The sequence below is a fragment of the Dama dama genome, chromosome 18 (assembly GCF_033118175.1).
Source record: "Dama dama isolate Ldn47 chromosome 18, ASM3311817v1, whole genome shotgun sequence".
NCBI classification, from domain to species: domain Eukaryota; kingdom Metazoa; phylum Chordata; class Mammalia; order Artiodactyla; family Cervidae; genus Dama; species Dama dama.
Window position 1 is genome coordinate 59,048,281 of NC_083698.1, and position 119,002 is coordinate 59,167,282.

Consider the following 119,002-nt stretch of genomic DNA (forward strand, 5'->3'; position numbering starts at 1 on the left):
AGAGGAAAAATAATTTAAGAATATATTGCATTATATAAAATTATAATGCACTATCAGTTCAGCAGAAAATAAGTATCAGGAATTCTAATTTAAGTCATTGTCATTAACAAGCATGTAGCTAAAATATGACCGCAACAACTGTATCCAAAATAACTAGCTCAAAATAAATGAACACTGTTAGAGAAGTTATACAAGATGAAAACATGCCAAGATTCTGTTCAACAGAATAAAACTGAGTGTCATGTTTCCCCTCACAGACACAGTCTATCCCTCCCCTTACTGAGAGAATGCAAAATCATTTAGGCAACTGTCTCTCAGTTTTCTCAGTTAAGTAGTGAACACAGAACTCTTATTACTGTTTAACAATAGAACTAACATAAAACTAATAACAAAAACATACATGAGCAAAACATTAATTGGAGGTAATACTCATCAGTATTACTCTAAATATGGTCACTCTAGAGCAAGATACAGTAATAACTTTATCTTATTTTTTGGTCACAATGTACAACATGTATGATCTTAGTTCCCTGACCAAGAATCAAAGGCCTGGCCCTTGCAGTGGCAGCTTGGAGTCTTAACCACTGGACTACCAGGTAAGTCTCCAAGATATCGTAACAATTTTAAAAGTAAGCATGTACTCTTTTAGATGCTTTACTATGTTTTAGGTGCTTCAGCATTTTTCAGATCAGGAGATAAATATTAGAGTGACTAAGTTACTAACTAAAGGTCACACACTGGTAATTTTCCATATATGAGTCTTCTATGTAAAAGATTTAGAGCAGAGTATGGAAAGTCACTAATGTCTGACTCTGCAACCCCATGGACTGTAGTCTATGGGGTTACTCCTATGTATGGGGTTACTCCTATGTTAAACCTATGTAGGCTCCTCCGTCCATGGGATTTTCCAGGCAAGAGCACTGGAGTGGATTGCCATTTCCTTCTCCAGGGGATCTTCCCCACCCAGGGATCAAAGCCAGGTTTCCTGCGTTGCAGGCAGACACCTTACCATCTGAGCCACCAGGGAAGTCCATGCTGCTGCTGCTAAGTCGCTTCAGTCGTGTCCGACCCTGTGCGACCCCATAGATGGCGGCCCACTAGGTTCCTCTGTCCCTGGGATTCTGCAGCCAAGAGTACTGGAGTGGGTTGCCATTGCCTTCTCTGGGAAGTCCATGGGACACAGTTAATTCTATGTGTTTACTATACACTGAATCATATATACACTGCTTATTTTACCTTTAACACTATAAGCATGCTAAATCACTTCAATCCATGTCCAACTCTTTATGACCTTATGGACAGTAGTCTGCCAGGCTTCTCTGTCCATGGGATTTTCTAGGTAAGAATACTGGAGTAGTAGCCATGCCCTCCTCCAGAGGATCTTTCTGACTCAGGGATCGACCCACGTCTCCAGCATCTCCTGCACTGGCAGGCAGGTTCTTTACCATTAGCTCCACCCGGTAAGCCCACCTTTAACACTATAAGTATTTTCCTATACTGTTAAATATTCATTTAAAATTACTTTATTCAATTTAGTAATGCTTCACCATCATCGGTATTCTGTAATTCACTGTTTGACATGGGAGTTCTTCTAATTTTCACTTATGTAAATAATAGTACAATGAACATCATAAAAATTATTTTTTAAATGGAGAACATGACCAGATTTGAACCTTTGAGGACTAGACCAAGGGTAAGCATATGCTTTATTCTGTTTGCACAAGGAGTGATCCAAAAGACAACAGGAAACTGGAAGAAACAAATTTGCAAAGAGAGAAACATAAGAAACAGACAAAATAGACTGAAGAGAAGACCAAAATCAGAAATTTCAGTTCAGAGTTATACAAGAAAATGTCACTGAAAACGACATTTGGCCAACATCCCAGTAGCAGCCACTCTTTGCTCCCGGAAAACTACCCACTCCTCACAAAAAACAAAGGTGTAAAACATAAAATCACTTAAGTAGATAATCTATCAACAGGGACCCTGAAATTACCTTTGAAAATATTCAACAAGATGTAACTTAAACACATCTAGGAAAAAATCACAGAGTTGACGAATAGACAGATTAATTGGGAAAACACTGATTTTTAGAAAAGGCACGGGTCACCATATTGATTTCAGGTAAAAGAGTGTATAATTCAGTTGACCTGAAATGTCTGTTGGAAAATATAAATTTCCCAAACTGATACCAGAAGTAGTAGCCTGTAAGTACACCAATAATAATGATAGATTAAAGAGAAATAAAAAGGCTCCAGAACCAGATGCTCTAATACATACACAAAGGTGCAAATACACCCCATTCATGTCTTACATAATTCTATAATTTCCTTTTCATTAAATGAAAACATAATCATAGCACTCCAAAATCAACATTAGAATAGTCATATGAAAAAATAAGGTATTTTTTGAATTTGCATATTTTTTCAATAATATGTTTTTATCAACCACCCATAAGTGCCTTGTATTTTAAACTCAGAATTGGACGATTTTTCAGTTGTTAAAACTTGGGTAAATCACTAAATCCTTAGTCCACGGTTTCCTAATTCATACAGTTACTGTGTGAATTAAATACGATTAAATACGAAAACATTTGGTTAATTTTTTTAGCCTCGCAGGAGTGGCGGGGGGCGGGGGGTGGTGGTGGAGGTCGGGGTGAGGATTGAATCTGAGCCCTCAGCAGTTAAAGAGTGGGGTCCTAACCACTGGATTGTCAGGGAATTCCCTAAATGCGTGAACATTTTAAGCAGCAAACACAGGGCCAGGAATATAGAAAGGCTCCTTGGGGGAAAGAAAAATCTTACAAACCAGCAAATTAATAAGAACATTTACTGAATTTAAGTGACAAGATGAATAATGCTGTCAGTAACTGGTTTAGACCTGCAAAATAGGGAAATTAACCTGGGCTGGAGAACCGTGTGGGGCTTGGAACGTAACGGAATTTAAAGAGGCTGGCAAAAACGCATGAAAACGCTACAAGAGGGCTTTAGGGTATGAGTAAAGGGGTAGTTACTAATCATATTGAAGACCTCACTTGGAATGACTGGAGAGGAAGATCTGTGTTCGGGGACGTGGGAAATTGAAGTTGAAAAGGTAGATGAGGCAGGCTACTAAAGGTGCCAATAAACAAGCCAAGGAGTTTAACTTTTATTTATAGGCTAATGGGAGTCCTGAGCATTTCTGAGCGGTGTGGCATCCGGGAAATTAACCGAGCCGCAGGGCGTCTAGACCAGATCCAGGGAAAGGGGTTTAGGGAGTTGGATCCGTCGGGAAACAGATGGGACGTGAGGCGGTGTGGGCTTCGGCCTCAGGGCCGGGAGCAGAGGACATGACAAGCGCCAAGGTCCCTGTGCATCTTTGCCAGTCGCTGTGGCGTCGTGTGTGGCTCTGCAGAGACTTTGGGTTTCTCCTTTTTAAGTGGCCCCGGGTGGTTTCTGGTTCAGAAAGGTGAGAGTGCTGAGCACAGCTCCGCGCTCACCTGCTGAGGAATTCTGAGCAACCTGGTTTGGGACACAATTTCACTTCAGAATAGAAACTCTGTCCTCAGAGGGGACAACGCGGAATTCGCATTCAACCTGAGGCTGTGCGGTTAGACTCACCCGGCTCACGCCAGCTCTGCCACCTGCTGCCTGCAGCCTCGGGCCACTGCCTCGGTGTAGGAGATGGACTCTAGGTGTCCCATACCAGCCAAGGGTTCCAAGGAGGCGAGGAGAGACGCTCCTAGTAAGTGCCAGGCGCGTCACAGACTCTGGCTTCCTTCCCTCGCTTCCCCCCCCCCCCCCCCCCCACGGTTACTTTTTAACATTGAGATCTTTCTTGTTAATAACCTTGAAACAGACAACCTTTTGGCAAAAACAAAGCTAAGGCTAAACTCGAAGAAAGGAATTAAAACGAAGAAAGTTCTTCAGTCTTGTCCGCTAGCAAGATATGACAGCTGAGCCGCGCACGTGAGAGAATGCGCGGGGAAACGCGCGTGGAGACGTGCGTGGGGCGCTGAGCAGCCCGCTCACTACAGAATGGACACGTGGCGGCGCACGTGGGCGGGCCCGCGAGGGGCGGTGCTAAGGACCTGCGCACGTGGGGCTGCACGCATGGTAGCGCACGCGCGAGGTTGCGCGTGGTGCTCTGGATAAGCGCACCTGGGACTGAACGCGTGGGCGGCGCACGTGGCAGGGTGCTCAGGATAAGCGCACGTGGGGCTGTTCGCACGAGCCGCGCACGAGCGGCGCATGAGCGGCGCCAGGCAGCCTGGGTTTTGTTTCGCTGTCGCCTTGACGACCGGGCAGCCTGCAACGGCGCTGCGGCGAGTCGTTGAGGCTGTGAGCCGAGCCAGGCCCTCTTGCGGACCTCCCTGACTTGGCCGGGCCGGCGCCGGAGAGAGTACCAGCCCCATCCGAACGGGGACTATGAGAAAATGGTCGGGCAAACGAGGAATAAGCTCAGAGGTGCGGCTTCAGAGCCGTCGCACTCTCTCCGCTCCACGCAGTCTAGGCGGCGGCGCCGCGCCACAGGAGGTGGGGAGCCGGAGTTGGAGGAGGAGCCGAAGGAGGAGGTGAAAAGGCCGGAGCCGCCTTTGCCCACACGCAGGGGGAACCTGCCAGGGGGCGCCCGGGAGTATTCGCCGCGGAGGATCCGAAACCTGAAAACGCAGAATTGCGTGCCAGTGGAGATGGTCACAAGGACCGATCTTCTGAATGGCCGCTTTCAGTTTCTCCGCGCTTTTCTGGAACAGCTCTGGGACAAGGCGCAACTATTGCAAAGACGTCAGGTCTCGGGCAAGGGGGCCTTCGGCATAGGTGAGCGGAACCGACCGAGGAAAGCCCCTTGCAGGAGCGCTGACAGCTCCGGGACCAGCACTCCCGCGCGGCTAGGCTCACAATGGAGAGAGCCGTGGACCCTCTTGAGCCTAGGGTTGGAAGTTGTTTCCGTGAATCTTGAATATCAGTTTAACAAGCAAGTCTGGCAGCAATAATGGCGAGTTCCAATATCCGGAAAATCGCTGACAAGAATTCCGAGCCCCCTTAGTTCTTATTTTATTTTATTTTTCTTAGTTCTTATTTTAAAACATTTTCAAGGGTTTGCAGGCACAGTGATAACTTCGTGTGTCACCAACAAAATGTCATCTTAAGGCAGCCATTTATCCCTAGTGAAAATGATAGGGTAGCTTAAGGGGAGGGGGATGTCAGACTTTATATTTTTCTGCACCTTGAATGAAGCAAAATAATGTGTTGGTTTTAATGAGTTTCAGAGAATCTTTCACAGGAGAACTAGGATCAAATTAGGCAATACATTTCCCCATGTTGGTATCTATTTACTTTCCTACTGCTGAGGAGCTTGGTGCCTAAATTGCCTTCTTATTTAAGCCCTTGGAAGATTTTTCTTTATTTGCATTTCTAATTTTTGAAGATGTAAATTTTGCTGTTTCATTAAGATCAGTTTTGAGCCTAGTCCTTGCTCAGACTGGCCGCTGTTATACATTGAAACACAGATAGATGTCTCCTAATGTAAGCTGTGATTTCTTTTCCATCATAAGTTGATTGCTGATATTAAAGTAGAATGGATCTCCACATTTGGAGCATGTAGACAATACTTGAGAAATAATACATAGGGGTTCATATTTAGATTTTGTCAGATGTCTAGTTACGGAAAGTGTAGGATTTTAATTGTGACCAAAAAAGGGTAATATTTGGATGTGTGGAGCAGAGAACAAGTATTAGAGGCCTATAGAACAGCATAATCAGAGCTATGGAAGTAAGAAAATATGAAATAAAAGTAAGGTTACAAAAAGAGAATGTAGAGTGTTCAAAAGATTGGTTGGGACCAGCCGTGGGTAGTCTAATTCAAGTCTACATTTAAGGCATTTGAACTTCATTCAGTAGGGTGGCACTGATGGATTCTTTTTTTTAGGAATATAATTTTTTTTTTAACGAGGTGAAATGCACATAACATAAAATTAACCATTTTTAAAGTGAACAATTTTGTGACATTTAGTACGTTCTTGATGTTGACATTGAATGACATAAATAGAGTGACATGATCAGAAGTGTGCTTCAGAGAGATTAATTTGACAGCAGTGTAAAATGGACTGGATGTGGACTGAGGTAGAAAAAAACAGTTGAATGCTAAAATCCAGACAATAGCGGTCTTTTTAATATTTTTATTTTATTTTTTGGTGGTAATAAGTCTTTGTTGCTGCATGTGGACTTTCTCTAGTTAGGGTGCACTGGCTTCTCTTGTTGGGGATCACAGGCTTTAGGCACCCAGGCTTCAGTAGTTGCTACATGTGGGCTCAGTAGTTGCAGCTTCCAAGCTCTAGAGCACAGGCTCAATAGTTATGGTGCTCAGGCTTAGTTGCTCTGCAGTGGCATGTGGGATCCTCTGGGACCAGGGATCAAACCGGTGTCCCTGCATTGCAGAGTGGACTCTTGACCACTGGACCAGGGAAGCCCCAGACAGTAGTGGTCTTAATGAAGGGAAGCGAAAGTAGGAATGGAGAAGAGAAGTCAGAGGTGAAAGTTGATGGAAACATGTTGAGAGCAACTGGGTAGGAGATGAGGTAGAAGAGGAAAGGAATGTGATGAGAGGAAGAGAGAACATTTGGTCAGGCATGAGGATTGTAGATTGGGGAATTATTCATGTAGAAGTGAGTCAAAACATTAACATTGAGTGAGATTTCCAAGATAGAAAAGAGAGCAAAATAAAGATACTTGGGAAAACCCCTGCATACTTATTTTAAGAGAGAAGAGAAAAACCAGATAGAGAAGCATATAAAAACAAAATGGTCAGAAAATGGAAGAACTGGCAGAGTTGGTATGATGGGACTTGATAGAGAAAGAAATCTAAGGATCTGGTGAAATGCTACAGAGAGATTGAAAAGCAGGAGAATTGAAAGAGACTGTTGATGTTGATAACTGAAGGGTCATTAGTCATTTAAAAGAGTTATAGGAATTTTAAAGATGTTGGCTGATTATCTTGTCAGACATGGCAGGGGATGGAGAAGAGAATATTTCTCAGTTGAAAGGTCTACTATATCAAGAGAAGTATTTTAAGGCCTTGGAATATTAAAGGCTGAAGGGGAAGGACCAAGGAGAGAGGGTGAGATTGAGGTTCGAAGAGAGTGAACTTGATGGTGCAGTCTTGGAATAATTGGGAAGGATGGAGCTAAAGGCATGAATTTGAGAAGCTATCAGTAGAAAAGAGAAGAGATGCTTCCTCTTCTGAGATGGTAGAGAACAGAGAAGCAAAGATCACTATATAGAGAAATGTTGAAATGGATATAAGAGATGTTGAGAGTGCTTGTGTCAAATGGTCTTTCTGTCAGTAAGGTATAAGGTTGGGTCACTTTCAGAGGTGAAATTGACAGAGGCAGGATAACAGGACACAAGCTTTTAATCACAACTTTAGAAGGAGCTGTGATAAGCCCTTCTTTGCATTTACAGTATTGACAAATTACACCTTATAGTTTTGTTGGGTATGGAACGTGGGTTAAGGGGAGGGAGTGGGAGACACTAATATTTTGAAGATTTTGGAAAGCTAGATGGACTTAGTAGGATATTTGATTTTTTTCTTAAATTTTAAGAGTAATTGCCTTGAGAATAAGAAAGAGGATACAAATATAGTTGAGTAGGACATTGTCTATCTTAGAGTTAGTGAAACCTTATCAGAGTTGAGAGGAAAGGTATAGGTTTAATTTTAAAGTGGTTCATAGTATTACGTATGTATTAGATGAAAAGTTAACATATGTAGTGAGTATATACTTTTTCTGTAAAGACCCAAGTAGTAAAAATTTTAAACTTCAGGCCACATATAGTCTGTGTTATTTATTCTTCCTTCCTATTTTTTTACAACCCTTAAAAAAATTAACAACCATTTTTAACTTGCAGACAAAACAGACCAGACAGACCATAGACCATAGTTTGCTGATTGTGACATAAATCTAGACATCTGAGAAATATTGAAGAGTGGTAGGACTGAACTCAGGATGGTGAGAATATGGAAAAAGAGCTGGAGAAGCATGATTGGGAGCTTCCAACATTGCAGTGTTTGTTTTAAAAGTTATTAAGTAGTCATTTTAAAGGCATATTATAATAAAGCAACTTTTAATGACTTTTTCCTTTTTTTCTTTTTCCAGCTGCCTTTGTGGCAATTTTGCACTGGTAAGATTAGTTTCAATTTGATATAAATAAAAACATTTGGATAACAAAAATTAGTATTACTGTTTGTATATATAAGATAATAACTGCTTGCTATGTGTATAGAATATCTATATGTTTACCAGTTAACATATATGTGTGTGTGTGTATAAAACTTTAAAAACCTCATGTGTGAAACATTTATAAATGAATGCATTATGGGAATAGTAATTTATGAATTAAAATAGTTTTCCTTTACCAAAAAGTTCACCACTGTATTTCCTAAATATCTAGCTTTTGTAGTGTAGTTTTCATGTTTATTTCATGTGAAAAATGTCTTCATTTTATAGTAATTGAGAATTGTTAGTGACATAAGGGAGAAGGAAATGGCAACCCACTCCAGTATTCTTGCCTGGAGAATCCCAGGGACAGAGGAGCCTGGTGGGCTGCTGTCCATGGGGTCGCACAGAGTCGGACACGACTGAAGTGACTTAGCAGCAGCAGCAGTGGCAGTGACAGAAACTGAGGGTTTCTGTAAAGTTTTAGTAGCACCCTTCAATTGTAAATCAGGTAGAAATGAAGATAAACACCTGTAATGGTAATACAGAATTAAATGAGCCTTTCAGTGTGCATACACATACACATTATTTTACATAAATGATATATTTGTAAAAAATATGTGTAAAATAATTTTCCTCTGACATATCTTCATTCCTACCTGAGTGCAAGGATTTCTGCTCTTGGAAAGAAGGGAATATGCCCCGCGTCCTGTTGGGACAGTGCTTTTCTGACCATTATTCTGCAGGGAGATCTTGATGTTGTTAATAGAACTAAGACTGTAATGGTAAGAAACATTTTCTACAGCTTGTGATACCCTGGTATATGTCCTAGGTGTAAATGAAGGTGAGTGGAAGACAGGGTTGCTATATGGAATTTTGTTTTATTTTCTACTTCACTGGAAAGCATCTACTATATAATTGAAGGATAGTGAATTGCTGACTACAATTTTACTTGTCACATATGCTCCTATTTCAGTACCTACAGCTGGGTTTTGTTTTTTTTTTAAGTTGTACTGATGAAACATATTTAGTACAATCCTGTTTTCTTTGGCACTTTATGTAGTTTTCTACTTATTTAAAAACTGATTTAACTTAAAATAATTTTATTTAAAATTATATTCTAAATCTTTTCAGCAGTTAGAGACATTTCCCAAACCTGATACATTAGAAACACTTGTAAAACATAACAGATAAACAAAAGCATGCCTCAATTCTGATTTAGATGCCTGGAATGGGAAGAATGATGGAGAAATCTACAAGAGTTTTAGATCTACAATTGTTGTTCAGTCTCCCAGTCATGTCCGACTCTTTGCGACCCCATTGACTGCAACTTGCCAGGCCTCCCTGCTCCAGTGGATCATGTTTTGTCAGAACTCTCCACTATGATCCATCCATCTTGGGTGACCGTACACGGCATGGCTCATAGCTTCATTGAGTTATGCAAGCCCCTTCACCATGACAAGGCAGTGATCCATGAAGGGGAGATATACAATTATCTGTGTTATAGTGCTGGATTATAAATGCCTAAAAATATACAAATTGGCAAATTATAAAGTTATCTCAATATTTATTGTAAAAATTTATTCTTTGTTCTTCTTATGGTTTTTATACTTTGTTTATAATAGTTAGTTTAGCCCTGTTTTTGAAACATGTTGTTTTTCTTCTAGGGTACATTTGATAACACTTTTTGAAAATGATCGTCATTTTTCTCACCTCTCAGCCTTAGAACGGGAGATGACTTTTCGCACTGAAATGGTTAGGTTCTTTCTTCTAATGAATTCATTTGTAGTTTAAGAATAGTAAGGTACAAATTTATTAGGATCTGAAATGAATTTTGGTGAATTGCATGGTTTCTCACACTGTTGTAGGTAGGTTTATTTTATTTTTGCTGTTTTTAAAAAGAATTTTATTGGGATATAGTTGACCTACAATGTTGTGTTAGTTTCAGGTGTATAGCAAACTGATTCAGTTATACATATACATATTTTCATTCTTTTTCAGATTCTTTACTTCTGTAGATTATTACAGAATATTGAATAGAGTTCTCTGTGCTGTATAATAGGTCCTTGTTGGTTATCTATTTTATATACAGTAATGTGTGTGTGTTAATCCCAAGCTCCTAATTTACCTCTCCCTGTCCTTCACCCACATTTCCCCTTTGGTAACCATAGGTTTGTTTTTGAAATCTGGCCTATAGGTTTATTATTTAAATAAAAAGTGTTTTAGTTCTCACTTTGTAAGCAAGAGTACAGTCAAAATGGATTAAAGACCTAAATGTAAGACCTGAAACCATAAATCTCCCAGAAGAGAACATAGGCAGAATACGGTTTGACATAAATTGTAGCAGTGTTGTTTTTGGATCTGTCTCCTAAGGCAAAATGAATAAAAGCAGAAATAAATAAGTAGAGCCTAGTTAAACCTGAAAGCTTTTGGGGAGCTGAAGAAACCATCCTCAAAACTAAAAGACAACCTACTGAATGGGAGAAAATATTTGTAAATGCTATGACTCATAAGTGGTTAATATCCAAAATACATAAACAGCTCATACAACTCAATATAAAAAATTTTTGAAAAATTGACAGAAGGTGTGAATAAACTTTTTCCAAAGAAGACATACAGATGGCAAACAGGCACATGAAAAGGCACATGAAAAGGCTCAACATCACAAATTGTTAGAGAAGTGCAAGTCAAAATCTCAATGAGATATCGCCTCACACTGGTCAGAATGGCTACCATTGCAATGTCTATAAATAACAAATGTTGATGAAATTTTGGAAGAAAGGAAACTCTCCTACTCTGTTGATGGGAATGTAAATCGGTACAGCCACTGTGGAAAACAGTGTACAGGCTTCTCTAAAAACTAAAAATAGAACTACCATATGATCCAACAATTCCCTTCTATTTTACTACTTATTTTGATATATGGAATCTAAAAATATATATACAACAGAAAAGTGTTTCAGGATTCTATTGTCACATTCTCTTCCTTTTCTAAACGCAGACTTCTTTATAAGATAGTAAAGATCAATTATAATAGCAGAGAAAAGGAAAACAAAGACAGAGTTTAAGAAGTGTTACAGACCTATCAGAATTATTGGAAATTGCTTTCTTTTCGGGTAGAGTTGGCCAATTTTAGCTGGCTCTTTAAATTTTTTTTTAAGCTCTCTTGATTTCCAGATAATCTCTTTTAGAGAACTTTTGATATCATTTCTTTAATACTTTTTCTGTTCTTTTGACACTGAATCTGTAAAATGGATAATGTAATCTACTGTATTTTACATAATTGTTGTGGGAATTAAATGGGATAAAGAATGCCAGAATTGCAGAAATTTATGATTAAGAGAAGCCAGGACTGTCCAGATGAGCTAATTAGGGGCCAAGAAAAGAGCTGAAATTGGCTCTTTTATTTGCCTTTAATTGTGACTAAATTAGAAATTTTAATTAAAGAATAAAAATTAGCAAAATTTACCATTTCAATTATTTCTAAGTATATAGTTCTGTGGCATTAAACACACTTAATGTTGTGCAACCATTAACCCTCATCCATCTCCAGAACTTTATTATCCCAAACAGACTGTACCTGTTAAGCAGGTAACTCCCCACTCCCACTGCTTTCTCACCTAGCTCCTTAGTCACCTCTATTCTACTCCTGTCTATAAATGTGCCTCGTCTAGGTATCTTAGCCATTGCTTTATAAATCTCGCACCATATGGCCACTTAAAAGCTTTGAAGAGTTGGACATGTTAGCATTTGTGTGGCATTTGAATTTTTAATATCTTATAGGTGTTATTTCCAAAGAGAGGATATAAAATATTATTTAATAAAGAGTTGGTGATGGACAGGGAGGCCTGGCGTGCTGCACTTCATGGGATCGCAAAGAGTCGGACACGACTGAGCGACTGAACTGAACTGACCTGTAGCTCTGTCGGCGTCTGGGCTTCAATGACAGATCACTAGATTCAGATAGCAGTTCTATGCTTTGTTGTATAATGATGAGTAAGTTGTCTGATTCTCAGTCTCATCTGTTAATTAGAAATAATGCCAGCCTTACAGGATTTTATTGAAAATGAAGAAAGAGGAAGTGAATGAAGCACATAGCACAGTACCATACACAAAAATAATAAGTTAATAATAAAAATGTGTGTGTTTTCTGTTAGTACAGACATGCATATTAAACATCTTCTTGTTGTATTGGCTTGTTTCTCTCATAAGCAAAAAGGAAAGATCCTTATATGAACTTGCTCTATTGATACTAATTAAAATTATGAAGTGCCGTTTCAGATATTAGCTAAAACAAATCTTTAATTTTAATAGTCACTACTGTTGCTTAATCTGTAAAAAAAATAAAGTATCTTATAGTTGTATGAAGCCAGAATGAGTATAGAGTTGAAGGTTACTTTTAATGATTTTGAGAGGAACATATATTACAAACTATGTGGCCCTTTATTTTTTTAGGAAAGAAAGCAGGAAATTGACGAGCAAGTAATATGAAACAGCATACTTTTGTTAATCTTTGAATTTTAAATAGCAATTTTACTAGCCTGATAAAATAATCATTTCACATGCTGTACTAATGCACTAGAATAACCCGTCTTTCAGGACACATTTCTGTCACGAACAGTAGCTCACATTTAGTTAGCTTTCACTTTGTGCAGAGCCAGTCAATGGAACCGGAAAGGAAAAGAAAAGCATGAAGTGCCATCTGATGCTCTTGTGACCATCATACATTATTTCTAAAGACTTGGAGAAATATAAGTAATTATGCAAAGTTGTACACGTACAATGACACAAAGTCATACCTATGCCAGAATTATCAGATCTCAGCCTCTAGGTGTCTCACAATACGGGGGTAAAATCAGGCTTGGTAGAATTAAAAATGTGTTGGTTGCTTATTATAAGGTGCTATTAGAAAAATTCCTTAAAACGTTGAATCATCCCTTTAACTCTTTTTCAAACCTATGGAAAATATGAAAGAATAGTATAGTGATGACCTGAAAAGGTATGCATTTGTTTGCATTCAAGAATGCAATAGTAAGTAGAAATTAGGAAGTCTTATTATCGATCTTTTTTTCCTTTTCAGAATCAATTGTCTAAAAAGAGTTAGAAAAATAAGTATTTTAAAAATTAACTTACGTTGACAATTTATACTTTTTAAAAGGGACTTTATTATTCCTACTTCAAGACCATTGTTGAAGCACCTTCATTTTTGCAAGGACTATGGATGATTATGAATGACAGGCTCACTGAATATCCCCTTGTAATTAATACAGTGAAACGCTTCCATCTTTATCCAGAGGTAAGCAATGTTCTGGGACAAATGTTTGTAGTGGGATTTCTTCTTTTATCAGATAGAAGTTATAAGCATAATGATGATGTTATAGGAAGGAAGGGATCTATAAAGTTTACTGATGGTTGTATGTGTCCTTATAGTTGAGCACCGCATCAAAAGTTCCTTTCCTCAATCAAAAAGCCCAGAAATTATTCTCCCATGAACTTAAAGAATAGAACCTTCAGTTAAGTTCAGTTCAGTCGCTCAGTCGTGCCTGACTCTTTGTGACCCCATGAATTGCAGCATGCCAGGCCTCTCTGTCCATCACAAACTCCCGGAGTTTACTCAAACACATGTCCATCGAGTTGGTGATGCCATCCAGCCATCTCATCCTCTGTTGTCCCCTTCTCCTCCTGCCCCCAGTCCCTCCCATCATCAGGGTCTTTTCCAATGAGTCAGCCCTTTGCATGAGGTGGCCAAAGTATTGGAGTTTCAGCTTAAGCATCAGTCCTTCCAATGAACACCCAGGACTGATCTCCTTTAGGAGGGACTGGTTGGATCTCCTTGCAGTCCAAGGGACTCTCAACAGTCTTCTCCAACACCACAGTTCAAAAGCATCAATTCTTCAGCGCTCAGCTTTCTTCACAGTCCAGCTCTCACATCCATACATGACCACTGGAAAAACCATGGCCTTGACTAGACGGACTTCTGTTGGCAAAGCAATGTCTCTGCTTTTTAATATGCTATCTAGGTTGGTCATCACTTTCCTTCCAAGGAGTAAGTGTCTTTTAATTTCATGGCTGCAGTCACCATCTGCAGTGATTTTGGAGTTCAAAAAAATAAAGTCTGACACTGTTTCCACTGTTTCCCCATCTATTTCCCATGAAGTGATGGGACCAGATGCCATGATCTTAGTTTTCTGAATGTTGAGCTTTAAGCCAACTTTTTCATTCTCCTCTTTCACTTTCATCAAGAGGCTTTTTAGTTCCCCTTCACTTTCTGCCATAAGGGTGGTGTCATCTGCATATCTGAGGTTATTGATATTTCTCCCAGCAATCTTGATTCCAGCTTGTGCTTCATCTAGCCCAGCGTTTCTCATGATGTACTCTGCGTATAAGTTAAATAAGCAGGGTGACAATATACAGCCTTGACGTATATGAAGTTTTGCTCTGTCTGAAATTAGTACAGCTACTCTTTCTTTTAATTAGTTTTTGCATAGTATATCTTACTTTATTCATTTGCTCTTTTTAAAACATATTTATTTTTGGCTGCGCTGGATCTTGTTGCTGTGCAAGGGCTTTCTCCAGTTGGGGCAAGTGGGGCTACTCTTGTTTGTGGTACACAGGCTTCTCATTGCAGTGGCTTCTCTTGTTGCCGAGGATGGGCTCTAGGGTGCATGGGCTTTGGTAGTTTTGGCTCACAGGCTTAGTTGCTCCGTAGCACATGGAATCTTACCCAACCAGGGATGGAACCCATGTTCCCTGCGTTGGCAGGCGGATTCTTAACTACTGGACCACCAGGGAAGTCCTCTTCATTATCTATATGTGTCTTTATATTTAAAGTTAGTTTAGACAAAATATGTTTGAGTCTTGATTTTCTGATTTACTCTGATAATCTGTCTCTTGATTGGTGCATTTAGATCATTGATGTTCTAAGTAATTATTGACATAGATTGATATCAACTATGTTTGTTGCTACAATATTTTATATTTGTTGCCCTTGTTTTTTGTTCCTATTTTGAGTCCACTCTGTTCATGCCTTTTGTGGTTCTAACTGAGCATTTTATATTATTTCATTTTCTCTTTCTTACTGTATTAGTTATAATTCTGTTTTTTTAAACTTTTCTTGGTGGTTGACCTAGAGATTGCAGTATACATTTAAAATGAATCCAAGATCACTTTCAGATAACACTAAACCACTTTCAGGGCAGTGTGTGTGTGTGTGTGTGTGTGTGTGTGTGTGTGTGTGTGTGTGTGTGTGTGTGTGTGGACCTTATAATAACAAAATAATTCTAATTCCTCCCTTCCAACCCTGAATCATTGCTGTCATTTATGTTTATTATATATAAGTTTAAGTACATGCACAACCATGCATAAATGAATACACTGTTGCTATTATAATTTTGAACAAAGTTATACTTTAGATCAATTAAGAGTAAGAAAAATAAAAGTTTTTTTTATCTTCACTTATTCTTTCTTTGATGCTTTTTCTGTGGATCCAAGTTTTCTAATCCGTATCTTTCTTATCTCTGTCAAAGATATACAGAGTCTTTCAATTTTTGTTTGTTTGAGAAAGTATTTCTCCTTCACTTTTAAAGGATAATTTCACATGATACAAAATTCTAAGTTGGTTTTTATCCTCTCAACTCTTTAAATATTTCATTTTCTTCTTAAATTGAATAGTTTCTGAGAAGTCAGATGTACTTCCTAACCTTTATTCCTTCTTAAGTAAGGCATGTTTTTCTTCTGACTTCTGTAAGAATTTTTCTTTATCTTTAATTTTTTATAGTTTGAATGTTATATGCATATTCAATATATATGATTTATGAATAGGTATAGTTTTTTGGCATTCATCATGGTTGATGTTCTCTAAGCTTTCTGTACCTATAGTTTGATGTGAGGAAATTCCCAGTCATTGTTTCTATTCATAATATTTCTTCTGTTTCTTTATCTTTTCTCTTATGGCATTCCCATTACATGTATGGTGTACCTTCTGTGGTTGTCCCACAGTTCTTGGATATTCTGTTCTCTTATTTTTGTCTTTTATATTTTTGATTGTCAGTTTTGGAGGTTTCTTATTGAAATATACTGAAGCTCAGAGATTCCTCAGCCAGGTCCAGCATACTAATAAGCACATCAAAGGCATTCCTGATTTCTGTTGTGTATTCTGTTATAGTGTATAGAGAATGTCTCTGCTAACATTGCCAGTCTGTTCTTGCATGCTCTTTTCTTTATCTGTTAATTATTGTTGTCCTGAATTCCTAGTCTTACAATTTCAACATGCCTGCCATATCTAAGTCTAGTTCTGATGCTTGCTGTTTCTTCAAACTATGTTTTGGTTTTTAGTATGCCTTATGATGCCTTTCTTAATAGCTATCTTGAGGTAGTGGGTACAAAGAGCTGCCATAAATAGGCCTTTAATAGTGTAAGGGAAGCATTCTGTAATTAGGTCTCAATCTTTTGTGAATCTGTACCTCTGGACTGTGAACTTTGCAAGTGCTTCTTGGTTTTTTCTTTCCCGTTTAGGTACAGCAGGATGACTAGAGTGGGCTGGAGTTGGGTATTTCTCTTCTCTCACATAGAGGGGTGGAGTTGGGTATTACTCTGCCACCCTGTAGTTTAGGCTCTGATAAAACCCTAGCTGGTTAGGCCTACTGGTAGAATAGTCTCCTTCAAGGGCAGGCCTTGTTAAGAACAGAGTACTCTGGTGTATTTCAAAATGCTCCTCTTTCCACTTCCCCCTCAGAAACAGATTTTTTTCTGATATCACTGTAAGAAACTAGTGATCTCCTAGAGATAAAATTCATAAATATGTTGGCATTGTCCCTATTACTGGGTCTCCCTGGAGTTTTTGATTCTCAGAATTGTTTACACTGTGCCTCTAGCAAGTCATCACTTATAATTTAGGTTTTCTGTTTCTCCATCTGGTTCCCATGGAGGTTTCTACCCCTGGATTTTTGCTCCAATAAGTTGTGATTCTCTGTATTTGCCTGTCAACCTTTACAGTCTGGGAGCAGCACTTTGCCTAGTGACCTCACTTCTCTTTTGGATCTAAGAAGAGTTGACTTTTCAGCTTGTTTAATTTTTTTCTTATTAGAATGGAGTGGCAAATTATAAGCTTCTTACATGCTGGACTTGGAAACCTTGTACTTTTTAAAAAATTTGATTCAATAAATTTTATTTCCCTTGAGGTTTCTTACTTGGTCCATGGACTTTTTTTAGTGGGTTTCTTTTACTTTTCAAGTGTTTGAAGATTTATCTTTGTTATTAATTTGTAGCTTAAATTCATTATGTATAGAGAATTGAAAAACCTCGATAAAATTTTTATCTATATACTCCATTTGACCTCTACTGAAGAGAATGGTACTATATGTGTGTGTGTGTGTGTGTGTGTGTGTGTGTGTGTGTGTGTTGTTTTTTGAGTGTTTGGTTGTTTTTATTGTCTAAAAGTTATCTATTTCTAGGCTGCTGCTTTCCTAGTCCTTTGGCTAGAAAGAGTAGGCCTTTTCTGAATGCTGTGTAAGCCCCCAGTGGTGTTTCTGGTTGCCAGACTCTGACTCCAAATCTGAGAAAATAAGGCAAAAGGAAAGTTCAGGGAACTTGCCACCATGTCATTCCTTGGGTCCTGAAATTCCTAGCTAATGTGCCTTTTTTCTTGTACCTTTCTTCTTATGTTTGATTTATATGATTTGCAGAAGTTCTAGTTGTACTTGTAGGAATAGAGAAAAGTACATCCACTCCATTTCCCAAAAGTGGACATTTACATTATTTAAATATTGCCTTTTAAAAAATCTTCATTTAGTTTAAGTGCTTTTCTAATTTTCCATGTGGTTTCTTCTTTGAGCCATTGGATATTTAAATATTGTGTTATTGAATTTCAAAGAACTTAGGGGTTTCTCAGATTTCTTTATTTCTTTGATTTCTATAAGTGCTTTTCAATGTAATTTGTGGTAGTAACAATTGTATAGACCTACATAAGATTTAAGATGAAAGAAGAGGTTTTCTGCATCAGCTTTCTCCATATCCCATCTTACTTTTCAGAGGCACTTTGACCTTATTTCCTCTAATGATTATCTGGATAATTCTAGTGAAAATAGAAAAATCAAAGAGAAAAAAAATGATTTGTTGAATCTTCAACTTTAGTTAATGTAAATAAGATAAGGATTTAGCTTATTGGACTAGGCCAAGTTCTTACAGTGTTTGATAATTATTATTTTTAGTTTTGAGTTATTTTTGGAATTTTATATCATCAAATCTCTGTTTTTTGTTCTACTAATTTCCATCAGTATGGTCTTTAAAAGATTAGCTAGTTTTTTCTTTTTACTTATCAAAAAATTTATTGAATAATTTGCACAATTTTCAGTTACTTTGATGTTACGAAGACGTAATCATGATAATGTAGTTGAGTCATTTTTAAAACTTGAAAGCATGTAAATGACAGCCAACAAGGGCTCGTCCAGTCTTATTTTCATATTGCATTAGATACAATATGGAGAAGACTTAGCTTTGCTTGCAGCCTTCTGTGGTACTTTAGTGTTGAAGTAAATGTCCATACTTTGTGTTCACAAGGAGATTAATTTCTCATCTTAAAATATGAGTTTGAAACAATGTGTTTTAAAAAGGCAAAGGCATTTAATGCTTACTCTATACCAGCACTTATATATGTAAGCTCTAATCTCCCATCACTCTTGTAAGGGGGTCAATAATGTCATTTTAGAGACGAGGTGGCTGAGGTTCAGAGGCTGAAGGATTACTTCACACCATAGAAACCGTAACTTGTAGAGTCAGAATTTTTTGTTTATTTTGACTTCAAAGTCATGCTTTCTTCCTGTATTAAATGACATCTCATAAAGGAGTATAATTTTAGATTTTGCACATACATTTAATGTGACAAATTTTTGTACATTTATGAAAAATACACAAGAAGTTATAAATTTTAGCAGAGTGTCAGTTTTACAAAATTAAGTGATACAGTAAATCTATGTTATACATGAAAAGTTTTTTATGATATTTACTGATGTGTATTACACTAACTACTTGTATAATATTGTACAATGAAAAACTGCATGTGTGCATGCTAAGTCACTTCAGTCATGTCCAACCCTGTGTGACCCTATGGACTGCAGCCTGTCAGGCTCCTCTGTCCATGGGATTCTCCAGGCAAGATTATTGGAATGGGTTGCTGTGCCCTCTTCCAGGGGATCTTCCCGACCCAGAGATCGAACCTAGGTCTCTTACATCTAACCTCCATTGGCAGGCAGGTTCTTTGTCACTAGCGCCACAAGGGAAGCCGCAATGACACTAGCTACCTGTCTTTTGTGCCTAGGGAGAAACTGGAAGGATGGTCACCAAAATAGTGAAAGTAGTTAGTTCTCGATTATTTTTACTTTCCCTTTGAAGTCTTTATTTTTTAACTTGTCCCCCCACCCCGCACAGTGATCTGCATTATTTTTCTCAAATCTATAAAATTATTTTTTAAAAACAATCTCCCAGGAATCAGCATTTTTTTGTAATTTTTTGTTGCTAATTTCCTTTGTTTTTAAAATTTTTAAAGCAGATTTCAGATTGGGAAGGATTGGTTAATTAAATCTGCTTAATCAAATGTTAATGCTTAATGGGCATAAGGAGCTATTATTCCACGTGCAGTTGTTTTTATAGACTATCAGTTGGTTTTTAGACTATGAAGAGAATAAGTTCAAGGGCCTAAGAGAAATGTTATAGAATACTGTAAAGCTTTGTATATTTGCTATTAATTATCTTCATATTTTAATTATATACTTAATGCTTGATTTTATAGCTACTATTCTGCTTCAGTTGTTTAAAAGAGTGTATTACAGAGATGTCAGTCACAACATAAACTGTGTAGCTGTGCATTACTCAGTAGTACACAACTTGATTGTGTGTGTATATACAATTTTTAAGTGACTGTTTCCCACGTGAAATGATTTGAATAAATTCATCAAAGTTTATAATGTTAAAGGCAGCCATCATAAAATGATAAATTTGGAAAAATTATAATTATGAAGATAATGTATATCTATATCTTTTTTATCTTTTTTAGGTGATTATAGCCTTCTGCTATCGCACATTTGTGGGAATAATGAATTTATTTGGGTTAGAAACTAAGACCTGCTGGAACGTGACCAGAATTGAACCTCTAAATGAAGTTCAAAGCTGTGAAGGCATGTTTCTTCCTAAAATGCTGCTGTATATTGTCATTAACGTTTACATAAACATTTTATAATATTATGACTCTCTAAGAATTATTATAAACTACTATGATTAATTTTTTTCTTTAAAAACACTATAGAACTGATTCACCTAAATAGTTACCTTTACCCGTAATTTTTTGAGAAGGCAGTGTACTTACTAACGTGAGTATTAATTTGGAATTGAATTTGAATATTAATATATATCTGTGTAAGGTCATACTGATTATAAGACATTCCTTCATTTCATAAGGTACAAGAAAGGTTCTGAGGTGGCTTGAATATGTAAATTTGGGGGATGTAGATCAAATAGTCACAGTTCTACCTGTAATAGTTAACATAGTTAATGTAAAAATTTAGTCATGCATAAATATTTAAAAATCAGACATATATAATAAAGATTACTTTAGAAGTTCTACTTTTTTGTGCTCTCACAGTCCATGAATAGTTCTAATTAAACTCTTCATATACATCTTCTACATCAATATCTTTGTCAGAGAACCACTTTTAGAATCATTTAACAGTTTTACAGAATCTGTAATTGTCATTGCTATTTAAGATATTTGTGATTTAGCACTATTACAATCTAAGTATGATGCTGTACCTTGAAACTTTTATTTGCAATCACATGTATCTACTTGTATAACACTTAGATAGTTGTTTTTTTCTTTTTCATATTCTCTACATTGTTTTATATATATATATTTTTTTTTTCTGTTAACTTGTATGCAATAACATTCTGTTCTCAGAATATATCCTAAATCTGTATTTCCATCTTTCCCTTACATTTTTACTGATTCCCTCAGATGGTCTTTGTAATATCTAAAATAGTGGTGGTAGAGGATATTTGAGGACAGTTAAACTTTTTTGTACAAAGGAATTGAGAGAATGCCTCATAAAATGAGAGATTCAGCCAGCATAGAACCTTTTCTGAGAGTTGGAAAAAAATCACCTTATATATGAATATATATATGGTATTTATTAAGTTACCACTAAGTGATAGGTTAGTATTGGCACTTGAGATCCTGAGATAAACCTGATAAACATGGGGCCTTACCATCATAGATTTTTACAGCATAAGAGGGATGTTAGCAGGTACAACTGTGGTGGATATTACAAACAAGAAAATAAGATTGCTGAGGATAAGTGAAGTGTTTCGAGAATAGGGACCAGCATATTCCAAAGTTCTGAAGCAAGAGAGAACTGAAAGAAAGCTAGACTTCCTTGAGCAGTTAGAGAAGAAAACATGGTGTGAAATGATGTTTGGAATGTAAGCAAGAGTCAGATAATGAAGAACCATTTACTGGCTACAGATATCATATGTATTCATTGAAGAATTCTGACAGATTTTTATTTTTAAAACATGATTTTGGCAATTACATGGAAAAGATAATTAGTAAAGGACAAAAGTGAATTCAGTGAGTCCAGGTAGGAAACTGTTTTGCTCTCAGCAAGTGATTGCAGGAAAGGTAACTGGAAAACGAATGGATTTGAGAGAGAGTCAGAAGCAGAAATGAAAGGATTTGATGATTGATGGGAAAGAGGAAAGAGAATGAATTTATGTAATATTGTTGGGTTTCTGGTTTAAGTAATTGAGTCCCTCCATTCAGAATGGTAAGAAACATTATAAAAGTAGCAGATTTGAATTGGTTCATTAATTTGAGGTATCTGAGAGATTCCAAAGTAAAGATGTCAAGTGGCTACTTATGTACATACATACAGGAATAAAGTTCTCATTTGAATGTAGACTTGGCATCATCTGTATGTAGATGGTAATTGAAACCACGGAAGTGAAAGAATTTCCTTGAGGAGAATATGAAGAAAAGAGGAGGGCATATGACTGATCCTAAAGTAGTTCAGTGTTGAAGGAGGGCATGTATAGGAAGAGGAATTATTAGGTCAGACTGAAAAGGAGTGATCGGAGAAGTAGAAGAGATCAGAAAGGCTAGCCCTCAAATCCTGGCTCCACCAGTTACAGCTAAATAACTTTTGGCAGGTTAAGTTTTCTGTGTTGTTTTCTCAACCACTGAAAAACGTATTTTCATACCAGGTATTTTCAAAGATTTGTTCTGAGTGTTATGTGAAATGATAATGGAAAAACACCTAGTAGATTATGTCTGTGTCAATATATCCCATGTACATGGTGTTTATACATGGAATATATTAAATATTATGGTCCTGGCTATACATAGTAATGGATCAGTTTATCTCCTATAGACTAAAGCTGCACCTTAAGGTCAGGGGCCATATCTAAGTCATCCAGGATAAAATTAATGTAATGGATTTTCTCTTGTGATTTATCAAGTAACTCTACAGACAGTTCTAGATACTGAACAATAGGAGCATCACCTAAATAAAATGAAGCACCAACTAATCATGACAGTATGATAATACATCAGTGGAGAAAAATATAAATGTAACCAATAACACCTCATGTGTGGGGAAAGTACTAATGTAACTATTAAATAGAGCAGCAGTCTGAGCCTCAAAGCTTTCATCTAATTCATGAGCTCTTGATTACAAAGCACTGAGATAATTATGCTCAATTGCTATATAGTCATTTCCTCATTAAATACTTAATAATCTGTGTCTTTTTAAAGGATTGGGAGACCCTGCTTGCTTTTATGTTGGTGTGATTTTTATTTTAAATGGAATAATGATGGGATTGTTCTTCATGTATGGTGCTTACCTGAGGTAAGAATACTCTATTAAATAAAGACATTTCGGTGGGGTGATAAGAACTTTCTGACATTTGTTGATTAAATTAAAAGGATAATTAACAAGATTAATTGACTAACAGCTGGAAACTTTTAGATTTTATTTTTTTCAAAAGCTTAGCCAAATATGCAGCCTCAAAGTAGAGCTAGTCACTAAAACAAAATCTTTAAGCTATTAAAAGCCCTCCTTTTTATCCTTGTGGGGTAATCCAAAGTTATGGATGTGGTATCCAAACTTATGCTCATTAATTTGACAACTCTTAGATGCCTACTGTGACTGGGAGCACTATTCTATAGGAGCTAGGAATACAAAAACAAATAATCCCTGTCCTTTTGGAATTTATATTCTAGGAAGTAGACAAAATAAGACCACCCAATTGAAATTTGGAAATAATATGAAAATACATTTTCCAGAAGAGTTCCAAATTGCCAAAAACATATATAAAATTCATCACCATATTAATTATCAGGAAAATATTCATTTTAACCACAGTGAGATACTATCTCACATCTACTAGATTGACAAAGGGCTTCTCTGCTGGCTCAGATGGTAAAGAATCTGCCTGCAGTGCAGGAGACCTGGGTTCGATCCCTGGGGTGGGGAGATTGACAACAGGAACTTTTATCCCCAGTTGGTAGACATATTAACTAGTACAACTATTTTGGAAAAACATTGTGCATTATCTAGTAATTTAAATATGTAGATACCTTATAATTCAGCAATTCCAGTTTGAAGTAAATATGCCTAAGAAACTCTTCTACATGTACACCAGAAAATATGAACAATAATATAACATCATTGTCTGTAGTAACTCCAAACTAGAAAAAACTTAAATGTCCCTCCCCAGAGAAATGTACACATTGTAAGTTTATTAGCATAGGGAAATATTATACAACAATAAGAATGAATGAACTATAGCTACAAACATCAACATGGAAAAAATGTTACAAATACAATGTTGAATGAGTCAAAGCAGGTACAGAATTTGAAAATACTGCAAAATTATATATGTATAAAGTTTGAACACAGCTAAAAGTAAATGATAGTAAGTAAATGATAGTATGATGCGTATAGAAGCAGTTATGTTGATAATTACAGAACTCGGATAGTGGCTGTCTCAAGGGATGGCATGTGAGGTGTCAGGATGTGATCTCTGTTTTCTATTTCAGCAACATATGGTGGTTAAAAGAATATTCAATTTATAAGTGTTTTGTAAACTATCTGAAAACCTTAATGCATTTTTCCATATGTATGCTATATAGAAAAATATATAAACTCGTCAGTATTTTGACGGAAAAGAATTACTTTTAGATTATGCTAACAGGCTTTAAGAAGTTCTATTTTAAGTTTGTATTTATTATGCTTTTTTTCAAATATGGAAAATTTTACACTAGACCAAGACATTTTAAAAAGTAGTATTTTTCATTAGGAAAACTACCCATGAGGTGACAGTCTTCTTTAAATTGGTTACACAGTTCCAGGATATCAATACTTTATTAAGCTCCAGTCTTTAAGAAGGATAGGTAGATATAACACATGCTGACTATAAAGGTGTTAGCAAAATTGTGAGGAGACTAGAAACTATGGCATATGAGGAACAAAAGAAATAGGGGTTTGGGGGGAAATTTTCTGTTTCTTAACCTTGGCTACTCTCCCCTGCGGGCACTAACTTGGGACACAGGTATTGTGTTTCTGTTCTTTTGGTGGCTAATGATAAAACTTGAACATGCATACTTAACTTCACCAAGTCTAAAATTGATTGATATCTTTCCTCTTCTTTTTGATCAATACATGGAATTTAGAACATTGTACTTGAAATCAGTTCCTAGCATATTATAACTATTCTAACTATAATAATTAGAAATTTAGTACTTCTAGTACCCCTCCACAGTAGTCACCACTGTTTTTTTTTCATGTTGTCAAGTCTTCTTTAGATTTATCTACATGTTCCTAGTTTATATAGGCAGCATTTATTCTTGCTTCTCATACCTTCTTCCTCTCAATTTCTTCTCCAAAGTGTGTCCTTTGTATTTCCCTTAGTGAAAATCTCTTCAAGGTAAATTACTTCCAACTAACTTCCCTCTGCTTGTTTTGTTGAACTCATTCTTCCCTTTTTTCAGTCATTAAACCAGCATTTGTCTTCTGAGTGTGAAGCTATGTATATAATGATGAACAGTACTTTAAAGAAAGGCAACCTTAAGAAATGGTTCTTAATCTTTGATAATTATCAGGCACCCTTGACCTGAGTTTTATATTCTACAGTGTTGCTCGTTGGGACTCAGCAAAACAATATTTGCAGCAGTTTAGATGGTTCAGTTACTGCTACATGAAACTGTTAGACTCTTCATCTCTCAGTCACTGATAGCCAATTTGATGACAAAAATTTGCCTCCACTCAGAATATTCAAAGAATGGAGTATATACACTCTAAAGTGCTGGCCTGTGTTAAAAAATATTTTATGTTCACATCTAATATTATACTTAGAAAATATTATTAATACAATAAATTGTAAGATTCAGACTACTTTATATCTGTACTTTGGATCTTTATACATTCAAGAGTAAAACATCAACTACATGAGTACTTTTGAAATTTTTATTGTTATTTTATATGGTTTAGTACTGTGGCATTTTAAAATCTAAAATAATTTTGTGAAAAAGTCACTATATGTGAATTTTGATTGTATATATATATTTTTTTACAGTGGGACTCAACTTGGAGGTATAATTACAGTTTTATGCTTCTTTTTCAACCATGGAGAGGTTTGTTTTCTAGAAAATAATTTTTAGAAATAGAAAGGGCAGTATATTAAAGCAGTATTTAATTGTATCTTACTTAGGACTTTGCAATATTTTAAAGAATCTTGTGTTGTAAGTTATTTTAATCATGTTGATCCACATTTTTACATAGTAATTAGAATTTATGATATAAAATATCTTGCCTGGTTTTTAGCATGTATATGTGTTACATATATTTTGTGGAAAAAGGAAATATTATACTTGATGAGTTCAGGCACCTTATATACATTATCTCTATTTCCATCAGACTTTTTAGAGAGGTGGTTGGTATCTTCACAGTAGAAGATATGAAATTGAAATTTGGAGAGGTTAAATTACATAGTCAAGATTCCACATTGACTCCATGATGAAGCTGGGTTTCCTCTTATCCTTCTCTCTGAGTCTAAAACCTCACTTCTATTACATCATGATCCCTTTAATAACACAAATTGCTGAATTCAGAACAGAAATTAACTTAGTAACTCAGTCCACCAAAACAGGATTCACCTAAAAAGAGCTCACGAAAACTTATTTAGAATATGATAGATTCATTCAACAAAACAAGTACAAAATGTGTGCCAGGCCCTGTGTTAGATGCTGAGGTTTTGGCAGTGAAAAGTGGAAGAATCTTGACTGCTAGTTTTTGTAATCAAAATATGTAATATCTTATGGCACAGATTATATAGGGTAGAAGTCTCTATTCATTACTGTTGGGAAAGGTAGATACTTGGTTATTTTAAAAAAATCAATTAGAGACTCTTTAGTCTCTTCAGTCATGTCAGACTCTGTGTGACCCTATGGACTATAGTCTGCCAGGCTCCTCTGTCCATGGGATTCTCCAGGCACGAATACTGGAGTGGGTTGCTGTGCCTTCCTCCAGGGGACCTTCTCGACTCAAGGGTGGAACCTGTGTCTCACATCTCCTGCATTGACAGGCGGGTTGTTTCCCACTAGCGCCACCTGGGAAGGGAATCATAAAATTATACATAAATATCTTAAATATATTAATTTAAATACATCGTCAGTCAACAATGTGTTATACAAAAAAATGTGTCTTGTCTTTATGCAAAGACAAGGCTTTTCTTTTGAGTATGCCAGACAACTGGCATTATGTTTTAATTTTCTTATACATATTGTATGTAATTCATCTTCCAAGGTTTACAATTTGGTTTCCTGTAGGAAGAGCAATGAATTTTAAGACTCTTGCAAGGTTATAAGAGTTTAGATTCTTTTCTAGAATTTCAGAATTCTTGATATAAAATTTTGTAATATTTCCATCCATTTATCTGGGTTTACCTGGTGGTTCAGATGGTAATGAATCTGCCTGCCGTGTAGGAGACCCCAGTTCAATCCCTGGGTCGGGAAGATTTTCTGGAGAAGAGAATGGCTACCCACTCCAGTATTCTTGCCTGCAGAGTTCCATGGACAGAGGAGCCTGACTGGCTACAGTCCATGAGATCATAGTCCCATTTGTCTTGAAAATAGTTTTAAAGACTGTATGAAATTTATTGATAATTAATACTTACGTTATAAACATCATGTTGGTGATTCCCGAATACTCCTCGTTGTTTTCAGAAGTTTGCAATTAACTCTTCCAAAAGTATATTTCACAAATTCAAAGACGATCTTAATTATTTGTAATATATGTCTATACTCATTATACTTGTCATGTTCAAACTCTTGGTGTTTGTGAATGCCCTAGGTGACATTTGTTTATTTTTTTCTGATCATGCACAAATCATGCATAAATCCCAAAGCCCTGGGGTGCCACAGTTATCACCACAGAGCTGGAATGTGGATCTGGTTGGTTGCTCCCAGAATCCTCACTGCTCCTAACCCTATCATCTTCTTTGTCCTTTGGATGTCCTTACGTTTGGCCTGATCTATCTTTCACTTGTTTCTGGACTTGGTAGTTAATGGCTCTCTACCTAATGACTATGTCCTATAAGAGAACTCCAAAAACTGAGAAGCTATACTAGGTATTCAGAAATAAGTAAGCCTAATATGAAAATTACTAAGACCAGCCAGGGCCAACATACCCATGATTATTAAGTTAATGATGTTTATTGCAATGGAACATAGAGTAAAGTAAGCATTTTATTGATTTCAGGCTACTCGGGTGATGTGGACACCACCTCTCCGGGAAAGTTTTTCATATCCATTTCTTGTACTTCAGATGTACATCTTAACTGTGATTCTCAGGTAATTTTAATTTATAAAAAAAATCTAGATAAATTATGAGTTTCTCAAAATTACTTCAACCTATTATAGTTACTAAATTAGGTTCAATTTTTAAATATTATTCAAAATTAAATTGTATCCAGTTTAAACAAGATCTAAAATCACTATGTAAAAAAATTGCTTTCCACTTAAAATAGTTTAGGCTACAGATTTTAGATAATTACATTGTTTTAATAAACTAATATGTATGTGATGATATATATTTGGTAAAGTTTCAAGTATCACAGTAATCCATTCAGGATCCCGGTAATCCAAGTCTGTGTCCCAACCACTGATGCTGAAGAAGCTGAAGTTGACCAATTCTATGAAGACCTACAAGGCCTTCTAGAACTAACAACATAAAAGATGTCCTTTTCATCGTAGGGAATTGGAATGCAAAAGTAGGAAGTCAAGAGATACCTAGGATAGCAGGCAAGTTTGGCCTTGCAGTACAAAATGAAGCAGCAGGGCAAAGCCTAACTGAATTCTGCCAAGAGAATGCACAGTGATAGCAAACACCCTTTTCTAACAACACAAGAGATGACTCTACACATGGACATCACTAAATGGTCAATACCGAAATCAGATTGATTGTATTCTTTGCAGCTGAAGATGGAGAAATTCTATACAGTCGGCAAAAACAAGACCTGGAGCTGACTATGGCTCAGATCATCAGCTGCTTATAGGAAAATTCAGGCTTTAGCTAAAGAAAATTGGCAAAACTACTAGGCTATTAAGGTATGACCTAACTCCAATCCCTCATGATTATACAGTGGAGATGACAAATAGATTCAAGGGATTAGATCTACTGAACAGAGTGCCTGAAGGACTATGGACAGAGGTTCACAACACTGTACGGGAGGCAGTGACCAAAACCATCCCAAAGAAAAATGCAAAAAGGCAAAGTGGCAGCCTGAGGAGTCTTTACAAATAGCTGAAGGAAGAAGAGAAGCAAAAAGCAAGGGAGATAGGGAAAGTTATCCCCAACTGAATGCAGAGTTCCAGAGAATAGCAGGGAGAGACAAGAAGGCTTCTTCAGTGAACAATGCAAAGAAATAGAAGAAAATAATAGAATGGGAAAGACTGGAGATCTCTTCAAGAAAATTGAAGATAGCAAAAGAACGTTTCATCCAAAGATGGGCATGATAAAGGACAGAAATGGTAAAGACCTAACAGAGTCAGAAGAGGTTAAGAAGAGGTGGTGGCAAGAATACACAAAAGAACTGTACAAAAAAGGTCTTAATGACCCAGATACCCATGATGGTGTGGTTATTCTCCTAGAGTCAGACATCCTAGACTGTTGAAGTCAAGTGAGCTTTAGGAAGCATTGCTACCAATAAGGGGTTCCGTGATAGCTCAGTTGGTAAAGAATCCACCTACAGTGCAGGAGACCCCAGTTCTATTCCTGGGTCAGGAAAATCCCCTGGAGAAGGGAAAGGCTATCCACTCTAGTATTCCAGCCTAGAGAATTCCATGGACTATACAGTCGCCAAGAGTTGGACATGACTGAGTAGTCAGACACTACCAATAAAGCTAGTGTAGGTAATGGAATTCCAGCTGAACTATTTCAAATCCTAAAAGATAAGGCTGTTGAATTACTGCACTTAATATGTTAGCAAATTTGGAAAACCCAGTAGTGGCCATCAGACCAGAAAAGGTAAGTCTTCATCCCAATTCCCAAGAAGGTCTGTGCTGAAAAATGTTTGAACTACTGGACAACTGTTCTCACTTTCCATGCTAGTAAGGTTATGCTCAAAATCCTTCAAGGTAGGCTTCAGTAGTAAATGAATTGAGAACTTCCAGGTGTACAGGTCTAGAAAAGGCAGAGGAACCAGAGATCAAATTGCCAACATTCATTCAATCATGGAGAAAGCAAGGGAATTCCAAAAAACGTGTACTTCTGTTGCATTGACTACACTAAAACTTTTGATTGTGTAGATCTAAACAAACTGTGGAAAATTCTTAAACAGACAGAAATACCAGACTGTCTTACTTGTCTCTTGAGAAACCTGTATACATGTCAAGAAGCAACAGTTAGAACCTTACATAGAACAACTGACTGGTTCAAAATTAGTAAAGGAGTATGACAAGAATGCATATTGTCACCCTGCTTATTTAACTTATGTGCAGAGTACATCATGCAAAATGCTGTGTTGGATGAGTTACAAGCTGGAATCAGGATTGCCGGGAGAAATACTCACAGCCTCATATAAGCAGATGATACCACTCTAATGGCAGAAAGTGAAGAGGAACTAAAGAGCCTCTTGATGATGGTGAAAGAGGAGAGCAAAAAAACTGGCTTAACACTCAGCATTAAAAAAAAAATAAGGTCATGGCATCTGGTCCCATCACTTCGTGACAGAAGGGGAAAAAGTGGAAGCAGAGGTAAATTTTCCTCTTCTTGGGCTCTGAAATCACTGCAGATGATGACTGCAGCCTTGAATTTAGAAGAAGCTTGCTTCTTGGAAGGAAAGTTATGACAAACCTAGACAGTGTATTAAAAAGCAAAGACATCACTGTGCTAACAGGTCCATATAGTCAAAGCTACATTCTTTCCAATAGTCATGTACAGATATGAGAGGTGGACCATAAGGAAGGCAGAGCACCAAAGATATGATGCTTTTGAACTGTGGTACTAGAGAAGACGCCCGAGAGTCCCTTGGACAGTAAGGAGATCAAGCCAGGACAGTAAGGAGATCAAGCCAGTCAATCCTAAAGGAAATCAATCCTGAATACTCATTGGTGGGACTGATGCTGAAGTTGAAGCTCCAGTACTTTGGCCACCTCGTGAAAAGAGCAGACTCATTGGAAAAGACCCTGATGCTGGGAAAGATTGAAGGCAAAAGGAGAAGAGGGCAACAAAGGATGAAATGGATGGCAGAACTGATTCATTCAGTGGACATGAACTTGGGCAAACTCCAGGAGATAGTGAGGGTCAGGGAGGCCTGCCGTGCTGCAATCCATGGGATCACAAAGAGTCAGACATGACTTAGCTGCTGAACAACAAGAAAGATTCAAAGGGTTTTGAGAAGCTAATACTTTTTCCTCTCAATCCTCTTGTACTCTGACTGACTGTTTTCCAATCTGTGGCTCTGATGAAGCATGAAATAAATTTTTGATGCACAAATGAATTTGGGAAATGCTGAGTTAGATAAGGAGTATCTATGTTCATATGTTTATTAATATTTCTGAACTCCAGATATTTCTAGAGGTTTAACCGAAATTTCATCTCAACTTTTTTTCCTGGACATATGTTTTGGTTGGGATTAACTTTATAAGCATTTCAGAAAATTTGAAATTCTGAGCAACAACATCAAAAACATAAATAGTAGAATGCTATAAATAACTATCATGTAGATAGGTTTCATAGAATGTTATTGAGATCTATCACTGAATGAAATAGTGAAAACTATCCCCTCCAAACTCCCAGGGAAATGGGATAGTGATCATTATTAATGATCACTTATTAGTACCCTTCAAATTTTGCCTATATTAAGATCATTTGTGTACATCTTCTTTCTTAAAACCATAGATGTGTTAATGCAGCACACACACACACACACACAAATGTCTAAATATACACTTTAGTAAAATGCCACTGAAAACTGGGAAATGCTACATTTATCTCTTTAACCGTGGAGCACTTAGCACACTGTCTTGTAGCCTTTTAAAGCCCTTTATGTGTTCACTTAAAGAAGATATATAAAGGGAAACTGGGGTAGTACCAACCTCTAAAAAGGTGCAGACTACCTTACCTACATGAAAGGTTTTTTTTTGGATTGAATTTGGATTTGGGAATCTAATTTTTATCCATTTATCTTTCCATTTGTTTAAATCTTTTGAAGTGACATTAGTCTGACCAGGCAAAGACTTCATGGAAGGAAATACATTAATTAGAACACTTAGAATTGTATGCTTGAATGCGTGTGTTATACTCCACACTTTGAGTTCAGTTCAGTTTAGTCGCCGAGTTGTGTCCGACTCTGTGACTTTATGGACCACAGCACGCCAGGCCTCCCTGTCCATCACCAGCTCCCAGAGTTTACTCAAACTCATGTCTATTGAGTCAGTGATGCCATCCAACCATCTCATCCTCTGTCGTCCCCTTCTCCTCCCACCTTCAATCTTTCCCAGCATTCAGGGTCTTTTCAAATGAGTCAGATCTTCACATCAGGTGGCCCAAGTATTGGAGTTTCAGCTTCAGCATTAGTCCTTCCAATGAATATTCAGGACTGATTTCCTTTAAGATGGACTTTAGTCAAAAGTAACTTTTATTTTATAACCATAACTGAGTACTTAATATATTTTGTGATATATTACTAAACAGTATGATCATTAAGATTTTTACTTTTGAAAATTTATGTACCATATTATAACAATGTATCACCTTTAGAAAAATAACAGAGTTTTATAATTTACACAAAATGTTTGCATTTCTTTTTTCCATATTCCAAAAGATACTAAAGTCTTATGTGGTAGAAGGTATTGGTTACTGATATATCTCATAATTGAAAAATGGACAGTTTAAATTTCAATATGGTTAGTTTAACTGTATTCCAGAATCATTCCTTTGAAGTCATTGTTGAAAATGTCCTTTTAATTTCTCTCTTAGTCGTTAGCTTATAATTTCACCAGCACTTAACATTTTTCAAAACTTAAAAGTGGTGGTATATGAAAGCTACTGCTGCTCGTACAATGTAAATATCTCGAGGTATGCAAAGTCAGTTCACATTCTATTTTCTGACCTTCTCGCTGGAGTATTAAATGTCTAATGTCATGCATCATTAAAGGAAAATAAAGTTTTAGTTGAATATAGTTGTCTTACAGTACTGTATTAGTTTTAGGTATACAGAAGTGTGATTCATTATTTTTATGGATTATACTCCGTTAAAAGTTAATTGCAAAATAATGACTGTAATTATTGTGCTGTATGTTTAAAATACTTACTGATAAACTAGATACAATATCTTATTTAAAGCTCTAATTTTGATTGTTTTATTATAAGAATTTTTATAATTCGAATATTTTGTTCTTTTTAATGTGCTCTTAAAAGTTAACTGTATTTTGTTATCTTACATCAAAGGTAAGGGGATCATTAGATTTTAACATTTTGCAACCAGTCTTTCAGTTCAATGATAGGCTACTTTTATATATAGTAAAACTTACTGGTGTCAATTTTCTTCATTAAGGACCACGAACAATAGTAGAAGGCACTTTATTGCTCTCTGCCTTTCCAATGTTGCTTTTATGCTTCCCTGGCAATTTGCTCAGTTTATACTTTTTACACAGGTAAGATGATTTTAAACTAATTTAAGTCGAATACAAGATGTGCTTGGTTGTTTCCATATAAAAAATTTTTTTGTTGAGTATAGTTGATTTATAATGCTGTGCTGTCTGCCATACAGCAGAGTGACTCAGTTATGCACATACATACATTCTTTTTTAAATGTTCTTTTTCATTTTGGAGAAATTTTAAATGTGATTATATTTGTGTCCTAATAGATTTTCAAAATATTGAATGATTATAAAGTTGACATACGTGTTTGATTTTTAAAAAATTACATAATCCTACCTTCTGTTAATGTGTTGGTTAGGCAGATATTAAAGGTCAACCTGTAAAAGAGAACTTTTGCTCTTATTTTAATCCATAATATTTCCTATTGATATTTGAGGTGATCTCTGTAAATCTACCTGTAGATTCTCCTTTTGCCTGACTAATCATTTTAGGTGCCAAGCTGCATAACATGATAAGGGCCACTTTAACTCTTCATGCTAGGGGATTTCTGCTTCTAATCCAGCTAAATGTTGGTTGTTTTGTCTGAAGAGCAGAATCTTACTGGACACTACTTCTCAGAGCTTTAATCTTGATATTATGGAGTAAACTGAGACCATATCCTGTTACCCCAAACAACTAAGTAATTAATGGCAAGAAACCGAGCTGGGGAAGCAGAAAGTGAAAGTGTTCATCACTCAGTTCAGTTCAGTTCAGTTGCTCAGTCGTGTCCGACTCTTTGTGACCCCATGGACCGCAGCACACCAGGCCTCCCTGTCCATCACCAACTCCTGGAGTTTACCTAAACTCATGTCCATTGAGTTGGTGATGCCATCCAGCCATCTCATCCTCTGTCGTCCCCTTCTCCTGTCCCCAATCTTTCCCAGCATCAGAGTCTTTTCAAATGAGTCAGCTCTTCACATCAGGTGGTCAGTTGCCAACTATTTCCAGCCCTATGGACTATAGCCCACCAGGGTCCTCTGTCTATGGAATTCACCAGCCAAGCCTACTGGAGTGGGTTGCTATACTGGGGTATCTTCCTGACCCAGGGATCAAACCTGGTTCTTCTGCACTGCGGTCAGATTCTTTACCATCTGAGCCACCAGGAAAGCAGAGTAAAAGGTCAATTTTGATGAAATTTCCTATTATGAATTTTTGTTAGAACTCCTTTCCACTTAACTAACACTGATAATGTGTAATAGTATTCTTTATTGGCAGTGAGAAATTCTGCTAAGAATCTTTTGTATGTGGAATTATCTATAAAAAATGAAGCTACAATCTCAACCTAGTTTATGCCACATGTCTAAAGCATATTTAGAATATTCACTCTGCCTTACTTCCTTATGTTTGATCTATAACTATTAATAACACAGAATGTCTGTGGTTTTCATTATTTGCATATGCCAACATAGTAGAATAGATTTCCAATGTACATCATTGCCTTGCAAGCAAATGTATTAATTTAGTGGTGCTGATAAAACTATTTAGTTCCTTGGGTAATTTTGATATTGCCTTAATGATTTTTTATCCATTCAAAAGATATACTAGACTTTTAGTTTTTTTAATTTTTATTGAGATATAATTAACATTTTATAAAGTTAAAGTGTACAGTGTATTGATTTGATATGTTATTACACTACAATATGATTATCACCTGATTAGTATCATAGTGTTAATTAACACCTCTATCAAGTCACATAATATTATTTCATTTTTTGGTGAGAACATTTAAGACCTAGTCTCTTAGCAACTGTGAATTATATAGTATAGTATTGACTGTAATAACTATGTGATACATTAGATCTCCAGCACTTATTCATCTTCTCAGTCTCGCTCAGTTGTGTCCGACTCTTTGCGATTCATCTTCTAGTTGCAAATTTATACCCTTTGTCCATCATCTCCCTCATTCCCCTACCCCCAAGCCCCCAACCAACATTCTGCTCTCTGTTTTGACTCTGAGGTTCTATGGCTTTGCTTGAGCTTGCTCCATGAGGCACTTGATAATGTGTTGAATAGAGGTTTGCTGAAACATTTGTGCCCTTGCCTTTTATTCCACACCACCAGCAAGTAAGTTTCTTTAGGGTGAAGATAGCATTGGCCCTCTGGTACCCATTGAATAGATTTGAATTTATAGACTCATTTCCAGAAAATTGTACTTTAAGCTCTAAGCAGTTAAGTTATAAGCAAAATTCAGGGAAACTATATTCAGGTAATTTGGTTATTACTTGAAAGTCATCAACCGTCTTCAACTGGTACCTCTTGAAATAAAATTCTCTTTGGAATTCTTAAATGAATTATCCATCATTGTATTACTTCTACAACAAATCCATAATCTGGTCACTGCTGAATGTTAAATTGCATGGGACTTTTCAAAGACCCAAACAAAAGAATTCCTGGGCCCAGTCATAATTGTTATTGTGAGTGCAGCCATCTAAAATACAAGAAATGTTAATACTGTAATTCACAGTTGAGCTCTGCAATTTTTAATGAAATAAAATACAACCAGAATAAAATGTCATATGGTTAGAATCATATATCATGTCACTTTTTTAGACTGTCTTCTTTCACTTAGCCATATGTATTTTAGGTTCCTCCATGTCTTTTCATGAAGTGATAGCTTTTTTCTTTTTACTGATGAATAATATTTTGTTGTCTGAATGTACCACAGTTTGTTTATCCATTCATCTCTTGAAAAAATCATGACTAGTCACCAAATAACATGATTTGAAATGCTATAAAAATTCATGTGAAGGGTTTGAGTGGGCAAAAGATTTCAGCTCAGTTGGGTAAGTGCTCAGGATTATGATTGATGGAGTGTATCGTAAGGCTGATCTTTTAAGAAATTGCCAGTTGTGTCAAGTTTTTGAATTTCAGCCACTCTAATAGGTGTGTAGCAGTGTCTTGTTTTTCTGATTTACAGTTCCCTAATGTAGTATTGCCTTTCAATCTTTATATGTGCTTATTTGCCCTCTGCGTATCTTCTTTGGTGAGGTATTTGTTCTGACATTTTGCCCATTTTTAAATTGGGTTATTTGTTTTCTTATTTCTGAGTTTTGATAGTTCTTAGTATTTACATGCTTTATTTATTTACAGACCTTTATTAGATATGAATTATGTAATGATTTTCTTATAATACCTGGCTTGTCTTTTAGTTTTTTTATAGTGTCCTTTGTGAAGCTGGAATTTTTAATTTTAAGAAAGCTCAGTTTATCAGTTTTTTCCCCATGTGTCATGCTTATGCTTATCTATCTAAAAACTCATCCTTAAATAAGATCACCTTGATTTTCTCCTATATTATCTTTTAGAAGGTTTTTAGTCTGGGTTCTACATTTAAATCTAAAATAAATTTGAGTTAGTTTTTTGAAAGATGTGTACATCTTTCTCTAGATTTTTTTTTTTTAATACATGCATGTCCAAGTCTTCCAGCATGTTTTACTAAAAAGACTGTCATTTCTTCATTGAATTACCGTTGCTCTGTTGTCAAAGCTCAGTTGCCTGTGATTGTGTGGATCTGTTTTGGGACCCTCTGTTTTATTCCTTTGGTCAGTTTGTTTTTTTTTCTCCAGTACCATGATGTCTTGATTACAGAAACTTAAGTCTTAAAGTCAGTTTCAGACTGTATTTAAGGATTTACTCTTTGCCTTTGGTTATAAGCAGTTTTTACTACAACATGCCTAAGTGTGGTTGGGTTTTATTTGTTATAATTTATCCTTTGCTGGGGGCTAGTAAGGAAATGGCAACCCACTCCAGTATTCTTGCCTGGAGAATCCCAGGGACAGAGGAGCCTGGTGGGCTACTGTCTGTGGGGTCACACAGAGTTGGACGCGACTGAAGTAACTTAGCAGCAGCAGCAGTAATACTTTATGAATCAGGGCTTGATTTTTTTTTCTGTAGAGTTTGGGAACTTCTCGGGTAAAATGTCTTTTAAGTATAAATCCCTCAACCTTTTCTGAGATGTCAAGTATGATCTTTACACTGTATGTTTTACATCTCTTACATTCTTTCATATGTTGTTCATCCCTTTGTCGCTTTATGCTTTCTTCTGATCTCTCTTTCGATTTATCACTTTTTTGTTTGCTTGTGTTTCACCTGCTTTTAAATCCATCTTTGACTTCTTACTATTGATTATTGTAATACTAGTTGTATATCTTTATTTTATTTTTTATGGCTTTGAGTACCTTCCTGGAATTTTCAATCTTATGTATTATTTCTGTGCATATGTGAAACATAAAGTCTGTGTCTGATGATGCCAGACATGTTTTTGAGTGATTTGTGAGCTAAGAGTAGTCTTAATATTTTTATAATGTTGTTTAAAAAATATAGAAGAATATACAGTTGAGTCTGTATGTGGCCTATAAATCATAATACATTACTATCTGGCTTTTTCCATTAAAAGTTTGCTGACCCCTGAACTAGATTTAGATTCTTTTTAGATCTGTTTCTGTTGTCTTAGTGATAATGCCATATTTCCTCCTATATCTGATTAGTTTTGATATGGTATTAGACATTGTACATGAACAATTGTAGAGTTAATTTGAGACTAAGATGATATTCACTTCTTCCAGAGAAAATTAAATTTTCATCCAGCAGGCAAACACAGGGACTGACAATCTTTAATCATACTCCTGCAATCAGAGAATGAGATAATTCAAAGATGGGCTTCAGTATTTTGGAGGGATGCTTTGATTTCTGGTTGCCTCTCATATAAGGGCTTTCCCAGGTAGCTCAGTGGTAAAGAATCTACCTGCCAATACAGAGACACAGGAGACATGGGTTCAATCCCTGTGTCGGGAAGTTCCCCTGGAAGAGGAAATGGCAACCTGCTCCAGTATCCTTGCCTGGAGACTGTCTGGACAGAGGAACCTGGTGGAGTGCAGGCCATGCGGTTGCAAAAAGTCAGACACGACTGAGCAACTGAGCACTCACGCTTATAGTATAACTCTTCGAAGTCCCAAACCAAATCTTGGGGACTTAGCAGAGATCTCACTCTTGGGAGTACCTGGCTGCTGAGTATGTAGAAACCTCTCAACTGCCTCTCAGCTGGCGGGCATCTGCTGCTGATGGAACTGGCAGATGCCTCTGGAAGAAAAGTGATCCAAAATGTCATGCTCATCTGTGTAGATTTCTATCTTTTCTCTGGTCTTAGCTTCCTAATTCTTTTTCACCTTATTAATAGTCTGTGGCTTTCATACAGGTTGTTGTTGTTTAGTTGCTAAGTCGTGTCTGTCTCTTTTGCAACCCAATGGACTGTAGCCCGCCACGGCTCCTCTGTCCATGTGATTTCCCAGGCAAGAATCCTGGAGTGGGTTGCCATTTTCTTCTCCAGGGTATCTTCCCAAGCCAGGAATTGAACCCATGTCTCCTCCTTGGCAAGCGGATTCTTTACCACTGAGTCACTCGGAAGCCCTTTCAAACAGGTAGTGTTAGTATTTTTTCGAGCTGTTCTAGTTACTAGTGAGGAGGTTGGTTCACATTATTCTGACTTCAATTATTAGAAATATGACTGTCCTCTTACAATTACATTGCTAATGAATAGGGAAATGCTTTTCTATATTTTTTTGCTTCTGCTTTTTTATGTTTTTATTTCAGATAGCCTCATTATTTCCTATGTATGTTGTGGGGTACATTGAGCCAAACAAGTTTCAGAAGATAATTCATGCGAACATGGTAATGTTTTAAATACTTATAAGTCATATATTAAAATAAGATTTCAGAGTTTATAAAATAGAACTGACTGTTTTATATACCTCCTCTCAGGTAGTATTTAATACATATGATGTTGATAATATTAGAAGGATAACTGAATGACATAGCAACTTTACTTTCAACTGGACTGCAGATGTTTTGTACCCAATGAAACTTTAAAATTTTTTTGTTTTATTATTGTCGCTACTTTTGAAACTGCCTTTTCTCTCTGAGACCTGAGATTTTTTAATACTTTGCATGACTGTGATACTCTGTAAATGTTTTTCCATTATTGTTTTTATATTAGTTTCCAAACACATCTCCTTTAAGAAAATAAGAAGTGAAAATTAAAGAATGTAAAATAAAACTTCCTTATTGAGAGAAGTCCTCAAGTAGTTTAACGAAACTCAGATTAGAAAACTAATACTTATAACTAAGTCTTTCTTTTTATAGCATTCCATTATTAAATTGGTAGAAATAATAGCTTTTTCTTTGTGCCAAGTTGCAAATGAGAAAAAAATTAAATTCTGTCATATAGTATTTATGGTGTTGAAGATACTTAGAGCCTGTCAGTGTTTTGAAATTCTTGGTCAAGATCTATTTATTAATATTCTATGCAAATAAATTTTATATTAGAAATGACTATATCCTTGTAGACAAAGTATGCATTATAATATTTATCTAATAACTATAAAATGTATTTATTTTCTCCAATTTTCAGATTTCAGTTTTCCTTTGTTTTGTATTCATGTTTGGAAATCCAATGTATTTATCTTCTTATTATTCTTCATCTCTGTTAATAACATTGGTGAGTGTTTGTTAAGCTCATAAAGATTTTTTTTTTAACCTTCAAATAGCAATTTTAACCATTTAATATAGGTTAGGAAGAATAAATGGGTTTCCCAAGTGGCACTAGTGATAAAGAATCTGCCTGCCAATGCAGGAGATGCAAAAAATGTGGGTTCAGTCCCTGGGTCGGGAAGATCCCCTGGAGTAGGAAATGGCAACCCACTCCAGTATTCTTGCCTGGAAATTCTATGGACAGAGGAGCCTAATGGGCTATACTATGAAGTCACCAAGAGTCAGACAAGACTGAGCACAACAGCAATTAACAAGAACAAATAGGGCCCTTTCTGGATTATTACTCACTTGCAAAGTTTTTCCAAGATACTGCTTTTCTGTATCTCATCCTTAAAAAATAATATAAGGAAGGTTTACCTTTTTAAGCCAATACCCCCAGTAAATATTTTTTAAATAATAAAGTAATGACTTACTTTTTAAAATATGCCATAATTTATGATAAAAATTATTTATTTCCTTCTAAGTCACTTCAGTAGGCTAAATACTTATTGCAGTGACACTGACATTGCCCAAAGCATTTTTGGAATTCCTCTGAATTGCCTTCACAGACTGTGGCACATTCTTTTGAATATTCTCAATGGTGGCAAATCTTCATCTTTCAAGGGTGGATTTGATTTTTGGAAACGACCAGTCTTGTGACTAAGGTGGGTGATTGGACTGGGTAATACAGATCTTGATCAAAATATGGTGTGACAAAAAAGTAATAAGACCAATTTTCTTGCACCCGTAAGGAAATAATCTCTGAATTATAAAGTTTATAAAGAGGAGTTCCAAACTGTTTTGAGCAATGACAACATAATTAGAATAAGTGTATAGTCTCCTCATGCAACTTACTTTCATGGACTAACTCTCATTTGCAGTTATATTTGGAATGGTGGTTCAGTAAATCAGTTTTATTACCTTATAGTCACACTTTTGATGTTCATATGCCAGAACCTGGAATGTTCTCCTTCACTGGAATGTTCCTGGGATATTCCCTTTCCACAATGATCAGAAAATGATAACTTAATACAGAAATACCAAAATATAGCACTTTTCCATGTATGGTGCATTGATTGAATCTTTTCAAGATTTAGGGTCCCCCCCCCCCACTTTTCAAAGTTGAAGTATCGTTGTTTTACAGTGTTGTGCCAATTTTTGCTGTAGAGCAAAGTGACTCAGTTACACACACACACACACACACACACACACACACACACACACATTATATATATATATATATATTCTTGAAATTTAGGTTTTTAACTTTTTTATCTCCCCATACTTTTTTTTTTTGCCTCACAGTGAGTAAGCTCTCTTCTTTCTATCTCCAAAAGACACAGGCTCTTTTCAGCATTTTGTCAAACTTTTTCAGCATTACAGAGTAGAGAACTTGTTATATTCTGCTCATCTGCCTCTTTTTATGAAAACCTTTATTTTGAAATATAGCAGATATATAAAACTTTATAAAACCAATTTTTATATACTGACTAGTACTGATAAGTGTTAATAATACTGTTATTAAGGACTGTTATACATCCTTAAAATACCATCACATCAAAACCAGAACTTGTTTAATCATTAGAGAAGCCCTCCATGTGACCTAGAGGGGCTCTAAAACAGTAGCGCCTCTCTCGCCTATAGTCAAGATCACTTGATCACTCCAAGCTTTTCCTTATAATTTTATCAAGTTTCTGTTTTTAATCTACAGGTTTCTAATATGTCTCCATGTTTTCTTTCTGGAATATTTATTTGTTGAAAAACCTGGGTCACTGAACATGTGAAGGGTTCTGTGATCTAGATTTAACTCTCTGAGTCCTTATGAGGCAGCTTTACATCTTCTTTTGCCTTCTGTATTAATACTTGAGTGTAAAGCTTAGACATGTTCAAGTTTAATACCTTTGGCAAGTCTATAGTATTGTTCTTTAAGCAGAAAGCACTTGTTACTGGTACCTCTCCTTTTATGATCACAGCCTCCAGTGCTTAATACCAGATTCATTAATTCAATAAGGATTGCAAAATGCTGATCTTCTAATCCCCCAGTTACAGTTTATGTATGAAAAGTACATGTCTAAATCAGTGGAGTTGGGAAGAGGTAGAAAAATATTTGAAAAAATCATGACCAAAAATTTTCCAAATTTGATCTCAGAGATGAAGGATTTCAATGAATCTCAAGTACAAGAAACAAAGTTCAGTTCAGTCGCTCAGTCATGTCCGACTCTTTGCAAACCCATGAATCGCAGCATGCCAGGCCTCCCTGTCCATCACCAACTCCCGGAGTTTACCCAAACTCATGTCCATCGAGTCGATGATGCCATCCAGCCATCTCATCTTCTGTCGTCCCCTTCTCCTCCTGCCGCCAATCCCTCCCAGCATCAGAGTCTTTTCCAGTGAGTCAACTCTTCGCATGAAGTGGCCAAAGTATTGGGGTTTTATCTTCAACATCAGTCCTTCCAATGAACACCCAGGACTGATCTCCTTTAGGATGGACTGGTTGGATTTCCTTGCAGTCCAAGGGACTCTCAAGAGTCTTCTCCAACACCACAGTTCAAAAGTGTCAATTCTGCGCTCAGCTTTCTTTATAGTCCAACTCTCACATCTGTACATGACCACTGGAAAAACCATAGCCTTGACTAGATGGACCTTTAAGGCATATTATCAGTTTGTTCAAGGTCAGTGATAAAATCTTGAGAGCAGCAAGAGAAGTAAGACATATTAAATATAGAAGAACAAAGAATAGGATGTCAGAAGATTTTTCATAAGAAAAAAATACAAGCAATAACACAGTCAAGCAACATCTTTAAAATACTTAAAAATGCTATCTATGATTCTATATTCCACAAACATGTCTTTCAAGAATGAAAGCAAAATAAAGAGTTTATGACCAGCAGTTTTACACTAAAAGAAATGTTAAAGAAGGTCCTTCATGAAAAGAATATATTATAATATTAGATATCAGTCTGGCTCTATGAAAAGCACTGGAAATGGTAGCTAAAGATTTTCCTACCATTTGTGACAACATGGGTAGACCTTGACATAATACTATGTGAAATAAGTCAGACAGAAAGACAGATACTGTCTTTCCATTTGTGTCTTCTTTAATTATTTTCAGAAGTGTTTTCAGTGTATAAACCTTTCACCTCTTTGGTTATGTTTATCCTTACTATCTTATACATTTTTAGGCTATTGTGATAGCATTATTTTCTTAATTTCCTTTTTAGATAGTTCATTGTTAATGTATAGAAATGCAACATAATTCCTTTGTTGAGTTTTTACCCTGATGCTTTGCAGAACTTATTAATTCTAACACTGTGTGTGTGTATGTGTAGAATCTTTAGTGTCTTCTACATTTAAGTTGATGCCATCTGTGAACAGAGATAATTTTACATTTTCCTTGTTCCTGATCTTAGAGGAAAGCTTTTAGTTTTTTATTATTGAGTATGATATTAGCAATGGGATTTTCCAATATGATCCTAATTATGTTGAGATAATTTCCCTTTAGTTTGTTGAGAGTTTTTATTATGAAAGGATGTGAGATTTTATCAAATGTTTTTCTGCATTGATTGAAATGATTATGTGATTTTTATCCCTTGTTATGTTAAACCATCCTAGCATTGCAAAGATAATTATCACTTGACCATCGTGTGTGGTCCTTTAATGTGATGTTAAATTTGGTTTGATAATATTTTGATAAGAACTTTTGCATCTGTGTTCATCTGGGATATTGGTCTATAGTTTAGTTTTCTTGTAGTGTCCTTGTCTAACTTTGGTATCGGAAACACGCTGGCCTTATGAAATATGTTTGGAATTATTCCTTTCTGTTCAATTTTTTGAAAGAGTTTGAGAAGCATTGATGTTAGTTCTTCTTGAAATATTTGGTAGAATTCACCCGTAAAGTCAACTGGTCCCGCTTTTCTTTTTTGAGAGATTTGTGAATATGATTCAATATCCTTACTAGTTATAGGTGTGATCAGAGTTTTTGTTTCTTCATGATTCTGTCTTGGTAGATTATGTGCTTCTAGGAATGGATCCATTTTTTATAATATAATACATTGACATTTAATTGTTCATAGTAGTAGTCTCTTACCTATTTTGCTTGTGTTTAGTTGTTAAAGATGGGAAAGTAAATTTGTTTCCTGTTGTACCAACTTTGACCACAAGCAAAAGTTCCCTCTTGCTTGATTTTAATTATTTTTGTGGTGAAAAGTACCATGTTTCTAGGAATAAGAAATATTACATCTTATACTCAGAAAATACCACTCTCTCTCATCCCTTCCACCTCATTCTCTGCACTTTTCTTTTTACCTTGATCCTGCCTATTTCTTTTTTAAAAAGTTTTTATTTATTTGGCTGTGTTGGGTCCTAGGATCTTCATTGCATCATGTGGGATCTTTCATTGTGGCTCACGGACTCTCTGTTTGTGGCGAGGGAACCAGTTACTTTGAGGCACATGTGATCTTAGTTCCCCAGCCAGGGTTTGAACCTGCATCCCCTGCATTGCAGTGTGGTTTCTTAATCACAGGGGCTTCACCAGGGAAGTCCCCTCCCTATTTCTTATAAGTGAGATAGCTCATTGGTTTTCTAGTTTAACCCATTTAGTTTTTTTTTTTTTGAACTAATAAATATTACATATATATTTTATCATAACCCTTCTTACTTACATGAAAGGTAGCATACTACAGTCTTTTGCATTTTTGGTTTATCAACCTATCTTGGGTATCACTTAGTAACCTTTCCTGGATAGAGATCTTCAACCTTCCTTATAATTTCATAGTACGTATTCCCTTCTGCATATTCTATAGATAATTTAACCACTCTCCTGTGTCTGGGCACTTGGTTTATTCTTGTATTTTGCATTTACAAGCAATTTTGCATTGTATAATATGGAACATTTATATTTTTCTGTTGTTGGAAGTTCAGGAAATCTGGCTCATCTTGGGCCAATTAGATGATACAAAATTCTCCTCCAGATCTAAATAATACACAGGCCTAAGATTTGTTTCTCATTGGAGCCTTTATTTTTCAATACAAACTTAGAATAAACAAATACCTTACCAACTTGCAGAGATAGTAGTAGAAGTATTCCTAGTCCCTGTCCATCTTTGTCAGTTTAGACTGCCATAATAAAAATACCAGACTGGGTAGCTTTTGCAGAAATCTATTTCTTACAATTCTAAATGCTGGAATGTGTAAGATCAAGATGTCACCTGATTTAATTCTTGATAAGAACTTTCTTTTTGATTTATAGACAGATATCTGCTTTGTCCTCCCATAATGGATAAAGGGATTTTCTTTGTTATGTGTCTTCTTAGAAAGGCATTAAGCCCATCTATGAAGTTCCCACTTTCATAATGTTATATAATTACCTCACAAAGTTTCCACATCTAAATATGTTGCATTTGAGATTATCATTTCAACATATGGATTTGTACAGGGACATAAATATTTAGTTGATAGCACCAAGGATCCCAGGGATTTTGAGGATCCCAACTGTATGCACGAATCTTAATTAACCTTACATAACCTCAAGTCACTTCTGTTGCCCTCCCTTTTAATATAAGCTCACATTTGTAACCCTGTAACTCTGTTCTACAGACCTCCTTAAAAACTGTCATAGGTTCTCTCCTAATTAATGGTTTAGTTTTTAAAAATCACCTCCTTTCCTTGACACCTGATAAGTACCTTTTCTTTCATATAAATTCAGTTAGACATATATTTTAACATTTTAAAATTTGTTTGGAGTTTGGAGAGGAAGAATTTTCCTTTTGCTGGGTAACTTATATGTACACTTGCATGGAATGTACCTTCCCCACACCATCTGCCTCCTCAGAGGAGTTTTCCTACATAAAACATCCCAAGTAACTCAGTGAGGAATTAACTTGATTCTAGAGTCAACATTTTGGCACAGAAAGCATTTGGCTCTCACACCCCCCAAAATTTTCCATTTCCAAATTCAGGAAAATCCAAAATGAAGGAAAATGTCTGTTGATAACCAAGGTAGAAGGGGTTGGCTGCATGATTTTTGAAATGTATCATTCATATAAGATATAAATGTTAATTTTATTTAATTATTTTATATCATATGCATTTTAGGTGATAATTCTAAAGAGAAATAAAATTCAAAGATTTGGAGTATCTGAACTCCATTTTTGGGTAAGATTCAACATTTTTACCACAATTTCTTCAAATCCTTCTTTATTTCTACAAACTGAATACAAGTAATATACTTTAAGAATTGAATGATTTATAGTTAATAAATATTATAGCTACTTTCATAAGGTGGGAAATAATCCTTAGCAACATCTACAAGTCATTTTCAAGAAGTTAGTTCATTTATTTCAGCACTATTCTCAGGCCTTTCTTCTTTCCTTTTCATTCTGCTATACCCCTACTACCTTGCTTTTAATTTTTTTTTCCATTTGCTTTGAGTTTTTTTTTTTCTTTAGACTTAGTAACCTTCTCTTCAACATAACTCAATCTGTAGTTCTGTCCCTGCTGTCCCTTTTTGTTTTTTCTGCATTTATTCATCATCAATCTTCATCTTCCATCTTTAGATTCTTATTATCTTTGTCTTTTTAACATTTTCCTTACAATCTCACAGTCTCTTTTTAATTTCAACTCAGCCACTACCTGATCTTTGTTTCACTTGTTCCCAAATGTACACATGAATGGCCCATGTCACCTTTATACTTGTGTGTTATGTTACAAAGTAAAGTAAGTATTTTATTAGGTAGGTGTTGCGATGACTTAATTCTCATATCAGACAGATGACATTCTTTTTCTCTGGGTCTTTAATGTACTCTTTCTAAAAAATAAAATCTGCCATATGGAAGAACTGTGTGATTACATATTACATATTGTTATGGTAAAACTGGAAAATATAAGGTAAATATCTACTCAGAACACAAATGAACAAAATGGAATGAGTTGCCAGTTTCTCATTACCGGAGAAATTCTCCCAACCTCATGATGAAAATGCATGTAAGCTATTGAATCACATTACCCTTCTAATGTATGATATATGAGTTTATTTTATTTCAGAAAAATTGGCAATGCCTGTTTTTTAAAAGATTAAACCAAGAAATCAAAGAAAATTTAAAGATTTTTATTTAATAATTGAACTCAAAAGCAAAGTATTAATTACAAATTATTGTAAAATGATAGCAAATCAGCAGTGCCTGTGGATATTTAGGGAATTCTGCCAATATTGTGCTCAGAGGAAAGTTTATTGTCTTGTATATTTTCAGTTTTAGATCAGAAACAATAAAAAGCTTTCAACTCAAGAATTTCAAAGAAAAATATCTGAATGAGAGAAAAGTTAAGACATTATGAATATTTGATTTATATGTATGTTTTTAAATTGATATAATTAATACCACAAGTCTCTTGCAAAAGGGAGAAATGAACCATCATGGTCATCTAAACAGCATAAAAGATATTCTTGCTTTATATGGCTATTTGTTTTTTTCAAAAGAGTAAAAAAGAAAAGGCAAAACTGTTTTTGAACTGACACTTCTTTTTTTTTTTTTTACAAGAACACCTATTTTATTACTCCAAGTAATTCTTACATGCCTATGGAATAAAGATTATGTTGCATATCTTACTCTGTCATAATTGGGAAATTTGAAAACAAGGAAATCCTTGTGTTTTTGTATTGAATGACAGTAAAATAATGTATAGGAGAATTGTCACTTATGAGTGATCAAACCCTAATTTTAATATTCTTTACCATCATGTGGTACGTTGGAAGAAAGATTCTTTTTCCCCTTGCTAGGTATTAGGTATTCTCTATTTTTAGCTTCTGTGTATCTTTAGCAAAGATAAGTATTTATGACGTAAAGCCTAAACAAGTGCTTTTAGGCCTAAGTGATTCACTTGCAGTTTTCCTCAATAGAAGCAAATTCAGTACTTAATGGAAGGCCTCAGTTTTTAGTTGAAAGGTAAATATTGAACTGAGCTTATGCTGAAATTTACTCAAAACCCAAGGGGAACTATGTGTGTATCATAAGAAATGTAAATCCTTACAAGAAGGAAAACAAAACCATGTTGGTAATCTAAAGCTCGGTATTAAGGTCAGGCATGAACAGTATGATTAAGCCTAGGTTTACTCATGAACATAGATTTTTAAATTCCATCTATACTGAAAAATACTCCATGGATCTAAAATACAAAAGAAAAGATATAGCAGCTCAAAAGTAGCCATATGAATATGTGTGTATCTGATTGTGTGTGTGTGTGTGTGTGTGTGTGTATGTATATATATATATGTATATATATATATATATGTCATGAAACTGACTGAATCCAAAGTAAGATAGAGCTAACAAAATCCATGTCAAGGTACAATCATAAACTGCAAACTAAAGGCAAAGAAAAAGTTTTGAAAGGAGATAGGAAGAAATGGGACATTACCTTTAGGCCCAACCAGATTTGAATTATAGCAGACTTCTTGTCTATAACTATGGGAGCCAGAAGGATATGGCACAGCATTTAAAAAATGCTGGAAAGAATTGTGAATGATAATTTATATATACAGTAAAAGTGTCTTTTTGAAATGAAGAGGAAAGTAAAACATATTCTCAGATGAGGGAAAACTAAGAATTTGTTTTTAGCAGAGCAACCCTTAAATGGAAGTCCTCAAAGCAGGAAGTAAATGATGAGAGAAAGAATCTTAGAACATTCAGAAGAAATAAAGGACAACAAAATGGATATACATAAGTGTAAATATAATTGACTATTTTTCTCTTGAGTATTTCCTTTCATGTGTTTTCTTTTTATTTTGTTGTTTTTTTATCTAGATATTTGAGTCAGGCTTTTCATTTATTTTTACTCTAATTTTTACAGACTTTTTATTTTGTACTGGGATATCGCTGATTAACAATGTGGTAGATTCAGTTGAACAGCAAAGGGGCTCAACCATACATATCCATGGATCCATTCTCCCCCATTTTTTTATTGATAAAAGTTTTTGAGGTCATACATTTTCTTCTAATCACTGTGTTACATACATTCCTTAGTTTCTAGTATGTAGTTTTCATTACCTTATTTTTAAAAAAATTCTTCAATTTTGTGTTTCCCTTTCACTTAAGACTTGTTATTAGAATGTTTGTTATTAATAATTTCCAAGAGAAAGGGCTTTTTAGTCTTCTGACTTCTATTTATTTTGTTTATTTTCTAGGTAATTCAAGGTAGTGCTTGGTTTTGTGGGACAATCGTTTTGAAATTTCTGACATCTAAAATTTTAGGTGTTTCAGACCATGTAAGTACTTTCTAGACCATTCACTAGACCATTCAGGTATGACCTAAATCAAATCCGTTATGACTATACAGTGGAAATGAGAAATAGATTTAAGGGACTAGATCTGATAGAGAGCCTGATGAACTATGGGCAGAGGTTGGTGACATTGTATAGGAGACAGGGATCAAGACCATCCCCATAGAAAAGAAATGCAAAAAGGCAAAATGGTTGTCTGAGGAGGCCTCACAAATAGCTGTGAAATGAAGAGAAGCGAAAAGCAAAGGAGAAAAGGAAAGATATCCTATTTGAATGCAGAGTTCCAAAGAATAGCCAGGAGAGATAAGAAAGCCTTCCTCAGTGATCAATGCAAAGAAATAGAGGAAAACAATAGAATGGGAAAGACTAGAGATCTCTTCAGGAAAATTAGAGATACCAAGGGAACATTTCATGCAAAAATGGGCTCAATAAAGGACTGAAATGGTATGGACCTAACAGAAGCAGAAGATATTAAGAAGAGGTGGCAAGAATACACAGAAGAACTTTACAAAAAAGATCTTCAAGACCCAGATAATCACAATGGTGTGATCACTCACATAGAGCCAGACATCTTGGAATGTGAAGTCAAGTAGGCCTTAGAAAGCATCACTACGAACAAAGCTAGTAGTGTATGTGATGGAATTCCAGTTGAGCTATTTCAAATCCTGAAAGATGATGCTGTGAAAGTGCTGCACTCAATATACCAGGAAATTTGGAAAACTCAGCAGTGGCCACAGGACTGGAAAAGGTCCGTTTTCATTCCAACCCCAAAGAAAGGCAATCCCAAAGAATGCTCAAACTACTGCACAATTGCACTCATCTCACACGCTATTAAAGTAATGCTCAAAATTCTCCAAGCCAGGCTTCAGCAATACGTGAACCGAGAACTTCCAGATGTTCAAGCTGGTTTTAGAAAAGGCAGAGGAACCAGAGATCAAATTGCCAATATCCTGGATCATCGAAAAAGCTAGAGAGTTCCAGAAAAACATCTGTTTCTGCTTTATTGACTATGCCAAAGCCTTCGACTGTGTGGATCACAATAAACTGTGGAAAATTCTGAAAGAGATGGGAATACCAGACCACCTGACCTGCCTCTTGAGAAACCTATATGCAGGTCAGGAACCAACAGTTAGAACTGGACATGGAACAACAGACTGGTTCCAAATAGGAAAAGGAGTATGTCAAGGCTGTATATTGTCACCCTGCTTATTTAACTTACATGCAGAGGACATCATGAGAAATGCTGGGCTGGAAGAAACACAAGCTGGAATCAAGATTGCTGGGAGAAATATCAATAACCTCAGATACGCAGATGACACCACCCTTATGGCAGAAAGTGAAGAGGAACTAAAAAGCCTCTTGATAAAAGTGAAAGAGGAGAGTGAAGAAGTTGGCTTAAAGCTTAACATTCAGAAAACTAAGATCATGGCATCTGGTCCCATTACCTCATGGGAAATAGATGGGGAGACAGTGGAAACAGTGTCAGAATTTATTTTTTTGGGCTCCAAAATCGCTGCAGATGGTGATTGCAGCCATGAAATTAGAAGACGCTTACTCCTTGGAAGGAAAGTTATGACCAACCTAGATAGCATATTAAAAAGCAGAGACATTACTTTGCCAACAAAGGTCCATCTAGTCAAGGCTATGGTTTTTCCAGTGGTCATGTATGGATGTGAGAGTTGGACTATAAAGAAAGCTGAGTGCCGAAGAATTGATGCTTTTGAACTGTAGTATTGGAGAAGACTCTTGAGAGTCCCTTGGACTGCAAGTAGATCCAACCAGTCCATCCTAAAGGAGATCAGTCCTGGGTGTTCATTGGAAGGACTGATGCTGAAGCTGAAACTCCAATATTTTGGCTACCTCATGTGAAGGGTTGACTCATTGGAAAAGACCCTGATGCTGGGAGGGATTGGGGGCAGGAGGAGAAGGGGACAACAGAGGATGAGATGGCTGGATGGCATCACCGACTCGATGGGCATGAGTTTGGGGAGACTCCGGGAGTTTGTGATGGACAGGGAGGCCTGGCGTGCTGCGGTTCATGGGGTCGCAAAGAGTTGGACACGACTGAGCGACTGAACTAGCTAAGTACTTTCTAGTTAGAATATTAAAAGTTCTGTAATTGCATAGTTGGAGAAGATTTTGAAATCATCTATTTAAAAATGAAACCTCTGTATCTTATGGAGGCTGAGTACCTTCTTCAAAGTCCTAAGCTAGCTATTGGCAGAGTCAGTATTAAAATCCTGTAGATTTTTTTCAGCCCACTAAGAAAAAAGTACATTAATGAATGGTGACTAAACCTTCTAGGAAAAAGTTGTGTTAAATAGTTGTTTATATTTTGGTTGAAATACAAATAATTTGTTTAGCAAGGTATTGATTCATTATAAATTTAAATATGAACAGTCCTCAACTTTGAAATATAGAACTCACAGTTTTATTTATAACTAGACACAAAAATTAAAGTGTGATTTGATATCTTTAAAGTTTTTCTTATATAAAGAATATGATAAAAATTCTCTATCTTTTCATCTTCTAGAACATATATGGACCACATCCCTAATGCACAATGTTTCTGTCTGTTTTAAGGCTAATGCCTCCAATGATGGCTCTTTTCAAAGATAAATTCCTATCAGCTAATTTGTTTAGGGAATAGAAAGCAGTGCATGAATTTAACTTTTGATTTTTAGCACTTTCTGTTTGGGTAGAAAATAGATGAGTGTATCATGCAATAATCTACTCTGAAATTTACCATATCTAATACTCTCCAGTTAGAACCCTATCTGCTGATGAAATTGCTTCAAACTTAACAAGGGATTATAGTAGATAACTCTCTTAAAATGACAAGTGCTATCACTATCCAGTACAATTGACCCTATATACATATTCATGGTAAATGAAATTTCAAAATATAAGGATTTGTCATTTACTGTTAGCTCTGCATTGTGGTTTATTAGGTTTATTTGTCTTTCTTAAATTTTTCTTCTTTAGGGGATGTATTTTTTATGGTAAACTTTATTTAGGCATCTTAAGTTATTATTAACTTGATCTGTGCTTTTCTTTCTTGACGTGCCTACATTGTCACCCAACCCTTTACAAATCCTAAAACACACACATACACCCTTGGTATTCTTAAGTGACTTCTATGTGACAACTGTGAGAAAGACTTGAAACTAAAGTGGCCTGGTTAAATTATCATTAGTCACCAGCCCTACTCTAAATTAGAAAAATAAAGTTAACTGTAAATTATGCTTGGTACTAATAGATAAGTGCAATGATGAGTAATTGAAAACTATAATCATCGAAGTTGATATAAAATAATTTATGTTCTTGTAAAGTAATTTGAATTACTGCTTTGCATACTAGATATTTTTCTTACCTTCTAAGGATGCAGTGTAAAAATAATTGTCTCACCAAAGTAAATAATAATAAATGATCAGTAGAAAATAGTTCTACAGGCCTTCCAGACCAAGTAACTAAATCAGAGTGGTATGCATAGTTGTAATTCTCTTGAAGAATAACTTCATTGTCAGTGGCTTCAATGTATGTCTGAAAAATTCAGTTCAGTTCAGTTCAGTCGCTCAGTTGTGTCCAAGTCTTTGCGACCCCATGAACCACGCCACACCAGGCCTCACTATCCATCACCAACTCCCGGAGTTCACCCAAACCCATGTCCATTGAGTCGGTGATGCCATCCAACCATCTCATCCTCTGTCATCCCCTTCTTCTCCTGCCCTCAATCTTTCCCAGTATCAGGGTCTTTTCAGATGAGTCAGCTCTTCCCATCAGGTGGCCAAAGTATTGGAGTTTCAGCTTCAGCATCAGTCCTTCCAATGAACACCCAGGACTGATCTCCTTTAGGATGGACTGGTTGGATCTCCTTGCAGTCCAAGGGACTCTCAAGAGTCTTCTCCAACACCACAGTTCAAAAGCATCAATTCTTCAGCACACAGCTTTCTTTATAGTCCAACTCTCACATCCATACATGACCACTGGAAAAGCCATTAAGAAGCACCAAAAAATTGTGCTTAATGTATGAAGCTTTGTGAATGGCAAAACATGGAAAATTTGTTAATGATTTACAATATGTGGTAAAAGGAATTAGCATGAAATGTTCTGTTCTTGATAAATGATCTGATCATGAAATTTCATGGTCAACTGCATGGTGGTTTGTGCCCAGCAAATGTTGATTTTAGCTCATTCTTTGTATTATCATCTTATCTACTTATTTTTCCTGACTTCTTTTTCCTTTTCATTTCTCTTGATATTTTTATTTGTTTTCAATTTTTTTCATAACTCAGCACTTAATGGGGTTCACTGTATTTTTTGTTTTCTTGAAGGGGCATCCATGTACCGTGGATATATCTTCTCTGTAGACATTATTACTGCTGCAGCAAACCAATTATTATTAACTATAATTATTTTTGTAATTATGATTTTTCTTCCAGATTCGCCTGAGTGACCTTATTGCCGCCAGAATCTTAAGATATACAGATTTTGATACCTTAATTTACACCTGTGCTCCTGAATTTGACTTCATGGAAAAAGCGGTATGAGTGATTCTTTTATTTTTTCTTCCTCTACAGGTATGAAGAGTTCTTGCTCTTAAGTTTCCCTTTAATCTGAAACTCAAAAATTTTATTTGGAAACACCCAATTTATTTATTCTTATCATTTTTATGATGATTTTTGCTAATAATATGGGCATTCTCATCTAGTTTCTTACATGTAATATCAGTAAACAATGGCCCCTACCAGGGCAAGTGCACAGGATGTGACCTATGGTCAATTACTATTATTGCAGTTCAGTTACTTTTAATAATATAGGCCAGTTGGAAGTATGAGAGCATTCAGGAAAAATAAGCCCAAATTATTGTTCTGTTTTTTAAAAATTCAGTTTTATTTTACTTAATATCTCAAATATTACAAAATTTTATAATAAAATGTTGCCAAGTAAATATGCTAGTAATCATATGTTATTCTGTTATTGTCAAATCAGTCATACATTCATTCAAAAACAATTATTGACCATTAATTATCTATGAGGCAGTTTGTAATAGGACTACAAAGAGTTAAACAACTTGGTTCCTGCCTTTAAGAAATATATAATTTAGTTAAGTGGTAAATCACTCCCTATCACAACTCATGAGAATTATTTAGCTGCTGCTCTTATTTCAGTATTTATTTATACTTACAGTAATTACCTAGTCTTTCTCAGTTGTTAGTCCTATAGTTTCACAAATGAAAATAATAGAAAGTTAAAGCCCAGAAGATGATAATCTAGGACCCAGGGATCAATAAACACATATTTTAAATCTTACTATTATATAAATAAAGGAAAGATAAAACCCAAGAAAGGAAAAAATAATATCCATAGCTAATTTTGCTTTAATAGTTTTTATCATTATAATTTTTGATGTATTTGTGTAACTCATTATAATTTTGATTCTTATGTTAGAACATGAAACTTGATGATATATATTCTGTTAATGACAAAGATATCTTTTACCTTTAAGAAATCTCATTGTGACAATTTGACATAGATTTTTATTGTATAAAATTTAATAAAAAATATTTTGAATAATTTGCTACATTTCAGACGCCAGTGCGATACTCAAAGACATTGTTGCTTCCAACTGTTGTGGTGATTACTTATTTTATCTTTAAAAAGGTATTTAAAAAATTTTTTTACTTGCTTTTGGGTTTAAGGACTTAGATTAGTGCTAATAGCTCAGAATGCTGTCTTACTTTTAGGATGACTCTTTCCCTCCCTAAAACCTTTTTTTATTCAGATTTTTCTTTATATCACTTTATATGGAGTTTTTAATCTGCCGCATTAGAAAAGATATTTTTATTTATTCTTTCAAAAGAAATGTGTCAGTTACCCACTATATGGTAAGAACTTTGTTAACACTGTAGGTACACTGGGATAAATAAGACAAGTCCACCCTATCTTGAAACTCACAGTCTGATCCAGTGGGGACATTAAACAAATAATTTCCCAAATGATTAAATAATTGCAATTGTTATTGGTACTAAAAAAGAAAAGTAGAATGACCATTTCGGTATCTTTCAAAATAAGACACATTCAAAAAAGTCTTGATCCATTTTGAAACATGAAAAGAAATTTGTATAGCCATTAAAATATCATTCTCTACTGTTCACTGTTTTCATACACACAAAAAAGAAAGTATTATCACCATAGAAGAACTAATGTTTAAAATATTACTGGAAGATTTTCTTGATCTGGGAGTAGTTTATCTGAAAGCCTGGTTAAAGGCAATGGGTCCTCAGTTTTTAGCAATTTTGAACCATCTTTATTTATATTATTGAAAAATTGTCCTGCCTTTAGTCAGTAGGTGTTTTATGCTTTTAAGCAGATAGCAGTAACATTATTTCTCTACTGTCACAGCAAGTCGTCTCTACTTCAGCTGGTTCTGTTGAAGTCAGTATTCTATATTTAAAGTCAAATTGCCTATGTCTCTATGTAGTTCCAGTTCCCACATTTCTTACTCTTTTGTTTTCACATTGAAGATGAATAATTTATGAGTGAGGAAGGCATTCCCTCTACATCTGTGCTTCTTCACCCTTGGTCTAGTTCCCTAGGCACCACTTGGAAAGAGTCAGGATAGACAGAGGTGAGAGAGGGAGTGAGTAAACCGCACACAAGTTTGCTGCTCTCCCTTGCTTTGACTCTGCCTAGCTCAAGTTGCCGGAGAAGGCAATGGCACCCCACTCTAGTACTCTTGCCTGGAAAATCTCGGGGACGGAGGAGCCTGGTAGGCTGCAGTCCATGGGGTCACACAGAGTCAGACACGACTGAAGCGACTTAGCAGCAGCAGCTCAAGTTGCAGGTTCTCTCTATTAGCCAGTTTCTCTATTCCATCATGTCAGCTTGTGTTACTCTTATGAGGTCCCACTTGGAAGTAGTAATGCAAGAATTATCTATTCAGTGGGGAGATATCCAGCACAGGAGAAAATGATAGCTAGATCTACTATTAACTATTTTAAAAATAAAGATACAAAGCCTCATAAACATAATATTAGCCCCCAAACATACCACAGCTCAAGCCATGTTTGTGCAGTAGCTGACATGCACACATACGTATCCCCCTCACACACATGCACATACACAGACATTACCATCCCTGCAGCCATTAAAGCTTAACTCCACTTTCGCATCCACATAAACGCCTCAGTCTTTATTTGTCCTGTTATGGCTTATTTTCCATATCAGGGATACTTCTGATGTTCATTTAACTTTTCACTTGTGTGAAATCACTTCTGGGAAGGAAAGGAGCAAGGAATGTCTAGTATGATTTTACCATGACACTACTGAATCTTAGACTCCTATAAATGTGTGTGTTCTGTTGTCTATACCTTTGAATAGGCTTTTGCTTGTCAAAAGGAGTGTAATCTCATTTTTGTTATTTGAAACATTCTTCCATGCAGGATGCTCTTGGATCAATGAGAGAAGTTAAAAATTCTAAACTTAGATTTAACATTTGAGTCCAAATTTTATTATGTATCTTTCCAATGTTTATCTGTGAGTTATAAGCTACATTTCATGCAGAGTACAAAATTTTAAGTTCTTGTAAATTTCTTGTCTATAAATGCTGTTTAAACCTCTTTGGCCAACGTTAGCTTCATACTCATCTTCATTCCTTCCTTTCTCCCTCTCTCATCATTAGCTGATACATCTTAATAAGTGCTCTTAAGCCTTCTGTAGTAGTCACTTCAGGCTGAGGTAGACCAGGGAAGCAGGTATGCCACAGCTAATTTTATAATACTCAGGAGTTTGAGGTAGGAATGTAGTCTTTGTAGACAGAGATGAGAGAGTCCTAATTTCTTGGAAGTTTGAGATAAAATAGCCTCTGAGATACCTAGAGGAACCTGCCTCCTTTGTGGAAACCAATTCCCCAACTACAGCTCACTTGTATCTAGTAAAATATAAACTTAAACTCTAGTCAGAAGTTCAGTTCAGTTCAGTTCAGTAGCTCAGTCGTGTCCAACTCTTTGCGACCCCATGAACCGCAGCACGCCAGGCCTCCCTGTCCATCACAAACTCCTGGAGTTTACCCAGACTCATGCCCATCCAGTTGGTGATGCCATCCAGTGATCTCATCCTCTGTTGTCCCCTTCTCCTCCTGCCCCCAATCCCTCCCAGCATCAGGGTCTTTTCCAATGAGTCAACTCTTTGCATGAGGTGGCCAAAGTTTTGGAGTTTCAGCTTCAGCATCAGTCCTTCCAATGAATATTCAGGACTGATCTCCTTTAGGATGGACTGGTTGGATCTCCTTGCAGTCCAAGGGACTCTCAAGAGTCTTCTCCAACACCACAATTCAAAAGCATCAATTCTTCAGTGCTCAGCTTTCTTCACAGTCCAACTCTCACATCCATACATGACCACTGGAAAAACCATAGCCTTGACTAGATGGACCTTTGTTGGCAAAGTAATGTCTCTGCTTTTTAGTATGCTATCTAGGTTGGTTATAACTTTCTTTCTAAAGAGTAAGCGTCTTTTAATTTCATGGCTGCAATCACCATCTGCAGAGATTCTGGATTCTCAAAAAAATAGTCTGACACTGTTTCCACTGTTTCCCCATCTATTTACCCATATATAAACCTTAGAATTTTAGACCTGAAAGATTTACTCTAGTACCTTTTATTTTCATAGAAAAGGAGGTTACAACTTCAAGATACTGCTTTCCTAAGGCAGAGCTGGAACTAAATTATTCCCAAGGACTTGTTTTAATAATAAAAATATTTCTTTCTAGTAGGGATGTCTTTGTTAATGAATCAGGGAATTTTAAATATCACTTAATTCCTTAGACGTTTCATCAATTTGATTCTGTTCACAGGCTTTTCGTGATATTCTGTGTGTCTTATGTGCAAACACTTACCTAAGGTAATTATATCATAGTTATTTTTAATATTTGGTTATTAAATAACTTAGTATAATATCAGTTTTCCAAATGAATGTACATTAAACTTCAGCATTATGATTATGAAAGGAAACATGAACCAAATTTAGATTTCTTCTTCTTGGAAAAAAAGAAAGACTGTATGATGGCTGTGTCTTTTTTATGTATTTGGACTTGTTTTGAAGGATTTATATTTGTGAGTTAACTCACAAATTTAAACTCACAAAGTTTAAATTGGTTTAATTTAATATACCACTACAATTTAAAGTCAGTAACAGAAGTAAGCTGAAGTTTTTTTTTTTGGTGATTTTTTTAACTTTCAGAGAAAGCAACTTGCCTTTCTGAGTATTCATGAAATAGTTTTTCCTACATTTATTGTTAAAACTGTTTTATTACATTTATTTGTGGTTTTAGCAGTCACTAGAATTATGGTATAAACAAATATAAGCAAAATATAACTAAATCACACACTGTTATAGGACATGAGAAGTAAATTGTGAGGAAAACTTCCTCTGAGGAAAAAATCTAACTCAAATTGCATTATATTTGTAGATATAGCCATTAGATTTATTGTTTTTTAATAAAGTTTATTTTTTAGGACAATTTAGCTTTACAGAAAAATTATAAAATTAGTGCACAGGGTTTCCATGAACCCTGTGCCCTCTGCTTATATTTTCAGTAAACAACTTTGTATGGTAGCCAAAAGAGCTAATTAGAATCTTATAGTTGAAATGGTAAAGTCTTATTTGTTGAAATTGTTTCCAAATCAAGAGAGTTAATAGATCCACTCTACCTTGTTCTGATCAGGTGGAAGCCAGAGAATGTGTCTTGACAATCTAAAAACAATGTTTTTAGAGCTCTGAAAACTATTCACATAACGAGTGCATTAAGAGACTTGAGATATTTAATTGAATAATAGAAGATGAAGGGGTACATGGCATGTGTGCTAAGCTACTTCAGTCTTGAATGACTCTTTGTGACCCTGTGGACTGTAGCCCTCTAGGCTCCTCTGTCCGTGGAATTCTCCAGACAAGAATATTGGAGTGGGTTTCCACACACCCTCCAGGGTATCTTCCCCACTCAGGTATCAAAACCATGTCTCTTAAGTCTCCTGCCTTGGCTGGTGAGTTCTTTACCACTAGTGCCACCTGGGAAGCCCAGATACATGGCTGCTGTCTCAAAAAAATGGAGAGGGTCTGGTGGCTCAGTCAGTGGTCGAGAGTCCACTTGTCAATGCAGAATGTGCGGATTCCATCCCTGGGTCAGGAGGAACCCCTGGAGAAGTAAATGTCTCACTCTAATATTCTTGCCTGGACATCCCATGAACAAGAAGAGGAGCCTGGCAGGCTATAGTCCATGGGGTCGCAAAAGAGTTGGACATGACTTAGGGACTGAAACAACAACAACAATGTAGAGGACAGACTTGAGGGGGCAAATTGGTGGAAATAATGAGGTCTTTCTTGGTGATTACATTCCTGAAAGTTCTGGCTCTCTATGAGTATCTGGCAGAAGGGTCCTTTAAACCACAAAATAATACAGTTGACTGTTGAACAACATGGATTTGAACTGCATGGTTCCACTTATTCACAGACTTTTTTCAGTAATAAACATTACACTATTACTAGATCTGTGGTTGATTGAATTTCGGGATATAGAGGGACCAAGTATATGGAAAGCTGACTGTAATTTATACTCAGACTTTCAACTGCACCCCTCACCGTCATATAGTTCAAGGGTCAACTATATGCTTATGGTGATACAATCAGAAAAAATAGTATATCAAGAAAAAGAAATATTCCCCTCTCTTAGATGTATTCCTCAATTAGTGCTATTTATAAACGGCTTAGTATGTGTCATTTCAGAAAATACTTCTGAAAGCACAATGTATTTTTTTTTACTGGCATTATCTGTAACTTTACTTTTTTTTTAAAAATTGATTTTCTTTCTTTCTTTCTTTTTTTTTTTTTTTATTAGTTGGAGGCTAATTACTTCACAACATTTCAGTGGGTTTTGTCATACATTGATATGAATCAGCCATAGATTTACACGTATTCCCCATCCCGATCCCCCCTCCCACCTCCCTCTCCACCCGATTCCTCTGGGTCTTCCCAGTGCACCAGGCCCGAGCACTTGTCTCATGCATCCCACCTGGACTGGTGATCTGTTTCACCATAGATAATATACATGCTGTTCTTTCGAAACATCCCACCCTCACCTTCTCCCACAGAGTTCAAAAGTCTGTTCTGTACTTCTGTGTCTGTTTTTCTGTTTTGCATATAGGGTTATCATTACCATCTTTCTAAATTCCACATATATGTGTTAGTATGCTGTAATGTTCTTTATCTAACTTTACTTTTATTTAACAGTTTCTCTTGGGCATCTTGCTCATACTTTATAGTAGTCCCCATGTTTTATTTATTCATTATCACAAGTGACTATCACATACTTAGCCATTCTCACATTAGTGAATGTTTAGATTATGTTTCTCTTTTTGTCATAACAACCAATGCTATGAATAATTACCAACTTTATACACATTCACATGGACACTTATTTCAGTATTTAGAATCTTTAACGTATTTGAAATGGGACTATGAATATTTTATAATTTGATGGATACTGAGAGCTTATAATGGTGAGGGTATCCATTTCTCTGCATCTCTATGAACACCAACATTATTAAGTTTTCTTAATCACATTTTGTTACTGGTAGTTTTTTAAGAAGTAACTCATTTTAGAAAGTGAAGTGAAGTTTTACATCTTTACCAGTGAAGTACATCTTTCCATATGTCTGTTGGCTATTTGTATTTCTTTTTGTCCACTTGAAAATTTATTTATGGTGTATTTTTATATTATAGACAGTAATATTTTGTCTATTATGTGTATAACATGCTTTATTCTAGAATGTCAGTTTATAACTTATTAATGATCATTGCTCTATAGAAGACTAAAATTTCTATACAATCACAACTGTATGCTCTCTGTTTTCTGTTAATTTCTGTGCTTAGATACACTTCCCCACATCAATATCATTAAAATAGTTCCCCATATTCTCTTTCATAATTTTCATTTTTTGCAAAATAAATATGTGTAAAGTATATAATGCAATGATCTGATATTCATAAATGTTGTGAAGTGATCACCACAACCAAGTTAATTAACACATTCAACACATCTATCACCTCACAGAGTTACTGTGAGTGTTTGTGTGTGTGTAGATATTTAAGGCCTACCTTATGAGTAAATGTCAAGTATACAATGCAGTATTGTCAACTATAGTCAGTATGGTGTACATTGCTTCATCAGAATTTCTTCATCTTATAACTAAATGTTTGTACACTTTAAGGAGCATCATGTAATTATGCCCAGTCCCCAGATCCTGGCAACTACCATTCTGCTATTTCTGAGTTTTATATTTTGGGCAGTCATTTTTAGATTCCATATACGAGTGATACCATAAAATATTTGTCTTTCCCTGTCTGCCCTATTTCACATAGCATAATGCCTTCCAGGTTTATCCCTGTGGTGGCAAATGACAGGATTTCCTTGTTTTTCTTTTTTTTTTTTTTTAATGGTGGAATAATACTCTATTGTATTAGAGTATTATTGTTTTAGAGTATACACACATACCACATTTCCTTTATTCATTGTTGACCTAAAACAATTGGACTGCCAGATAATTTCTTCAGCACAGTTGGGTTTATTGGGGATCATCAGAAGATTGCACTTTGAGGTTTACCACCGTGGTCAGCCACATGCAAGTCCCTGCACAGCAAGGAGAAGAGAACACTTCTATGGAAGGGAAAACAAAGTTGTGAGAGCTATAGTAAACAAAAAATTCATGGCTTTTCATTGGCTGAATACTTGCCAGGAAAGGAGAGGAATCCTTATTCTTCTTATTGGACTCTGCTATTGTTTCAGGGCACGAAAGTTCCCCCTTCTTGTCTCCCGAATCCTATTTAATTGAGATTTCTATTTTTTTCTTCTTTCTCCCTTTTGATCAAGACCTTTCTCTGAAAGCAGCATTGATCGAGAGTCAGGTTTTCCAGTTTCAGTAGCTTTCTGTCCCTTAATGCTAGGAAGGACTTTTCCTGGGTGTAGTGTCTGCCGAGGATAAGTATACTGATTAGAAACCTATTGAGGACACATGCAAGTAAAAAAGAGAGAGGGGAAGGACACCTCTCAGGGACTTTTTATCTAAAGTTTATATGTTATCAAGATCCTAGATCTTTGTGATCATCTAAAGTGGTATGTCATCCTCAAAGATTTGATGATAAATTTCCAACAGGCCTGATCTGGATATCCTGGGATATCCTGTATCTCTTGTTACATTTTTCAACTTAGGCTGTTTCTCCTGATTTTATATATAATATGTATATACACACCCTTGCTTTCTTTTCATTTCCATTTTAGTGGAATACTTTTTGCCATCCGTTCACTTTTACTTCATGTGTATCCTTAAAACTAAAATGAGACTCTCATAGGCAGCATGATTGGGTCTTGTTTTTTATCCGTTTAGCTACTATCTTTAGAGAATTTAATCAATTTATACTTAAAGTAATTATTGGTAGATGGGGATGGCTTATTTTTGCCATCTTGTTTCTGTTTTGTAGTGTCTGTCTTCCTTTCATGCTATCTTTCTTCATCATGTGATGATTTTCATAGTGGTATACTTTGATTCCTTTATCTTTTGTATATCTGTTGTACGTTTTTGTTGTACATTTTTGCTGTGTGCTTATCATAATACATCTTATAGTTATGAGTCTATTTTAAGCTGATAACAGCTTAACTTCATTTATATATAAAAATTCTGCTTAAAAAAAAAATTCTGCTTTTTTACTTCCCTCGTCCCCATTTTATGCTTTTGATGTCACAATCTGTATCTTCTTATATTGTGTGTCTGTTAGCAAATTATTGTAGCTATATTTATTTTTTAATGCTTTGGTCTTTTTATACTAGAGTTAAGTGGTTTACACACCACTATTACAGTATTACAGTACTCTGAGGTTGACTATATAGTTAGTTTTACTATCAAATTTTATATTTTCATGTATGTTTATGTTACTAATTAGCATGCTTTCATTTCAGCTTGAAGGACTCTCTTTAGCATTTCTTATAAGGCAGGTCTAGTGATGATGACTCCCTCAACTCTATTTGTCTGGGAAATATTTGTCTTTCTCACCTTCATCTGAAAGACAGCTTTGCTAAGTGAAGTATTCTTAGATGGCAGATTCTTTTATCTGAGCACTTTTAAGTATCCCGGTCTCTCCTGGCTTGCAAGGTTTCTGTTGAGAAATCTGTTGATAGCCTTAAAGGGGTTCCCTTATATGAGATGATTTTTTGTTTTCAAAGTTCATTTTTTGCTTTTGATGGATTTATTATATCTAGTGAATTTGCAGTGTGTGTGTGGAGTTACCTATGAGCTTCATGTACTTGAATGTCCATATCTCTCTCCAGAGTTTGCAGGTTTTCAGCTGGTATTTCTTTAAATAAAATTTCTGCCCTACTTACATAATTATTCATGGAAATTTTCATCTGAACACTCAGATTTTTCTTTAGCTCAAGGGATATTCTCTCTCCCTCTCTCTTTTGCTTTAGCCTCTCTTTTTTGAACATCTATTATTACATTTATCATATTTTTAATTTCTTTTTTCTCTTCTCAGAATTTCATGAATGCATCTTCACAACTTTCTGTTGTGTACACTGCTGTTTGACCTTCTTTTGAGGTTTTAAATTTGGCAAATACATTTTTTTCATTATCTCTGAAAGCTCTATTTTATTACAGATTGTTTATTTGTATGGATGCAGTGTTCTCTTAAGCATCTGTGAAGATAATTGGAACTTTCATTTAATACGCTTATTACTTATATTAACACTTTCTTGAGAGTTCAGTTCATTTGCTCATTTATCTTGGTGTTTTTCTTTCATCCTGTTTGTTTCTCATGATTTGGTTGTATACTGATATTCTAAGTTAGTTACTAGATTTATTTGTATCCATAGTTATTGTTGGGATCTTTGGTGATTATAATACTTACCTACCAGGCCTCTCCCTTACATGCAATTGCTCACTACAGAATTCTGTTGTGACTGACAGGTTTCTGGACATATGGGAACCCATCCATACACCCCGACTTCCACCCTTGAGTGCGAAAGTCAGGAAGGAGCTGCAGTGGTGGAAAAATAATTTAGTGATTTCACTACTCTTCTAAGAGGCCTTCCCCTCACTACTCTTTTTTTTTTTTTTTTTAATCTCTGGATTTGTGTGTGCCCCTGAACTTCCTTATACTTCATACTTTCATATTTATACTGTCTTACTTCTCTTGCCAAACCCAAAATCCATATGAGAAGGCCTTTTATACTACAAAGCTTTGTTAAGAAGTGAAATATTGTCTTTACAATGGGCAATAAAACAAGCAGTCTTGTACCTCTTGCCAATCTAACACAAACTGTGGAGAATAAGAACAGGATCTATTCTGTCCACACTGTGTTCACTGCAGTGTCTGGAACACAGTAGGTGTGCCATAAAAGTTTAGTAAATTTTTAGGCATAAATATTTAGAAAATTTGTAAAACAACTTTTGTGGAACTAAAACTATTTATATGCTTTACCCAAAAACTTTTATTCTAGAAATTTATCCTAAGGAACTACTCAGAAATGCTTAGAGTTTTAAGTACAAGGATGTTCATGTTATTTATAATTGTGAAAAATAAAAATAACTCAAAAGTTACAGTCATGCTTATCTAAAGCATAATATATGTATGTGATTGAATATTTAATAAATATTCTTTTTATTATTTATTTCTCCAGAGGTCATATTTAGCAATCAGTAAAACCCATTTTATCTTAACCAAAGAAGAGCATTTTGATATATGTTAAATAGAATGACTATAAATCATACCTTTTAAATTTCCATCATTTTTAGTAATTTTTATCTAATTTAGTAATTTTTTGGTAGAACTTAGTAATTTTTATCTAACAGCTTTATTTATATATTAATTTATTTAAAATATAAGAACAAATAAGTGGAGGTTCATTCTGATATAATTATAGTATAATGAACAGTCAGTTAATAGAGAATATTTTTGTTTTATTCCAGAAAACAGCTCCTTGAACATGGTGAGGTAAAGCGTTCATTTTAATCTCTGCTAGTTTTGTGTATTATATTTAAGTTCAAGGATATTCACAAAGGTATAACCTTGTTGCAGGTACACCATCAGCAGTGCTAAAATGGTTCAGTACTGGTAGTAAATTTCTGATGATCCTTCCCACTTTTTAAGCTGCTCTCAATTTTGAAGAGTGGTAAGGACTTGACAACCAGAAAGTTGATTTATGACCACCAAGTATGATTAAATTACTTTCATTCATTCATTCATTCAACAATAATAAACATTAATTTCTAGCCTGCTGAGCCAATCAGCTATGGGCTATCAGGATAGGTACTGTGACTGGTGACTTTGCAACATACAGACTTGATGGTCAATCAGTTATAATCTTAGCAGTGTTATAGGATACAACAGATGGTATAGCAGTGTTTCTGCTCTCAGATACATCTAATTTTTCAATGGAGAACAAAACAGGATAGTCTTTTTTTATGGTGCCAAATTGTTTTGTGATAAGAGAAAGATCAGCATGGGCTAGAAATATGATTTCCTAAGTAATAGAACTTTGAGTCTTAAGGGACAGGTCAAATTTACATGAAAGGACAACTGATTGTGAACTTAATAGGAATAACTTATGATGATAAACAATATGTTTTGAATGGTTACTATGTGCCATGTACTGTGCTGTTTGAGTCTCATAATATTATTCCTACTTTGTGAATAAGAAAATTATGTTAATTATATGATATTAGCTTTTAAAGATAAATGATAACATCAAAATGACTTAACTCAGTGGAAGTTTAATTCTTTGCTCACATAAAGTTAAAACCAGAGTTTCGGATTAGCAGGTGGTTCTCCAGCAAGCAGTGTTTCAGGGACCCAGATTCCTTCCCCCTATGGTTCTGCCATCTTTAACATGTGGTTTTCAGGCTTGATTTGTACAAGACAGCAAAGAGAAAAGAACACTGCACACTGGAGGCTTTGTAAGAGCTAGCCCTGGAAAAGATAGATAAATATCACTTCCTGCTCATAGCCAGAACTCAGACATGTGGCCACACCTGACTGCCAGTGAGGCTGGGAAGTGGAATCTTGCTGTGTTTCTAGGATTAAGAGCAAAGAGTCTCTGCTAAGAACTGGAGACCTAAGGTCTCACAGCGAATTTGCAGTAAATCCTGAATTTATCCACTACCAGTCCATTTCCAGTGCTCTCAGAGGAGTAGTCAGCACTTTACTGCTTCCTGTCTGCCAGTTATTTTGGTTGGGGGGGTAGTTAATTACATACTTTAATACTTTCATTCTCACAACAACCCACTGATGTAAATACTATTACTTTTTATTTCACAGGTTAAAATAAATGTGGCAAAGAGATGGTCAGTAACTTGACTAAAGTCAGAAAGCTAGAGTGACCTGAGCTTTGTAGAGCCAAGTACTATGAATCCAGGCAGTGTAGCAACAAAAATCTATGCTATTTGTCATTCACTCTGCAACCACCTAATTCCATACAGTATTCCTTAAGTTTCTGCCTCCCTTTTTCACGTTAGTTTGCTACCTTCTCATTGTCTTTCATTTCTCCATTTATTCTTATTTTGCCCACTTTTCTCTTTTGTGTTAATTCTGTATATTTATCCATTCAATCTTTATTATGTGCCTACTATACACCAGGTTTCTATTTTTATGGAAATGAAGGTATATGGTAGAAGGAAAAAATGAGAACATATAAGTATATGTGCAATGACAAAGGGAGATATAAAAGTAGTACAGAAGAAGTGATTAAATCTGTGTGGAGGGGATGTGGTAGTTGGAGAAAGGTTTTTAAAATGTATATAGAGGAACAGCTAGCTGAAGACAAAGGATGCACGTGTGCAAGAAAGACAGAAGGTAATAAATTCATCTGGTTTAGCTCAGTTCAGTCACTCAATTGTGTCTGACTCTGTGACTCCATGGACTGCAGCAGGCCAGCCTTCCCTATCCATCACCAACTCCCAGAGCTTGCTCAAACTCATGTCCATTGAGTCAGTGATGCCATCAAACCATCCCATCCTCTGTTGTTCCCTTCTCCTCCTGCCTTCAATCTTTCCCAGCATCAGGGTCTTTTCCAATGAGTCAGTTCTTCGCATCAGGTGGCAAAAGTATTGAAGCTTCAGCTTTAGCATCAGTCCTTCCAATGAATATTCAGGATTGATTTCCTTTAGGATTGTCTGGTTTGATCTCCTGGCCAACTCTGAATAGTCTTCTCCAACATCACAGTTTAAAAGTATCAGTTCTTCGGCACTCAGCTTTCTTTATGGTCTAGCTCTCACATCCATATATGACAACTGGAAAAACCATAGCTTTGACTAGACAGACCTTTGTCTGCAAAGTGATGTCTCTGCTTTTTAATATGCTCTCTATGTTTTTCATAGCTTTTCTTCCAAGGACCAAATGTCCTTTAATTTCATGGCTGCAGTCACCATCTGCAGTGATTTTAGAGCCCAAGAAAATAAAGTCTCTCATTGTTTCCATTTTTTCCTCATCTAGTTGCCATTAAGTGATGGGACTGCATGCCCTGACCTTAGTTTTCTGAATGTTGAGTTTTAAACCAGCTTTTTCACTCTCCTCTTTCACTTTCATCAAGAAGCTCTTTAGTTCTTCTTTGTTTTCTGCCCTAAGGGTGGTGTCATCTGCATATCTGAGGTTATTGATATTTCTCCCTGCAGTCTTGATTCCAGCTTGTGCTTCAGCCAGCATGGCATTTTGCATGATGTACTCTGCATATAAGTTAAATAAACAGGGTGACAATATACAGCTTTGATGTACTCCTTTCCCAATTTGGAACCAGTCTGTTGTTCCATGTCCTCTTCTAACTGTTGCTTCTTGACTTGCATGCATGTTCCTCAGGAGGCAGGTTAGGTGGTCTGGTATTCCCATCTCTTTCAGAATTTTCCACAGTTTATTGTGATCCACACAGTCAAAGGCTTTGGCATAGTCAGTAAAGCAGAAATAGATGTTTTTCTGGACTTCTGTTTTTTCAGTGATCCAACAGATATTGGCAATTTGATCTCTTGTTCCTCTGCCTTTGGTAAATCCAGCTTGAATATCTGGAAGTTCTCATTCACATACTGTTGAGGCCTAGCTTGGAGAATTTTGAGTATTACTTTGCTAGTGTGTGAGATAAATGCAATTGTGCAGTAGTTTGAACATTTGTTGGCATTGCCTTTCTCTGGGACTGGAATGAAAACTGAGCTTTTCCAATCCTGTGGCTACTGTTGAGTTTTCCAAATTTACCTATAGATATAAGGCAAATCAGTGTTGCTGATGGATAAAAAGACAAGAAGGTCGGAAACGTAAGCAGCATTAGACTGTGGGAGCTTTGTATACACAGAAGCTGGACTTCATTAGGAATTTGTTGTTAAGTTGGTGATGGTATGGTCAGTTCTGAGTTTTAAATACTTTAGTCTGTTGGCAGTAAAGAAGATATATATATATATTTTTGAAAGGCAATTAGAAATCAAGCTGACCAAAAAAAGGACAGTGATAGAAAATCTCTAATTTTTTTTTTTATTATTATTATTTTTTTTTTCCAGTGGGTTTTGTCATACATTGATATGAATCAGCCATGGATTTACATGTATTCCCAATCCCGATCCCCCCTCCCACCTCCCTCTCCACCCGATTCCTCTGGGTCTTCCCAGTGCACCAGGCCGGAGCACTTGTCTCGTGCATCCCACCTGGGCTGGTGATCTGTTTCACCATAGATAGTATACATGCTGTTCTTTTGAAATATCCCACCCTCACATTCTCCCACAAAGTTCAAAAGTCTGTTCTGTATTTCTGTGTCTCTTTTTCTGTTCTGCATATAGGGTTATCGTTATCACCTTTCTAAATTCCATATACATGTGTCAGTATGCTGTAATGTTCTTTATCTTTCTGGCTTACTTCACTCTGTATAAGGGGCTCCAGCTTCATCCATCTCATTAGGACTGGTTCAAATGAATTCTTTTTAATGGCTGAGTAATATTCCATGGTGTATATGTACCACAGCTTCCTTATCCATTCATCTGCTGATGGGCATCTAGGTTGCTTCCATGTCCTGGCTATTATAAACAGTGCTGCGATGAACATTGGGGTGCACGTGTCTCTTTCAGATCTGGTTTCCTCAGTGTGTATGCCCAGAAGTGGGATTGGTGGGTCATATGATGAGGACAACCTCAGGGACCTCTGGGACACTGTGAAACGCCCCAACATTCGAATCATAGGAGTTCCAGAAGAAGAAGACAAAAAGAAAGGCCATGAGAAAATACTCGAGGAGATAATAGCTGAAAACTTCCCTAAAATGGGGAAGGAAATAGCCACCCAAATCCAAGAAACCCAGAGAGTCCCAAACAGGATAAACCCAAGGCGAAACACCCAAGACACATATTAATCAAATTAACAAAGATCAAACACAAAGAACAAATATTAAAAGCAGCAAGGGAAAAACAACAAATAACACACAAAGGGATTCCCATAAGGATAACAGCTGATCTATCAATAGAAACCCTCCAGGCCAGAAGGGAATGGCAGGACGGTACTGAAAGTAATGAAAGAGAATAACCTACAACCTAGATTACTGTATCCAGCAAGGATCTCATTCAGATATGAAGGAGAATTCAAAAGCTTTACAGATAAGCAAAAGCTGAGAGAATTCAGCACCACCAAACCAGCTTTTCAACAAATGCTAAAGGATCTTCTCTAGACAGGAAATGCAGAAAGGTTGTATAAACGTGAACCCAAAACAACAAAGTAAATGGCAACGGGACCACACCTATCAATAATTACCCTAAATGTAAATGGGTTGAATGCCCCAACCAAAAGACAAAGATTGGCTGAATGGATACAAAAACAAGACCCCTATATATGCTGTCTACAAGAGACCCACCTCAAAGCAAGAGACACATACAGACTAAAAGTGAAGGGCTGGAAAAAAATATTTCATGCAAACGGAGACCAAAAGAAAGCAGGAGTCGCAATACTCATATCAGATAAAATAGACTTTCAAATAAAGGAAGTGAAAAGAGACAAAGAAGGACACTACATAGTGATCAAAGGATCAATCAAAAAAGAAGATATAACAATTATAAATATATATGCACCCAACATAGGAGCACCGCAATATGTACGGCAAACGCTAACGAGTATGAAAGAGGAAATTAATAGTAACACAATAATAGTGGGAGACTTTAATACCCCACTCACAACTATGGATAGATCAACTAAACAGAAAATTAACAAGGAAACACAAACCTTAAATGACACAATGGACCAGCTAGACCTAATTGATATCTATAGGACATTTCACCCCAAAACAATCAACTTCACCTTTTTCTCAAGTGCACACGGAACATTCTCCAGAATAGATCACATCCTGGGCCATAAATCTGGTCTTGGAAAATTCAAAAAAATTGAAATCATTCCAGTCATCTTTTCTGACCACAGTGCAGTAAGATTAGATCTCAATTACAGGGAAAAAATTGTTAAAACTTCAAACATATGGAGGCTAAATAACACGCTTCTGAATAACCAGAAAATCTCTAATTTTTTAAACCGAAGTGGGTATGTTAAACTCCTGATACATAAGCAGATAAGAGATGTAAATTTCTAAAAATAGTAGATCTCATAGAAGGAGATGATAGCTTTCTGGGCAGTACCAATGTGAAGTCTTGTGTCTTCCTGGAACCTAATCCTACTTCCACTTGTAATCCACACTTGATAATCTCTTTGGTTTGGGATGGAACTGTTTTCACCTTAGGGATGACAGGGTATGAGAGGCACAAACCTTGACAAAATTCTGAATGTGATATGATAACAAAAGGTTGTACATTCCAGCTTGTTTCAAAATTAGGTGAGAATTCCTTAGGATGATTTTTTCACCAGGGAGTAAGTTCTGAGTTCCTTGCTTTGTGCCAACCCTCTGAAGCAGGGACAGTCTGCAAATCTCAACTCACTAAATGAACCCCTGGGTTACCTCCCTACTGTCATGATATTATTAAAGTTTGTTAGATTAATGGAGTCTATTGTGATTTTTTTACTCATAATTTAATGTACTTGTGTTTTATTTATTCCATCAAATTAGTTTCTTTTAGCCAACTTTCTATGTTATGAGCTTAGAAATTAGTGAAGGAATACATAGTAATTCACAGGAAAGAAAAAGAAAGAGATTTAGAAACTATTTGGTTCCAGAATATAGTAATACTGTGAAGAACTTGTGAAAAGATAGGCTAGGGAGAGGTAACATTTAGAATTAACTCCTGAATATTCTTTTGACCTACTCATACCTCATTTTGAGCATGACAGTCAGTATTATGCATCAGCCTTCATTTTTGTCTAGTCCCTAGTTTATTATATTATGTGATTACTTTATATTAGATGCTTCATATTTGTCCATTTTATTTTGTGTTTTATATTATAAACAAAGTTTTTCTGTTATAACCAAAGGGCTTTATATGACATACAGCCGAAGGCATATGTCATAACATACAACTTATTTGGAGCTATTCAGTTGAAAAAGTGAAGTGATACAGAATTTGGGGGAGGAATTACTTCTTTTGAGAAACTGGTATTAAGTAATATATTTTGGGAATCTGTACACTTCTGTATTCACAGATTATTAGAACTATATTGTTGAATAGTTTGGAGAGAAAGTATAAGTTAATAATGCAAAATCATAATTATAGTTTTTAGATAATCGAGAACTGAGATGCACCAGTAGGTGTGGAAGTTACAGGAAAACATTAGTTCAGTTTTAGAAAAGATTTTCTCACATATATACAGCATCTATCTTTGTAATAGGTACTCCTATGGCATATTCCTATTCTGGAAATGGTGAGTATTCTGTTCATAGATTTATAGAAGTGATCCCTGTTTTGGGTAGTTGATTAAAGTAGATAGCTCACATAATCTACCAATCTGTGATTTAGTGGCCCTCCAAAAAAGGACATATTCGGGTGTGAAATGTGTAGGTTTCTTTTCTTTCTCCAGAACATGATTCAGATTTTGTCCAAGGGTGAGTCTGACTAAAGGAAAATGAAGGGTTGATTTTGAAATAAATGTTCCATATTCCAAACTTGGGTTCAAGAATTATTTTTAAAAATTAAAGATTGCATTTTAAACATCATTTTAAAAATGAAAAAAATAGCTTTAAGTACAATTTTTGTGATTCTGTTTATTTTTATTTTAATTGGAGGCTAATTACTTTACAACATTGTGGTGGTTTTTGCCATACATTCACATGAATCAGCCATGACTAGATGGACCTTTGTGGACAAAGGAATGTCTCTGCTTTTTAATATGCTAAGTTGATCATAACTTTCCTTCCAAGGAGTAAGCGTCTTAATTTCATGGCTACAATCACCATCTGCAGTGATTTTAGAGCCCAGAAAAATAGTCTGCCACTATTTCCACTGTTTCCCCATCTATTTGCCATGAAGTGATGGGACCGGATGCCATGATTTTAGTTTTCTGAATTTTAAGCTTTAAGCCAACTTTTTCCCTCTTCTCTTCCACTTTCATCAAAAGGCTCTTTAGTTCTTCTTCACATTCTGCCATAAGGGTGGTGTCATCTTCATATCTGAGGTTATTGATATTACTCTCGGCAGTCTTGATTCCAGCTTGTGCTTCCTCCAGCCCAGCATTTTTCATGATGTACTCTGCATATAAGTTAAATAAGCAGGGTGACAATATACAGCCTTGATGTACTCCTTTTCCTGTTTGGAACCAGTCTGTTGTTCCATGTCCATTTCTAACTGTTGCTTCCTGACCTGCATATAGATTTCTCAAGAGGCAGGTCAGGTGGTCTGGTATGCCCATCTCCTTCAGAATTGTCCACAGTTTATTGTGATCCACACAGTCAAAGGCTTTGGCATAGTCAATAAAGCAGAAATAAATGTTTTTTCTGGAACTCTCTTGCTTTTTCGATAACCCAGTGGATGTTGGAAATTTGATCTCTGGTTCCTTTGCCTTTTCCAAAACCAGCTCGAACATCTGGAAGTTAACAGTTCACGTATTGCTGAAGCCTGGCTTGGGGAATTTTGAACATTACCTTACTAGCATGTGAGATGAGTGCAATTGGCGGGACTTTGAGCATTCTTTGGCATTGCCTCTCTTTGGGATTGGAATGAAGACTGACATTTTCCAGTCCTGTGGCCACTGCTGAGTTTTCCAGATTTGCTGACATATTGAGTGCAGCACTTTCTTTTAGGATTTCAAATAGCTCAACTGGAATTCCACCACCTCCACTAGCTTTGTTCGTAGTGATGCTTCCTAAGGCCCACTTGACTTCACATTCCAGAATGTCTGGCTCTGGGTGAGTGTGAGTGATTACACCATCATGATTATCTGGGTCGTGAAGATCTTTTTTGTATAGTTCTTCTGTGTATTCTTGCCACCTCTTCTTAATAGCTTCTGCTTCTGTTTGGTCCGTACCATTTCTGTCCTTTATTGAGCCCATCTTTGCATGAAATGTTCCCTTGGTATCTCAGATTTTCTCGAAGAGATCTCCAGTCCTTCCCATTCTATCGTTTTCCTCTATTTCTTTGCACTGATCATTGAGGAAGGCTTTCTCATCTCTCCTTGCTATTCTCTTGAACTCTGCATTCAAATGGGAATATCTTTCCTTTTCTCCTTTGCTTTTCGCTTCTCTTTGTTCACAACTATTTGTAAGGCCTCCTCAGACAGCTGTTTTACTTTTTTGCATTTCTTTTTCTGGGGATGGTCTTGATTGCTGTCTCCTGTACAATGTCACGAACCTCTGTCCATGGACAGCTAGGTTGCTTCCATGTCCTGGCTATTGTAAACAGGCTGCGATGAACGTTGAGGTACATGTGTCTCTTTCATTTCTGTGTATGCCCAGCAGTGGGATTGCTGAGTCATATGCCATTCTGTTTGAAATATCAATTATATGTTTCTGATTATAAGAATAGCACATTTTTAAAATTTGAAAAATCAGAAAAATTACCATTCAGAAATAATCTCTGTAAACTTTTTAGGTATACTCTCTTATAGCCTTTCCCCCTGTGCATATATATATTATACACACACATAAATGGTTTTCACACAATTAATATTATTTTGTAAATATAGAATTTTATATTCTGAACACTTTGGTTCAGTTGCTAAATCGTGTCAGACTCTGCAATCCTGTGGACTGCAGTGTGCCAGACTTCCCTATCCTTCACCATCTTCCAGAGTTTGCTCAACTCATGTCCATCATGTTGGTGATGCCATGCAACCATCTCATACTCTTGTTATCCTCTTGTCCTCCTGCCTTCAATCTTTCCTAGTATCGGTGTCTTTTCTAGTGAGTCGGCTCTTCGTGTCAGGTGGTCACTGAAGCTTCAGCATCATTCCTTCCAAGGAATATTCAGGATTGATTTCCTTTAGGATTGACTGGTTTGATCTCCTTGCTGTCCAAGGGACTCTCAGCATCTTCTTCAGCACCACAGTTGAAAAACATCAATTCTTCAGCATTTGACCTTCTTTATGGTCCAACTGTCACATCTGTACATGATTACTGGAAAAACCATAGCTTTAACTATATATATGGACCTTTGTTGGCAAAGTGATGGCTATGCTTTTGAATATGCTGTCTAGGTTTGCCATGGCTTTTTTTGCAAGGAGCAAGCGTCTTTTAATTTCATGGCTGCAGTCACCATCTGCAGTGAGTTTTGGAGCCCCCAAAAATAAAGTCTGTCACTGTTTCCATTTTTTCCCCATATATTTGCTATGAAGTAATGGGACCATATGACATGATCTTTGTTTTTGAAAACTGTTCCACACCATTAAATAGTCTTCCAATATATTAATGTCTATATACGTGTGATAATGGAGCTTCTCTGGTAGCTCAGATGATAAAGAATCTGCCTACAATGCAGGAAATGCAGGAGACCTGGCTTTGATTACTGCCTTGGGAAGATCCCCTGGAGAAGAGAATGGAAACCCACTGCAGTTTTCTTGCCTGGAGAATCCCATGGACAGAGGAGCCTGGGGGGGCTACAGTACCTGGGGTTGCAAAGAGTCAGACACAGCTGAGGAACTAACACTTTACTTTTCACATGTGAAAATGCTGTAATTTACTTAGTCTTCTACATTGTTTATTTAGTTTGTTTCTATTTCTGGTGTGAAAAATTCACTTCAGTTACCATCTTTGTACAAGTATTTTTATGTTTTGATTATTCCCTTAAATACCTAGAACCAAAATTTAGGTTGGTTTGGTTCTAGGATCATGGCTAGACCCTATCCAAGTTTGGCTCTTTTCTAGGATCTTGATAAATATTGCTAAATTACAGAAATATACTGATTATTACAGTGTGTGGTTTCATGCCATATTCTCTAATACTCAATTTAATATTTGTCAATTTTATAGATGAAAACATTATTTTTACTATTTCCCTTGTTTTAATATTAGTGGTTTAGAATATGAATATTTAGTTACTTTTACTTGTATTAATTCTTTGTCCATTTATGTACTGAAGAGTTTGATATTTTATGAATATGTCTATTAGAAAAGTTTTGTTTGAAAACTTAGCTCAGTGAAACTCCATCTTAATCAAAATGGGGTGTCCTACTGATTAGTACAAATATTTATACAATTCCACTACTTCTAAAATAATCTAGATTGTGTTATGATTTTTGTTGCTGACTGAATATCACAAATTTGTGAAGCATCCCATATTTTTAAGTCTCTGTGACTCCCTTTCTCACCTGGTATAGGTCCTTGCTCAAATACCACCTATTTGAGGAGTTCCAGTCTGATGATGCTAAGTACACTCGCAGCTTCTGCCTGTGACCTCACCCCACACCCTGCACTTCAGTCTCCTTTTCAGCTCTTCTTCCTTTTCCATTATACTTACCACTTTCTGAAAGACTGTTTAATAGGTTTTGTTATTTGATACGTCTATTCAGTTTTCTGTCTCTCCTGACTAAATGTACTAAAATGTGAGTCTCATGAGGACAGGAATTGCTCAGTGTTGTTTTAGCACCCTACCGTATCCAAAGCACTCAGAACAGTACCTGGCATATAGCAGGCATTTGATAAATCTTTGTTGAAGGAATATTAATAGATGTATTACTGAGGTAAAAGATCCTTGTCCTAGTGAATAACAATAGTTTTAATATACTTTGTTGAACATATACTAATTTTAAAATATAAAGTGAAAATTAATTTTGTTTTGTGTTTTTATAGCTAATTTTTCACACATTGCAGTTGCTTGCATTTACTTCCCTTGCCATTTTAATTATGAGGCTGAAACTCTTTTTGACACCTCACATGTGTGTTATGGCTTCCCTGATATGTTCTCGGCGGGTAAGGTTTCATTCTTTTATAACTACTCTATAACACTATAGCAACTACAATGTAGTTAATCATGGTTTTGCTCACTAATTTAAAACGTAAAAGCACTCAGTGTTTTTTTATCTTAAGTGATTTAAAGTACTAGTTTGTGATTCATTATAGCATAGTGATAGTGAAGTCGCTCAGTCGTGTCCGACTCTTCGCGACCCCATGGACTGTAGCCTACCAGGCTCCTCCTTCCATGGGATTTTCCAGGCAAGAGTACTGGAGTGGGGTGCCATTATAGCATAAGAAAAGCAAATTCAAGTAGCTTTGAAATTTATTCCTAGATTTTAGCTGATAATTCTGTGACTTTACCCTCTATTAGTATTCTCACTAATTTAGTTTTTGAAATTCAGGTCAGTGTAACAGCTTCACAGCCCATCAGAACTATCCTCAAGTGCTCTTGTGGTACTAGAGAAGATGCAGTGCAATTGCTGTAGTATTTTCCTGTTGGGCTTGGATAATCGGTGGAAAAATTATCAATTTCTAGGGTTCTGTTACTGTAGCTCATATGCAAGACAGCTAGATAAAGTAGCTAGAATTTTGGGACCAAGTTACTTCTGGAGACCCCTTACTTGGTTTTGATTAAAAATGTTTTGCCTTAGAATATCATAATACTTAAATTCCTGAGAGTATAAAAATTGTCAGTACTAATGGTGTTTCCCTAGATATTCAAGATGTCCATAAAAGACATCCAGATATTACAGGATTTTAGTTCGGGGATATGTCAGAATTATGATTTGCTAACCTTAACTCCTGATGCTGAAGCTGAAACTCCAGTACTTTGGCCATCTTATGCGAAGAGTTGACTCATTGGAAAAGACCCTGATGCTGGGAGGGATTGGGGGCAGGAGGAGAAGGGGACAACAGAGGATGAGATGGCTGGATGGCATCACTGACTCAATGGACATGGGTTTGAGTAGACTCCGGGAGTTGGTGATGGACTGGGAGGCCTGGCGTGCTGCGATTCATGGGGTCACAAAGAGTCGGACATGACTGAGCAACTAAACTGAACTGAACTGAACTGAACCTTAACTCCTGGTTGTAAATCTGTACTGGAAGGATCAGGTATTTCTTGTTTAATTCTTTCAAGAGGAAAGTAAACTCCATTTTAACTGGATTATATAATTCTAAAATATTTGCTGGTTTTAAACAATAGATAATTATTATATTCTGTATATTATTAGTATCAAATGGTAATCCATCTTGGTTTTGGTAGAAAGGTGAGAATATATTATTGACCCAATAGCACTGTTCATATAAGAATTATAAATAAATGGTTTCTTTCATTTCAGCTTTTTGGCTGGCTTTTTTGCAGAGTTCGTTTTATGCCTCTTATCCTCAGTCTTGTAACAGTAATGTCAATACAAGGTTATGCAAACCTCCATAATCAATGGAGCATAATAGGAGAATTTAATAATTTGCCCCAGGAAGAATTGATACAGTGGATCAAATACAATACCAGGCCGGGTATGTAGCTGTTTTGATTATATGTATAGCTAGCACACACACATACACTCACACACATTATGTGTTGTTATATGTTTGTATATGTTGTATAGTTGTCATTTCACATATATTTGTGTGTATATATACAGTTATGACTATGCCAAAGCCTTCAACTGTGTGGATCACAATAAACTGTGGAAAATTCTGAAAGAGATGGGAATACCAGACCACCTGACCTGCCTCTTGAGAAACCTGTATGCAAGTCAGGAAGCAACAGTTAGAACTGGATATGGAACAACAGACTGGTTCCAAACAGGAAAAGGAGTACTTCAAGGCTGTATATTGTCACCCTGCTTATTTATATGCAGAGTACATCATGAGAAATGCTGGGCTGGAAGAAACACAAGCTGGAATCAAGATTGCCAGGAGAAATGTCAATAACCTCAGATATGCAGATGACACCACCCTTATGGCAGAAAGTGAAGAGGAACTAAAAAGCCTCTTGATAAAAGTGAAAGAGGAGAGTGAAAAAGTTGGCTTAAAGCTTAACATTCAGAAAACTAAGATCATGGCATCTGGTCCCATCACCTCATGGGAAATAGATGGGGAGACAGTGGAAACAGTGTCAGAATTTATTTTTGGGGGCTCCAAAATCGCTGCAGATGGTGATTGCAGCCATGAAATTAAAAGACGCTTACTCCTTGGAAGGAAAGTTATGACCAACCTAGATAGCATATTAAAAAGCAGAGACATTACTTTGCCAACAAAGGTCCATCTAGTCAAGGCTATGGTTTTTCCAGTGGTCATGTATGGATGTGAGAGTTGGACTATGAAGAAAGCTGAGTGCCGAAGAATTGTTGTTTTTGAACTATGGTGTTGCAGAAGACTCTTGAGAGTCCCTTGGACTGCAAGTAGATCCAACCAGTCCATCCTAAAGGAGATCAGTCCTGGGTGTTCATTGGAAGGACTGATGCTGAAGCTGAAACTCCAGTACTTTGGTCACCTCATGCAAAGAGTTGACTCATTGAAAAAGACCCTGATGATGAGAGGGATTGGGGGCAGAAGGAGAAGGGGATGACAGAGGATGAGATGGCTGGATGGCATCACCAACTCGATGGGCATGGGTTTGGGTAGACTCCAAGAGTTGGTGATGGACAGGGAGGCCTGGCGTGCTGCGATTAATGGAGTCGCAAAGAGTTGGACACGACTAAGCGACTGAACTGAACTGATATATACAATTTAAAAAAACATGCATTCATACCTTCACACATTTTTAGTGTGTTAACTGCAGTGTTCACCAAGACAAATTTCCAAAAAGAAATGTTGTGTCCTCTTTAAACCCCTCCTGGATATCTGTCAAAAAGAATGTTAATTGGTATTTAGAGTTAATGATTGTTCACAAGTTATATGCTATAACTCTGAGATTATTATTGTATTTTAATCATAACAGTGACAGCTCAAAGTAAAAAATCTTTAATGACAAACTTTCACACCGTGTAACAGGCCACTGGAGAAACCAGTCTTGACTGTGGGGAGGTTAACAACACCCCTCCCATTACTTCCGTCAGTGCATACCCTCTGCTCCATGTCTATAAAACCAATCACATACAAAAGGGTTAAAATCTTGGACTTTTGGGTTTTTTTCACTAACTTGTCTCAAAAAGATGATTATACATGCTACTTTTAAATAGTATAAAAAATTCTTTTACTTTTTCTAACAGTCTTTTATCTAAGACCACCTCAAGCAGATTGATATTTACTTCATTTTTAAATACCTTTTCAGAGAATGAACATATTCTATGCTGTTTTCTCCAACTACTCTATAGTCCGGTTCAAGACAGTTTTTTTCTGGGTTAATTTCTTCACTATGATTTATTTAAATTTATCCTGTGACTCTTTGAGCCACTTCCTCTTATTTGGTAGTCATCATTTTACTAACTAGCTATCGTTAAGGTAAACTCTTATAAACTTCAACTCAGATGTTTGGTCTGTGGCTTTCAAAGAGTGTAGATGACAATGCCTCATCACTTAGACTCTGAGTCTTAGAGCTTCCAGGCTAGTTAAATCAGAATTTTTGAATTAATATTTTATTTTTTCCCTATAAGGTACAAGGTAGTTACTGCCTTTACTCTCTCTCACCCCTCACCACTTACACCTGTTTTTCCAAAGCTTTAAAAGGTATCTATTCTTTTCATGTTTGCTTGCATCTTTTATCCAGTGTTTGTCTTGGGTTTTTGGCAAAAAAAAGCCCATGTTTAGCAACTTATCCTTCTAAAACAGTTCCCACAAACTCCTACCTCATTTTTGCCTCTGCTTTGATCCTATCAATTTCTCTCGTCTCTGTCTTATGAGTTCTCTCATGGTTACCACCTGTTTTATTAAAAGAAGCCTGAGATGCTATAGAAGGTGAGACTAAAGCTTACATTCAGGTCTACCATGTGGCTTTGCGTAGTTTGTACACAGCACAGAGGTGCTCAGTTGAGAGGACAAGTGGGAACTGTAATCCAGCTTGTGGTCCGCTCACAAGTCATGTATTAGTGAGGTTTTGTCAGATCAGAAGGGATACTTTTTTCTAATACATGCAGTAGGCTAATTAGAGATTTAAATATATTATAGAGAAGATCCTGTGGTTTCCCTGTCATGCTCATGTTTGAAGCCTTACTCCCAAGAGGAAAGAAGCAGCTAAGGAGTATTTCTCCCTTTCCCTCTGTTTCATAGACGGTTTCTTCTCCAGGGTTCCAGTTCTTGCTGGACAGGCTTCCCTAGTTTCTTTTGGATGACCCTGGTCCTGAGCTTGAGTCGCTCTAGCCCAGAGTTTCTCAACTTTGATATTCAGGGCTACCCTTTACACTGGCAGAACAATATTTAGCAGTATTAGCAGCATTCCTTTCTTCTACCAATCGGATACCAGTATTACCTCTCCCTTAACAGTGTGGTAACCAAAAATGTCTCCAGAAGTTGCCAGGAACAAAATTACTCCTGACTGAGAACTACTACTCTTGTCTAAGAGCTTTTCATCATTAATTATTAAATCTTACAGTAATAAAAATATGTTTACTTCAGTTTACTTATATATTTTTTAAATTTAAGGCGTATGAAGAGATATAAATCCCTTAGAAGAAATGTAATAGCCCTCATAGTCAACAAAAGAGTCCAAAATGCAGTAGTGCGGTATAGTCTCAAAAACAACAGAATGATCTCTGTTTGTTTCCAAAGCAAACCATTCAGTATCACAGTAATCTAAGTCTATGCACCAACCACTAATGCCAAGGAAGCTGAAGTTGAATGATCTGTGAAGACCTACAAGACCTTCTAGAACTAAAACCAAAAAAGATATCCTTTTCATCACAGGAGACTGGAATGCAAAAGTAGAAAGTCAAGAGATACCTGGAATAACAGGCAAATTTGGCCTTGGAGAACAAAATAAAGCAGGGCAAAGGCTAATAGAGTTTTGCCAAGAGAATACATACACCGTCTTCCAACATAGCAAACACCCTCTTGCAACACAAAAGAAACAACTCTACACATGGACATCACCAGATGGCCGGTACTGAAATCAGATTGATTATAGTCTTTGCAGCTGAAGATGGAGAAGCTCTGTACACTCAGAAAAACAAGACCAAGAGCTGACTGTGGCTCAGATCATGAACTCCTTATTGCCAAATTCAGACTTAAATTGAAGAAAGCAGGGAAAACCACTAGGCCATTCAGGTATGACCTAAATCAAATCCCTACAATTATGCAGTGGATGTGACAAATGGATTCAAGGGATTAGATCTGATAGAGTTCCTGAAGCACTCTGGACAGAGTTTCATAACATTGTACAGGAGGTGGTTATTAAAACCATGCCCAAGAAAAAGAAATGCAAAAAGACAAAATGGTTCGCTGAGGAGGCCTTACAAATAGCTGAGAAAAAAAGAGAAGTGAAAGGCAAAGGAAAAAAGGAAAGATATACCCATTTGAATGCAGAGTTCCAAAGAATAGCCAGGATAGATAAGAAAGCCTTCCTAAGTGAACAATGCAAAGAAACAGAGGAAAACAATAGAATGGAAAAGACTAGAGATCTCTTCAAGAAAATTAGAGATACCAAGGGAACATTTAATGCAAAGATGCGGACAGTAAAGGACAGAAATGGTATGGACCTAACAGAAGCAGAAGATATTGAGAGGAGGTGGCAAGAATACACAGAAGAACTGTACAAAAAAGATTTAATGACCCAGATAACCATGATGGTGTGATCACTTGCCTAGAGCCAGACATCCTGGAATGCAAAGTCAAGTAAGTCTTAGGAAGCATGACTATAAACAAAGCTTGTGGAGGTGATGGAATTCCAGTTGAGCTATTTCAAATCCTAAAAGCTGATGCTGTGAAAGTGCTGCACTCAATATGCCAGCAAATTTGAAAAACTCAGCAGTGGCTACAGCACTGGAAAAGGTCAGTTTTCATTCCAGTCCCAAAGAAAGCCAATGCCATAGAATGCTCAAAGTACTACGCAATTGCACTCATCTCACCTGCTGGCAAAGTAATGTTCAAAATTCTCCAGACTAGGCTTCATGAACCGAGAACTTCCAGATGTTCAAGCTGGATATAGAAAAGACAGAGGAACCAGAGATCAAATTGCCAACATCCATTGGATCATAGAAAAAGCAGAAGTCCAGAAAGGCATCTACTTCTGCTTCATTGACCATGCTAAATAAAGCCTTTGGCTGTGTGGACCACAACAAAATATGGAAAATTCTTCAAGAGATGAGAATACTAAACCACCTAACCTGCCTCCTGAGAAACCTGTATGCAGGTCAAGAAGCAACAGTTAGCACTGGACATGGAACAATGGACTGGTTCCAAATTGGGAAAGGAGTATGTCAAAGCTGTATATTGTCACCTTGCTTATTTAACTTATGTGTAGAGCACATCATGCAAAATGCCGGGCCGGATGAAGTGCAAGCTGGAATCAAGATTGCTGGAAGAAATATCAATAACCTCAGATATGCAGACGACACCACCCTTGTGGCAGAAAGCAAAGAGAAACTAACAAGCCCCTTGATGAAGGTGAAAGAGGAGAGTGAAAAAGTTGGCTTAAAACTCAGCATTGAAAAAATGAAGATCATGGTATCCAATCATGTCAAATACATGGGGAAAAAATGGAAGCAATGAGAGACTTTATTTTGTTGGGCTCCAAAATCACTACAGATGGTGACTGCAGCCATGAAATTAAGAGGCTTGCTCCTTGGAAGAAAAGCTATGACAGACCTAGACAGCATATTAAAAAGCAGAGACATTACTTTGCAGACAAAGGTCTGTCTAGTCAAAGCTAAGGTTTTTCCAGTAGTCATATATGGATGTGAGGAGCTAGACCATAAAGAAAGCTGAGTGCCGAAGAACTGATACTTTTGAACTGTGATGTTGGAGAAGACTCTTGAGTGTCGGCCAGAAGATCAAACCAGTCAATCCTGAAGGAAATCCGTCCTGAATATTCATTGGAAGGACTGATGCTAAAGCTGAAGCTTCAATACTTTTGCCACCTGATGCGAAGAACTGACTCATTGGAAAAGACCCTGATGATGGGAAAGATTGAAGGCAGGAGGAGAAGGGAATGGCAGAGGATGAGATGGTTTGATGGGCATCACTGACTCAATGGACATGAGTTTGAGCAAGCTCCGGGAGATGGTGAAGGACAGGGAAGCTGGTGTTCTGCAGTCCATGGGGTTGCAAAGAGTTGGACATGACTGACTGAACAGCAACAACAAATTCATTCAAAGTTACATTTAGAATGGTTAATTATATTTGAAAATAAATATTCAATTATTTCCAGTAGATCTGAGTAATATGCCTAGTTCTTATTGGTGGTTTTACTTTGCTGATTAAAAGTGATAATGATCTTCCTAATTATATAATCATTTGTTATATGATTATAATAAATCATATTTATTTCTTTCCATTTGGTCTTTTTGTCTCTCAAGAAATACAACTAAAACTGAAGCCACACAGTAGATTTTGGTGTATCACTAGTTATAACCAGAAAGCAACGGATTTATACATGGTATTACTCCAGAAAGTACTACTAACACGTAATGAAATGGTTTGATGAAATGTATATATTTATAAAGTCAAACAAAAACTAAGAAGACTTAGTTACAAATATTTAAATGGGATCTGAGGGAAGAAAACAATGCCTTCATCTGGCAAGTTCTCAGGATTACAGTTCGTAACCCACGAAACTCACTTTAAAACATGTACTGTGAGACTTGCCCTTTATAAGTCTTCTAGTTCCTAGAACTTTAGACTATTGGAACAAGATATGAAATTTTACAGTTCTTCCCAGTCCTGTCTTTGTAGTGCTGTTAGTATAGCGCTTGAACAGGGCAGTGTGCTGTAGTGAAGTGGCTAAGAGGGTGGGCCCTGATAGTTCCTAGCTGTGCTATCTTGGGCTCATTGCTTTGCTGTCTCTTAGCTTCCTAATCTACAAAACAGGAATAACATAGAATGCACCCCCAAAGCTGTGCAAGTTAAGCTGTATAATCACCAAGTGTATGGCACCAAGATAACATTTAACAAAAGTTGGCTATTATTATGTAGACCATCAGTAAATATTAAGTGAAAAAAAAAAGAATGCTGTCAATGATTATTATTTTAACTGTACTTTGTCTTTCTTGGGCTTCCCTGGTAGCTCTTCTGGTAAAGAATCTGCCTGCAATGCAGGAAAGCCTGGTTTGATTCCTGGGTCAGGAAGATCCCCTGGAGAAGGGATAGGCTACCCACTCCAGTATTCCTGGGCTTCCCTGGCGGCTCAGACGGTGAAGAATCTCCCTGTGATGTAGGAGACCCGAGTTTGACTCCTGGGTTGGGAAGATCCCTTGGAGGAGGAAATGGCAATCTACTCTGGTATTCTTGCCAGAAAAATCCCGTGGACAGAGGAGCCTAGTATCTACAGTCCATGGGGTCGGAAAGAGTTGGACATGACTGAGCAACTAAGCACCGTACATCTTTCTTAATTGGGTTCAAATATTACAGATGATTAACCTTTGGTTTTCTTTAAAACATGTTGTTAAGAAATATAATCTTGTTTTCCAGATGCTGTTTTTGCTGGTGCCATGCCTACAATGGCAAGTGTCAAGCTTTCCACTCTTCACCCCATTGTGAATCACCCACATTATGAGGATGCAGACTTGAGGTGGGCAACTGATAGAATACTACAACCAGTCACACCGATGACTTCTACTGACTTATAGGAATAGGGAAAAATTTTATATACACATACACATTCTTTCATCCTCATGTTCATTTTAAAGTTAAAAAGTAATAACAATTCAGAAATTACAACATATACCTGTTAAAGCAACCTTAATAAATTGCTGAAAACTGAAAAAAGAAAAACTGAATTTTGCTCAGAGTAAAAATAGATCACATTTATGACTAGCCTCTGTGTGTTTCTGTGGGTGTGTGTGTTCCAGTGACACTCCTAAGTAGTAGTAACAAGAAGGGAATAGATTTGACTCATGGCCATCATTTGCCAGCCCCCGTTCTAGATTCCACAGCCCCTCTGCCCGATTTAAGAAACCACTCTTGATCTTACTGGTGGCCAATGATTAGCCTTTTTTCACAGGTAAAAAGAGTTTATGAAGTCCACTATGTTAAATGCTTTTATGAAAATTTGGCTTGCTCTTTTGCTAGTTGATTATGGGAACTCTAGTTTCCACTGAAATCTGAAAGTTTTGTTTCCCTTAAGTGACTTTTAAAAATTATTTTAATCATCCTAGTAATTGGATAATCTTTTCCTTTTAATGTGACTTTGGTTTATTGTTAAAGGTAATATTTTAAATTATTTGAAGTTTTATGTTTGGTTTTGAAGATTGGGCATTCTGTATGCTTGAGCTCCTAAGAAAAGTCTAATGTATAATTGATCATTTATTTAGGATTTTATAAAAATTCCCATTTAGAACTAAATCATCTGTCTACCATATTTTGCTAAGCTTTCTGTCTCTCAAGCTTCTGTTAGGGTACTTTCTCTACCTGACCACTACTGTAGATGCCCACTGTCTGATTATTCTATTTACTATATTCAGCTTCAACTCATATGTCTTTCAGACCTTCTGTAAATGAAATTATCTACTGAAATCTGTATTTTCACTATATTTAGCCTCTATCTGAATTTCTCCCAGATTAGTTATTTTATGAATTATGCAGAGCTAATTTTATATTCTGAACTATTATACTGCTACCTGTCTCTAGACTCTAAACTGGCTTATACACTGATAATCACTACCTGCAAAATTCAAATTTCTGTAAGTTTTAGAACATGTAAAATGTAAGTAAAATGTGGAAATTTCTATCCCCAAATAATTCATGCTGTTTGGGGTCATGTTAATCAGTGCTCCACCCAGTAAGCATTGGGGTTTTAATTTGGTAACAAAATTTCTCTAGTCAACTCTATTATCACTTATTTAGAAAGTTTTTTTTAACTTGTTTGAATTTAAAGAGCTCGGACAAAAATAGTTTACTCCGCATATAGTCGAAAATCTGCAAAAGAAGTGAGAGATAAGTTGGTGGAGTTACATGTAAATTACTACATTTTAGAAGAGGCATGGTGTGTTGTGAGAACTAAGTGAGTATGACCCCCTATGCTCTATGATATATGGTATATTTTAAAGCAGTGAATGTTTTACTTCATTACAGCAGTCCTGATGCTTTAAATTTTTTTATTTTAAATTAATTCCATTAAATTGTTATCTTGGCATTTTATTTAAAATTCTTGCATGGAATTATACTATTTAAGCATAATGTAATTTCAGAAATGATAGTATATTTTGCTATCCTAATTCTTTCATTTTAACTTCTGAATGTAGCTTTTTTCCATAATTTTCAAGTTTTTTAAACTTTTATTAGATATCTAAAACACAGATCTGAATTTATAGCAAAGTGAGATACTAGCATTCTGCTACTACAGCTGATTTACATTGGATTTATAAGACACATAAGAAAAGTTTCACATAACTCAGAAGAACATAATAAGAAAATGTTTCTAATTAACAGTTTTAAATTTCTGAATTTTGAATACCTAAAAATACATCAAATTCTGAGATGTGTAATGAATATCTTCAGGCCTTTGTTTAGTCTCCTCGATTTAAAAAGTCCTTAGTTGTATTAATCTTAACATTAAGAATTTTCATTTCTCCTATGAATAATTAGGAATTGGCTATATGGGACTTTTGAAGAGGTAATTTTGGAGATTTTAGTAGCTAATTTTTGTATCTAATTTTAAAATCTAATAAATAATGTATAGGAAGAAGTATTTGAGTACTTGCAAATGTGAGTGGGGACTAAACACTCCAATCAAATGCTAGAGATTGAGAGTGAAGACAAAAGCAAAACCCATTTATGTCCTTCCTTCCAGGAAGATGCATTTTAAGCACAAATGCATGAAAGAAAGGTTGAAGTAGAAAGGATAAAAATGTTACCACTTGAGTAACCATGTGTGTAGCATATGCTAAATATGTATTTTCTAGTGTATTCTAAAAAGGCAACTCTATAGTGTGGAAGGAAGATAAGTACTTACCTAGGCTGATGTTTCAGGGAGAGGATTGACTATAAAAGAGTACCAGGGAACTTGTGGAGGTGATGGAAATTTTCCGTGTTATGATTATGATGGTGCTCACACACCTATACACATTTACCCATGCTTATGAAAATTTACACATAAACTGAGTGAATTTTATTGTACATAAATTATGCCTCAATATAGACTGATATTGTCTGACTTCTTCCCTGTAATGATTCCAGTGCAGGGTTATTCTCTAGTGAGAAATATCTCATTCAGTCCACTCAGAAAGGGAAGAGATGAGGAGAGTAACACTGGCAGAAGAGCTTCTTTTTCCTGCTTTGGACTTTATATGTTTTCATGCTAATTTAATTCAAAATTTAAGTTCAAGAATATGAAGTAGGTAATTCATCAGGAATTAGATTAACTATTAACTTTGCTTCAATTTGTCTCATTCTACTGTAAATGGGTATTATGTTTGGATGGCAGTACTGCTTAGAACATATATTCATTTATATTTCACTTTGAAGGTGGATTTTTAAATATATGTTTCTGAATTACATTGAGCTCTTATTATTTGATTCAATAATATATTGGTTATTTAGTTAACTGGAATATAAAGTATAGCATAATTTCATTTTATTATTAATATCTCTAAATTTTAAACATGTTTTTTGAAATGCACTAAGGTTTTTAATTTATTAAATGTTAGTCTCTAAAAATCTGAGACATTTTATAATTATAGTTCTTCTAGATATGAATGCATTTTTAATATATATATGTGTGCCTATTTTTTCAGGCCTGGTTGCAGTATGCTTGAAATTTGGGATGTGGAAGACCCTTCTAACTCAGCTAACCCTCCCTTATGTAGCGTCTTGCTCAAGGATGCAAGGCCGTACTTCACCACAGTGTTTCAGAATAGTATGTACAGAGTGTTAAAGGTTAATTGAGAAAAGACTGCCCTTTACACTATGGTGCAAAGAGGTGTACAAAAACAATCAATTTAGTTTATTTACATTAATAAAAATCACAAGCCTTAATAAGGGACCCTTAAAAACAAGATAGGAAAAATGATTTAAAGTTTTTCTAATTTCTAAAAGGTAAATTATTTCATTGTTTTCCATTGAATGTCAGCCTTATTAAACTTGTCATATAAATGAATAAATCATTTCATGTTCCATAAATAAATGTTCATCTTAAAGTTTTAAAGAAGAAACGTATATGTAAAAGAACAATGAAATTGAATAAATCAAGAATATATAAGTCCTTTTGTATCCAGCTAGGCGAATTGCTTCTAATTTTCGCTAGTTCTAGGATGTACCAACTCAAACTCTTTAAAACACTTAGAAAAGACTAATGCAGTTTCTGAAATGACACTTCCCTAAGATCCTGCTACTGATCACAACCTCTACTTTTGTGAGGAAATTTGTTTGTAACCATGTGTCTATTAAGGTTGTTTTTGCCTTTAGTAGCCCTCAGGAAAGATCTTTAATAGCTTTTAACAACTATTTTTTTTTTTATTATTTCAAGTTAAGTATTTTTCAAAACAGCTTATTTTGCAATGTTTTCAGTCTTTTTAAATTTATTTATCCAGCCAGATATTTTCCACTGATCAGTTCTCAATTTAAGTTCAACAGATTATTAATCTGTCTTTTAGAATCCAGTGGTTTTTTTTTTTTTCTTTTACTAGCCAAGTAAATTAAAATTGTTATAGTACACAACCAAATTTAGGGCTTAAGCATAATCAGAAAAGAAAACCCAGTTAAATTTATCAAATAAAATTTGAAGAAGCAAAGGCATTTTCATCTTGAAGTCCTGTAGCTCATTGGGCATAGTCATTTTTACCCCAGTCACCATCTTTTTTAATAATATGTTTTAGGTCCTTGTTTAGTTTTGGTTTTGGATGAGGACAGTAATGTTTTATAGATCTCTTCTAGTATAAAACCTACCCAACAGTAATGCTTTGAAAAGTGGTAGTTATCTGGAAAATATGGTTGCCAAGTGGAAAGTTAAACACTCTCTCTGATTGACAGATGTTGCCTATGCCATATCTGTAGTATTTTAACGTGCATCTACTTTAATAATCTTGGAATGTTTGTAATTCCCTTGTTTTTGGCCTTCTCTGTGTTTGAGATAGCAAAATGACTTAATTCCATAGATTAGTTCATTTATAGTAGGTAGAAAATTACATATACAGGAAAACCAATAAATTATTTTTCAACTTTTATTATAGTTGTAAAATATTTTAATACAAGATACAGAACAGCTAAGAATACAACATTGTATTTATATTCACATTTTCAGATACTTTGTTTTGATCTAAGTATGGGGCAAGTAAAGAAGTAAAGGAGATAGAACGCCTAACACAAAAATTGAAATATATTTTGGATGATGCTTTCACAGGAACTATTCTAAAGAAGTTGGTAGAATTTTTCAAGAACTTTATCAGTTAATAAAATATGCAGTACAAGTATATTTACATGGATTTATATATAGGGAATCAATAAAATTATTTTCACCTTTTATAGTTATAAAATATTTTAATACAGGATGCAAAGCCACTAAGAAAGTATTATTTTAGCATTTTCAAATATTTCATTTGGTGTAAATGTGGGATAAAGAAAAGAGCTACAACACCTAAGATTAATGAAATTAAAGCAGCACATTTTGGATGGTATTTTCATAAGCAACATTTAAAAGAAATTGCTAGAATTTAGCAACAAAAATGGATGAGTTGGATTAACTAAAACATATTTCATATAAATGTATTAAAATGAATTTATGTTATTTTCACATGCTATATATGTTTTAAATTAAAAAAGCCCTTGAAGATCGTGGCATGTGTTTTCTGTCTTTCTTCATTCTCTACTAAAACACATTTGGAAATTGAAATCACTCTGATATGAAGGTAGAAATCACGGTTTCCTGACCATGTTTACACTGATAGTTAACCATTTTAAAACAATTCTGTGTAGTCTCACACAAAAGGCAATGGAGGAAATAGTGTGGCTCTGTAACCAGGTGAATCTCAGTGTGAATCCTGGTAACTTTGATTTACTAGGTATATTACCTGCCATCCATCGAAAAGGCATTTACTGAACACTTACTGTATGTCAGGCACTGTTCTTGGCCATGTGGCTTGACTCTGAAAACTTCAGTTTCTTAACACATAAAGGAGACTCACACTACCTACTTGGCAGAGTCATTTTAAGGATTAGTGAGATGATGTGTTACAGCACATACAGGCCCTCGACAGTTGTTAGCCCGTTTACTCTTTCTGCCTTACCCACCAATAACCAGTTCTGTAATACCGTGTTACCTGGTGTGTTGTCTCATTTCAGAATTCAAAATAGTCCTACTTATAAAAAAAATTTATTCTTTACTTGGAGGGAAATAGCTTTACAAGTATTATGATAGTTTCTGCCATACAACAATGCAAATCAGCCACAATTGTACGTGTATCACCTCCCTCTTGAGCCTCCTTCCTGAGCTCCCTCCCATCCCCAACTCTCACCCCGCTAGGTCATTACAGAGTGCCTGGCTGGGCTTCCTGTATTATACAGGAACTTAGCACCAGCTATCCATGTTACACATGGCTGTGCATATATGTCGATGCTACTTTCTCCATTCATCCCACTCTCTCCTCCCCCCACTGTGGCCACAAGTCTGTTCTTTACGTCTGTGTCTCCATTCCTTCCCAGTAAATATACTAATGCAAATAGTCCTACTTTTCTTTAGTGTCAATAAGTAAGAATACTGTACTACTGCTTACTTTTTTAATATAAATTAGGTTATTAGATTTTTGTCTGTGTACATTTTATTATTTATTCTTTGGAAATCTGAAGAAAAATATGCATGAATGCTGTTTGTTGAGTAATGGGTAGATTTTTCCTCAGTGCAAGGAAGCATTTTCCTTAGTTTTCTATGGTCATATTTTTGCACACTTATTTGAAACCATGATAAAAGTGAGTTGTGCACAAGTTCATCAATTCCCTCCACCATCAAGTTTTCAGAAGCTGATATACAGCTTCAGTGAATAATACATGTGTTATATGCTAGTCTTGCTGCTAATAACACTACATAAAAAATCATTGAATATGGGGAGGGAGGAAGGAGGGGGATTCGGGATGGGGAGCACATGTAAATCCATGGCTGATTCATGTCAATGTATGGCAAAAACCACTACAATATTGTAAAGTAATTAGCCTCCAACTAATAAAAATAAATGGAAAAAAAGAAGAAAAAAGTAGGATCGAAAAGGCAAGCACAAGTTTGTTAGAAATAGAACAGTCTATGTTGGGGCTGATTTTCATCTAAGAGAAAGGAATACAGAATGGCAGGGAAACTTTAAGCTCACTATTTTTTTTTTTAATAGATACTGATTATTGTTGACAGAAAGCTATGTTCCTGAAGGAGAAATCTTTATAGCATAGAAAATGTCAAACAGATTTGACAGTTAAATCAGTCTTGAAAGTTTTGCTACAGATGGAATTCTGTTAGAAAGTAGAACTAAGACCAGCAGAAACCAACACAACATTGTAAAGCGATTATCCTCCAATTAACAATAAATTTTTTAAAAATTGACCACTGGGGAGAAAAACTTGGAAAGACACATATTCTCAATTGACCAGAGACCTTTTTATATTTATGGAGTTGGCTATCAAGAGCCTAAAACAGCAATGGAACTAGGCATCATGTCACTGTCCTTCACTCTGTACTTACGTCATCTTGTAAACAAGCAGATAAAATTGGATAGAGTGTATTATAAGGTCTTATTAAACCTTGCATGCATAGAAAAAAAAATCATTGAATACTTTTCATGGTGGATTCCCTGGTAGCTCAGCTGGTTAAGAATCCGCCTGCAATGCAGGAGACCTGGGTTCAATCCCTGGGTTGGGAAGATCTCCTGGAGAAGGGAATGGCTACCCACTCCAGTATTCTGGCCTGGGAAATTCCATGGACTATATATCAAAAAGAGTTGGACATGACTGAGTGATTTTCACTTCACTTTTCATGTTAATTTTAATAATAAAACTATGCTTATATTTTATATGTTTGTATTATACAAGCCATACAAACTCATTATGGAAAATTAGTTTTGAAAAAAACAGAAAATTTAAAAGGCAAAAATGTTCACCAAGACATTATTAATATCTCATTCTTTTCTTCCAACCTTTAGGCATAAGTTTTTGTTGTTTTAATGTAAACAGTTTTATGTTTTGTTCTTCATGTAATAAATATGGAAGTATTACATACCAACTATTTTTAATGGCTCCATAATACCCTATTTTGTATATAAATATATGCACAGATATTTGTATCTTAACCATTGTTTAGCTGTTTCCACTTTTGCAACTATGTGGATATCGTAGTATGATATATAAGATATGTATAGAACACTGCCATGAATTCCTTTTTTAATTTTCAAATTATTTCTTTAGGGTACATTCCCATAAATTCCTTTCAATAAAACACTATGGATACTGTCAATGCAGTTTGCCTCAAATTACCTCTGCAAAAGTATTGTATGCATCACCAAAAATCAGCGAATGATAATGCTCATCTCACAACACTCATTAGCATTGGGTTTTTAATTAATATTTTTTGCTAATTTGTGACACTCAAAATGGTATTCATTATCATTTAAATCTGTATTTATCCCATGGTTTGTGTGATTGGGCCACCTATTCATGTTTGTAAATGGTGCATTTCCTTTTGTACATTGTCTGTTTACATTTGTCTGCATATATTTTACGAAAGCCCAGCCTGGCACTGAGACCAGCTGTGTTACAGATCCTCACTGTTGGTGAGTCTGTCTTGCCATTAAGTATTCCGTAAAGTTGATAAAAATGCCATATTAGTTTACCTACTCCTCAATAAGCTGGGCATGATGCCTCAGGCTGTCTAAAATAGTTTATACTTTATACCATATACTTTATACTATATAATATACTTTGTAGTATATCCAGTATGTCATATTTAATATTAAAGGCCACATTAAAAAATCTCAGTGCTTCCACTGCTTTTATTTTATTTATTTATTTTTTTTATTAGTTGGAGGCTAATTACTTCACAACATTTCAGTGGGTTTTGTCATACATTGACATGAATCAGCCATAGATTTACACGTATTCCCCATCCCGATCCCCCCTCCCACCTCCCTCTCCACCCGATTCCTCTGGGTCTTCCCAGTGCACCAGGCCGGAGCACTTGTCTCATGCATCTTTCCACTGCTTTTAAACAAGGATTCAATGATCATAATTTCATGCTTGGACACCATTGACTTTGTAAATTGTGTTTTATGTATGAAATTTCTTAGACCATTATTATTGATCTCATCTGGGCTGCTTTTTATAGGTTATAGAAGGCAGAATTATTAAATTTTCAAACCCAAGAATGTTCATGGAAGCATTATTTGTACCTGGTGGAGGGAGCTGGAAACAACAAAAAGGCACCAATAGAGTAAGTGAGTAAAGCAAAATAGTTCCATATAATGCAATATTATACAGGGGTAAACCATCTATTCACATGTCAATAGGAATGAATCTCAAATATAAAGTTAAGAATAAAAAACTTGGAATTTTCCCGGTGGCCCAGTGATTAAGAATCTGCCTGCCAATGCAGGGAACATGGGTTCAATCCCTGGTCTGGAACGGTCCCACGTGCCACAACTACTGAACTACCTAGAGCCTGTGCTCTGTAGCTAGAGAAGCCACCACAGTAAGAAGCCTGCTCACCACACAGAGTAGCCCCTGCTCACAGCAACTAGAGAAAGCCCACACTGCAATGAACACCCATAGCAGCCAAAAATAGATACATACATTTTTGAAAAAAGAATAAAAAAGTTATCAGTGGTTGTATGTGTATACATGTATAAGTATATATGGTATTTGTATATAGCCTAAAAGCAAAACAAGAATATTAGGAGATAACATGTGTAGCAGAACAATAAAAGGCATAATTCATACAAGAGTTAGGCCGGCAGTCACTTCTAAGAGAGAGTGCAATCCAGAGGAACCCTGGGTGCTTTAATGTCCCTGTTCTTAACTGAGTGTGAAGTATGTAAGTTTTCATATTGTAATTAAGATGTGTTTATACTTGATAATGTTTGATATATTTTATACCCTTCAAAGTAAGGCCTTGATACCACATCAGTGGTTCTTAAACCTCAGATTCTCTTTTAGTGGTTCTAGGGTGCTTAAACAAGCATCATCAGACTGGAGTACAACTTGTCAAATTCTCAAATTGTAGATGAGCGTACATTTGTGCAGTGTATTACTTAGTTTCTTTAAATGGCAGATGATATGACAGTGCCTGTATTGAACAACCAAACTGGATAGAAAGTGATTATTATTTTTTATTTCTTATTTAAAATTTTTTTTCTATAAAAGTAATTCATGTTCATAAAGGGAAAGCTGGAAAATACATAATAGTAGTGGAGAGAAAGTACATGATATATGGTACTTTATATGTTGGTATAGCTTTTTAAAAATTACATTATAGACTGAAGAAAGACATCATTCATAGAAATTTTGTTACAATTCAGAATATTTTTTAAAAATGTGCAATATAATGTGGCTTCTTCATGTCCTTAACATAGCTTCCATGTGATGAGAATTCTGTTTTTGCAACCCATCAGAGTATTTGACAGCCTCTGTATATCAAATATTCATGTTGTTTAATAGTTAAGATAAATGCAAATTTGTTTTTATTTTTTCAAAGGTCAAGATTTTTGGTACTCAGCAGTACTTTGTTTAGAACTTCAAATTAGCCTCCCTGTTTCTCTTGTATCATGCTAAATTACCTCCTTTTCTCCCCCTGTTGTTAACTACAAAGATTAGAAAAAGTACAAAATGTACACAGTTAATAGAATACTGTATATATCCATTAGATGTTTTTTCAAAAGCAAAATTTCTAGCACGTTTCACTAATAGTAATAGGGTACACTGCTTTTCTTTGAAATAAGATCTAATCAAGTATTAATATTTACTATCTAATACTCTTCGTATGCTCTGTAGCTCTTAGAGTTCTGTCTTTGATCTTTTCAAAGTTCATTGTTTGCCAACTGTATAGATACAATATACAAGAGTCTGTTCAGATAGCAAGTGATAAATCATCGCACTGTGATCAGTGCTGGAGCACAATGTAAGGAAAGACGACTGGGTCCTTTCATAAAAGATGTCCTAGCGGAGGTGCTGCTTGATCTGATCTTATAGGGAAAACAGCCAGTAACCAAGTAAAGGGGGCCACAGTGGTGGTGGGGGTCTTTCCAGGTAAAGGAGGCAGCATGTGCCACAGCATGGGATCATCAGGGGACATGGCTCAATCCAGGAACTGCAGTTTGGTTCAGTGAGAGCACCTGGCTGTGGAGGTATTTACCGTAAGTTGGAGAGATGGGCAGATCCTGAAAGCAGCAGGGTCTAAAGGAAAGCTAGGCCTCTGGAGTGTAAAGACACGCACGCCTTACTCTTAAATCTGTTACCTCTCAGGCTCTGTTCCTTCATCTGTAAATTGAGTATAACACCTTTCTCACCTTGAATACCTTGAATCGTGTGCATAAATAAGATGTTCCATGTGGAAGTGTGTTAGAAAGTACCACCCATGTGATCCAGACACTGAGTCAACATTGACCGAGGTATTAATAAGAAAGATCTAAGAATGATTAATCCAAAAGAGCAAATATGTAACAAAATCACTTATATTGACTTCGTCTTATGTTAGAGGAGCCTTTGCAGATACTGACTTCCTTATTATGCTTGCTTGATATTAAAATTCATCTGTAACTTTTAAACACAGACAGCAGTCTTTATTTTTTTAAATTCCATAAAAGAGGTACGTATGATTCATGTATAGACATCGAGATTTTTCAAATGAAGCTGAAGGGCCCTTCATGGAATATTCTGGATTGAATCATGACCCAAGAATCTAGGAGTTAACATCTGTACAGAAATAGCACCTCAACTACTGGAAAAGAAACAGTCTGTTCACACACCTTCATCCGAGAGAAACCTAAGGAATACAAAGGGGATCTTAACATGAATAGAGTTTGTTTTAACTAGGCTAGTGTGGCAGCCACAAAGGTACACCAGCCCTCAGACCTCCTTCTGGGAAAAAAAAAACTAACCGTCCACCTACAGTTTACTGATGGCCTCCTCCTGCAGCCCCTTCTGCATCTTCCACTAGTGTTCAAGCGAAGGTCACACTCTTCCAGGAAGTCCCCAACCAGTGACGGGGCATAGCAGGGTACCAGGGCATGGCCATCTCTGCCCAGTGCTGGACTTTGGAACTCCCTACTGAGGAAGCCAAGACCTGGTTGGATCCCCCTGGCTCTCCTTTCTTGCTCCTCCTGTTGTAGGTATCCACCTCATTCCTAAAATCTAACAGGTGATTCCCCTTCCAATAAGCCTCTTGCCCTCTCTCAGCGTCTGTTTTCTGGAGAATCCGAACTAACCTAGGTGGATTGCCAGCTCGAATCCCAAGCAGAGCAAGTTCAGGGTTTTGTCTCAGTCTGCCAGGGATTCTGGAGAGTTGTGCCATTCTGTGTGTTATAAATACACACTGTGGCTTATAAATACAAAACAACCCTGACTGTAGGAAAATCTAGTTGCACCCATGCTAGTTTTCCATGAATTTTCCTGACTACTCAGAGATGGTGCCACCAATGAAATTTCTTTTTAGAAGCTCACTGAGGCACTGAAGGTAATCCCTTTTGGGGCTATATCGTGGTAGCTGTTGTCAGGAGAGGGGGACTGCATGACTATGAGATGCCCATGCTTCTCACACCTTGGACCTTAGTCAAACCTCAGAGTTCCCAGAATAAAGTGCTATGTGAACCATAGAAGCCAGGCATTCAAACCATCAAAGCTTAGTAAATACACATGCACGCTTCTTTGAGGATTTAGACACTGAAATTTGATCACAAAATTACTCTAGCCAAGTCCAGTTATCTTAAATGAACAGCTGGGCTTTATTAGACATTCTCTACTATACTGAAAAGCAAAGCTATCATAATCTGAAACACGGTTCGTGCTTATTCCCCATACTTACCAAAAATGATTTTTGTATTATAAAAGCAATTTTTTGGGGTAATAACTAGGAGGGAATGGCCACTGAAAAGTTACAGTGCCCAAAATGTTTATTTTATATATGCCTAGTGCCATCTGCTGGCTATGAAGTATTATAACATTTGTCATGAAATAGTGTCCTACTCTTTGTGACTCCAAGGGCTGTATTCCTCCAGGCTCCTCTATCCATGGGATTCTCCAGTCAAGAATACAGGAGGAGTTGCCATGCAAACTGGTTCCTTAACGCTTTCTATAGGTATGTTATTTCAGCAAACTGATTCCTTAACACCTTTTGTAGGTATGTTATTTCGTGAATGAAATGTGTTTCATGTTTACATGTGTTTTAATAGAAAATAGGGGGCGTCCCTGATTAAAGAATAAGAGTCTGCCTGCAATGCAGGAGACTTGGGTTTGATCCCTGGGTTGAGAAGATTCCCTGGAGAAGAGAATGGCAACCCACTCCAGTATTCTTGCCTGGAGAATTTCATGGAGGAGCCCAGCAGGCTACAGTCCATGGGGGTCTCAAAGAGTCCGACATGATTGAGTGACTAAAACTTTCACTTTCACCTTAATAGAAAATAGGAAAAATCCAAAGGAGAAATGAAGAGAACTCGACATGAATCTCACTTTTTTTTTTTTTTTACATTGTGATTTACTCACAGATAGTGATAGAAGCATAATTCCTGCTTCTCTCCCTTGCCCCCACACCTCTGCTCTTTCATCCATCCAACTCCCACCTCCCATGCCTTAGAAGGTTCTGTTTGATTTCGTCCCTCCCTCCCTGTCCAGGACCACGGATACACTGATACTCCCAACACAGCACTCTCGCTGCAGCAACAATGAACTGCTTGAAATCGCCATGTCCCTTTCTCTTGCCTGTGCTCACACTCTCCACCCAGTCTATCAAGGCCTTAACTGTTCTTCTCCTCTTGCTCATCTTTCACGTCTCTGCTCAGAAGCCCCCACCTCCTGGAAGCTGGGGTCCTGCCAGCTCCTCCATAGTCTGCTAACATCACTCCCTTTGCCATGCTGTTTGACCATTTAAGTTGTCTGATTATCCTTGGGAATCTTTCATTGAGCTGTGAACTACTAAAATACAAGATTCATATCTTATTTTTTTCTGTTTTCCACCCACTACAGTACCTGGCACTGTACTGGGTACACTAGTACACTAGGTAGGTACACTGAATTGGGTACACTAGATACTCCCTAGTAAAATTTCAGTAAATACTGTATGAAGGAATAATGTGGAGAATAACTAGAAAAACTGAGTGGTGAGTGATCCCGTTAGGTCTCTTCTCCTGTTTGCTGTCCCTTTTATACAGTTATTAGTTTGCTTGTGTGCCAGTCATTTCCAACTCTTTGCAACCCCATGGACTGTAGCCCACCAGACTCCTCTGTCCATGGGATTCTCCAGGCAAGAATACTGGAATGGGTTGCCATTTCCTTCTCCAGGGGATCTTCCCAACATGGGGATCGAACCTGCATCTCCTGTGTCTCCCGCATTGCAGGCAGATTCTTCACCTGCTGAGCCAATTATCCCTCAGATGGATCAACATAGTCTTAATTATTTTCAAGTATCCAACACTGTATTAGGTACTCTGAGGATCAAGTTCAAAATATCAGTATCTAAATTAAGACTGAGTTTGGATCCCTGCTCTGTCACTCACTAGCTGGGCCTTTTATTTAACATTTTAAAATTTTATCATCTACAAAATGGAGGTAATAAAGGTATATCCCTCAAAATGGCCTTTTGAAGAAAAAGAGGTAACACATGTAAAGAGTATAAAACAGAGTTAAGTGTCCAGTTAAGCTGCTTGTTGTTCTTTTCGTTGCTGTTCTTATGAAAGTCCAGGAACCGACTGAACATGAGCACAGAGGACTGCTGCCTAGGTGGGGGTTCTTTATTCCTTAGAGACTCTCTGCCCCCTCTAGAGTCTATTGTCAGCATTTCGCTATGTCAATTTGCAGAAGCTTTACTACTGTGTTGTTTCTCTGATCAGGGCTAATTCCATATCTTTAATTTTAAAAAGCCATTCTGCTAAAAACAGTCAGACACGACTGAGCGACTCTCACTTACGGCTTATTCTACAAAAGGTGGTAACTATAATGTAGCGGATCACGTTGCCTTTAAAATAACTTATAATTTACTCAGTTGGCTTTCCCTTTAGGTATAAAATAAGAAACCCAACCATCTCAGGTCTCCAAAGTTTAGCTTCTGATTAGCTTCTTGCCAGTAAAGGCAAGGCAAATTGAAACAGAAAAATAACTGCTTTTAGAGAGGACACGAATACCATCAAGGGAGTTGATGCCCTGTGTACGAATTTTACCTGATGTCACAGGCTCGTTGGGTAGAGGTGGGTGAAAGTGGCTGTTTCACTTTACTTCTAGATGGAGTTTGCAAATATTTTTCTAAATTCCTGTTCTTACAGATGAGTTAAACTTAAGAGAGCCAAATACAAAAAAGGGTAAACAGAGGCAAGGGTTTGTGGCTTGGTTCTTTAACAAGTGGTTCTCTCTTTTCGCTACCTCTCACTCCTGCTACTAGAAACAAGGTTTGGAGAAGGGAAGGGATGGTGGAAGAGGGGAAGATGTGGAGGGAAAGGAAGGAGGTGGCTGGTGGTTGAGGTAGATGATAGTGGCTATCTGGTTTGTCTGGAGCAGCTTCTCAGAAGCTCTCTTTCACATAATTGGATAAAGCCATGATGGTGGACAGTCATAGTATAAAACTTGCCTTGTCAGACCAATCTCTCAGATTGTCTACTTAGACTGGGGACTCAATCTCAACCCAGCCGACTTTTCCACACTCCACTCCCCTCCACAGGTGATTTATTTTTTTCCCCTAGGCACTATTTTCCTACTATTACTAGCACTCAAGAGAAAATAAACTTTGATTTTACAATGTTTTAGCTAATGCCACTTTCTCAGCTTAAGTGGTTTTTAATTATGGATTCTCACACACTTGTATGAACTGATAGTCTTTGTTAGATACTTTCATACTTACAAATCTTCTGACATGCACATAAACCATCCTCATATTGTGTGTATCCACAGACCTCCTGAGTCAGAAGCAAGTTCATAGAAAAGTAGAAAGAGATCCTCGATGAAAAGACATTGCTTTCTCTAGAACCACCCCCTCCTGCAGGAAAATGTAGTCATTATTAAGGCAAGACATTTTTGGCAATTATAACAGTTTTCTTAACTGAGTCTATTTCAGAAGATAAATATGAGATAAATATAAAAGTATACAAAGACTTTTCACAAGGTCACCTATTCTGTTCTCCAGGTCAGAAAAATAGGAATGAAATTTCTGCTTCCTCCTTTATGCCTCCACTGTAGGATAAAGACTTCCATTGCAGGATCAACATTTCAGTGGCTTTCACTCTATTAACCTTCATTTGGTTTCCAACCCTTTTGAGCTAGGGCCCAACAAGGATTCTCCTGCTCAGTGCTGCTTGCACAAATAGAATAAAACCAAGTTTGGTACAGAAGCAAAGGAAAGCTTCATCCTTTGATCAGAGAATGCAGAGGTACGAGCTTGTGTTCAAGACACACGCTGTCCCCAAAGGGCTGTTTTATAGACTTTGGAGGTGAAGGGTGAGGCGTTCTCTCGGGGCAGACACATGTTGCTCAGGGCTCCAGCTCGCAGTTTCAGGGGCAGTGTCTCTGCAGGCGGCCCGCCAAGTGGAGCTGTCAGCGCGGTGGCTCACACTGGGAACTCTAATCTGACGTGTTAGGTACAAGGCCTCTGCATACAGCCACCTATAGGTAAGTGGGAATGAGCACAAAAGAAGAGATTAGGCCTTATCACCTAGATTACATCTCACCAATATTTTTCCTGGGTATCCAGTGGGCTTTGCTGGTGACGATTTTCCCTAGGAGTACAAAACAGGCCTTCATAGAAAAGCCTTCCTTTGCATGCCCAAGACCTAACTCAATGCCTGATTTCATAAGTACTTGGTAAATGTTTTCAGGATGAATTTATATATACAAACAGATTCTGTGTGCATGGTTTCCATGGAGAATCACACTGGGCAAATAAGGGAAATCAATGGGTCTTGAAATTTAAAAAACATAACCAAGCATATTATAATATTGCTTAGCTGAAATCCACTCTTTTATGATGGATGTCTGTCTTTTCTGTTTACAGCTACTCCTCGCTTACCTGACCAGCAGAAGTCTCTTTTGCAGGCAATTCGCTCTAGTTTGTCTTCCCAAGTGGCACTAGTGGTTAAGAATCTGCCTGCCAATGCAGGAGATACAAGAGGCATGTGTTCAATCCCTATGTTGAGAAGGTCCCCTGGAGGAGGAAATGGCATCCCACTCCAGTATTCTTGCCTAGAGAATTCCGTGGGCCGAGAAGCCTGGCAGGTTACAGTCCATGGGGTTGCCAAGAGTCAGACATGACTGAACACGTGCTTCTTTTTTTTTTTTTTTTTTATTATTATTTTTTTTTTTTCCAGTGGGTTTTGTCATACATTGATATGAATCAGCCATGGATTTACATGTATTCCCAATCCTGATCCCCCCTCCCACCTCCCTCTCCACCCGATTCCTCTGGGTCTTCCCAGTGCACCAGGCCGGAGCACTTGTCTCGTGCATCCCACCTGGGCTGGTGATCTGTTTCACCATAGATAGTATACATGCTGTTCTTTTGAAATATCCCACCCTCACATTCTCCCACAAAGTTCAAAAGTCTGTTCTGTATTTCTGTGTCTCTTTTTCTGTTCTGCATATAGGGTTATCGTTATCACCTTTCTAAATTCCATATACATGTGTCAGTATGCTGTAATGTTCTTTATCTTTCTGGCTTACTTCACTCTGTATAAGGGGCTCCAGCTTCATCCATCTCATTAGGACTGGTTCAAATGAATTCTTTTTAATGGCTGAGTAATATTCCATGGTGTATATGTACCACAGCTTCCTTATCCATTCATCTGCTGATGGGCATCTAGGTTGCTTCCATGTCCTGGCTATTATAAACAGTGCTGCGATGAACATTGGGGTGCACGGAACACGTGCTTCTTATCCCCGTTCCATCTAATTCAGATGCTCTGTGAGGCCTTTGGCTCTTAGAAGCCCATGATCTGAGAAGACTCATCGCCACTGACACCTTAATTTCAGGAGGAGGGGAAGAGCAAAGCAGTTTACACTAAAACGTGAAAATGGCAGAAACTTTTAGATTCAGGTGAGAGATATGTAAGCACTGGAGTTCTAGAGTTCTACCTTCATAAGAAATTTTAGAAGATAGATGAAATAATGTAAATATTTATTGTTGCAAAACAAAAGTGAAAATGGATAGCTAATAGACTGTCTCACAGCATACGCTATCAGTCATTTGAAAGGTAAGGAAGTTTCCATTCATATGTTTTCAAGAAAGAACTTCCAAAACTTTATGTTGATGATTTTTTTTAGTAATTCAATCCAGTTTAATTCAGTTAAGTACTTTGTAAGCATTTTTTTCATGGCTGGTGACAGAAGAGGCAGTGGTAGGGTTGGTATAGCCTGGGGGTGCAGGGCAAGGCTGAGCCTGGGGGTGGGGAGCCAGTCTTGGCCGGTGCAGCAGTGGAGAGGGGAAGGGAGGCAGGCACACAGGTCATTCTGTAAACCCAGGAGCTCCAGCTCACAGCAGGACTGCTGCTCTTTCTATTCTCACAATAATAGGTCAGTTATATCTCAATAGAAAAGGAAGAAAATATTTTTACAAAGTGATTCCGTGGGGAGCTGCAGAGACACTGAGCTGCACAGCTGACCCAGCGCCAGGCTCACTGGCAGACTTAGGACCCTGTTTGCTCTTGGGGAAGTTCAGGTCTCTGCTGCCCAGACCTCAGGCTTCTTTGCTGGGTCAAGCACAAGATTAGCCTTGAACAAAAGACAAGGGCACAGGCCTTCGCAGCATTTCCTGTTTGTTTTTGTTTTCAAATAGAGCCCATTTGCTGGAATTTAAAATGCTCTGGAGGAAATCAAATTCTCATCTGAGGCAACTTTGTGATGGTTTGAGGTGGGTATGTGCAACTCTGTGTAGCTCCTGAGGGTGTGGCGCTATCCCCAGGGATATGAATGGAGCATTCAGCCAGACCGGGTGGGTGCTCAATTTAGAACGTGGAGGTGAATGGCTGATGTGACATCTTGCTGATCCCGCTCGAAGGCAAAGTTCCCCAAGTATGTAAAAGACTTGGAAAATAACATAAAATTGCCTTGCACTCAAACCAGCAGAATGTAAACTTAAAAAAAAAAAACAAAAAATGAAGAAACGTTTTTAAGGCTTTTGCTCCACAAGAAGATGGAAATGATATGGTGGTGGGGGAGCACAACGATGTGGGTGAAGCATGGCACGCTGCGGCATTTGGTTGTCCACGCAGCCAGAGATACAGAGGAAGTCAGAAAACCTATTAAGTGATGTCTTAATACAAGAGTAAAAATGAGTATAAGTGTATATTGAGCTGTCAACTAGGCAGCTGAGGGCAATTGAGATCAGAACTACTACAATGAGTCGGGGTTGACGCAGATTCTCTGTTTCAACTTCTTCATGGTGATCAGTAACTTTAGGGTGAGTCCAAAGACACTTGGCTTTGCCATGGTTTAGTTTACCTGTCCCTGAAGTAGAGAATATTCAGTGTGACCACGTCCAATAGCTGAAGAACACTGATGTTTGTGAAGTGTTGACCCTCTCTCAGGGAGCAGAGCCTGTGATTACAGGATAGCTCTCAGAGATGTGTGACGGGTTATTATCCTCAGACATGGTTAACAGACAAGAAAAATGCTGGCACTCATGCCAAGAAAGTCACTTTCAAGGCAAAATCAGACAAGTTTTAACAAAGATCACCGGTTTGCCATGCCTCTGAAAATGGAAGATGCTCAGAAGGCAGTGTTGAATTCTTTGCCCTCGAGGACCCTCAGGAGGAGACAGACAAATAAACCGACTGTTATACCAAGCATTACAGGCCCCATATATTTCCAGAATGTGAAAATAAACACAGAAACACATATGAACACTGCATGGGACCCTGGATCATACTGACTCATGGGAGGTTGAAGTTATCAGTTTGCAAAAGAGCTGCATGTGGACTAACAGACAACCCCCCTCCCCCTACACACACCCATGAAGCTCTCAGCACCTCTCAGTGAAAGCAGAAGTCAGATTCCCACAGCATCTCCAAAATCCCCACAAATTCAGCATTTTAAAAAGCCTTCCCAGAAAGGGAAGGACAGGCAGATGCAAATTGTATATAGAATTCAGTAATTGTTAGGTATTTAATATTACTCAACTACTGTTGTTGGCCAAGATGAAGTAAGCCCTTTGTACCCTCTTTCTCTAACTACGGCTAAAACCGACGCAATGAAACTCAGATACTTAAGGAATCTGAAAAGTAAGCAGAGGAAAGTAAAAAATTGAAAAACCAGTATTTGGGGTCATTTTTCTTCCTCTATTTCACCCTTCTCCCAGGAAAGTGGCCCCAGTTATGGAACTGGATAGCAGTCATAGACATCAGAACTCTGAACCTACCTTTGTCAACCAAAGCAAGAAAGGGGGCCCCCTGCAACCTGAGAAGTGTGGGGCATATCTCAATTTTTTCCACATCTTTTTCTATTTGTAACACAAGAGCGGCCCCAGTCTGGAACTTCATGGCAGTGGTTGTGGTATGAACACCTAAAGCCCTGAGGAAAAAGAATTGAGTCTCTCTGGTCAGAGGATCAGGCAAAAAGGGTTCTCTGCATTCCAAAGATGATGTGGGAAGCTCCATTCTTGTTTCCTCTCCTTTATCTCACCACTCTGCCCTGAATGTAGTGCCAGTCACGTAAAACTGCAGAACAGATCCAAATAAACTCTCTGAGGAGCCCATTTTTCTGGCCAGAGGAACCTGGTACCAGTGACCCTGGGAACTGGAGAGTGTGTGGGAAACCCTGGAGAGGCCAGAACTGGGGAAACAAATGATCTAAATTCTGTGTTCAAACCAACATAGCTCTGGGCTTACCACCCAGGCTGCACATGAATGAGTCAAACCTAAAGCTGTATCATAGCCACTTTGAGACCTGACCTGAGGTGAAACCAGTTCCACAGAATTTTTTATCTGTACCTAATGAGGTTAATTAGTTGCTAAAGCAAACAAACAAAAATCAATATTATCCAGGAATTTCAGGGGAGAAAAACTCCAAAAATCTCCAGCAGATTTGAACAGATGCCAATCTACTCCAAAATAGCAAAAGTCACATTCTTTTAAAGTGCCTATATGGGCATGTTCTGGGTCATTAAATAAAATCTAAATTAAAAAAAATAATTGAAAGCACTCAGGTATGTAGATAGTAATAAATATGTATGACCATAAAAGAATTAAAGAAAAAAAAAATCAATAGCAGAAAGAGCTAGAAAACATCCAAACATTTGGAAACTAAACAATACTATACAAATAGTCCATTGGTCAAAGAAGTAAGGGAAGTTTGGAGGGAAATAAGAAAATATTTTAAAATGAATAACAATAAAAGTATAACAATTGGAAGTGCTTTGAGAAAATATTCATAACATTAAATGCTCATATTAAAAAAAGAAAGTCTCAAATCAATAGTCTAAGCTTCCACATTAAAAAATTGGAAAAGAGAAAACAAATTCAATCAAAAGTATCCAGAAGGAAAGAATACATAGAGATAAGAGCAAAAATCAATGAAAGTGAAATCAGAAAAACAATAAGCAAAGTCAATGGAAATATCAACAAAATGCATAAAGCTCCAGCTAAATTAACAGACAGGGGCGGTGGGGGAGCAAAAACTACCAGTATCAGTAAGGAAAGAGTAGACATCACTAGGAAGGCCACCAGGGGCCCCATGTTCTCAGGGGACCCAGGTCCCTTGGAGACACTGGAGATTCACTGGAGGAAGATATCAATACCTCGGAGCTTAGGATGACTCTCAAGGAGGGGCTGTGGACAGTAACTGCAGACCCCAACAAAGGTGCTAGTGTAACCAGTGATGGGAATTCGGTCCATGGATAGTTTAGGGGCCATGTGGGAGGGACGTGGTGGTCAGAATTGTTACTCCGAGGCATGTTCAGCCTAGCTTTTGAGGAGCTTTTAATAACTCTCAGGACACCATGAGGTGTGACCATTGACAGGCAAAGATTCCCTCAGGGGACACAGAGACAGCAAAGTTCTGGGAAGCATGAACTTTTGATTCAGCCAGAGTTGGTTTCAAAGTCAGGCTCCTGGCTATGGCAAAGTAAGCTCCTCTCACTCATGCTGCAAAAGGGGAATCCTAGACAGCTAGGAAAGATGTGGCCAGACACCCTCACATTTAGTGGGGTGCTCAATGCATACTGGTTTCTTTCCATCCACCTGAGAGGCCAGGCTTCTCACTTGCCAGAATTGTCACTTTGGGAAAGGAATAGCCAAGTCCAATGGGAGCTGGACAGAACCTGTGGCAGCCACAGTGGCCATTCCTTGAGGAGGATGGAGATGCAGGAGGCAGTGCTCCACAGAACAGGTGTGAAGCAGCGGTGGTGGGAGGCTAGCGTGAATGACCAGCAGACGAGACATGGACCTGCAGCAGCCTGTCTGCACAGGCAGAAGAGCATGCTGGAAGAGATGCCGGCTGGGCCCACCATGGGCAGATCCCGGGGCGGGGTGGGGGTAGATCGTTTAAGAGAAGAGGTCTGAGGGCAGTAAACCAGCCCTGTTAGCACAGCCTTCACTGCTGAAGACAGTGAAGAATCCAAGTCTGGTGTAAAGGTAGCTATTTGTCCCCACCCAGCCCAGCCCCTGAGATGCAGGTGCTTATCTGTTTCTTGGGGAGAGGAAAAAAAACATCAATGCCTATTTAAAAATGATCATTCTGTCTGTAAATTTCTAACACAGGAGGTCACAAGGAGCCCTGCTCAGCATCCCTCCCACAGCTGTTAACACAAAGATGGTTCTCTCCCCACACTTTGCAGTCAGCTTGGCTCAGGTCACCAGAGCAGGTGGGTGGCAGAGAAACCGGACCTCTCTTCTCCCAGCAGGGGAAGCTTCCAGGCTGTGGCAACTGAAAGCAGAGTGTGCTGGTGACAGGCAAGGCATAGGCAGATGTGCAGGGCAGTCAGCAGGCTAGTTCTTATATACCTGATAGACACGTCTGGAAAGTCCCAGAAATGCTGGTGTGGAACTTACAGTGCAGGATGCTCAAAGGTCCCGCAGATATGAGCCAGCCAAGCAGTAAAAGAAATTTAAATAGCCCTCTGAGTTTGACCTCATTTGTATCTTCCTGGTGAAGAGGCCTTGGGGAGACAAGGCAGAATAATAAAGATCTATAATTGCATTTATTGAGTATCTATCATAGGCCAGGCACTGTGCCTAATATCCTAAACATAATATTTACTCCTTATCACAATGTTGAATTCTCCCTCATTTTCTTCCCCTCCCCTTTCTTCTTCTTCTTTATGTTTAGGAATTCTTTGATTAAAGGAGACCTAGAAAGCAGCAGTATAAATTTGGCAAATACATTTTAATTGGGCTTTGATTTTATGACAGGCAAAAATAAGCTAGTTCTCATTTTTTAAACAAAACTGATTTGGTGTTTAATCAAATCAATACTTGATCAATATTTGTTGATTTCATTCATGAATCGTGAAGATTAAATGAAAATACACTACATATACCTCAGAAATGAAAAGGAGTACTATTTTTGCCTAGCACAGAATACCATAGGACTGCTGTACCCTGGGGTTGGGGCACCATTCCCTTGGTTTTTGCTGTAAATGCCTCCCCCTTGACTTACAGGACAACCTCAGGAGGCTGAGTGAGTGCTGGCCACGCAAAAGCCCTGAGCTCATTACAAAGTAAAAATGATTTTTTATATATTTTATGCCTTTATGCCAATCTATTTTGAAAAAGTAGTTGAAAGTTTACAATTTTAACAGAGAATGTTTATGTTAGAACAGAAGCTAGATTAAAAGATCAGCTGGGGCCCAGAACACACATATTTTTCCTGCAGATCCAGCCAAATGTGAGACCAGGGACTGGACATAATTCATCAGAGCCAAGCTACACTCCCCAGGCAGGCTGTGTGGTAACTTCCTACCTTTGCAACGCTGTCTGCTTTCAATTGTAAACACAGCCAACCAGCTCATCAGAGCAGGGCTGGAGGGAAAGCCAAGGCTGGCGGCAGGCTTGGCACCTCTTCATGCCAGAAGCCACCTGTACACAACATGCTACAGAGAAATAGCCAGAATGCCCTGGAGCCAGTTCCTTCGAGAAACCAGCGACAGTGGGGCTCAGTCACCCCATCCACCTCCAGCACGGAGGAGCTGCCTTCAGGAGGCCGCAGAAGGTGGAGGCCCTGATTGCAGAGGGTTTGGGCAGTATCTTCTTCTTGTCTGGTCCCCAGGGGCCACGCCTCTCTGGTTATTAAATACTGCATTGAATGGAATGAACTGATTCCAGCCCCAGCTCCACTGGGAAGTTCCTTAGTAATCTTGGAAAGCCACTTCTCTTAGAGCCTGCCGCACAGCTAAATCATTCCTAACTGGGTGGCATAAAACAAGTGAGCATGTATTATCTTTCACTGTGTGGGGGCTGATGGAGCCCAGTGAGGAACTTTTTGGTCCTACAAAGTTGCACAGTGGCTGGGCTCCAGTTTTCTTGAACTCTACTCCATTCATATGTCTGGTCGCTGGCCTGGGGAGTCCTAGACAGCTAGGGACTAGAAGATCTCATCTGGGGCTCCTCAGGATACTCTTCCCTAACAGTATGATCTCTCCATATGGACTCTTCAGCACGGTGGCTTCAGGGCAGCTAGACTTCTTATACCAAGGCCCAGGCTCCAAGTGGACTTGTCCCAGGAGAGTGGCAAGCAGAAGTCAAGGGCCTTTTGTGACCCAGCCTCACAGGTCACAGTTCATTGTTTTCAAGGAGGTGTGGAAAGTCATGCCTTTGTTCTAGGGGAGGGAATATAGATCTTTCGTCTTCATGGCAAGAACATCAAAGAATTTACAGTTTTGCATTGAAACCTCCACAGAGCTTTCATTTCTCCTCACACTGAATGGGAATAATAATACTTCCTGGCTAGATTCTTTTTGGGGGAATGGAGGTAGAATGGGGCTAATGCAGATGAACTCATGACCAAAGTCACCTAGCTGACCTGGTGTCAAGGGGCCAAAATGCCCAAATAGAAGCCTCCACATGCCTGGGAGAAGTGGTTATTCTTCCCCCAATGCATGTGTGCTCAGTCGTGTCTGACTCTTTGTGACCCTATGGACTATAAGCCCCCAGGCTCCTCTATTCATGGGATTTTCCAGGCAAGAATACTGGGGTGGGTTGCCACTTCCTGCTCCAGGGGATCTTCCCAACCCAGGGATTGAACCCAGGTCTCCTGAATTGCAGGCAGATTCTTTACCAACTGAGCCACCAGGGAAGCCCCGCAGCGCCTATCATTTGTTGTGTCAAAGGGGAGAATTCTCAACCAGGAGTGATTTTATCTTAGATTATAAATACTGTGGCTTTTGGGGCTTCTGTCCTGTATTCTTGGCAGGTGGCAGGATGCCCCGAAGCCTATCTCTGCAGGCTCAGCTGCAACAATGTGATGTGTATGTTCCAAAGCCAGCTCCTTTTCTTGTCCACTTTTCCAGAAAGCACTGCGCTGGGAGGCCTGACACAAACTGCTGATGTCTAGTTTCACCCACCTTCCAGCTACCTTCTCTAACTCAGTCACATAAATATCTTCCTCTTTAGGCCTATTTTCCAGGCTGGCGGTTCCCACAGTGGTGGTGTCACAACCCGCTGGGGTGTTGCAGTGGGCTGTCAGCGATGGTGCAAGTCATCTGTTACTAACAATAGGGTTCCCAAGTCTGCCAATGACTTATATTGAAAACAATATACAAATTAAAGAGAACTCAAGTTAATCCCCATGATCTGCCACACTCAGTTGCCCTGAACATCCTTTCTTGTGAAAGCCTGTAATTGTTGGATAGCCTTTATTTGGAAGGAAGCAATTTTTAGCTCTTAAAGGAAACCACAGTTCATGGTGTCTGTCTTTTAAGAATGTTCCACAACACAAGATTGCATGGACTCAAGAGTGAGGCAGGGTGGCCCCATGGGGTCACTACCCCAGCTCCCTCTAACCAGCTCTGCCCCTGGGCAAGTTACTCAGCCTCTCTGTGATTGCTACCCTTCAAAATGGGGATAATAAAAGCATGCACCCTGTAGGTTGCTGAGGGGAGGATTAAATGATGTATATAAAAGACATAGAACAGTGCCTGAAATCTGGCCAAGGCTAGTTTTATAGCAGCTACTATTATTTGTTATTGTGAGCCTTTTCCTTTTTTGAGGGTTTTCCTCAATGTCTTGTAAGTCATGTTGTTTTGGGATGTAAAGAACAAATATATCATTACTGTGTTGCACTGTGCCTGAATATAAATACATTGGATATCTCAGCCTGGATTTATTTTGTCTTCAAGATACTTAAAATTCCATAGGCCTCTTCTTTGGCTGGCTCCAGAAATACGTCTTGGGCTTGGGTAGCTCCAGGAAAAATGAGATTTGGCACAAGGAGCTTTTCTCCAAAATACTTCATGACTCTCTTAATTGGCTCTTCACACTTGTACCTTGATTCATTTCTCCTTCCCTACATCTATCATTTTCAGGCTCTTTTGTTTCTGCCCGGTCCGGGGATGGGGCAGGGAGAAGGGGAGATTCCTGCTCAAGGTTTCCAAGCTGAAGTAGAGCCAAGGCTGGGCTGAGCAGAGGAGCAGGAGTTTAGCAGATGAATCCCTGGCTTTCCAGGTTGAATTTCCAAAGAGTTTTCCAACCAGTGCTGTGTACTACTGTTCTCTGCAGATTAAACAAACGTTTGTGAGCTGATCTAAGTGTTGAAGAGGGACTCACGTGGAGACCAGTGTCGTGGACAAGAGATGCCTCTGATGTGGGAAAGCCACTTTGTTTTGATCAGAACAGCATCCTGCATTCTCTGAATGCCCGTGTTTTCCCCTTTACTGTAGAGACCCTGCATAAAGATAAATTAATATATGCTAAAAATCTGTCATGCAGCTAAGGAATAAAAACAGAGATCAGTTTCCTCTTTCCCTAAAGTTTTGGATCTCAGCCTCACTGTTTGGCAGAGTCACCAGGGAGCTGCTAAAAGATACAGATGCTCATCCTTTCTGATTTCAGTGATCTGAGTCAGGTCTGGGCTTTGGCATCGTTTTAAAGGCTCCCAGATAACATTAATGTTGCCAGAGCTCCAGGGTGCGAACTGGCAGGCCTATGGGTCCACACCGAGTGCCTGTGGGTATTCCCGGTACCTCCTTCCTCCCATCTCATGTTCCAGAAAAGGGTCAGGTGACACCAAAGATGCTTCTGGCAGGATTCAGAATAATATATTGTGTAATCTTTCAGCAAATTTTTATTAATAGTACATAGCCTATTGTTACCTATTCATTTTCTGGGCAGTATTTTCAAGACTTATTTCCAAGATCCATCTTAAACTACTAAAGAAGAATTATTATGGACATTAACAGCTATTCACCCAAAATATAACCCCAAAAAGAAGGATGAAGAAAAAACTTTATGAAGATGAATCTCTATGGCTTTGTCCATTTTTTTCTATAGGCACAATTTGCTTGCTTCTCCTTCTCAAATGTACAGATTATTAAATACTAACAGTAATACTATTAGATTAGTATTACTATTAATACTAAATACTAATACTAATAGATTCTTAAATACTAATAACATAAATATTAATAGAGGGATTTGAGAAAATCTTTGTCATCAAAAAATGCAAAGTAGAAGCAAAACAATCTTAACTTACTGGAAAGTGTGACCTCCAAACACTCAGAATGAACTCATATAAAGTAAATAAATCTTATACTATCACCTAGGCCAGGTTTTATAAAGTGTTGTCAGAAGCCTTCTGGCTAGACACACAGGCTACCTGTGGCTTCACTCCAACTTCTCACTTTCTAGGGGCATGAGCCAGTCATCTGCATTTTAAACAAACTTCCAGGTTTCCCTGGTGGCTCAGTGGTGAAGAATCTGCCTGCCAACGCATGAGTCCTGGGTTCGATCCCTGGTTCGGGAGGATCCCACATGTCACAGAGCAGCTAAGCCTACAGGTCACAACTACTGAGCCTGTGCTCTGGAGCCCTGGAGCCACAACTACTGAGCCGATGGGCCTCAACTATTGAAGCCAGAGTCCTAGAGCCTGTGCTCTGCAACAAGAGAGGCCACCACAATGAGAAGCCCATGCATCACAACTAGAGTGTAACCCCCACTTGCTGCAACTGGAGAAAAGCCTGTGCAGCACTGAAGACCCATCATAGCCCCCCAAAAAACCAGAAAACAAATTTCCTAAGTATTTTGATTGACTATACTTTTTAAAGCAGCAATGCTATCTCTAAAACAAAATTGTGCACTTAATTCCAGTAAATAAATTGGTGAAGGTGAACTCCTCCAGTGAAAGTATTGATGAGGCAGGTTTGGAATTCAACAGGTGGCCTGTCCTGGGGGTTCAGGGCAGCTGCCCAGAGTTGCTGCATCCAGCTGCTTGAAGGGCCCCTAACATCAGCGTCGTCTCTGTCTCTGTGCTTCTACTGAGCTGTCTGTTCCCTGACTTGTCGCCTTCTGCCTCTGCCTCCTCTCCATTCCAAGGATTATCCTCCTTGGAACAATTCTTGTCTCACCATACTCTTTCTTCCTCAACCAACCGATTCACTCAATGTCTTTTGAAATGCATACATTGGTCCAGATAGTCACAAAAGTAAAGAAATTTAGAACATGGTAAGGTATTAGTAAGATGAATTAATTTTTTTTAAACATTTCATTTAACTTGCTGAATTGTACAAGGTTTCTTTTCAACTGAAGTGTAGTTGATATACAATATTATATTAGTGACTCTCTGCTTGTAACTAATATATGAGATCAAGTATACCTAATACATGGGGAAACAATGGAAACAGTGAGAGACTTTATTTTCTTGGGCTCCAAATTCACTGAAGATGGCGACTGCAGCCATGAAATTAAAAGATGCTTGCTTCTTGGAAGAAAAGCTATGACAAACCTAGACAGCATATTAAAAAGCAGAGATGTTACTTTACCGACAAAGGTCCATATAGTCAAGCTATGGTTTTTCCGGTAGTCATGTATGGATGTGAGAATTGGATCATAAAGTAGGCTGAACACCGAAGAATTGATACTTTTGAACTGTGGTGTTGGAGAAGACTCTTGAGGGTCCCTTGGAATACAAAGAGATCAAACCAGTCAACCCTAAAGGAAATCAGTCCTGAATATTCTTTGGGAGGACTGATGCTGAAGCCGAAGCTCCAATATTTTGGTCACCTGATGCCAAGAGCCAACTCATCAGAAAAGACCCTGATGTTGGGAAAGATTGAAGGCAGGAGGAGAAGGGGACAACAGAGGACAAGATGGTTGGAATAACAAGGAGACTTAGAGGCATTGGAGGTGGGTTGCTTGAATTTTAACTGTAAAGCAGTAAAGCTTTAACTGGCAGCAGTAAAGCCAGATTGGGGTGACGACAAAGAGCAGGGTTCGACCATAAGAGTGCGGGATCACATAGAGTAGGAATGCAGGTCACCAGAGATGAGGATGTCAAGGAGCTCAGAGGTTCAGTTTTAGAAAGGTGCTCCAGTCAGTTGTAGCACTGGTAGGAGTTAAGAGGACTGGGGACCAGGACTAGAGTAAATGGTGCTGCCTGAAGAGAACAGCAATGATGAAAGGTAAAGATGACAAGGGCCCCAGAGGAGCTTTCCAGAGGCAGAAAGGAGATCCAAGGAAACAAGGGGGTGGAGTTAATGAGGGAATGAACCTGTTATGGGAGAAAGGGCCTTTAAAAGAGCCAAGATTTAGACACTACTGAGATGAGCTGAGTGTATGAGGGATGGATTGTTGGCCTCAGGGAGCACAAGATAAGGCTGGGTCAATGAAACAGTTTAGCAGGGAGCAGATAAGTTGTGTGATATATCCAGTTGCTTATCCTGGAGAATGGGCTCAAGCACTGACCATTCAGTATCCAGATGAATCCATCCCCCACCTTATCTGCATCTGGAGGCAGGTGAGCATGAGGCTCAGGCTATGAGTCAGCAAAGTCCTGCTGGATACAAACAAGCCTCTGCCCAAATTAGAGGCTAATGGTGGAATTCATTGGCTTCCAGTGTTTCTAAGTTTATCTGGGTGTGTTTGTGGGGCACTGGGGCAGTGGAGGGGAGGGTAGACGAGGTCAGGTATGCTCAGCATCCTTTAGCAAGTAGTCTCCTCAGTTACAGAGAGATCTGGGGGCTCTGAGACCCAGGATCCATGTGTGAGCACTCTAAGCATTTCATGCTCCAGTCTTTTTCATCTATTTATTCCTCGAATTAGTTGTTTCTTCCCTTCCTCATACTGAAAAGGATTTAAGATGTTCCTATTAGCACTTACTATGGGCCAGGCACACAAGGGTTTCAGAAACATGCTGTTCCCTCTCTGTAATGTGTTTTCCAAGCTTCCTTCTGTTTAAACAAGATCTATTGTCCCCATAATGCCTAGACAAGTTTCATCTCCTCCCTGAAAACTCCTAAATCGTGTCAGATGTGGTCTCTCCTCTTTGGAACTCTTTCATTACTTACGCTCTGAATCATACATTCTCCTGAACAATCAAATGTGCTCCTAGCTTACCCTGCCTCTCCGTCTAAACTGCAAGCCCTTTGGGGATAAAGACTTTACGTGAATTTTTACTGTCTCTAAAATCCACTAAAACACCAAGGACATAGTAAGCCCTCAGTAACAGGAACTGCGTTTTAGAGAGACATGCCCCTCTGTAATGGGGTATCTCTTGGATGATGCACTAGAACTAGGACTAATAATGAACTTTTTGAGTTTCTCAGGAACACTCCTTGGAGCATGAACAGATTAAAATACAAGGTCAGCTACCAGAAAGACAGAAGATAAAATCTGAAAAGCAATAAAGTAGCAATTTACATTTGTTCTCACCAGAGTCTAAAGGAGTACATTATAACACAGTGACAAGTTAATGTTGGAGCTTTGTAGAAAGTTGAATGTTATACATATGTACTCTGTTGTTCCCATTTTAGGTTTCTGTAAAGTGTGCTTTGGTTACACAGGTTCCTCTCCTTGATATGAGCAACCACCGAGGGACACAGCTGTCAGAATCTACAACCTGAGCCCCAGACATTTTTGCAATAAGGAGATCAAGTGACTTACTCTAAGGAAATGAGAAGTAGATACCACAGTCAAGATTCCCCTTTTGCTGTCACTCTGCGGGTAGGAGAGGGAGTGAGAGGAAAAGGGGGAAATTTGGAAGTTTTAAATAGGGCTTTAAAAATGCCAATGGAAACAAATAAGAGAATTGGTTCCCAGCAGCCTTCCTTTGGCCAAATTTTAGGTTCTGTAGTTCATTTAACAGTATTTCCCTGGTCTCTATAATATTGCTAAACTTTATTTGGGGGCATTTACTTGTCTTTATTATTTTATGCTCATTTCCTTCTTTTAATCTCTTATTTCTCCATCCCCAACATTTTTTACAAAATAACTTTTTTGATTAAAAGTTTTATTTCAAATGTTCAAAATGTAGCTTTTAGTAAGGAAAGGATTGGGCTTGTACCTTGGTGACCAGATGAGGAATTCACGTGTGGTGGTTCTGTGGGGTTTCTTTTTCTTTAAAAAAAAAAAAAAAAAACAACCCAACAAAAACTTATTTATTTATTCATTTGGCTGCATCAGGTGTTAGTTGCAGAGGTGGGATCTAGTTTCCTCACCAGGGATTGAACTCAGGCCCCTCTTGTCACTAGACCACCAGGAAGTCCTGCTGTGTGGGGTTTCTTTCCTCAGAATTTGTCTGCTTTGATCCAGTATTTCTATAATGTCACATCAGGAAGTACTTTCCTGGTACATCTGGAACTCCTTGGGAAAAAAAGGCATTAAAGGTGGTCAGTAATTGTAATACTTAATCTATATTCATTATAATCTTGAATTAATTCATAGGATCATCTGCATGCAACACTTTTTTTTTTTTTTTAAGTGCAGCTTTTAGTTCTCTGTCTCTCTAGCATTCACCACTATGTGGCAGTCCTTAGCCTAAAGATATGAATATGAATAAACTGCACTGCCTGCTCTTGTGCATCTCAACAAAACGAAATCTGGCACATAACCTTCATGACTATTCCATTTTCTGCTCTACCATCCTCCCTGTGTGAAGCATCCTTTTCTCTTGGGGGAGGGGAGAGAGAAGTAAGAGGAGTTGCTTACCATTTTATACAAGCTTAAGGATCCACCAGATGGTCCTTATTTGTAAAGCACGTGTGGGAAGCAGGGAACTTTAAGGGGAGGAGCAACTGCTCAGACAGCTGAGAAACTTGCAGCCCAGAGAGGGTGGAAGATCACACAGCTGTCCCTGTTCTACAGCAGTCTACTCCCCTGCATCTTCACATCCATTCTGGACTGTCAGCCTCAGGCTCTGGAAGGACAGAGGACTTGCCATCCTCCATATACAGCATCCACCGCTTTGGACATTTACTGAGCAGTTCCTCTGATGGAAGTAATTGTTAGATACCTTACATACACTGTCATATTTATTTCTTTTTTACAGATCTGTAAGGTAGACATCTTTATTACTCTTATTTTAGGGATGAGATCGAGACTCTAAAATGTCTGGTAACTTGGCCAACGTCACAGGGCTGGTACATGTCAGAACAGAGACTGAAATATAGGCTTATCATCAGCATGTGTCTTGACTAATAGACTAGACTGCCCTTCTCTAGGATTCTCCACTCGGCAAAGGGACTCAGCACTGGTGAAACTGATCAAAACCCACTGGGTGTGTCTTAAACAACAGGTGTTCCTCTTTCAATTCAGTTTAACAAACTTTCACAGTCAGGCTCTGTGGGCCAAAGTGAAGCTGAGAAGAAAAGCTTCTTTGTCCTCTAGAAATTAAGAGACCAAGGGAGAGGAGGGCAAGAACTAAGTAACTGCCAGGTGCAGTGCAGAACACAGCATAATTAATCTTCATCTGGTTATGTTATCTCCTCATCCATTCCCTCACTCACTCATTTATTCATCCAAGAAGTGTTTTCTCTGGCAAAAACGGTACCAGTTGAATCCAGAGGGTAACACACTGGATCCACCTGACACATTATTTCAGAATCTAAGCATTCACTTCAATAATTTTTAAAAACCAGTGTCTAAAAATAGTTGTTCCCTGCTTCGATGAAAGACAAGTGAAAATTTAAATTCACAAAATATAGAATATGAGGGATTACTAATTAGCATGGCAGTTTTTTTTCCCTTTACAAAATAATTGCTTTTAAAAAGGAATAACAGTGAATGAATGCTGATATTAACTTCCTTAAAGAACGAAAAGATAGCGTTAAGTCGTGTCCGACTCTTGGAATCCCACGAACTGTAGCCCGCCAGGCTCCTCTGTCCATGGGATTCTCCAGGCAAGAATATTGGGGTGGGTTGCCATTTCCTTCTCCAGGGGATCTTCCCGACCCAGGAGTTGAACCCAGGTCTCCCACATTGCAGGCAGATGCTTTACTGACTGAGCTAAATAGGACAATAAATAACAAAATCACTGGACAAAAAAAACTTAAGGGCAAGGATACATAGCCACGTGAAGCACAACGGAGATAGCAACGTGGCTTGATTTACAAAATTGGGAATTAAGGACAAATTTTTGGAACAAGTCCACCGGACACTGCAAGGAAAGGGACTTATCCACACGGCTGTAGGGTTTTGTGCAAAGAATGCAAAGGTGGGGTGGCGGGAGAAGGATGACTGGGATCTGCCTAATTTTCCCAGTCTTCCTAGGCTCCCGTCCGTCATGCCTTCCACTTGCTAAGGGAAAGAAAAATGGGTTTTCGACTAGTTTTGTGTTTTAACAGCAAGTAAACAGCAAGTAAAGTTTTGAACTGTGGTGTTGGAAAAGACTGTTGAGAGTCCCTTGGACTGCAAGGAGATCCAACCAGTCCCTCCTAAAGGAGACCAGTCCTGGGTGTTCATTGGAAGGACTGATGCTGAAGCTGAAACTCCAGTACTTTGGCCACCTCATGTGAAGAGCTGACTCATTGGAAAAGACCCTGATGCTTGGGAGGGATTGGGGGCAGGAGGAGAAGGGGACGACAGAGGATGAGATGGCTGGATGGCATCATCGACTCAATGGACGTGTGTTTGAATAAACTCCAGGAGTTGGTGATGGACAGGGAGGCCTGGCGTGTTGCGATTCATGGGGTTGCAAAGAGTCGGACACGACTGAGCGACTGGACTGAACTGAACTGAAAGTTTTTCTGCTTTCAAGCCACAAGGTGACAGCATTTGAAACTAACAGAACACACTTGTTGATAATTTTTTCTTCTCTGTCCATTAAATTTTGTCACCTCCTACCTCGGTTCTTCAGTTTTAATGTCAGGCACACACTTGGGTCTCGATCCTTATCAGCTCCCCTGG

At 37.4% G+C, this 119,002-nt stretch overlaps 1 protein-coding gene across 1 annotated transcript; it reads left to right on the forward strand.

The window, feature by feature from the left end:
* The first annotated feature begins 4,414 nt into the window (after positions 1-4,414).
* On the forward strand, positions 4,415-88,472 carry DPY19L2 (dpy-19 like 2). Its single transcript, XM_061166534.1, has 22 exons — positions 4,415-4,796; positions 8,132-8,156; positions 9,859-9,946; positions 13,350-13,487; positions 20,241-20,361; positions 22,989-23,082; positions 25,811-25,868; positions 27,994-28,085; positions 33,293-33,392; positions 38,965-39,042; positions 39,782-39,868; positions 45,994-46,053; positions 49,079-49,159; positions 53,617-53,718; positions 54,767-54,838; positions 58,029-58,075; positions 65,188-65,212; positions 76,389-76,508; positions 77,834-78,008; positions 85,059-85,158; positions 86,464-86,589; positions 88,322-88,472. Exons 1-22 carry the CDS (start codon positions 4,415-4,417, stop codon positions 88,470-88,472), a joined length of 2,322 nt encoding a protein of 773 aa, XP_061022517.1.
* Positions 88,473-119,002: the final 30,530 nt, after the last annotated feature.

What these genes read in the sequence shown, in the direction of transcription:
- DPY19L2 (XM_061166534.1), top strand. Translation starts at nt 4,415, where the DNA reads ATGGTCGGGCAAACGAGGAATAAGCTCAGAGGTGCGGCTTCAGAGCCG. An exon ending in TTGACTTCATGGAAAAAGCG is followed by an intron (nt 53,719 to 54,766) that starts GTATGAGTGATT and finishes GCTACATTTCAG; the next exon opens with ACGCCAGTGCGATACTCAAA. An exon ending in CTTATTTTATCTTTAAAAAG is followed by an intron (nt 54,839 to 58,028) that starts GTATTTAAAAAA and finishes TTCTGTTCACAG; the next exon opens with GCTTTTCGTGATATTCTGTG.